General features: G+C 55.3%; 9 protein-coding genes across 24 annotated transcripts in view; 4 read left to right on the top strand and 5 right to left on the bottom strand.

Annotated features, from left to right (window-relative positions):
• The window catches only part of CROCC (ciliary rootlet coiled-coil, rootletin), a 25,094-nt gene extending 19,733 nt beyond the window's left edge, over positions 1-5,361 (top strand). Inside the window, exons 28-35 of the mRNA XM_075437190.1 lie at positions 299-456; positions 537-740; positions 824-1,000; positions 1,081-1,230; positions 2,295-2,453; positions 3,416-3,547; positions 4,515-4,655; positions 4,745-5,361. Coding sequence (XP_075293305.1) covers positions 299-456; positions 537-740; positions 824-1,000; positions 1,081-1,230; positions 2,295-2,453; positions 3,416-3,547; positions 4,515-4,655; positions 4,745-4,795 — 1,172 coding nt within the window. The 3' untranslated portion in view covers positions 4,796-5,361. The remainder of the gene's footprint in view (positions 1-298; positions 457-536; positions 741-823; positions 1,001-1,080; positions 1,231-2,294; positions 2,454-3,415; positions 3,548-4,514; positions 4,656-4,744) is intronic.
• A 1,817-nt stretch (positions 5,362-7,178) lies between these two features.
• Positions 7,179-16,310, bottom strand: MFAP2 (microfibril associated protein 2). Its single transcript, XM_075437161.1, is given in 13 exon segments — positions 7,179-7,564; positions 7,836-7,909; positions 8,022-8,109; positions 8,271-8,312; positions 8,666-8,752; positions 8,851-8,877; positions 9,339-9,428; positions 10,546-10,646; positions 14,359-14,408; positions 14,410-14,531; positions 15,873-15,931; positions 15,933-15,971; positions 15,973-16,310. Coding segments are annotated over 13 exon segments (1,221 nt in total). The 3' UTR covers positions 7,179-7,460.
• An 896-nt stretch (positions 16,311-17,206) lies between these two features.
• On the bottom strand, positions 17,207-34,576 carry ATP13A2 (ATPase cation transporting 13A2). 4 transcript variants are annotated; one of them, XM_075437158.1, is made up of 29 exons: positions 34,497-34,576; positions 28,475-28,548; positions 28,050-28,217; positions 27,602-27,660; positions 27,362-27,473; positions 27,175-27,254; positions 26,593-26,670; positions 26,258-26,327; positions 25,702-25,836; positions 24,977-25,043; positions 24,747-24,878; positions 24,059-24,226; positions 23,860-23,970; positions 23,701-23,747; positions 23,394-23,582; positions 23,101-23,307; positions 22,832-22,948; positions 22,536-22,692; positions 22,076-22,196; positions 20,903-21,027; positions 20,019-20,179; positions 19,448-19,558; positions 19,134-19,213; positions 18,761-18,913; positions 18,530-18,626; positions 18,187-18,410; positions 17,819-17,970; positions 17,566-17,738; positions 17,207-17,377 (listed from the first exon to the last, which is right to left on the bottom strand). In XM_075437158.1, exons 1-29 carry the CDS (start codon positions 34,504-34,506, stop codon positions 17,207-17,209), a joined length of 3,549 nt encoding a protein of 1,182 aa, XP_075293273.1. In that variant the 5' UTR covers positions 34,507-34,576. The 4 variants fall into 4 exon arrangements, with proteins under 4 accessions (XP_075293273.1, XP_075293274.1, XP_075293272.1 ...); XM_075437159.1 differs by having other exon boundaries at positions 27,175-27,251; XM_075437157.1 differs by lacking the exon at positions 34,497-34,576 and adding an exon at positions 32,623-32,933 and having other exon boundaries at positions 27,175-27,251.
• Positions 34,577-37,412: 2,836 nt separating this feature from the next.
• Positions 37,413-47,435, bottom strand: SDHB (succinate dehydrogenase complex iron sulfur subunit B). The gene is made up of 8 exons (XM_075437388.1): positions 47,331-47,435; positions 46,327-46,454; positions 44,931-45,016; positions 42,732-42,868; positions 42,300-42,416; positions 39,994-40,095; positions 39,664-39,786; positions 37,413-37,640 (listed from the first exon to the last, which is right to left on the bottom strand). The coding sequence occupies exons 1-8, from the start codon at positions 47,406-47,408 to the stop codon at positions 37,563-37,565; spliced, it is 849 nt and encodes a 282-aa protein (XP_075293503.1). The 5' UTR covers positions 47,409-47,435; the 3' UTR covers positions 37,413-37,562.
• Positions 47,436-47,937: 502 nt separating this feature from the next.
• Positions 47,938-58,645, bottom strand: LOC104335986 (protein-arginine deiminase type-2). Its single transcript, XM_075437326.1, has 16 exons — positions 58,548-58,645; positions 56,897-57,083; positions 56,747-56,816; positions 56,512-56,573; positions 56,305-56,422; positions 55,568-55,693; positions 54,606-54,784; positions 54,327-54,430; positions 54,038-54,149; positions 53,851-53,958; positions 51,446-51,597; positions 51,025-51,169; positions 49,823-49,916; positions 48,908-48,993; positions 48,606-48,734; positions 47,938-48,171 (listed from the first exon to the last, which is right to left on the bottom strand). Exons 1-16 carry the CDS (start codon positions 58,637-58,639, stop codon positions 47,938-47,940), a joined length of 1,998 nt encoding a protein of 665 aa, XP_075293441.1. The 5' UTR covers positions 58,640-58,645.
• A 6,373-nt stretch (positions 58,646-65,018) lies between these two features.
• LOC104335985 (protein-arginine deiminase type-1-like) lies at positions 65,019-76,149 on the top strand. Its single transcript, XM_075437582.1, has 16 exons — positions 65,019-65,110; positions 66,970-67,144; positions 67,626-67,695; positions 69,025-69,086; positions 69,835-69,952; positions 70,068-70,193; positions 70,797-70,972; positions 71,059-71,162; positions 71,478-71,601; positions 73,003-73,110; positions 73,195-73,346; positions 74,458-74,602; positions 74,896-74,989; positions 75,085-75,164; positions 75,646-75,771; positions 75,879-76,149. Exons 1-16 carry the CDS (start codon positions 65,019-65,021, stop codon positions 76,110-76,112), a joined length of 1,986 nt encoding a protein of 661 aa, XP_075293697.1. The 3' UTR covers positions 76,113-76,149.
• A 1,401-nt stretch (positions 76,150-77,550) lies between these two features.
• LOC104335984 (protein-arginine deiminase type-3-like) lies at positions 77,551-84,178 on the top strand. Its single transcript, XM_075437581.1, has 16 exons — positions 77,551-77,815; positions 79,598-79,778; positions 79,850-79,922; positions 80,000-80,061; positions 80,162-80,279; positions 80,370-80,495; positions 80,780-80,958; positions 81,035-81,138; positions 81,212-81,323; positions 81,407-81,514; positions 81,735-81,883; positions 82,032-82,176; positions 82,261-82,354; positions 82,664-82,743; positions 83,461-83,589; positions 83,680-84,178. Exons 1-16 carry the CDS (start codon positions 77,724-77,726, stop codon positions 83,911-83,913), a joined length of 1,986 nt encoding a protein of 661 aa, XP_075293696.1. The 5' UTR covers positions 77,551-77,723; the 3' UTR covers positions 83,914-84,178.
• RCC2 (regulator of chromosome condensation 2) lies at positions 84,161-95,271 on the bottom strand. Its single transcript, XM_075437583.1, has 13 exons — positions 95,199-95,271; positions 93,480-93,841; positions 92,041-92,134; positions 90,178-90,321; positions 89,956-90,087; positions 89,769-89,857; positions 89,359-89,473; positions 88,152-88,318; positions 86,593-86,773; positions 86,385-86,490; positions 86,191-86,263; positions 85,979-86,056; positions 84,161-85,622 (listed from the first exon to the last, which is right to left on the bottom strand). The coding sequence occupies exons 2-13, from the start codon at positions 93,834-93,836 to the stop codon at positions 85,518-85,520; spliced, it is 1,641 nt and encodes a 546-aa protein (XP_075293698.1). The 5' UTR covers positions 93,837-93,841; positions 95,199-95,271; the 3' UTR covers positions 84,161-85,517.
• A 6,686-nt stretch (positions 95,272-101,957) lies between these two features.
• ARHGEF10L (Rho guanine nucleotide exchange factor 10 like) lies at positions 101,958-123,237 on the top strand. Of its 13 annotated transcripts, none has more exons than XM_075437569.1 (31): positions 105,364-105,428; positions 105,563-105,888; positions 106,892-106,976; positions 107,227-107,415; positions 107,534-107,561; positions 108,141-108,226; positions 108,364-108,447; positions 108,729-108,904; positions 109,369-109,485; positions 110,306-110,414; positions 110,724-110,816; positions 111,713-111,819; positions 112,054-112,131; positions 112,219-112,398; positions 112,621-112,737; positions 112,829-112,921; positions 113,172-113,345; positions 113,993-114,138; positions 114,509-114,523; positions 114,706-114,890; positions 114,978-115,093; positions 115,285-115,412; positions 115,498-115,598; positions 116,502-116,623; positions 116,909-116,995; positions 117,112-117,338; positions 117,426-117,580; positions 118,927-119,072; positions 120,476-120,650; positions 121,996-122,118; positions 122,204-123,237. In XM_075437569.1, the coding sequence occupies exons 2-31, from the start codon at positions 105,820-105,822 to the stop codon at positions 122,686-122,688; spliced, it is 3,996 nt and encodes a 1,331-aa protein (XP_075293684.1). In that variant the 5' UTR covers positions 105,364-105,428; positions 105,563-105,819; the 3' UTR covers positions 122,689-123,237. The 13 variants fall into 13 exon arrangements, with proteins under 13 accessions (XP_075293688.1, XP_075293684.1, XP_075293682.1 ...); XM_075437567.1 differs by having other exon boundaries at positions 108,141-108,241; XM_075437573.1 differs by lacking the exons at positions 105,364-105,428; positions 105,563-105,888 and adding an exon at positions 101,958-102,185 and having other exon boundaries at positions 108,141-108,241.
• Positions 123,238-134,710: the final 11,473 nt, after the last annotated feature.

The following is a 134,710-nucleotide window of genomic DNA, read 5'->3' as shown; positions in this document are numbered from 1 at the left end:
CCCATGGATCCGCCGCAAACCCCACTAAAACTGGTAAAGCTCCCTGTGCATCCCCAGTAAACCCCAGTAAAACTGGTAAAGCTCCCTGCGCAGCCTCGGTAAATCCCAGTAAAGTGGGCAAAAGCCCCGCGCATCCCCAATAAACCCCGGTAAAACTGGTAAAGCTCTCTATGCAGCCTCGGTAAATCCCAGTAAAATGGGCAGAAGCCCCGTGCATCCCCAGTAAACCCCAGTAAGACTGGTAGACCCCGCGGTGCGCGCCCCGGCGAGGCGGGTGACGGCGGCGTGGCTGCGGCAGGGCGTCGCGGCGGGGAGCTGAGCAGCGCCCGGGCCACGCTGCTGCTGCAAGAGGAGACGCTGCGGCGGGGCGAGCGGGAGCGACGGGCGCTGCGGGAGAAGGTGACGGCGCTGGAACGCAGCCTGCACGCCGCCGAGGCCGAGCGCCGAGCCGCCCAGGTGGGCATCGCCGTCGGGGTACCGCGTCGGACCCCGCGTCACCCCCGGCTGCTCGGTGGCAGCCGGCCGGTGCCTTGCAGGAGAGGGTGAGCGCGGTGCGAGCCGGCGAGGCCGAGCTGGAGGGGACCAAGAGGCGGCTGGAGGCGGCGGAAAGCCGGAGCGCCCGCCTGGAGCTGCAGCAGCGGGTGCTGGAGGGCGAGCTGCAGCGGGCACGGCTGGCCCTGGGCGAGCGGCAAGCGGAGGCGCGGGCGACGCAGGACCGCGCTGAGCTGCTCCAGCAGCAGGTGACGACGCTCAACCCATCTACATCCCCATCACATGGGTTCTTTGGATGATGAAATTCCATTTTTCGTGTCGTTTCGGGTAGCTGGCGGAGAGCGAGCGGCGCGCCGGCACCTTGCAGCTGGCGATGGAGCGGTTGAGCGCGGCGTTGGCGGAGAGCAGCGACGCGACGGCGTTGGCCGATGGCGTCGCGGTCCACGAGCGGCTGCTGCAGCTCCAGAGCGCCCTGGCCGCCGGCGAGCTCGACCGCCGGGCGCTGCAGGTGGGAGCCAGCACCCTTGGGTGGGACCGGGGTGCCGGCGTCCGGGGGGGTCACCCTGGGTGTCACCACCTCTGTCCTAGGAGGGGCTGGAGGTGGCGCGGTGGGCGCTGGCCGAGGCGCGGGAGGAGAAGGCGTTGCTGCGGGAGCAGCTGCGGGGGCTGCGGGAGGAGCAGGAGGCCCTGCGGCGCGGCAGGGAGGACCTGGAGGCGCAGGTCCGGCAGCAGCAGGAGGTGAGGGCAGGGGGGTGGCGAGGGGGGGTTCCCCAAATTCCCTGTCCTGTGCCCCTGTTCAGCACCCTGTGCCCGCTCCATGAAGCCTGTTGTGCGCCCGTGCGGCATCCTGCACCCTCTTGCAGCCCCCATGCAGCACCCTGTTGCCCCCATGCAGCCCCCTGCACCCACTCGCCCCACCATAGCACCCCATTGCCCCATGTAAGACCAGCACCCTTTTGACCCCCCCATGCAGCTCTCTGGCCCCTATACAGCCCCCTGCACTCTCTTGCCCCCAGCACAGCCTCCTGCATCCCCATTGCCCCCATATAAGACCAGCACCCTATGGCCCCTGTACGGCCCCCTGCACCCTCTTGCCCCTCCCCCATAGCACCCTGTTGCCCCCATATAAGATCAGCACCCTTTGACTCCCCCATGCAGCACCCTATGGCCCCTATGCAGCCCCATGCACCATCTTGCACCCCCCCAGCACCCTCTTGCACCCATATAACACCAGCACCCTTTTGACCTCCCCCCATGCAGCACCCTATGGCCCCTATATGGCCCCCTGCACCCTCTTGCCCCCCCCGAACCTTATTGCCCCCATCTAAGACCAGCACCCTTTTGATTCCCCCCCCCCATGCAGCACTGTATGGCCCCTATAAGCCCCCTGCACCCCCTTGCCCCCCCAGCATCCTATGGCCCCACTACAGCCTCCTGCATCCTTTTGCACCCCCCCTATAGGACCCCATTGCCCCCATATAAGACCAGCACCCTATGGCCCCTATACGGCCCCCTGCACCCTCTTGCCCCCCCATAGCACCCTGTTCCCCCCATATAACACCAGCACCCTTTTGACCCCCCCATGCAGCACCCTATGGCCCCTATGCAGCCCCATGCACCATCTTCCCCCCCCCATAGCACCTTATTGCCCCCATGCAGCCCCCTGCACACCTTTGCCCCCCCATGCAGCATCCATTGCCCCGACCCTTGCATCACCCTGCTGCCCTCCCACCCTACGGACCCCCACGTAGCCCCAGCACCCCGTGCAGCCCCCATGCCGTGGCTGACCCCCCCCGGCGCAGGCGCTGCGGCAGCGGCAGGAGGAGCGCGGGGGGCTGCAGGAGCGGGTGGGCAGCCTGCAGCGCGCCCTGGCCCGCACGCAGGGCGAGAAGAGGGAGGCTGAGCGCGTCGCCCTGCGCCTGGAGAAGGACAAGGGGGCCCTGAAGAAGACCCTGGACAAGGTGAGAGCGCGGTGGGTGGCACCCTTGGGTGCCCCTGGAGCTGGCCGTGCGCCGAGCATCGCACCCGTGCGGATGCTGAAACGCATCCCTGGGGCCAGGGCTTGGCCAGAACAGGGTGCGAATCGAATGTAAAGCCCTGACCCTGGCTTATTAATTATTTTCCAAGCATAAAATAGACTTTATACGTAGGCTGCGTGCGGCTCCGCTATAGGCAGGCTCTACGCACTTCAAAAAAAATCCGTATTTTAAAGATAGAGATATATTTTACATGTAAAATACATATTTTTCTCTGCTGTATTTTATATTTAGTATATAACCTGCTGTGTTTTATATGTAATAGGTATTTTATCTGCTGTATTTTATATGTAATATATATTTGTATATCATATATTTATATTTATTTATATTTTTATATTTTTGTATTTTATATATTTGTATATATACTTATAGTATACATTATGTATTTATATTTTTGTATTTGATATATACTTATAGTACACATTATATATTTATAGTTTTGTATTTGATATATTTATATATTTATATACTTATAGTATACATTATATATTTATAGTTTTGTATTTAATATACTTATATACTTATATAATACATATTTATAGTTTAGTATTTTATATATTTATATACTTATATACTTATAGTATACATTATATATTCATAGTTTTGTATTTTGTATATTTATATATTTATAGTATACTTTATATATTTATAGTTTTGTATTTTAGATATTTAGATATTTATAGTATATATCATATATTTGTATTGTATTTATATTTATCTTACATATTTGTATTATGTATACTATATATTTTTTAACCTTTTATATTAGATATGTATATTTTATCTGCCATACTGTATATACGATACATATTTCTCCCCCTGGCGCGCGGCGGGCTCGGCGCCCCCCAGCCCCCGTCCCCATCTCTCTCCCCGCGTGGGCGCAGGTGGAGCGGGAGAGGCTGCGGACGCAGGAGGCCTCGCTGCGGCTCTCGGCGGAGAAGGGCCGGCTGGGCCGCTCGCTGGGCACGGCCGAGCGGGACCTGCTGGAGGCTCAGCACCGCATCCAGCTGCTGCAGGTGGGGACCCCCGGCTCGCCCGGCTGCGAGGGGGGCAGGCGGTGGCACCCTGGGGTGCTGGGCTCTGCTGGGGGGGCTCAGTCCAGCTTGGGGGGGTGCTGGGGCTTGTACTGGGATGGTGCTGGGCTTCTTTGAGGGGCTCAAACCAGTTCAGGGAAGGTGTTGGTGATCTCAAGGGGATGGTGCATGGCTCTTTCCTGGGACCTCTCCCAGTTTAGGGCAGATGCTGGGCTCATCCCAGTTTGGGGGGGTGCTGGTGCCTGCAGCAGTGTGGTGGTGAGCTCTTCTGGGCTGATCCAGGCTTGCCTTTGCTGGGGGGATGCTGGTGTTCACGAGGGGATGGTGCTGGGCTCCTTTCTGGGGGCTTATCCCAGTTTGGAGGCATGCTGGTGCTTGTACTGGGATGGTACTGGGCTCCTTGTGGGGCTCTTCCCAGCTTGGAGAGATGCTGATGCTTGTACTGGGATGGTGCTGGGCTCCTCTTTCGGGGGCTTATCCCAATTTGGAGGGATGCTGGCGCTTGTACTGGGATGGTGCTGGGCTCCTTTGGGGCTAATCCCAGCTTGGGGTGATGCTGGTGCTTGTACTGGGATGGCACTGGTCTCATTTTTGGGGTGCTTCTCAGCTTGGGGAGATGCTGGGGCTGGTCCCAGTATGGTGCTGAACACCTTTTTTTTTGGCTCAGCCCAGTTTGCGTTTGCTGGGAGGATGATCATGCTTGTACTGGGAGGGTGCTGAGCTCCTTTTGGGGCTCATCCCAGCTCGGGGAGGTGCTGCTGCTTCCACTGGGATGATGCTGGGCTGCTCCCAGTTTGGAGAGATGCTGGTGCTTGCACTGGGGTGATGCTGGGCTCATCCCAGTGTGTAGGGGTGCCAGTGCTTGCCCTGGGAGGGTGCTGGGCTCTTTCTGGGGCTCCTCCCAGTTTGGGGACTGGTTTTGGGGTGACAGCCCCCCCCGCCCGCCCAGGCACAGGTCTCGGTGCTGGAGCACCCATCTCCGCCGAGCCCCGGGCCGTCGCCGGAGCTGCAGCGGGAGCTGGACCGCCTGCGCATCGCCCAGCGGGCGCGGGGGGCTCCGGACCGCGGCCACCGCAGCCTGGAGGAGCAGGTGAGCGGGGGGACACCGCGGGGGGGACACACACATCCCCTCCTCTCTATTCTCCTCCCCCCCCCCATCTCATCCCCCTGCCCTTGCAGATCGCGGCGCTGAAGGGGCAGGAGGTCGCCCGCCAGCCCACCAGCATCTAGGGGCCCCCCGCCGCGACCCCCGCCGAGACCGGCACAACTCATCTCACGGGTGAGGGGCGCCATCCCCACCCCCCCGCTCGATAACCCGGCGAGTTCTGGCTCACCGCTCCCTCTTCTCAAGCCCAAAGCCGCTCCTCACCGGCAGGGTGACGACACGCGGGTATTGCTGATCCAGGCTGGGGCCCAACGGGTCGGTTTTTCCCCTTTTATCGATGGTGATTTTTAACAAAAAGGTTGGAAATCGCCTTTTTTTTCAGCCCCAGCAGAGCGCTGTCTCAGCGCCGGCCGCGCCACCGGATTTATTTTTTCCCCGATACTCAGTGCTCCCCCAGCCCTCGCAAGCCCCAGCCCTCAGCGGCAACTAATTTTCCCCTTTTTTTCTAACAAAACCAAAAAAAAAGACTCTAGTGAGGTGGTTTTTTTTGCAAATAGCGGGGTTTTTTCTGTCGCCGGGTCTGGAGCCGGAGGATTTTACTGGTGCGACGGGGCTGAGCCGCAGAACCGCGGTAGCGGCTTCTATTAAGTCACTATTAAATGTGAATAAACCCAACTGGCAGCTGGGGTTTTTTTGGGGGGGGGGGGGGTGGCATTTTGGGGATGTCCATATGGGTGTCTGTTGGGACACCAGGGCCAATTCAGCTCCCTAAATAATACTAATAAATAGCAATAAATAATTTGTTATTATGATGATGACTGGCTCTGTGTCGGAGGAGCGCTGCCGGGCCGCCCTGCCACCGTTCAGCAGCATCCTCTCGCGGTGCCGCTGCCCTCCCTCGCCTTGTTTTCAGCCTTCGGGGGGGGAAAAAGGTTGAGCTGAGCCCCCCGGGCAGGATGAATCCCTCGTGGGCACGGCCGGAGAACGGCGGAGAAAACTCAGCACCGGGGCTATTTTCTAGAAGAGAACTGGGAAATAGAACTGCGCGCTGCGAGCTACGCGCGGTGTAAGAGAGCTGCACCCTATAGAGGAGCTACGCTAGAGCTTGCTGCATGCGGTGAGAGAACTACGCGCTGTAGTAGAGCTGCACCCTGCGGAGGAGCACGCCCCGTACAGAGCTGCGCGCTGTAGGAGTACTCACGGCGCAGAGCGGCACGCTGCGTGGACAGGATCAGGAGAACGGTGTAAGAAAGCTCCACAGTATGTAAGAACCACACAGGGTGTAAGAGCTGCACGATACATAAGCGCTACGTGCTGTAGGAGCGGCGTGCTGCGAGCTGGAGGAGGGCTGCACGCTGTGTAGGAGCTGCACGCTGTGTAGGAGCTGCACGCTGTGTAGGAGCTGCACGCTGTAGGAGCTGCACGCTGTGTAGGAACTGCATGCTGTAGGAGCTGCACACTGTGTGAGAGCTGCACGCTGTAGGAGCTGCACGCTGTGTAGGAGCTGCACGCTGTAGGAACTGCATGCTGTAGGAGCTGCTCGCTGTGTGAGAGCTGCACGCTGTAGGAGCTGCACGCTGTGTAGGAGCTGCACGCTGTGTAGGAGCTGCACGCTGTAGGAGCTGCATGCTGTGTAGGAGCTGCACGCTGTGTAGGAGCTGCACGCTGTGTGAGAGCTGCACGCTGTGTAGGAGCTGCACGCTGTGTAGGAGCTGCACGCTGTAGGAGCTGCACACTGTGTGAGAGCTGCACGCTGTGTAGGAGAACTGCGCCCTGTGGGAGCTCCACGCTACGTGAGGACTGCGTCCTAGGGGAGCTACGCGCTGCGTATCGCACGTGGTTCTCTTACAAGGGACCTACACGTGGTGTAGGAGAGCTACACGCTGTGTAGGAGAGCTGCGCTGCCCCAGCTCCTGCACCCCACCTGGAGAAACCCCCCCGGCCGAGCCCCCGAAGCCCCCACTGTTTCCTGGCAGGGAACCGGACCCCAGCCTCCGCCCGCCTTTCCATAGGGGGACCCCGGCCCTCAACGCCGCAGGCCCCCAGCAGACCCCCCCCCCCCTTTTCTATAGGGGAACCAGGCAACACCCCCAGACCAAACCCCCAACACCGTTTTCTATGTGAGACTCAGAAATTCGCCCCAAACACCTATAAACTGCATTTTTTTCTATAAGAACCCCCCCCTCCCCAATGAAGCTCCCTCCAAGCTATTTCCCCCACCAACTGCCCCCAAATCGGACACTTTACAAGCCCCAAAACACCCTAAAGCCCCCCAAAACACCCTAAAGCACCCCAGAATCATCACCGACAGCCCTTCCCCCTGCGCCCAGCTGAGGATCGCTCCAGTCATCGGAACCTCTTCCCCCCCTCCCCCGAAAATCAGAAAACCTCCCCCCCCAAAATCAGGAACCCCCCCTAAACATCAGGAATCCCCCCCAAAAATGAGACACCCCCCCCAAAAATCAGAAAATCCCCCCCAAAAAACGAGTCGGGAGCCGCAGCGACCCTTACGCTTTATCTCTTGGATACTCTACGTAGAAAACGGGGTGGTGGGGGCTTTACAATATAATAAGGAAAGTAATAAAAATAATCCCCCCCCCCCCTTTTTTTAATTATTATGTGCACAAAAAATGGACATTTTCTTTTTTATGCTCTTTCATGCACAGTTTCTTTAGCACCATGATGAGGATCCGGAGCGGGACGGGGACCCGGGAGAGGAGGATGGGAAGGGGCTGGGATCCCGGGACGTGGGCGGCGAAGGGGTTTGGGGTGTCCCCCCCCACCCTGAGCTCAGCACCCGCCGCAGCTGCGGGCGCAGGACGCGACCACGGTTTGGCAGAGCCCGCTGGTGGCCATCACCCCGCACTTGGAAAACTTGTCACGGCAGAGGTCGGCTGCAGGGAGAGCGGGAGAGAAATCACCCCCGGGTGGAGGAAAAACGGGGGGAGCAGCAGCGAGGGGACCCCTCCCCCCCCCCATCCCCATGATGCTGCTGCCAGGGGGTGGCTTAGCCCCCCCCAAAATGGGATCCCAGTTTGGCCCCACTGGTTGCAGGGCGATGCCTGGAGCAACTTTGGTCGCTGGGATTTCCCCCCGCCATGGGAAAAGGGGTGATCTGGGTGGGGCCGACCCCAATTTGGGGGCCCCCCCCCGCCCCCCCTGTACCTCGCAGCAGCTCTTCGTGGGCGCAGACGGTGCGGACGCAGATCTCCTTGTTGATCACGTAAACCCGGCGGAGGCTGGATGGGGCGGGGGATAGAGAAAAGATGAGGGGGGTTTAGTGCAAAAGCAGAGGGGGTCCCCAAAATACACAGGGGGGGGGTCAGGGAAGCTCCCCCCCCCCTCGCTCGCCTGTAAAAGCAGATCTCGTTCAGGCACTGCTTGCAGGGCTTGTGGACGGAGTAGAGCCTGGTGCAGGGGTACTGCTCCTCCCGGCAGTCTGCAGGGAGAAGAGGCAGCTGCTTTCTGACGGGGGTCTCAAAAATCATGGGGGGGGGGGGGGTAGGCCTGACACCCCGGGGGTGGGCTTCGCACCCGCTCGATCACCCCAGGTGGGATGCAGGGGAGGATGGAAACAGAGGCGGGGGGCGAAGAACTCACCGAGCGGTCCTGGCTCCGTGGGCTCGGTCTCGGGAGCAGCAGCTGAGGGGACAGAGAAGTGGGGGGGGGAGAAAATTTAGGGATGGAGCAAACTTAGGGATGGAGCAAATATAGGGATGGAGCACATTTAGGGATGGAGTAAATTTAGGGATGGAGCAAATATAGGGATGGAGTAAATTTAGGGATGGAGCACATTTAGGGATGGAGCACATTTAGGTATGGAGTAAATTTAGGGATGGAGCAAAAGCACCCCGCTGCCCTTTCCCTGGGTTTTAGGGCTGGAGCATCCCGGCGCTGGCACCAGGATGCTCCGGGGTGGGAGCACAACTGGGCTCAGGGCGCAGGGGAGGGATGGAGAGCCTTGGGTGGGGAGGGGGCCGGCGGCTGCCACCCACCTGGGGTCGGGGCCGGCACGATCTCCTGCTGGGATTGCTGCTGGGACTGGTACCGAAACTGCTCCTCGGGGGCGCGGGGGGTGACATCTGCAAGGAGAGGGACGGTGCAGGCACAGCCCCGAAACCTGCCCCCCACCCCCCAAGACCCCCTCCCCAGCCCGGCATCCCGCGGGGGAACCGCTTACCGTGATAGTCGTAGTAATCCTGAATTTCTGGGGAAATAAAAGAGAAAACAGGCTGAGGACGGAGGGGTTTTAACCGTGCAGGGGGGAAACGCGCCCCATCGGGGCCGGGAGTTTGCGACGAGAGCCCCGAAATTTGGCAGCCGGTCTGAGCAAGGGGGGAAAAGACCCTCCCAGCCACCCCAGGAACGGACCTGGGCAGCATCCCGCCACGGTTTTATAGAGCTGAGTAAAGGCTTAATAAATAATAAATAATAAATAATAATAAATATTAATTAATAATTAATAAAAAGTGTACAAGAGGGGAGGCGTGAAGGCATTAGGAGGAGGTTGGAAAATTAAGGGGCAGGAGAAAAAGGAGGGAGCAAAGAGGACGGAAGCAGAAAGAGGCATCGGGCCGATGCAGATTCGGCCAGGGAAAGCGAAAAAAGAGAGGAAAAAGAGCGGGGAGCGAGGCGGGCGGAGGCTGTCCCAGTTCAGGGTGCTCTCACCTGATTGCTGGTCGTACTGGGAATACTGTACCGGCTCGGGGTAGGTGATGCCTTCAAACCTGCTGTACTGTGCCTGGACCAGGAGCGCTGCTGGGGAGACAGAGCCCGGGGTGGGGGGAGGCATCACCGGGGGGGCCACAGCCACCCCCAGCCTGGAGTTTTGGGGTCCCCTGCTTTGCCTCCGCCTCGCCACTTTCCCCAAAATACTGTCCCATAGCTGTCCTCGAGCCGGGGCGCGCCGCACCGAGAGGAGGGAGAGGGATGCTCACGGATGGGGGACCGGCACCGGCCCGGATCCCTACGGAATCGGGGCGCAGGCGGGGATGATCCCGGTGATCCCGGTGTCCTGCAGCGCCCGGGTACCGCGATCCCACCCGGAGCATCCAGGCGAGTCGGCAATGCTCCCGCCATCCCGGGGGGACCAGGGGATCCCCTGTCCTCCTCGCAGCCGCTCTGGGAGCTCATCCTGCTGCGGAGCCGGGGGGGCAAACGGGGTCCAACCCCGACGCCAGCAGGCAGGATGCTTGGGGGGGGGGGCTCAGGTACCCCCCCAGCCCCGGGGTACGGCGGGGACCCCTCCCCAGGACCCGCTGTGACGCCCCACGGCCCGTCCAGCCGCCGCATCCCTCCTCATCCTCACAAAAGGCAGCGTCCAGGAGGGAACCTCCGCCGGGAACGATGCCGGGAGGGGGCTTATCTCCTCTGCCCCCCCCTCCCCGGGCTCCCTCCCCCTCGCCGCCTTAATTTTTTCCATCTGCTCGCTAGCCTTGGTTTCGCCCAAAGTTTTCCTGGCTCCAGGCTCCGGGGTCCGTCGCCTCCCTCCTCGTTTCCATCCCGCCTTCGCCAGCCCCCCCGCGGGGGGGGGGGGGGGTTATAAATCAGAATTTTTCTGGCTGTCGTCCCGGCCCCGGGGTGCCAATTTTCTGCCACCCCCCATGGTGCCACCTCCGTGTCCCCAAAGCCGGGGGGGGGGACTCACTTGGTGCCAGACCCCTCGCACCCCCCGTGCCCCCCACCCTAGAGCGGGTCCCAGCCTAAACCCGAGCCTCCGCCGGGGTTTTGGGTCAATTTTGGGGTGTAACAGGCGACGAGGTGATGCTCGCCCCGGTGGGTGCAGCACCCGAGCATCCGTGGGGGTGGCGGCCGGCTCCCGGGGTTTGTTGGGGTGTCACTTGGCCTTGGGGACCCCCGGGGAGGGGACGCTCACCTGGCAGACACAGCAAGAAGAGCCCCACCGCTCTCATCCTGACGGCAGCGACGGAGGAGCAGCGCGGGCCGGGATGCAGCCGGAGGAGTCTGGATGTGGGGCTGAGGGAAACACAGAGGGGTCAGCGGAGCCGGGAGGGGGGGATGCGCACCCCCAAACCCCTCCGTTCCCCATCCCCTGCAGAAGCCCCCTCTCTGTGCCCCCCCCCCCCAGCACAAAGCCCCTCTCGATGCCCTAAATCCTAAAAAAGCAAGGAAATTCCTCAAAAAAAAAAGGCAGGCTGGGCTCCCGGGGGAACTGGAAGGACCAAGCCCTGAAACACCCCGCGGGCTGGGTGGGGGGACGAGGAACGCCGGGGTGGCTGAATCGCCGCCATGGGGGGGGACATGTGGACCCCCCCCTCCATGAGAACGGACCCACCAGCTGGAGCTTCTGGGGCTCCTTTCCCGGGGTTCTCAGCCCCGCTCCTTGGCCACGGGGCTCGTTTCGGGGGGCCCCACGGCCGGGGGGTGCTGCGTTTGGTCAGGTATCCCCCAAAGCCGAGGGGATGCGGGGATTTGCGGCGGGGAAAAAATAGATTTGAAGCAAAATCCCGCGCCAGCGCTGGGGTTTGGCAGGCTCGGGCGCTGGCGGCTCCCGGCGCTTTGCAAGCGGCCGGTTGCGTGTCGAGAGGCGGCTTTCGCCGGCGGGGAGACGGGCCAAGGGCGGCTGTGCCGCCGGCCAGCCGGGCCCCCTGCGCCGGCGCGGGCTGGCAGGGACCCTGGCTGCCCGCCCCCCTCATCCCTGCCAGCTCCAGGGGAGAAAATTGGGGGAAAAAAAGAGAAATTCTCCCCCAAAACTCCTTCGAAACCCAACCGTTCGGCTGTCAGAGTTGGCGTTCATGGCTCACTGAGATGCTGCGGGGATGGGGAACCCCTCCTGGCACGCCCGGCTCTGCTGTTGGAGGGGGGAAACTGAGGCACGGGTGGAGATAAGCCAGACCCATCAGCCCCCCCATGGCAGAGGCACCCAGGCACCCGCCCCGGCTCCCGGCTGGGTGCAGCACCCGGGATGAGAACGTGGCTCCAGCCCCAGCACAGCGCGGTTCCTGCTGGGTTCAGGACCTCACTGGGGAAGGTGGGGTCAGTGGGACTGACTGCGCCATCACCAGAGCTTGGCATCGTCTAGCGGCCATGTCCTCACCATCACCAATGCACAGCACCTTCTAGCGACCACCATCACCAAAGCGCAGCACCTTCTGGCAACCCCATCCTCCAGATCACCAAGTGTTGCATCTTACAGCAACCATGTCCTGCACCATCTCCAAAGCACAGCAGCATGTCCTGCACCATCTCCAAAGCACAGCACCTTCTACTGACCACGTCCTGCACCATCTCCAAAGCACAGCACCTTCTAGTGACCACGTCCTGCACCATCTCCAAAGCACAGCACCTTCTAGTGACCACGTCCTGCACCATCTCCAAAGCACAGCACCTTCTAGCAACCATGTCCTGCACCATCTCCAAAGCACAGCACCTTCTAGTGACCACGTCCCGCACCATCTCCAAAGTACAGCACCTTCTAGTGACCACATCCTGCACCATCTCCAAAGCACAGCACCTTCTAGTGACCACGTCTTGCACCATCTCCAAAGAGCAGCACCTTCTAGTGACCATGTCCTGCACCATCTCCGAGGACAGCACCTTCTAGTGACCACATCTTGCACCATCTCCAAAGCACAGCACCTTCTAGCGACCACGTCCTGCACCATCTCCAAAGCACAGCACCTTCTAGTGACTACATCCTGCACCATCTACCCCCATGTCCTCAACATCACCAAAGCATAGCACCTTCTAGCCCCCATGTCCTCACTACCACCAAAGCATAGCACCTTCTAGTGACCACGTCCTCAAGATCACCAAAGTGTGGCATCTTCCAGCGACCATGCCCTTGCAGCACCACCACAGCTGGATCTTCTACGCACCACATCCTCCTCCATCCCCAGACTTGCAGATACTGAAGATGTTCATGACTTCCAGACCCTTCCCAGCTTTGGGAAAGCCAAAAAGTTGGTCCCTACCTGAGCTGGGATCAGATGACCAAGCTCAGAAGACAGCGTTTGGTGGTCCCAAACACTTCATGAGCCCAGCAGCGCCCCATCACCAACCCACGGCTGCAACTTGGTGGGACCCAGGTCCCTACAAGCCCCATCTTCTTCCAACGGCAAAGGAAGCCCCAGACCCGGGTTTAACCGAGGATAAATGTGTCTTGGGATAAAAGGGATTGTGTGGGGATGAGTGAGATCAGCGTCTGGCTCTGGGCTTGGCGGGCGCTTGGCAGGGGTCCGGGAGGCTGTACTGCGCTGGCAGACCCTGGGTTTGGGAGCACAGCTGGGTCCTGCCCAGGCCAGGGCTGCTATGGGGGGCCGGGGGGTCTGGGGGTACCTCGAGGTGGCAGAAAGGGGCTGTAATGCCTGTCCCAACTTGTGCTGGCTCCCCAGACGCCGGGATCCCACAGAATGCCGGCGCCGATCTCCTGCAGCCCCAAGTCACCGAGTCACCGTCCCATCGCTCCGGCCCCAAGTCACCCTCCCATCGCTCTGGCGATCCCGAGGACACGGCTGCACGGCTCGGGGTCAACCTGCCCCGCCGGCCCCTTTTTTGCCCCAAAGCTTCTCCAGAGGTCGAATTCCCCCTGAATTTCCCCCCAAACTTGGAGAGCTTGGACGGAGCTCCCGGGGTTTGGCCGTGGAACAGGGACAGACGGGTCACGTCTTCTCCCGATGGCGATGCCAATGTCTTCTCCTCCCGACGGAGGACGCCGAAGCGCCCGCCGCCGCCTTCGAACCCAGCCCGGGAGCGACGCCGAGGGTCGCCACGACGCCTTCCCCGACCCCAAGGCCTGCGAAGAGGGGCCGGGGCCCACCTCCATCCTCCTCCTCCTCCTCCTTCCCCACCCTTGGCTCTCCCTACCACCAAGGCAACGCGGCGAGTCGCCCCGGGAGGGACCGCGGTGCCCCCTTCCCAAGCTCCTCTCCCCTCTGCACAGGGGTCCGGCGTCTCCAGCTGCGCCAGATGTTGTTGCAACTGCACATCTGGGAACAATCAGCCCCGCAGAAAGAACTCCACAGTCTCTCCCTTTCATTCTGCTAAACCCCACCTTCCCCCAGCCTTGCCCCCCCTCCCCCAGCTTTTTTTTTTCTCTCTCTCTCTCCCTTTTTCCTTTCTTTTCTTTTTTTTTTTTCAAGCTCTCCGCTTGCCAGAGACTGGGAGAACAAAGGGAATATGAAAGGATTCAAATTTTTTTTGGCCCCTGACCAAAGGTAAAAAAAAAAAATCAAACTCCTCTCCCCCATCCCTGTTTTCACGCTTCGCGTTTTCATCAGGGTCCCATCCCCCCCCTCCCCAAGGGGGTGGAAAATAAATAGAAATATTAAAATCTCCCTTTTCTACCGTCTCTTTCCAGGATGGAAAAAAATATTAGACGGCTTCCTTCAGACGCTGGGGTATTTTTAGACTTTCTGAAGTGCTTAAAAACCTACTACAAGAGCTGTCAGGCTGCAAAGACGGGGTGTCCCCCCCACCCCGCGCGGCTGCCGGCTCTCAGCACCCCAAAAATAAGGTGGGTTTGCTTTTGAGAAGATTAAAAGGGTGAAAACAGCTTTTGCGAGCTCGCCCGCCCCGACCACTGGAGTTTTTAGGGCGACTTTGCAAAGCCCCAAGGATGGGGTTCAGCCCCGTCCGCTGCTGGGGGGTCCCCAGCATCCCCGCCCGGGGCAGGGGGTCTCTGCCCTGGGGGCGGGGGGTCTCTGCCCGGCTCCTTACCGCTCTGGGCGTTGGTGCTGGTCCTGCCCTTGCCCACCGCCTTGGTCTCTCCTCTCTCTTTGCTTTCCAAAACTCCGAAATGAGAGTTAAAAAAAAAACCCCACACTCCTACCTCCAACATGGGGGCTCCGCTGGGTCCTAACGCCGCACCTGCGCCGGCCCCTTCTCCTCCCCGCTTGCAGCCTGCTTGGGGGAAAAAAGAATAATAATTAACAAAAGAATTCACCAAGCACATATCGACGCAATGGTCGTCAGCGCTAAGTGTTTGGTTTTTTTTTTCCCCCAGCTGGATGAATTTTGAACTGGTTATAAAAGGAGAGAGGAGGATTTTGCGCAGCCTGCACAGTTTCGGCTGGGTTTCGCGCTGCTGGAGGGCGAGATGAAGGGATCATGTCAGGGCGTTGCTCTGTGATCTCGGACAAACCCCCCAAAATCTGGGATCCTGGCATCCCCATCACCCCTCCAGACTCCGAGCTTGGCGTCAGCGCTCCATCTGCCCCCCAAGGCGAGAGGATGCTGCAACCCCGCGGCAGATTTAAAGCTTTATCCTGGGATGGAGGGGGGGGGTGTGTGTGGAATAAAAAACTCCCCTTTTTTCCCCACCCAGGCTGAGGATGCCGGAGCAGATCTGCAGCCCCTGCGCGGCGGCGGAGCCAGCATTGCTGACCGTGGGGCCCTCTTTTCCCCGGCTCGCTGGCGGCTTTCTGGAGGACACGGGATGCCGGCTGCATCCCGGCGAGGCTGGGGATGCTCCCCTAAAACCCCCGAGCCCGGCAGCGACACCGAGTCCAGCACTGGGGGATAAAAAACTGCAAATTTTAGGCATGTTCAAAACAGCGATGGAGCGAGCAGAGAGTGCTGGAGGGCTGGGATGGAGGGAAAAGCTCTCCGGAGATGGCCAGCGGCGTGGACAGGGATGGGGATGAGGCACGGGGAGGCGACGGCCGAGATTCTTCAGCCGTGGGGCAGGATTGCACCCACTGCACTGAGCCCACAGCCGGCTGTGCCGAGGTACGGGGGCTTCTGCAGCCAGGAGCGGGTCTGACTGCTCTAAAAACACGGAGAAAACAAGAGTTTCAGCCCAGGGAGAGAAGCAGAGGGGTTTTTTAAGGTGCTCTCATCTCAAATCGAATTCGGTTTTCCAGTCTGCAGGCTGGATAAACCCCCCCCAGCGACTCCAAACACATCCAGCAGTTGCTCCCATAAAGCTTCCGCCTGCCCGAAATCCGGCATTGTCCTTGTCCCCAGCCCTGTTAACCTCTAGCTAAGGGCAGGAGCTGCCTGTTAATAATTAAATGGACTTTGCAAAACCCCCTGAGGCCAGGAACACCCTGGAAAAACCAGCCAAGTAAAAGCGAACCGAGCTGCAAACGGGTCCCTCGCGCCCAGCTCCCTTTTGCTTTTAAAATTGCCAAGACCAGGCAAAAAATCTCCGAGGGGTGTGTGCGTGTGTGTTTTCTTTTTTTTTTTAAGCTCAGGAAGCCTGGCTTAATAACTCCAGCCTTGGCTAGGATTTCAGGAAACCTCTTACCTCTGCTTGTGCCTCATTTCCTGATCTAATCCCCAGCTCCCGGAGGGCAGAGGCGCCGCCGCCGCTCGGAGGGGTTCAGACTTTCCACGCAGGAACCGGCCTTCGATCCAAGAGCCGGGCTCGGAGGCGGCCGAGAAGACCCTCGGAGGCGGCCGAGAAGACCCTCGGAGGCAGCGCGTTCCCCCTCCTTGGGGATCGGGCTCTTCCCCTTTCGGGATGCGGCATCTCCATCTGCTGGCTTCTGCTCCGTTGAAGGAGCTGGGTTTGGCAGCCTTGGCGAGGACGCTTGGGTTTTTCCAGCAATTCTTATTATTTTCTAGGAAATTCCAGCTGGAAACTGGCTCGGGGGTTATTTGCTCGCTGGTGCTCGGTTTGGGCTGCTGAAATCCCAGCGGTGCCATCCCCGCGTTCACTCTCTTGTTTCCGGGCATCGAGGACAGCGTCGTCCAGCCCAGACGGAGAACGAGGTGACCCTAAAACCTCTTCCACCTGCTCCCCAACTCCGTCCGATACTCACCCGCGCCGGCAACGCCGTCCTGCCCCAAGCAAGTCCGTCCGCGCCAGGCAGCACAAGCAAGCGGCCAAGAAAATAGTGTTAATTTATTAGACAAGGCTCACGACAGCAGCATACGGAAACCGAAAGCGGTACGTCCTCCTCCCGACTGCGCTTACACCCCGAAGCGCTGGAGTAGAAGTTAAAAAATAAAGAGATTCAGAGTGGGTGTTTTTTTTTAACGCTACAAAGGTCCCATCCGAAAGCAGGAGTGCTCTGCAGGAGCATCGCGAGCGGAGAGGGGGCCCGTGGCTGGTCCCCAGGCGCTGGGGCTGAGCAGCATCCTTGGCAAGGCAGGGATGGGGTGGTTTGTAAACAGTTCCTACACATCTAGGGCGGCCACGGGGGGGGTTTCACAGTGAGCAGAGACATGAGGCTGGGGTGGGTGCCCTCACCACCCAAACATCAGGGTCCCTCATCTTGGTGGTTTTGACCAGCCAGGAGAGGAAAAGGGAATGATACCGGTGCCCAGCGTGGGGAGATGGGTCCGAGGCCAGCACGGGAGTGGGAGAGGTCCTGGAGGAACAGCTGAGCGGGATCGTTTCTCCTCTTCTTCCAGACCTTCTCTCCCAGTTTGCTTCTCCAGCATCTCCTCTCGGCCACAGCTGCGGCACCGGTGCGTGCGGATTCACAGCCGCGATGCTGAGGGTCTCCCCGCGGGAGCCTGCCCGCCGCATCCCTCCGTTTACCAGGACAAATAAATAAGCGACGGCGTCCGAGGGCTGGCAGGCTGCGCTGGGCTGCAGAGCAGGCAGGAGGGAAGCCCGACGCCTGCTATCTCACGGCGATGGACATCTTGGGCGTGGCGAAGAGCGGTTCATTAAGGGGCGGCCAGGACGGCTGCTGCTGGCTCAGCTCCTTCTCCAGCCTCTTGAAAAGCTTCTTGGATGCTTTCTTTTGGCGCAGCTTGCGGAGGCAGCTGAGCAAGCCGTGGTCCAGGGCGGTCTGCAGCAAAGGATGGGGGAGAACAGGTTTTGGAGAGGCCGTGGACCCCGAGGAGAGGGCAGAGCTGACGCCAAGGTGAGCCCTGCTCCCTCCGTGCCTACGGCTCCCAGACAAGGGGTTGCTCGGACAGCCCCAAAAGGACAACACGCATCCCTCGTGTGCCCAGCGCCCACCCCGGGCTGCCCCACCTCCAGCACGAAGGCAGCGAAGAAGTTGAGCACGGCGATGCCCAGCAGCAGCAGCTTGAAGTTCAAGTCACTGATGCCCTGCAGCTTCAGCAGGGTTTTGGGGAAGCCCAGCGGGTAGAGGGTCAACCATATCATGAGGCCAAAAAGGAGGATGAGGACCACCAAGAATAGCACTGAGGGTGAGAAGGAAGAGAGTTGAGGAGGATGAAGGTTTGCAGTCTCTCTTCGTCCCCGTGGCCAGCATCGTCCTCACCATTGGTGTAGAGTGGCTCCCGAAACGGGTACCCCTTGGACATGGCGATGGCCAGGATGAGGTACTGGAAGCCCGTGACACAGAAGAGGACCGTGTTCTCGTAGTTGGGCAGGTTCTGGGGAGCCGTCACCGTGCTGTTCAGCGGCACGTACCTGAGCCAGGCAGGGGAGAAGGCAGGGGGTCAGAGGAAGAGAGAGGCAAGGAGAGGGTCTAAATGCCGACCCCTCGTTCTCCACGAGCACACAGGAGCCGTCTGCTCCGAGGTGGCTGGTCGCATTTTGTTGGCCAAAACCAAAGGACAAGCACCCGGGCTTCGCTGCAATCCTCTGCGCCGTTCCCATCACTGAAGCCACACTGAAGTCCCTTACCAGCTCTGCGAGACGGTGATGAAGTAGCTGAGGACTTGCACGGTGATGAGCAAAGCCGTTTGGAGGAGCAGGCTGCCCAGCACGAGGACACTGATCAACGCCCCTTGGGGACGCTCCACTCCCAGCTCCTGGGCAGGACCGGTCCGACCCATCAGCACCGCCACGGTGGTGGTGATGATCAGGTCGAAGAAGAGGAACTGGAAGTCGCTCAGGTTGGTGTTGATCTGGGGAGGAGAGACCGGCCGCTCTCAGCGCGGGGCTCGGAAGGGGACAGGTTAAAACCCAGCCGGGAAGAGGGGACCCCAAGGCATCCCTGAGCATCGCAGGCACCCGTGGGCCTCACCGTGTAGAGCAGCAGGACGGACACGAACTGCACCAGGCTGTACAGGGCCATGTACTTAAAGACGCCGAAGGAGGTGACCAGTGAGCACCTGCCCTCCCTGCGGAGAGAAACAAAGACTCGCCCACCAGCCACAACACCCTTCCCGTGAGCTGTCCCAAAGAGGGGACAGAGGCACTCATGAGACCCCCCCCTTGGTTTTCATCCCCCACCACAGGGCTCCGGGCAGCTCACCGGATGACGGTGGGGACGCACTCGATGTTGGCCACGTGGGAGGTGAACGGCGAGGCCACCGACGCCTCCGCCTCCGACAGCGAGATGCCGACGTCGGCCGCTTTCAGAGCCCCGCAGTCATTGGCGCCGTCCCCGCACATCCCCACGCAGTAGCTGCGGCGAGAAGGGATCCGATATTTCACAACGGAACAGGGGAAAAGCCCTGGGTCTTCAAGGTTGCACCCCTGTATTTAGGATCACCCCACATCTGGGAGAGGACAGGATGCGATTTTGCAGCCGCCAACCGCTCCGGCGCACGAGAGAAGTCTCGGGGCAGAGAACTGAACCCCTTTCCCCCCTCTGTCCTCCATCCCTCGGGGCTGGAGGGGCTTACTTCAGCTCTTGCAGGCTGCACACCAGCTGAGTCTTCTGGTCAGGCGACATCCGGGCGAACACAGTGGCTCGGATGAGGATCTGCAAAGAGGGAAAGGCTCGGGGTCCGTATCGCAGCACCCCGCATCCCTGCGCACCCAGGAGGAGCCTGGTGATGTTGAGCTTTGCCAACTCAGCAGGGCAGAAGGCATCTTGCACCGGCAAAAAAAAAAAACCCAACAACCCTCAGGGTGTTTTGTTTGGAGCTGTGAGGCTGCAGCGTGAAACCCTGGAGAGGCAGACCCTGCCGGAGGGTTTCCCCGCCGCCGGACTCACCTTCGGCAGCAGGTCGGCGAAGTGCTCGCAAACCACGGCGAAGGATTTGCCATTCAGCGCCAAGTGGCAGGGCTGCGGCTGGAGGCAGCAGCCGTCCCGTGGGTGCAGACCCTGCCAAGGAAAACAACCCCCTTCTCTGCAGCGGGGCTTCGACTCGCGCTCAAACCCCTGCTGAGCCCCGTGGACACGGGGCTGAACGGGCACCCTCAGCCCCCACGGAGCAGGAGGTAGAGCAGCTCCCCTCAAACCTGGATTTCAGGCATCTAAATGATGCTATTTTGGATAAAAAGCATGTGTGAGCGAGCCCTTCGTGCCAAGCCTGGCGCAGGACCGGAGCAGCACGGTGCTGGCTGCATCCGACGAGGGTGCTTGGAGCATCAGCTCCAGCCTGACGTGCTCCCAGGGAGAAACAGGAGCAGCTTCTCTTCTCCTAAAGGAGGCATTTAATAAGGGGCAGAATCGCATCCATAATTGCCTCTAAGGGTAACGATGTTGGGAAAAGAGAGTCCTGCAAGGTGACCGGCAGTTCGGGCTTTGCAAACCCCCCCCGAAACGTCGCCTCGGGACTCACCTCCGGCTGCTCTTCGCCCTGGGAGTGCTCGGCCAGGACGAATTTCAGAGCGGCGGGTTTGTCGTGGCTGGGCGGCGAGGCGTTGACGAAGACCACCCGCTCTTTCTGCTCCACCATCCGGCAGCGCTTGGCCACGCTGATGGCCGTCAGCATGTTGTCTCCTGGCAGAAAGCGGCGGCGGGGCTGAGTAACCCCGAGCGGCGCCGGCAGGGTCTCGCACGGCTGCCAGCCAAGGAAAGCAGCTCCAATCTGTCGCATCCCCTCTCCCAGCCGCCACGGCCACACCGGGGGTCCCTCTGCTTCCCCACTTTTTGGAGTAGAGCTCCAAAATCTCCCTTCTGTCCTACCCCGAAGAAAGGCGGCAGCTTCCAACCCTGACAGCGCTGCCTGCCTTGCTGCGAAACGCCCAAAGGTGACCCCATCCCCCCATTAGCTCTGCAATTCGGGGTGCCCACGAAACACCCACATTTACGTGGTCAGCAGCCACACAGTGAGCAGTTTGGCTGTTTAAGCCGCCCACTCCAGGTCTGTGGGTTCACACTGCGCCCACGAAAAGGCAGCCTGCAACTCCCCACACCCCGCTTGCTGGGAGCCCATCAGCGAGGCAACGCAGCCAAGCAGCATAGAACCATGGAATGGTTTGGAAGGGACCTTAAAGATCATCTGGTGCCAACCCCCCTGCCATGGGCAGGGACATCTTCCACCAGACCGGCAGCGATGCACAAAACCAGGGTCCACCAGTCCTCACCGTGCCTCCCAGCTGCTTCAGGCCTCCGATTTCTGGTGAGGAAACCCTTCACCCCTCGCACAACGTGAAGCGTTGTCCGTGTCCCATCTCCCCCCTCCCCCGAGCCCAGTGTCCCCATCCCCCTCCGCGGGGTCACCTGTCACCATGACGGGGCGGATGCTGGCGTTCCGCAGGAGGTGAATCACGGGCGCGGACTCTGGCTTGAGGACATTTTTCATGACAAGGAACCCCAGGAAGGTCAGGCTGCTCTCCACAGAGTCCCTGGTGGGATACAACAAGCTGTTCAACACCATCCTCGACACAAGGCAGAGCAGATCCATCGGTATAAACAGCTGAAAATCCATCTGGGGGGCAGCCAGCAACTAATCACAGAATGGTCAGGGTTGGCAGGGACCTCTGTGGGTCACCCAGCCCAACCCCCCGCCCAAGCAGGGTCACCCAGAGCAGGCTGCACAGCACCGCGGCCAGGCGGGGCTGGAATATCTCCAGAGAAGGAGACTCCACAGCCTCCCTGGGCAGCCTGGGCCAGGGCTCCGTCACCCTCAGAGGGAAGAAGTTCTTCCTCGGGTTCAGCTGGAGCTTCCTCTGCTTCAGTTTGTGCCCATTGTCCCTTGTCCTGTCGCTGGGCACCACTGAACAGAGTCTGGCCCCGTCCTCCTGACCCCCACCCTGCAGATATTTAGAGGCATTTCTAAGGTCCCCTCTCAGCCTTCTCTTCTCCAGGCTGAACAAGCCCAGCTCCCTCAGCCTTTCCTCGCAGGAGAGATGCTCCAGTCCCCTCCTCATCCTTGTAGCCCTCTGCTGGACTCTCTCCAGTAGCTTCTCATCTTTCTTGAACTGGGGAGCCCAGCACTGGGCACAGCACTGCAGATGGGGCCTCACCAGGGCAGAGTAGAGGGGGAGGAGAACCTCCCTCGACCTGCTGCCCACACTCCTCTTGATGCACCCCAGGATCCCATTGGCCTTCTTGGCACCCAGGGCACACTGCTGGCTCATGGTCACCCTGTCGTCCCCCAGCACTCCCAGTCCCTCTCCACAGAGCTGCTCTCCAGTAGGTCCACCCCAAGCCTGTACTGGTGCCTGGGGTTGCTCCTCCCCAGGTGCAGGACCCTGCACTTGCCCTTGTTGAACCTCATCAGGTTCCTCTCTGCCCAACTCTCCAGCCTGCCCAGGTCAAATCGCTTTATTACTGGGTACGGTTTAATTCACCGCAGGCTGCGAGGATGGGGCAGGCTGCAGGGCAGCACGACAACCTGTGAACTGCTTGGAGCGAACATCTAAATGCTAAAAAAAAGTCGTTGGCACCGACCTCTGGAGCTGCAGGGCCTCCTCGAAGTTGGTCACCGTGCCCAGGGGTTTGCAAGCCAGACCCAAGACCCGGAAACCGTCGGTGGTGTAGTGTCGCAGCATCTGGGAGAAATCCATGGGCACTGCCAGTTGCGAGGGGAAAAGCAAAGGTCAGAACCGATCCTGAACGACCATGGGCTGCGCAGACCCAGCGAGGGGAGCTGGGGCTCGAGCTCCCAAAGGGCTGAAGGCCTTAGAAGGCTCAAACCAGAACCCAACCCCCTTCCCTGTTTTCTGGCTCCTGTTTTCTTCCCCCTTCCCATGCGGCTGGAGCTCATCCAAAGCCCTGTGCCTCTGGGAGCCGCCCCGCAGCACCACCGAGCAGAATTCCCTGTGGGATTGAGCTGCAGGGATGCAGGCAGACGACGGAGCAGCAGGACCGGCTGCTTCCCAGTAGTGAACCACCGCACCCCAGGGCGTACCCGTTTCCTTCCTGCAAAGGCTGGCCACCGTCTCCGGTGCACCCTTGATGTAGACGTGGGCTGAGGCTTCACCGGGCAGCTTCACCACGACGCTCATCCTCTGCAAGGAGGAGGAGAAGGGGAAACGGCGGAGGATCCCCACGGGCGACTGGTGCTTCTGTGGAGCAGAGGGAGCGGGTGTCGGGGCCAGGTGGGAACCTCTCTGGGAGCTACAGCCTTCTCCAGGGGCTGCGAAGTACAACAACCCTTCAGGGGTGCAGACCCACCAACTGGGGAACCTCAGCCACGGGACGTACCCTGTCTCGTGGCTGTTCTTCCTCGGGCGGAGGCTTCATCACAGCCAAGACCTTCGTCCCAAACTGCTGGAAGACGGGCAGCTCACCTTCCTCCTCCTCTTCCAGCATCTCCAGGTGCTGAAACCAAGGCAGATGCCGAGATGGCAAAGCTCTGTCTTGCAAGCCCCAAGCCCCATCCACCTCACAGATGGGTTTAAACACCCCTTCTCCTGGCAGAGGAAGATGTCAGCCACCTCCCTCTTTACAGCTTTGCCCACCACTTGTCTTACCCAGCCGGTGGACTCCACCATCTTGAGGTCCACGGGGTCCCCGACAGGCTGCGCCCGCAGCAGCGAGACGGTGTGGCAGGTGGCCAGGGAGTAGAGCAAGTGACCGGCGGGCAGGTAGCGGGGCTCGTGGACGATGGGCATGAAGTGGTCGTTCTCCAGCGGGACCACCCCCCAGACGTCCAGCCCTTCCTCTGTCAGCGTTCCTGTCTGTGGGGAGAGCGTGGTGGGTCCAGGCCAGCCCCCCTCCACCCCGAGCTGGACACCATGGTTCCTCGGCACTGGCCGAGACTCACCTTGTCAAAGCAAACCAGGCGGACCTTCCCGCAGAGGTTGATACGGGGAGGGCTGATGCAGAAGATGCCCCGTTTCTTCAACCTGTTCTGGGCATAGATGGTGCCCACCGTCATCGCAGCCGGGAGAGCCGGCGGCACAATGACGGTGACGAGGTCGAGGGCACGGATGATGATCTGCCCCACAGGGACCTGGGTGAGGAGGAAGAGGGGTGGGCATCCTGATAGCCCTCACCCACCTCCGCCTGCATCGGCTGACGGTCCCAGCGCCAGCCTGCGCTCGAGGACTCGCCAGCTCCAACAACCCTACCTGGTTTTTAACCAAGATGAGGATGCTGTACAGCGTGCCGACAAAAGCTGTGCGGGAGGGAGAACGGGCTTGGTTACAGAGCGAAGCAGATGAAGGGCGGGTTCAACCATTTAAGAGCAGTTTGGTGGCTCCTGGCCGTGCCTCCACACTCAGACGTACCCAAGACGGCGAGGAACAGCACAAACTTCACAGCATCCTTGTAGAACTTGAAGCTCACGGGTTTGGGGTAGAGGATGGAGCTGATGAGATCTCCTTTGGCTGTGCAAAACCCTGTGGGTGAGGGACAGAAATCAGCACACGCGAAGTCACTGCTCCAAAAGATGTGGCTTAATCCTGGCTTTTCCCCTCAATCCATTACCTGTGCGGGTCACCACGGCCAGCACTTCTCTCCCCACGTAGGACTTGGCTTGGATGACCTGCGTCCCGCAGAACAGCGTGTGCCGCTTGTGCTCCTCGGGGGAATAGACGGTGCCGGCTGCCTGGCTGCCGGCCGGAAGAGGGGTTTTCATCACGGGCACGCTCTCCCCTGCGGTGAGGAACATCATGGAGAGAGGTTTATCACCCTGGGGGGGGTCAGGATCCAACCAGCCTGGATGGGAAGCGGCTGCCGTATGGCCACCAAGACAGAATCACAGAATGGTAGGGGTTGGAAGGGACCTCTGTGGGTCATCTAGTCCAACCCCCCTGCCGAAGCAGGGTCACCTACAGCAGGCTGCACAGGACCTTGTCCAGGCGGGTCTTGAATATCTCCAGAGAAGGAGACTCCACAACCTCCCTGGGCAGCCTGTTCCAGTGCTCCGTCACCCTCAGAGGGAAGAAGTTCTTCCTCATGTTCAGACGGAACTTCCTGTGCCTCAGTTTGTGCCCATTGCCCCTTGTCCTGTCACTGGGCACCACTGAAAAGAGCTTGGCCCCATCCTCCTGACCCCCACCCTTCAGATATTTGTAGGCATATATATATACACAAGGCTCGTCCTCTCCCCCAGATCCCCCAGCGATGGCCGGGGCGGCGGAGGCGTGCAGCCCGCCGTGTGCCGGGCTCTCACCTGTCAGCATGCTCTCGTTGACCATGCACTCGCCCGTCAGCAGCGCGGCGTCGCAGGGGACCAGCATCCCGTCCGTGGGGAGGCTGATGCAGTCGCCCGGCACCAGTTCCGCGGAGCTCACCACCATCTCCTCTGCAAAACAGTGCGGCCGTGCTCAGGCACGTCATCCCGGCACCGTCCCGAACGGCTTCGTGCCCGGAGCCCTCGCTCGTCGTGGGTATCACGCTCACCTCCGCCGGGCCGACGGACTCGGACGCCGACCGACATCTTGGCCATGTTCTGCAGCGTGGCACTTTGCTGCAAGGGAGGGAGCAGTCAGCAGCCACCCAAGGGCAGCTCCAAAAGCAAAAAACTGACTGTAAAACAGGTCTTGAAGGCTCGGGACCGCGGATGAAAGACAAGGAAACCTGCCCCACCACCAGAGTATGGGTTGTCCTCACCCAGCTGGGCTCAGAGGGAGCTCAGCATCAGCACAGAGAATCATAAAAAGGTTGGAAAAGACCTCAAAGATCATCAAGTCCAACCGTCAACCCAACCTCACCACTCCTGCTAAACCATGTCCCGAAGTGCCACATCCACATGTTTTTTGAACCCCTCCAGGGATGAGGACTCCACCACTGCCCTGGGCAGCCTGGTCCAAGGCCTGACCACTCTTTCAGTAAAGAAATTTTTTCCAATATCCAATCTAAACCTCTCCTGACACAACTTGAAGCCATTGCCTCTTGTCCTATCGCTGGTTACTTGGGAGAAGAGACCAACCCCCGCCTCACTACACCCTCCTGTCAGGTCATTGCAGAGAGTGAGAAGGTCTCCACTCAGCCTCCTCTTCTCCAGACTGAATAATGCCAGTCCCCTCAGCCCCTCCTCATCAGACTTGTCTTATAAGAGGTCAAACAGCATCAGAAAGCGGGCTTCTCCACTAGAGCTGCTTGTCCCAAATAAGCCCACCACCAACCTTTCTTGTCTCGTAGAGGGACAGCGCTAAGGAGATGGTGGAGATGAGGAAGATGCAGGCAGCGTAGTAGTAATAGGCATCACAGACCCACAGCACGATGCTGAACACTTGGAAGATGTAGAAGGGATTGAGCACCTGGAAAGGAACAAGCAGAGAGAGCAGGTTTTGGGGACGGAGAGCTTCCTCCAGCCCATCGTGAGACCTCCAGGCTCCTTGAGGAACATCTGCTTATGCAGAGGAGAAGCTGGTCCTTCCCTGGGGCTCGACTAGCTGACTTCCTACAAACCCGCCGTCCTCCCCAGCTTTGCCTACGGTCAGTGCTCCTGAGGGTGCTCAGCCACCTCTGCAACTCTCTTGCTGAGGTAGGACAGGTCCCCTCCACAGCTCTAGTAGCTCTGCCTTCTCTGGTCACTGCCCAAGCTGCTTCTCCTAAAGTCCTCTCCACCCCGCCAGCGAGGAAGGGGCCTGCAAAGCACTTGCAGCGAAGGACACGGAGCAGGGGAAGGATCTGCCCTGGGACGACTCGGTCTGTTGAAGCACAGCTGTAGATGCACACCTCCTCCACCAACAGCCTCGCGTAGGACTTGACTGGCACCTCGATGAGGTTTGGTCCGTAGATCTTCCTTCTGCAAAGGGGAGAGAAAAAGCAAAGGGGAAGCAAATGCATGCGAGGAAACAGCTGCATTTCCATCCTGAGGGACCCTCACGCCGCCCAGACCTCCACGACAGCCCGATCATGTGGAGAAGCCAAGCCAGGGCAATCCAGCCCGCCTGGCTGTTCTCTGTTTTGAGGTCTGAACGCAAGAAAAAACCACGCTCCAGGATTTGCTGACCCCTGGAAAAACCCTGTCTGTGCTCCTCAGGTGTCCCACGAGGCCGGTAGGTCCCTACCTGGTGTCGTGGTCTTGCTGGTCGAGCCCAGCCTGGGAGAGGTGGAGATCTGCACAGGTCCAGCCTTCATCCAAGACACTGGCAAGCCCGAGGGGAAAGAAAAAACAGAGCAGAAACGGAGTGAAAACCAGCGGGAGCCTGGCCTGGTGGAACAAACACCATGTCCAAGTCCTTGGTGACAAAGAAAAAAACCCCTTTAGGAAAGGGAGAGCATCTTGTTCCTCGGCCTTCGACGCAGCTCGCGGGTGCCAAGCCCTGGAGCGGGAACAAAAGTTGGGAGAGCCGCGAGCGGCACGGGGCGGTGGGGACCACCCAGCGCGGGGCGGCTGCCAAAATACTTCGCCCCGTTTCCTCTGCCCACAAAGATGGGCAACATCAACAACTCGGAGGGAGAGGCAGCGCGGCTTTCCCCAGCCCAGTGCCCCGGGGATGATCTCCAAGGTTTTGCAGCGCTGAGAAAAGCTCCAGCGCAGTTACGTGACTTCCAGCCAGGTCAGGACCATTTTGGGGGAGCCGAGGGGTCGAGGAGAGCAGCAGGGAGATGCAGAGAGGATTGCTGCGGCAGAGGGGACAGAGAAATACCTGACTTTGCAGTACGCCTGCCGCCGTTCGATCCAGACGTAGCGCATGCCCTCGAAGAGATAGTACCGCAAGACGTTCTTCTGAGCAGAGCGGGATGGGAAAAATCAGGTGTTGATGGGACAGGAGGGGAGCCCACACCAGGGGAGAGGATTTACGGGGTGGAGGTGGGAAGGGTCGCTAGCGTTACCTCTTCCTTCTCGTGGAGCCGGATGGTGTCCCGGCTCTCCTCCTCTTCCGACACGCCGACGGCGATGCTGGTCCTCCGGTCCTCCAGCCTGGCCCCGGGGTGATGCTCCAGGCTGCTCGGGGTGGAAAACCAAGGGTCAGACCCTCCTCACCCGCCAGCGCCACTGCAAACCTCCCCACTCCTCAAAGCCAAAAGCCCAGGCGAGCCCCTGCCCAGCGTGGGGATGTGATCCCAGCTCACCTGCCCTCGCCCAGCACCTCGGTGCGCACCCGGGAGGTGAAGCACTGTCCGAATCGGTCCTGCAACACAGGCACGGGGCTGAGCGGAGGGGAACGGGGAGCTCCCCATGCGTGTCCCCCACCCCAGCTCCTTCAAACGGGGACAGCAGTCCTGCCCGGCGCAGGCAGGGAGTCAGGGACAACAAAGAGAAATACGAAGACAGGCTGCCTGCCACGGCAGGGGAAAGTGCAAAATCAATCCAGGAATAATAATTATTCCCCGAATAATTTGGCTCTGTGGTAGAATGCTGCTTGATGAAGGGAGATAATGATCTTCAAGGTCCCTTCCAGCCCAAACCATTCTATGATTCTACGACACAGTTAGGGAGGGTGACAAGCAGCGAGGAACATGCCCAGGGCCCTCCCGGGAAGCCGGTGGCAGAGCCCAACCCCGGATCCTGGGGACTCACCCTGATGATGACCCAGTCGGCCTGGCCGAGGGCGCAGGGCTTGCACTTCGCCTGCACCTCCAGGCTGGGCTTCCAGTGGAAGAGGACGAGGAGCAGCCCTGCCGTCAGCACCGAGCAAGCGTGGCACAGGGCCACCCGCCACGTCGCGGTCTGGTAGCCCGTGACCTCCTGGAAGGAAGGAGGTCACCTTTACGGGGATGTTTATTCACAAAATAAACTAAAATTATAATTATCAATCATCTAAATCCTAAACTGATCAAAAGCCCTAAGCCTCCTGGCGTGATTTAACACCAGGCAGGTGCCAAGTGTGTAGCTTTGAGGCTGGAAAAGCAGGGTTTCGTGCCGGTGTGGCAGGCGACGCGCGGTTCTTGCACCAACCCTTCCCGAGCGTGCCTCCCTCCCCGCGGCGAAGCCCTCGGACCTACCATGCAGGATTTATCGGCGTCTCGCTGCAGCGTCCCGTAGCCCGGCCGCCGGTTCGCCAGCAGCCTGCTGCTGTCTGCAAAGTCCAAGAATAGAGAGGGGGAAAGAAAAAAAACAAAAAAAAAGGGGAGCTGATCCGAGGGGTTGTTTCGGAGATGCCACGGCGATGGGCTCCCAGCTGCGGCGATGACATCCCCGGGTCAGTCCCAGACGGTGGCCAGAGCTGGTGTCCCCTCTGCCATCACCCCAGCTCCTGGCAGGGATGCTCAGGGCCAGCTCTGCCGCGCAGGGGGATGCCACGGGCACGGGGCACCCCAGCGCTGCCCCGTCACCCTCCTGCCGCACGTGACGGTCACGCCGACGGTGCCAAAGCAGCCCGGCCGGAAAGGCTGGCACGAGGATGGCGGCTTAGCAACCGGGGGAAGGGAGCAGGGCTGGTGCAGAGCCAGGTCAAGCACAGGGAGAGCTCTCCCAGCCACTTTTCACGCTTGTTTGCTCCTTGTGTTTGCCCCTGCACGGAGGATGTAGCCACTAAAATTGATTTTTTTAGTTTTAATGATGCCCAGCTCGTCACCCCCGATTCCTGCCGGTCTCCGCTGCACCCCGATGCCCAGCCTGCGAGACAGGGATCGCCGGAGGCATCGCCGCAACCATCCCAGGTGTGATTTCCACTGGGATTTCCACCATCACCCTCCGTGCCGTGAAGTCGAACCCACTTCTACCCTAAATCCACTCTGGATTAGAAGCCGCAGCGTCCCAACTCCGGGATCGTAAAGCGGCAGCGAGGAGATCACACGTGGCACAGACACAAGCCCAGGAGGTAGTTCCCACCCCTGGAGCCGACAGATAATTTCCTGGCTGGGCTGGGTTCGGGATCCCAGGAGGGCCCTCGGACCGGCTCAACGATTTACACGCCGGGCGGGAGCCCGGGCACCCGTCCCATCCCGGCTGGGTTCCTGCTGCTCCCCAGTCCGACCCCAAAGCTCGTCTGCAGGTGACCAATTAATTAAAACCACCCCCTGGTTTCAATGATCGCCAGGGCTGGGGTCTCCATCTCGCCAAGCGACCCGGTGGGCAGCCAGCTCCCGAAACGCAGCCGGTGCCGCTCCGAGGGGTAAATTTTGGGTCAGGGAAACGGGGGACGAGTCCCGGGGTTGGTTTATTCAAACAAAAGCCCTCCCAGGAGCCAAAACGCACGGCTGCGAAGCTCGCCAAGGGCCCGCGAGGAGAGGAGACGTCCAATCTCCCCGCTGCCGGCATCAAAGCCTGCGAAAAGCGTCGGTTCCTGGTTAACTGAGGCCGGGAGCGGGCACGGGAGGGCGAGGAGGAGCGTGTGCCGCCCTTTGAAAGAGCAGAACCAAGGCGAGAGGGTGCTGCGCTTTCCCCAGCGCTGTCTGCAGCTTTGCAGGACGGGGGAAAGCACCGAAACAACCCAAAACCAACTCCGTTTTCTTTCCGCACCTCCCCGAAGCAGGCTGGGCAGCGAGGAGCGCAGCCCACCCCTCCACCCGCACGCCGCTGTCAGCGAGCACAAATTTATTACGATTTTCTTAACCCCTTTTTCCTGTAAGCAGTAAATCTTGTGGAGGAGCGCACGAGCACGGCCGCCAGCGGCTCTCGCACAGCCCCCCGTCCCCGTGGGTTTTCTCACCTCCTGCTCCCATCGCGGCTGCTCCCCGAAACGCGGCCAGCGAGGAAGGGCTCTCGCCGTGACTCACCGCGCCGGCTGCGCGAGCGGAGACGTCGCCGGTACAGGATGGGATCGGTACAGGATGGGATCGGTACGGGATGGGATCGGTACGGGATGGGATCGGTGCGGGATGGGATCGGTGCGGGATGGGATCAGTGCGGGATGGGATCAGTGCGGCCGTCATCACCCACCGGCAGCGGACGTGGCCGGGAAGCATCCGGCGCAGGGGAGGGAGGGCAGAGCGCGGCGAAGCTGCGCGACCGGTCCGGATCGCGGCCACACCTCGTCGGCAAACACGGGCACCCGGCTGTCCCTCCGCCGGCTCCCGAAGCTGGGGGTTTGACCCCGGAGCTCGGCTGGAGAGCCCCGGGGAACAGATTTGCTTCTCTCTCTGCTGCTAAAGAGGGGTTTGAGGTGGGGACAACAGCCCGGAGGTTTGGGGGAAAACTGGGGACAGAGATGCTCAGGATGCCCGGACATCTAGCAGGTGTCCTGGCAGGGGAGGACGTGCCCTCTGACACCAGAAAGCGGAGCTGCAAGCCTTGAGCTCGCACATCTCGTGACACCGAACCTCTGCCGAGCAGCAGCAGCCACTGTTTGTGAACGCGAGCGCCGGTCCTTGCCCTGAGATTTTGCCCTGAGACGCAGCCTTTCCCCCCAGCAGCACAAGCACACCGAAAGCGGACACGTGCTGGTCCCAGAGACCTTCTCCACAAGCTGCCTAGGCAGCCACGGCCCTTTTCCAACCACCATTCTTGAAGCAAAGCAACCCCAAGGGGACTTGGAGATCTCCCTCTGCTCTCACGGTCCCCATGGGATGCTCAGGGTTTCCTAATCAGCGTCATCCATCCATCCATCCATCCATCCATCCATGCAGGCTAGAGGTCACATGCAAGAAGAGGAAGGTCTACCCATGGAGGTCACCACTGCAGCCAGCAAGGTCTGGTGCTGTCTCACCTGTGGGATGGGGTTGGCCAGGTCACTTTGGGCCCTTGGAGGTGGGGAAACGAAAATTCAGGACGAGACAAAATTAAGGAAAGGAAAACGGCCCTTCTCCAAGCACCTTCCTTGAAGCAAAGCAACCCCAAGGGGACTTGGAGATCTCCCTCTGCTCTCATGGTCCCCATGGGATGCTCAGGGCTTCCTAATCAGTGTCGTCCGTCCATCCATCCATCCATCCATCCATCCATCCATCCATCCATCCATCCATCCATCCATCCATCCATCCATGCAGGCTAGAGGTTGCATGCAAGAAGAGGAAGGTCCACCCATGGAGGTCACCGCTGCAGCCAGCAAGGTCTGGTGCTGTCTCGCCCGTGGGATGGGGTTGGCCAGGTCACTTTGGGCCCTTGGAGGTGGGGAAACGAAAATTCAGGACGAGACAAAATTAAGGAAAGGAAAACGGTCCCTGGGTCACGTCAGGCGGGATTTAACACATGAGGATCTTTGCTAGCAGCCTGCAGGCTCCAGTTTGGGATGGGAGACGTCACGGCCGGCTGCAAGCCCAGACGCAGCGAGGGGTTGGGATGAGACGGCGTCAATTCTCCTGCCCCTTCCACCCAGCCAAGACAAACGCGTCCGCCCGAGCCAGCCGGAGAGGAACACGCCGCCCTGCTCGCCACGCTGCCGGAGCAAACGTGTTTTACCAGGCGGTCTGGTCCTACCCAGACACGGCAGCATCCGCGGGGAGCCCAGCCGGAAAAACGCCCCAAGGCTGGAAGAAACAACAGGACGAGACGGGCTCGATACAAGGTGGGGACGTGGAATACGGGGATGCAGGCTCTGCCGTTGCGATAACCCCAGGGGAATCACTCTTGTGCATCAAACCCTTGAGATGTGTGAGAAAATAAACCCCTTGTAAGTGAGGAACCCTCCCAGTAGCCCTGTCCGCCTCAGCTGGTTTTGGTTTGGATCTGTAGGGAAGGGTTGTCCGCGAGAAGGACGCCGGTAGCACGGCCAGCGTTTGCTTGGCCACGTGCTGACGACACCGGCTGAGGCAACGGCAGTCACAGAATCGTGAAGGTTGGAAAAGACCTCGAAGATCATCAAGTCCAACATCAACCCAACCCCACCATGCCTGCTAAACCACGTCCTGAAGTGCCACGTCCACACGTTTTTTGAACCCCTCCAGGGATGGGGACTCCACCACTTCCCCAGGCAGCCCGTTCCAACGCCTGACTGCTCTTCCAGTGAAGAAATTTTTCCTAACGTCCAACAGGATCTTTCAGCAAGGTGGGTTTCTCCCCGACCCCGGGCAGACATCGCCCTGACCTCTCCCACACCCGGTTTTGCAAGACCTTGCCGTTCGCCAACACCGACCTGCCAAGCTGGAGGACAAGCCTGGTGGCTTTGGGGAGCATCCTCGCTTGGGCAACCACCGGTGAGGAGGGGCAAAAAAAACGTTATTCACACCCAAACCCAATCATTTTCCCAAATTCCAGTGAAATAAAGGGCTCGTACCTCCCTTAGGAGGCTCCTCGCAGCCCACCATCCCCGTTTTGGGGTGCTAAGCCAGGATTAGAGCGTCTCCCGCCTCTCGAGCCAGCGTCCCAGCCTGGCAGCGTTAAACCTGGGTACCCTTAAATTAAGAAGCGCAGGGAAAAAACCAAAATGGGGTGAGGTTTAACCCCCGAGCGCTGCTACGCCGCAGATCCGGGGGAAAAGATGGGCGAAGGGGGTCCAAGGGGCTGCGAGCGGGGTCACCACGGCGGCAGGGACCGCGGTGGCAGCGACTACGGCCGCGGCGCAGCCGGGCAAGCCCTGCCGAGCCGAAGCCGGGCAGCCAAAGAGCCTTCCGATAAGTGCCACCGCACGGTCCCGCTCCTCCCTTTCCTGCCCCGAAGCTCTTCCTCCCTCGCCCCCGTGCCACCCTCGACCGGGGCAAACCCGAAAGGAAACGGGCAGCGGTCACCCGGGCTGTGCCGCTTCCGTATACCCTGGCGTGAGAAACGCTGCCGGCCCGGGGAGCCCGGGATGCTGTCGCCAGCGCCGTATCGCGTTTCTCGGCCTCTGCGGAACGCCTGGGATGCGGTTTTCCCCCCCTGCCAGCACCAATCCTGCACAGGGTCTTTCAGCTTTCAGCAATACCAGCTCCAGGCTCGCTGACCCGACATCGGCCGGCATCCTTCGCCGGCGTGAGAAAACCCCGGGATCGCTCCGCTCGCGGGGTCAGAAAGGCAAACGCACTCCTCCACCACCTTCAAACCCACCCCTTTCTCCGGGATGCCGACGGAAGGCGACGCAGAGGGACGCCGCGGTCCGGCTCCCCGAACGCCGAGCCGCAGCAGCCCGCTCGCGGGGACGCAGCCCTCGGCGGGCTGCGGGGATCCGGCCGCGGGGTTCGGCAGCCTCGGAGCACCCGAAAGCGACGCCGGGGTTTCGTTTCCCCGCGGGTTCGTCGGCGCACGCCTTCGCGCAGAGGCCCGCGCGCCGGGTGTCGGCAGGAGCCCGCGTCGCGACGTGGAGCCGGACAGCTCTGTCGCGGCATCGCGGGACGGCAGAAGCCCAACGCTGGTTTACCGTGGTGTTTTCGGCAGCCGCGCTGCCCAGGGTGGGCTGGGGGTCCTGGGGGACATCGCTGCGCTCCCCGCTCTGCTCTGCCACCCCCAAAATCTGCAGTGCTGGGGGGGGGGGCAGCACCCCGCTCTGCACCATCCCCTGCTCCTCCTTTAGCGTGGGCTGGAGGGGAAAGCGAGGCCAAATACAGCGAAACGAAGCGGAGCAAATGGAAATAACACGGAGCACGGCGAAACGAAGCGGAGCACGGCGAAATAAAAGCGGAGCACGGCGAAATAAAGCGGAGTGCAGCGAAATAAAGCGGAGTGCAGCAAAATAAAGCGGAGTGTGGCGAAATAAAAGCGGAGTACGGCAAAATAAAGCAGAGTGCAGCAAAATAAAGCGGAGTACGGGGAAATAAAGCAGAGTGCAGCAAAATAAAAGCGGAGCACGGCGAAATAAAGCAGAGTGCAGCAAAATAAAAGCAGAATACAGCGAAATAAAGCGGAGTGCAGCAAAATAAAAGCGGAGCACGGCGAAATAAAGCGGGGTGCGGCAAAATAAAGCGGAGTGCGGCAAAATAAAGGAAAAAACAGCAAAATAAAGCAGAATGCAGCGAAGTGAAGCAGAATGCAGCGAGGCGGTCCTCCCTGTGCAGCCCCCCCCCCCCCCCCCCTTCCTGAGGCACGGTTGAGGGGGGGGCGAGCGCAACCCCCCCCGGGGGGCCACGCAAAATCACGCACCCGTGGCGGGGCCCCGCACGACGCGACCCCCGCGGGGCCGCGCAGCCCGATGCACGGCGCACCCCCCCCCCCCCCCCCACGCGTGGGCCCCCTGACCTGAGCTCATGGCGCGCTGTCACGCACGGGGTGCGGGAGCCCCGGGGGCCGCAGCCCCGCGCGCACCCAGCCCGGCGGGCGCGCGGCGGAAGGGCGGGGCGCGGGGGCTGCTGGGACTTGTAGTCCTTACACCCCCCCCGCAAAGCCACGCCCCGGGGGGTGCCGGACCCCCACGGGGATCCGCAGCCCCTCCGTGGGAGGGCTTTGTCCCACGAGGGGGGGTCTGCACCCCCCGACAGCAAAATACCTGTGGCCCTGGCCCCCCAAAAAAGGGCTCTGCTCCCCCTCATCCTGCAACGGAAGACAGGGGGCTGCCCCCCAAAAGGAGTTTGTACCCCCCCACCGTGCAAGGGAACGCAGAGGGGTCTTCCCCCAAAAAGAGGCTCTGCACCCCCTCCTCTTGAAAGGGAACACAGGGGGGGATGCCCCCAAAAAGGGGCTCTGCAGCCCAACATCTTGCAAGAAAACACACCAGGTTTCGCCCCCAAATAGGGGCTTTGCACCCCCTCATCTTGCAAGAAAACACATCAGGATTTACTCCCAAAATGGGGCTTTGCACCCCCACATCTTGCAAGGGAACACAGGGGCTTCTGTCCCCAAAAGGGGCTCTGCACCCCCTCATCTTGCAAGGAAACACATCAGGATATGCCCCCAAAAAGCGGCTCTGCACCCCCACACCGTGCAAGGAAATGCACCAGGATTTGCCTCCAAATAGGGGCTTTGCACTCCCACATCTTGCAAGGGAACACAGGGTGGTCTGCCCCCCAAAAGGGGCTCTGCACCCCCTCATCTTAAAAGGGAATGCACCAGGATTTGCCCCCAAAATAGGGCTTTGCACCCCCACATCTTGCAAGGGAACACAGGGGCTTCTGTCCCCAAAAGGGGCTCTGCACCCCTTCATCTTGCAAGGAAACACATCAGGATATGCCCCCAAAATGGGGCTTTGCACCCCAACATCTTGCAAAGGAACACAGCGGGGTCTGTCCCCAAAAAGGGCTCTGCACCCCCTCATCTCGCAGGGGAACACACCAGGATTTGCCCCCAAAAAGGGTCTCTGCCCCTCCACATCTTGCAAGGAAATGGATGGGGGGGTCTGCCCCAAAGGGGGTTCTGCACCCCCCCGGCCGTGCCCGCCCCCTGGCGTGGGGAGCCCGCACAGCTCCCACCACCGCAGGGCTCCCACCCGCAAAGCTGCTGCCAGGGGGACGCCGCAGCCGATCGCCAAGCGCAGACCCCGAGCCTGCCCCCAGCACAGACCCCTCCAGCCAAAGCCTGGCTTTCAGGGGCTCCGGCTGCTGCAAAACCCGCTGCCAGGACCAGCCAAGACCCGCAAGCAGGGCTGCTCCTGCCCCCCACCACGAAAACCACCTCCTCTCCCCTCCGTACCCATCCTTGCACGAGGGAACGGTGGGTTTTTTCCCACAGGACAGGAGGAAAAGCGAGATGTTTTCTCGGGATGCGCCTCAGGTCGAGCCTGTGCTTCCTCCCGAAGCCAAAGGCGAGGCCGATTTTGTTCATCGGACCAGGAAAACCTCAGCCAGCGCAGCGAGAGCCGAAGCAGCAAGGGGCTGTCATCGGTTCCTCCGCACCCTGCCGCACTTCCATCCAACTGTCCTCAGCAAGCGTGCCTAGCTTTTATATAAAACGAGGCAAAAACCAGTTTGTGTTCAAAAACCGCTGGTAACTAAGAAGTAAAGCAGAGTGGGAGAGGAGGAGGGGGTTCACACAGCTCTTTATTCAAGCTGCTGATGGGAAACCCCTGGGGTTTAAGCAGGGAGATGAGATTACAAAGCACAGGGACGCAACAGACAAATATCAGCGTCGTGGGACCGACAACACGTCCTGCTGCCTAACGCCAGCAGCGGGGCCTTCTCCATCACAGGACCGGCGCTCACCCAGCTCAGCCACCGCTCGCTCGAGAGGCAGAAACCAGCGGCAATTCAGCGGCGGGGAAGAGCAGCCCAGCACCCGTGGATTTTAAGTGTTCAATCTCTGACCTTCGGAAGCCTGTGTCACATTAGCTTCTCGGGAACGAAGATGTTGGCTCCGGGAAAAGGAGGATTTCTGTAAATGAGAATTGAGAGCGCAACACCAGCCTGGCATCTCAAGACAGCTGTAAGGCTCCCTTGCTGCGTGGTAAACATACATGGAAAAAAAGAAGTCATTTTGGGGGTAAGCCTTTCCAGAGCCACACACCACTTTTTATGCCACCTCAGTCTTCCTGGTTACCACACCATGTCCCAGAAGCAGCATTTCTAGAAGTTTATAATACCTCTAGATAAAAATAACCTATTCAACAGCAGAACAGAAAGTGCTTCCTTTCTCTCCACCCTCCTAAGACTGCAAACAACTGCTTCAGGCAACAACCTATGACAAACACCCCAAGTTTCAGAAACCTGGAGCTAAAACCCACTCCTACTAGAGCAAAGAGAAATGTTCAGCCCTGTCCTAATCCTTCTCACCTAACTTTAGGACTTGGAATGAGCAGCAGCATCGCAGCAGGGTGGTGGCAGGACACTGCTTTCCTCGCGGCACTGCCTCGGGTATTTCACCACATGACTGCACCCCGCGAGCTCCAGGGCCTCGCTCTGCTCCTCACCGGAACCCTGGGGGATTTTGGAGCAGGGTGAGATTCTTCCAACATTGCCCTTTCCCAGCTGCTTCCACTGTTTTCTTGCTAATGGCCACAGGGCTTACTGCTTGCAGGTCTCTTCCCACACAGGCGCTCGCTTTAAAGACAGGGGAACAAGGTCATGCCAGAAATTCTGTCTCTGTTCACGTCTGCTGCGGGGCCGCTCTCAAATGCTCATCCCGCAGCAGAGCCTCGGAGCTGCTCGCACACTCCAAAAAGCAAAGCAGAGAGGTCTGGGATCCTACCATTGAGGCAGAGGCAATAGTTCAATAATACAGTAACAATTCTTATTTGTTCTTTACAGTATTTATTGTACATGCAAGCCTATGGAAGGACACCAAATTGCCTGCTGGAAACTTCTCTTGCTAAATCAGGTATAAATTACTTCCAGGTAAAGCATGTTTGTGTGTTACACCTCCAGTTAGGGAACGGCATTACACAGCAGTTGCCTTCTCTTTGTAAGTTGCCATCATCTTCTTGATCTCAGCGATCGCTTTGCCAGGGTTCAAACCCTGAAAATAGAAAGTTTCAGTTAGCTCTGCTGCAAATCAGCAGGTCAGGGCATCCTCGCCCGCCTTTACTGCAAGTTCCTTCAGTGCATTTGTGAGTTTAAGTCACAGTACACTCACAAATGCACTGCTACTCACAAAATAGCTGGCAGAGGAGGTGCTCAGCACCCCCCCTTTTTTTTTTTTTCCTAAAAGCTGGAGTGCAGCCTAATACTGTGCTGCCTTTAAGTGCCAGGAGGTTACAGGACGCTGAGGAGCCCGCTCCAGGCAGGCTGGGCACTACGGCACGCAGAGGCCCTCGGTTACGACGTGCCGACGCAGGTTTGCTGCACTCCAGCCTCAATTTACCAGGGAAGAGCAAGGCAGCCCGGAGCAGAGACGCAGCGCTGGAAGCTCTCCTCCTCTATCTGGAGGCTGAACCAGCAGCACTTCCCGCTGCTTGAAGAAAATCGCTCGTTTGACTGTGGAGGACTGCTTTTAATCAGCAACGCGAGGATCAAAGAGAAGAATGAGTGCGCTGAAGGACAGGAACTTGTAATAAAGCTCAAGCAGGACTGAAGTCAACACTTTTACCCGTGTTACGACATGACTTCTGGAGGCAGCAAACTGCCTAGTAAGAGCTCAACAGTGACGGTACAAGAGATGTGGTTTGTTTTTTTTTTTCCCTTGTCTGAAATAAAAAAAGCTGCGTACTGGAGGACAGTAGGGAAGTGAGCAAGAACAGTAACTCACAAGCCGAGAATGCTCCCCACACACAGGGCAGCTAAGCTTTCCAAAGAAGTTTTTTCTACAGCATAGACACGTTATGTTGGAAAGGCCCTTAATCCTGCAGCACCGCTACCAAACCAAGCATGCCTAATCCCCAAACGAGCAGGGGATCACAACTGCCCCGCTGCACCGTCGCGCTTATAGCGGCAGCACTGCCGGACAGAGAGCGAGCAGGGAATCACCTGGGTGCACAGCTCACCACGCAGCCTTTCCGGGCTGACGGAGACAACAGCCAGGATTAAAGCATGCGTGTGGAAACGCGTTATTAATCACTAATTGTGATGTCAAACTTAAGCCCAAGCACTATTTCCCTGCACTGTGTACATTCCTACAAGTTGAACCTTCATCTGTAGCTGAACTATGGTTGACACCGGATCACGAGCTAGCTCCCTACACAAAGGGGGAATTATCCGTAGTCAGTGGAACACTTTAGAAAAGTACACAAAGAGATCACCATGCAGTGCTCCTGAGGAACACGTCAACCCAGATCTCGAGCATCTCATCTTCCCCACATCTGCGACCCACTCAAACATTTGCCTTTGGATTATTTCACAGCTCAAGGAGAATTACTCCACTACCAGGTGCAAAGGCTGGTGAGCAAACAGTACAGCTGGCAGGAAAGCAAAACTTTCATCTGCCCAACAACAGGCACAAGGTCATTGCAAGACGAGGAGGAGGCACAATCCGATTCCCCGATTTGGGAAAGCCTGCTCTGTTCTCTACAGATAGCAGATAGAACAGACCAGCTGGGAAACGCCCTGAAGGCAGGACGTCGGCGTAAAATGCGTCCCCCAAAGGCGCTGAAAACTTGCCGTAATCGCAAGTTGCACAATACATCAGGGAGAGCTGCTGCCATTGGAGTTTCAGGTTGCGCTGTGTGGGTTCAGCGTATTACTCACAATGCTCACGCCACTGATCGGACTACGCCGGACAAACTTCCTCGTACTGTTTCTGGCAGTGCCCCTCACACAGCCAGCACCCTACATCTCGGAAACCGACAGGTTCTCAAGGTCACGGCCTTGCTCACGAGGAAGAGAAGTTCCTGCCATGCGCGACACAAACTTTGCCACATCCTCTTGTACAGTCACTATTGTAAGCACGACTGCTGGTAACTCGCGGCGTTTCAAAAGGCTGAACGAGCCAAGGCATGCGTGTGGCAAACACAAGCCTGGGTGGGTATTTTCCTATTGGTTTCAAACAGGGTGCTTGGAAACATGCCCATAACCCCCGAAGGGATGCAGGCAGGACACGCACGTACCTTAGGGCAGGTCCTTGTGCAATTCATGATAGTGTGACAGCGGTAGAGGGAAAACGGGTCTTGAAGCTGTGCCAGGCGTTCCTCCGTGTAGTCATCCCTGGAGTCAATCATCCAGCGATAGGCCTGAAAGTCAGTGGCATTTGACACACCAAATGCTTCTTCGAGGCGTTGTAACCAGTGTGAGATTTTAAAAGCAACACCTAGCTCTGGAATTCTGGGCCAGGATCTGGGCTATGTAATACTATCCCAGCTGCACTGGCAAATATCTGTACTGCTTTGAGGCAGGGAGTCCCTCAGCAGTGCCACGTGACAAACAGGATCCATCCTTACCTGCATCAGTACCGCAGGACCCAAGTACTTGTCCCCGTTCCACCAGTAACTGGGACAGCTGGTGCTGCAGCAGGCGCACAGGATGCACTCGTAGAGTCCGTCCTGCACGGGGGTGGGAGACCACAGTCAAGCCACTGCAGAAACCCATGACGAAGCCTTTTTTTCAAGAGGGGATTTACAAGAGCACGCGCTTTCCTTGCCACTTTCCCCTCTAGCGACTTGCTGCAACAGAGCGGTTCTGAGAAGCCTTACGCTAAAGAAGCACTGCTGGAAGAAAGCAACTCCCACATGCAGGTCCTCGAAACAAGATGCATGCAATCCTCCCAACTCGACCCACATAATTAACTAGGGTTTTGTGACAACAGGAGGTGAAAATGTAGACTGAAGAAATATGGGGAAAAAGAAGAAAAGTGGCTGGGGAAAGGAATAATTATGTAACCAACTAACAATTCAAGGCCATGTTACAGAAGAGAAGAAAGAGCAAAGTCTGCCCATCAACCCAAGGGAGAAGAGCTCCCAATTTAGCATGCGCTTTGAGGAGATCCCCAAGCACTCACAGAATGCAAACGGCACGAGTCTTTCGCCATTTCACTGTTTTTAGAGAGATGAAGGCCTTTCTATTTCAGGGACTGAAAAAAAGAAAGGTAGACCTATACGGAAGCGACACTGGGCAGAAGACAAACTCTGAGGAACACAGGGTCTCCCAAGTCTCCTAATAGCCCAATGAACACCCCCCGAGGCCAAGAGACAGAGTCCAGTCTGGCTTAAATCATGTGTCCGAAAGTTGTTTTGGGACAAAGGTCTCACTACCTTTAGCTTAGAAAGATACCTGACGCCAGAACTCCTGGGAGCTTATAACAAGCTCCTGCATTAGTCTTCCAGAAAGACTTGCCAGAGCAACGCAAGCCAGAGATACCTTCTTGCTCTAAGTTTGTCTTATTTCTACTTGTAACATTTCAAAAGACTGATGATTTCAAGAAAAAGGTGGGAGTTTTTCAGCTGACACTGTATCCAAGTTCCTCCTGCACACAAGCCATTCTCAAAGCAAGAGAAACTTCAGCAATAAAATAAAAAGCAAGTTTGCTCGTGAGAAAGATTGAGGCAGCTCCTGCAGCTACTTTTAGGTTTGCTTCCTTCTACCTGAATGAGAAAGGGATCGAGGATGCCGCTGTATGAAAACCATGCCAAGGGAGAGTCCCTTCAGTCCTCACGTATGGATCAGATCACGTCATGAAGTGGTGCAGGAGAACGAACTGTTGCCCTTGGATAGAGATTCCTTCAGACTGTAAAACCCTTCGGTTGTGAGGACATCACAGCGCCAGTCGCACGGTGCTGCCGACAACTCAGGCACCTCACTGGTCTACTCACTGGACGTTAACTTCGCAGCAAACACACATAATGGAAAACTTTCAGAGATCACTGCAGAGAATTGGGCTGTGGCTCGTGGGTTTTCATCGCTCCCCTTTGAACGGCCTTCCTCTTTGATGTTCATGTTCACCCCTCTTTCACCACTTGTCAGCACTTGGGCTGCCTGCCCACTTTGCACCTTCCCAGTGACAGCACCACAGCAGAGCACTGAACCGTGACGCGAGTGATTGATCCATCAAGACAGGTCAAAGGCAAAAGAGAAACTGCTGATTTAACGATACTTACTGCAGCAGCCAAGGAAATCCAGAAGGACTTACCTGCACTATAAACTCTAAAAAGCTATTGTCTCCCAGCTGTTCAAATGGTTCCTCAGACACCCTTCACCTTTACGCAGAAACTTTGGACCAACACGCTATGATCCCTGAAAATCCCCTCGAAATAATACAGTGCTCAAGACAGACATCCACAGACATGCACTAACACATCACGCTCGTGCCTCCGCATCCAAAAGGGTTTCACTTTTGCCATTAGTTTTCAGCGCTGTAAACCCCAGCAAGCAGCAACATGAGAGCGCTGCTCAGCATGCCGCAGCCAGACAAGACAGACAGCCTACATGCCAGCATAAGCTGCAGCACCTTATCTCCACAGGAATATTACAAGCCTGTAGCCTGCACAATGTTTGTACAAACACACACGGTTTCGCAGTGCAGACAGTGGAAATGAGATCAGAGTTCCCATCGCAACCGCATTTCATGAGCAAACGTTACCCCTAGCAATGCAGGCATGCCATGACACTGCATTTCAGGGAGCAGATTACACCCACGTCGGGTTTTGCACCAGACAGCTTTGTCATTAAAGGAATTAGAAGCTACCACATGCTAGCGTTTAACCCTGGTCTTATCTGGAAGGCATTTCAACAGTAGAAAAGAAGCAGTAACCAGTTTCTGACGGTCTTCTATGGACTGCAGGTACTGCTCCTTGCCCTGTTTTGACTCATCCTTCTTCTTCAGGTACGGCTCGATGGATTTGTACTGTGCATAGAAGTTACTCAAGTCCTAGGAGTCAGAAGGCAAAAAGGTCACATTCATTAAGCTGAACTGATGCATGAGAAACTGAACAACTGCTACCACTCCAACAGAAGGCAGCGCTTTGCATCTCAACCTGCCACATTCCTCCCAATGAGGACAGATTTAGTCACTGCTGGGAAGCTCAGACCCAAGCCAGAAAACACCAGCCGGAGTTAACATGTGAATTGCGAGACCTGATCTTGTCGGCACCTCCCAACACTATCCCTTCCAACCCAACGCGAACCCCACGCTGCTCGGAACAGCGTCACCCTTGGTCGCGAGCTGCCAGAGGCAGATACTCACCGGCACAAGGTCCTTCACCACATACATGTGGGGGAGAGGGTAGATTTTCGTGATCTTGTTGAGATCGGGGTCAATTCTTTTGATACAGGCCAGTGTGTTTCCGCCAGCAATGTTCATAGCACAAGAGCCGCAGATGCCTGAGTGGGAGAAAAAGAGTAAAGCATTAGGTACTTACCCTCTTAGCCTACTTGAGGAAGATCCTCTTGGCCCCGAACATGCCCCCAGGCTGTCTTCAAGAAACCCTGTACGTGACAGGGAAAACGCCAGAAGTTGCCATTGGGCCAAACACGTTGCTATTTAAATAAAGAACAAACACAGGAGTCACTTTCATTACAGCCTAAACACATTCTCTGTGCTGAACTTCCTTCCGCAGCAGAAAACAAGTGGCTTGGACACTTCATCCCTTTCGCATCATTCATTAGCTTTACATGCTACTTAGGGTGGGGAGGACATTCAGCTTTGCTCACAAGTTTGAAGCACCAGCTCGTACTGATGTGAAGCAGCTAACGCCAAGATTATAACACGGGAATCAGGCGCATCCCCCAGCAGCCCTACGGTTAAGGTCAAATGCATCCCTGAAGGTCAGGAACATAAAATAAAGTCCCCAAGACAGAAGCTTCTCTCTGCGCCTTCTGGAGCAGGGCAGAGCGGTGCCATAAATGGCATTCGGTAACTCCCAGAGGTGAGAGGACAGACATTCACCAGAACAAACAGCATATAAATAGCTTAACAAATGGATTAAATGACACCACTAATGATCTCCCAGTAATAAAAGGATCAGATGTAGCCCAGGAAAAGCCAAGCTTTACAAGAAAACCCACTGCAGAACTGTCACAGATACTGCTCAGGTCAGGAGCTCGGGTATCCAATTCAGACCGATGCCTAAAACATCATATTAGAAAGAAGACAAATGTTGAAAGGGCAAAACTCTAATTTCAGAGGATTTGACACATATCAATTGATATGAGTCAGAGACATGCCACTGCTCCTCATGCTGGCGAGCCAGCCCGCCTCAGCGCCTGATGCATTGGCAATCCTTCCCCTCGCTGCCGGATAAAGGCTGGCACTCGAACAAGGTTATTCCTCCCACTCCAGCAATGGTTACAAGTATTTTCCAGTCAACTGGAGAGAGAACCAGGACTGCAAACACAGGCACACGAGTATGTAACAGGAATGCGTGACTGAATTTTTTCCTCACATGGTAGAAAAGGGGCAAGATTGAACCAGTCTGCCTTGAAAATCTGTCTTCGGGTTCTCAAAGACAAGTATTCAGGGCAATTAATTCCAGCTGCCTGAGAACAGTGTTGGCTACCTAAATATCAGACACTGGTAACAACTAAGCTGTATGAAATTCCTCTGCCTGCTATGCAGACTCTACAGTAAACAGCTGCGTTAAAGCATGTTTTTCATTTAGATCCAAGCCAAAACAACTTTAGGCATCAACTGCACCTAAATTTCTCATGCTTGCAAATCCACCTAATTAAATCAAAAGTCATTCCATAAAGGCAGCCTCCCTTCCTGCATTGCCACAACTATCATTTTAAGCTCAGCATCCCAACATTACCCACAAACTAGGATTATTTTTTTTTTTTACAGGGCAAATCACCCAGACAGGTAAGTTTTAACGCAGCTGAACAGACCTGATGATTGGTACCTGTACGAGAAGCAGCCAGTAGCTCTGCAATGTAAAACCACCAGGTGGCCTTTTCCTCAATCAATCACTCAGCTTAGTCAAAGGGCCAAAAAAAGATTCCTGAAGCTATTCCTAGAAGTCATAAGTACTCTTCCAGTTACGCCCTTTCTGATTTCCACAGCAGCGCTGGACGAAGCAGCCCCTACACTTCTTTCCCATTTGCCACGTCTGCCCCCTCAATTTTGCTGTTGTAATCCCTCTTGCCAGATCTCCCCACGCAGTCCGTCACTGGAGGGCAGCAAGATGAACACGATTAGGACAGAAACAGGAAGGACTGGGGCCGTTTACGCGTATTGCTCATAGCTCCGTGTTGTGCGATTACGCCCTGTGAATACGAGCTTTAACTTTACTCCTTGATTCACTGAGGTATTTCATACGCAGCAGCTGAAGAGGAGAGCGGTACGTTGCCATCTACCCTGAAGCGTTCTAGCGGTTACACGTACACCGTCAGCAACAAAGTCTCCAAGGACAATCTTCAGTTGAGCAGGCTCGAAAATCCTTCTTACCTTCCCTACACGATCTGCGGAAGGTCAGAGTGGAGTCCATCTCATTTTTAATCTTGATCAGCGCATCGAGCACCATAGGCCCACATCTGTAACAGAAAAGTAAGTCGGTGAACCTGTATAATTCCGCCCCAAGCCTCGGTGCTTGACCTCTGGCACCCCAGCTAAGCAGTACCTAACAGGACATTGATCAACTACAATTAAAAAACCACTATATTTTTGCCAATCCCAGGCAACAAGATAGAGACATCTTGATCAGCAGCATTCCCCCCAGCACACCCCGGGGTCAGGACAGGAGAGAAGCCCTTTCTTTTGCCAATACCCTCAAGATCTGGCTCAGCTGGAGAGGGTTCAGCCAGTACAACTGGAAAGCAAGTGCCTTGCTACTGGTTCTCTCCTTTTGGGTCAGGTTTTGACAAGCCTTCCTATCCTCATTAGTCACAAGAGGCAGTGCTGCACGCAAAACCAAACAGTCTTGGACAACTTATGTAATATCTGGCCAACAGGGCAACACCCAGAAATTATTAACTGGTGCAAGTCATACAAAAATTCGAGTCCTCCGTCACGTGCTTCTTAAGTAGGGAGCTGCGTGGCATTGTAGCTGAAGCTTTCAGAAGGGACTCGAGGTGAATTCCTGTGCTAAGAGCACAAGCAGCAACTGGAGCTCAGGGATATTCAAGAAAAAGTGCCCACACGAAGGTTTCTGACCACAGGTAAGGCTGCACCCTTTCGCAGAATCACAGAGCAGAAAGAGCTTTCTTGGTAACAGCTACACCAAGGTTTGCAGCTGGTTACTAGAAGTTTAATATGATTTAAAAACTAGAAGTAATTAAATGTTAGGAAAACTATGAGAAGAGTCAGTAAAGCTTCTGCCTTATCTCCCAGGTGTGGGCCTGATCTGCCCATAAAATAGTTTCCTTTTGGAATATGCCCCAACATTTACCATGTAAATAAAGCTTATTAAAGACAAAACCACATTCAGGTCTTCAACACAGCTCAGGGACACAGGTAAAACCTCACAAAACAAAAGTGACCATTTTACTGCTGACAGCTACTGAGACACTGGCATTCAGAGAACAGTTTGATCTGCCACGCTTAGCACCAACACGGAAAATAATCCCACGTGATCATAGTAAGATTTGCTCTATCAGGAAATAACATTGATCTCCTCTGCACTGAGGACAAGATGCTCTGTAACACAGTCAAGGCACCACCTTCCTGGTCACTCCAACAAGGTTTTAACAGTCCCTGAAGCTTAATGAGACTGCTGACACCTTTAGCCATCAGCTCAAGTGCTCTGCAACCACCCTCCGTTATCACTTGTCGGGTGAGCTGCGTGCGCAGGCAGCCCAGGGTGCCTGCCTGGCAGCAAAGCCTCTCCCTAACGGGGCATACTCACTTATTCAAATCCACTTCGTACGTCTGCATGCGAGGCTTGTCCCCAGGCTTATCGGGATCCCATCTGTAGATGGCAAACTTCTTGACACGTGGCACTGCCGCAGCAGCCGTCTGCGCTCCCCGACACATCTGTATCCAAACAGCAGCAAGAGAGCCCTTAGGTCCCTTCGGGTGGCTTTTAGCCAGGTGACAAAATGCCCTGAGGCTGCACGTCCGGGGTGAGAGCTGCAGGGCCCAGCGCTGCTTTGTATCTGGGCACTTGTAGAGTTTTTGGGAAATCCTCCCCAGGGTTTGCCACAGCAGGGTACTGTGGCACACGCAACCACTTCTGTCCTGGGCTTCCCTCCTCCACCAGCCAGGGGAGATAATCCTAAAACTAAGGGGCAACGCACAGCCTCGAAGACTCTCCCTGCCCCAAAACTGCTCTCAGGAGCTCCCAGCCACGTCTCTGCCCAGCTCCAGGCCAACAAACCGCCCTCTCGCAGTATTCCCCCCCCCGGGAGCTCCTTCCCCCTCCCGGCCACCCGCCCCTTCTCACTTCTCCCCACATCCCTACTCCTCCTGCTCCCACATTCTTCCCAACCCTCTTCTAGATATCCCTCACCCCTCAGCCTCCTGCCAACCTCTGTCTTCCCCTGAACCCATCCCAGGTCCCTTCTCGCTCCTTTTTGCCCCCACAACCTCCCCACCTTCCCCCTCACACATCCCCTTTGCCCCCTCCAAGCCCACCTCCCCTTCTCTTACCCACTCTGAGCCCTCTTCCCACCCCCTCCTGCCCCCAGGTCTCTCCGACCCCCCCTCCTGCGCCCCAGCTCCCTCCTCCCTTGCCCAAAAATCTCTCACGGGCCCTCCTGCCCACCACACCCCCCACCTCATCCCTCCTCACCCCCCCCGACTCCCGCCACGCTCCCTCCATCCCGCCCCTCGCCGTCAGCCCCTCGCACCACGCCTCCCCCAGGACCCCCCGCCCGGCTGCCCGGGGCACGGCGGCTGCAGACCCCTCACCGGCCGCGGTCCGGCCCGCAGAAACCGCGCGGGGACGCCGCGCCTCAAGGAGACTCCCACCACAGCGGCCGCCGCCATCTTGGCGTTGCGCAGTTCCGACCCCGCGCCCGCCCCGGAAGCGGAAGGAAACCCCCGCGCGGCCATAGAGCGCGACCTGAAGGGCGGGAGGGGCGGGGCTCTGATGGCCGCCATCTTGGGAGGGGCGGTGGCAGCAGGGAAGGCGCCATCTTGAGTGTGGCGCGCCATGTGGCACCAGGCAGGTTGGCGGGGCCGAGAGGCCTGGATCCCCCCTTTCTGGGGATGGGGGGAGACCAGTGCGGCCCCCCCGTTCATTCCCAGTCTCGTTCTTTCTTCAGGGGAGGTGCCCAGGCCCTCCCACCTACCGCAACAGTGGTCAGGGCAAAATGGCAGGCGCTGAGGGCCGAAATGGTGTCCCCGGTGCCTCACCCTCTCTGAGGGCTTCCTTCCGTTTCTCTCACAATTACTGCGCCTTATTATTTAATTTCCCGCCTCTTTCCTCACAGCAAATTTATTGATTAACTGCATCGCAAGCCACACACGCTGAAAAAGCCACCGTGGGCGAGAGTGGAGGGGGAAGAAGGCCCCGCTATGGCATTACGTGCCACCACTGGAAGGCGAAGGGCTGCCGCTGGACGTTGGTGCCGCAGCGGACCTCCCCGAGCCTGCCGTGGTAGGAAGCCACGTCCTCGAGGAAGCGGCAGCGTAGGCCCAGCGGCTCCAGGAGGGAGCGGGTCCGTCGCTCCAGGCAGCATTCGCCCCCCACCATGGGGCCGAAGGGTTTGGGGATGCCCAGGTCCTTGGCCAGGACGATCATGGTGACCTGTGGGGTGACGCAAGGGGAAGCCGGTAGCGCCAGGACCGGCCTCTACGATCGACGAAACTGCAGGAAAGCTGCTGGCCACCCTTCTCCATCAGCCTTACTCAGAAATGGGACATTTACACCACTTTTTGCAGCCTTCCTCCCCCAGGCCTCCAAATCCAGCATCGTTTTCCCTCTTCTTTATCATTAAAACGTGCCCTACACCTTGCAATTTCACCACTTTGAAAGGTTTTTGCCTCAAAACTACATAGGTTAACTCAACCACAAGCAACACCAAGTTGCGGCAGACCCGGGCTTATCCAAGCCTGGCTGGAGATAGTTTCTTTTTCTGGGCAGCTGTAAATATTGGGCTTTTTTGGGACAGTTTTGGGGACTCATCCTGGCTGAATAAGCTGGCTTTTGGCGAGGACCTGAGGAGCGGGGGGACCCCTCACCATGTTGGGGAAGTACGGCACAGCTTTGCCCTGCTTGTCGAGCTTGAAGAGGGCCGGCAGGTCGATGATGTCCTCCTCCGTCAAGCCCAGCTCCTTCTTGAGGATGTCCCTGTTCCAGTCGATGCAGCGCTGGACGGGATTGAGAAGAGCAGGTCGAGGCGGGGGATACAGGTGGGTACGGTCCCCAGAAGTATCTCGCGCAGGAGGAGAGCCAAAATGCAACACCTCCCTTAAGGGTTTGCACCACCCTAGGGCAGTTATTGCAAGAAATATTGATTATTACCAGAAATATGGGTTATTACCTGGACATACTGGTTCTGCTGCACCAGGATGTCGTTGGAAAGGACCTTATTAATGGTGACCCGTTTCGTGTCTGTCCCCGCATACCCTGCAAATGAAACCCCTGTCAAAATGAAGCAGTACTGGTAGGAGCCTGGCTTAAAACAGGGCGCAGAGATGGAAAAAAAAAACACAAACCAATCCCAGTTTCCTGAGCTTGTGGTTAAGGCTGCTGGGAATCCCAGTTCTTAGTTTATTGGGAAACTGGGTGGGAAGAAAATCTCTGCCTGTTGGACAGAGCGTTGGAAAGGTCCTATCCCCCACCCTCCTGCCCACAGGCGTTGTTAGCTCCTAAATTTCCCCACTCAGCTCCGTAAAACCAGAGCTGCCACCTCCACCCCTTGTTTTGGGATGACTGGGTCCCGGGCGGGTGGCAGTGACCCAGAGGGACCCATGGAGGCAAGGAGATCTTCCCCCGACCCCAAGGCAGATGGATGATGTTCAAAACCACAATTAAAGGATGCCCAGAATGGCAACCAAAATGTCATTGCTGCAGGGAGGGAAGGGCAAGCGAGAAAAAAAGCTGCTAATTTGGGGTGACATGAGAGCCCCTGATTGTCCCCACTCCGTGCTGGAGCTCCGCTGGCATTTACCGAGGTGCTCTATCCCACCAAGCAAGCATCCCCTCCATGCAGAGGGCTTTATCCCTCCCGTCCCACTCGCTTTCCCGAAATAGGGCTTGAGGAGGCTGGGTATGGTGGGCAGGCATCCCGCTTGCCAGCTGTGAAGGGCAGCCGGGTGGGAAAAGGTCCCCGCGTCCCCCCGATACCCGCACGTCGGTCAGGCGCTGCCGCCCTCGGGCCGGCTGCTCTGTGGGGCAGCTCCGGCTGTCTCAGCCGACATCAAAGCTCGGCTGAAGCAGCCTGCTGTCCCCTTGCCTTTGAACATGGTGGCTTCGCCCTGGCCCTCCTTCTGCTTCTCCCGAAAGAGCCTGTAGCATGCCGCGGGACTGGCCATCAGCATCCGAAATCGCTGGGGCGAGACAGGAGGGAGAGCAGTCACCAGAATGCCTTATCCAAAGCCTTGGGGGAGCTCAGGGGTTTATTTTTGTGAGAAACTTGATCTTAAACTCTTAAAAATGGATATTTTTGCTGTTACTTAGTGCCTTTTTTAATGCAGTGCGGAGGGTTTGTGTCCAAATGAGGCACAGTGATTTATGCTGCTGGCAAATACCCACCTAACCATCTCTGAGGGGTTAAACTGCTGCTGGGACAGGGAGGAAAACTGCAGACTGGCTGCAGCTGGGTCCAATCCTGCCCACCCCAGGTGGGGTATATAAACCCCCAGGAGGGTGTTTGTTGGAGGTTTGGGTGAGCTGGGATGGTGAGTGAGTGTGGTTGGTGTCTAAGTTGGTGTTTTTGTCTCTGGGCTGGTATTGTGTTGTAGAGAGAGGATGGAGTGAGTGAATAATCAGGCTCTGACTTCCTCAGAAGAAGCCAAAAATTGATATTAAGCTAATCCCATGGGAATTGTGAATTTGTAGGTTGTGAACCCCATGTGTGTTCTTGCTCCCTTCCCACTAGCAGAAATGGTCTCCTTGCTCCTTGGTGGAGTGCTGGAGGCTGCTTGCTGCCGTCTTGATAGCATCTCCTGTGGGGGTTTACACAGCACTGGGGAGGGCAAAACACTGTGTGGAGGGTTTGTGGGGGATGTGTACATCAAAGCACTGCATGGAGGGGGTGGGGGGGGTGTGTGCATCAAAGCACTGTGTGGAGGGTTTGGGGGGGGGCGCGCTTTGATGCTGCCTTTCTGAACCATCCAGGTCAAGGAATGGGGAAAGGGCTCATGTCAGAAGCATGACAGAGGAAAGTGCTGTCTTCTGAAAACTTCTGGGCAGCCCATGTGAATTTTAAGGCTTAAATTTCTTGAACTACTTTTTCAGGCATCTTTTCTTTCTTCTATCTGTGTGGATTATTAGTTTAGCAAGTCCCTTTCTGTGTTCCGTCTCATTTTGGGGCCAGGTGAAAACCCAAGATGGGACTGTCGAAGAAATGAGCTTGGGGGTTTTTCCCTAGAGGTGCCCCAGTGGGATTAGTATCTCAGAAAAGAAACTGTGGAGTGGTGTGGGGTTTTGGGGTACCTTTTTGTCAGAGGTGGGCACAAAAGTGAGGAACTCATCGACGTGGCCCACAGCCAGCCAGTCAGAGTAGAGCTCCACGGGAGCCTGCACTTGTTGGGCGTAGAGAAAATCCCGCACTACTCTGGTCATTCTCCTCCCTGCGGATCTGGGGGCAAAACATCCCCAAAAGAGGAAATAAGGGGAGTAACTATTTATGCATCCATAGGTCCATACATATAAATTCTATACAGGTGGAGGAAAGGAAGGAGGGTGCAAATGTGAAAGCAGAGATTGAACAGTGGGCTTGGGTGCACCCACCCCACAGAGAACCTCACATGCAGCTGGTCAGGGAATGGCTAATTAAGCCCATTAACATGATTTTAATGTTTAGGGGCACTTGTGTTTGCTTTGCTCCCAAACACGTGGGTTTCTCATCTCTTACGTGGGGAAGCTGCTGCCGATGAGGATCCTCCCCAGGGGATACTCCTTCCCTGCCACAGTGACGGGTGGGCTGACCTCCAGGTTGCCAAAGGAGTCAAGGCTGGTGATGGCTTCGAAGAGGGGCTCTCTGCTCACGTAGCCAAATTCGGGGCCCTGGGGAAAGAGAAATCGCTGTGGGCTTTGCCCTGAGTCCCCTGTGCTTCCAGGTCTTTGCTTTTATCCCTCCTGCTGGCCTCAGACCTGCTCCAGTGGGTAAAAATATCAAGAGAGAAGCCTGTCCATGGATGAGGAGAGGCTGAAGGCAAGTCAAGAGGTTAAAGGTCTCGGGGTCATCTGGGCTCAGTAATAAATGGCACATGCCAGGAGCAGAGCTGGGGAGAGATGATCTCTGCTGTCTTGCAGCCAATGTTTAAGTACCTGCATAAAGCTAATTAGGTGCTGGGGTAGCCCTGAAGCTGAGTTTCTGGATGGCTCTTGTTGAGCTAGATGAACTTCAGGCCCTGAGGGTAAATCCATCCCAGGCATAAGAGCCACCTGAAGGGCTGTACTTCACTTAAATCCTATTTAAGCTCTGATTTTCAGGACTTAACATATCTGACATTTAAGGTGTTGTGCAGGGGTAATTAACCCTAAGCTGTGATGTGCCAGGGTCAAATGCCTGAGGGAGAGATTGCAATGCTAAAAATGAGGCAAAAATGGCAGTAGTGGGACAAAAATCCTGCCTTGAACCTGTCTTTACTCTCTGGTTCAAGTCAACACAGGCTTGGAGCTCATGGTAGCCCCTGAGACAAGATCAGGTATCTGCTGGGTTTGCATTAAATCCCAATTGCTTATTAGTGTTGGGTTTCCTTAGAGGTAAACCAAATATACAGGTCAGTAAAAATGAGACCTGAGGGTGCATGGTTATGATTTAGATGCTGCTTTTTTTTTTTAATTTGAGGATGCTTGGGGAAGCAGGGAGCTGCTGCTGCCTTTCCCTGAGGTTCCCTGTGCATTTTTGGGGTGCCTGTCCGGAGGATGGATGATGTCAGATCCTTTTCCCGGGTGCTGCAGTATTTCATAACACTTGCTCTCAGCTTATTTCAGTTTAATAACCACGGAGCTGGTACGGTTTCAACTGTCAAGGCGCTGGTTCATCCCAGGTTTGCGGGTCGCATCCAAGTCCTATCAGTTCCAGATTGATTTTGAGGGGCTAATTCCCTCTCGTCTCCTTTTTCCCTGGCGTGGGGTCCCAGGGGCTTAGGGCTTGGCCGGGGCGAGAGAAGGACTCGTGCATGTTGCATCTGGCTAAATATTCCTAACTGGAAAGTGAGATTGGAAGGATAGGAGTGGGGATTAGGGGAGGCTTCAGAGCAGAAATTGGAGTATAATGCGTTAGCAGCTCCAAAGGCTGAAATTGCTTCTCTAAATATGAAGCAAAGCAATTCCTAAAGGGGCAAATAGGAGTGGTTGCCTGGCTTCTTTGCGAAGAAGCGGATCAGCGCGCTATTCCCATCCTGCCTGATGAATCTGGGACTGCATGTACTCATTTCAGGCATGAGAAGATGTATTTCAATGCTTTTGAAAGCGCTTAACCTTCCCCAAAGTGACGTGCATGAAAAAAAGCGAGCTGTCCTCTTCTGATGCTGTCAGAGAGAAGACGAGGGCTGAGGCTGCCGCCAGGGCCTGGCTGGGTGTATGGGGCAGAGATTTGGTGCCTCCTTGGGGACGTCCTGCCCTTTCTGCATGGTGATATCTCAGAGGGATCATTAAATCCATCTTCTTTCCATGCTTGTCTTTGCTGGACTCTCCCAAAATGCCCTGGCCAAGGGTCACTGCTCTCCCAGGCAGCTTGCTTTGCATGCCCTGCCTGCAGCTGGCCCTTTGCCTTGGCAAAGAAGCCCCACTGGGATGTTTCTGGCAGCATCTCGTACTCTTCTGAGGAAGTAAATTGACCCCTTTCATGCTTTCCTTTCCTCTCCTGCTTGTGAGCTGCTGAATATTCACAGGCACGGAAGAGGAAAGGAAAAACCAGCCCGTTGCTGGGATATTCAGGGTGAAGAAATCCACCCCTGTCCCAGAGCTTGGCAGGACTCTTTTGTTCCCAGAGGCGTGAGCTCCTCCTTTCCTCTCTCATCCTGCACCTTTGGGATAAAAGTTTTTCTAGATGGCTGGGATGTGGATTAGGCTCTGAACCTTGGTTTGAGGGGGGGTGAGGCTGTTGCTGTCCTCCCAGCTGGAAGTGGATGGGGTAGTGTGTCCATGCAGTTGCATGCAGTGGTGTTAGACTCTCATTTTTTCAGGCAATTCACTGTAGGGCCTCCAAGGAGCAAAGTGCAAGTGGGGTTTTAGGAGTGGTGAAATAGGCTAGGCATAAACACCTGCAAGTTTCTCCCCAGGCAATGCAAGTGACTGTCCCGCTCTTACCAGTAGATTCTTGATGGGGAAGTGCTCAAGTCCTCCATCTCGAGGGGAGTCCAGCACCACCGGGAAGCTTTTCTGGGGAGCATGGGTGTAGCCAAACTCAATCTCATCCTGAAGAAGGGAGGAAAAACCCTCATGGGGCACATCAGCAGGGAGGGAAAAATTTGCCTTCTTTCTGGTGCCCGCCTACCTGCATCCAGCGATCCCTGCGGTTGATGTAGCCGAAGCAAACCTTCAGCTCACAGCCGGCCTTGTTCACCAGGTTTTTTATCTCCTTGATGAAGAGGTAGTTGTCCTTCACACTGGGAAAGTGGATGGCAGGAGGGAAGGGGAGGAAGGGCTGCTGGAGGATTGATATCCCCTGCAGGCAGCTGCCTTTCCCTCTGCCCATCACCTCCCCAGCTTGTCTCAGTGACCTTCAGGGAGACTGTGTGACTGATGCTGGTTTGGCTGGGAAGGCATCATCCCTTGGCCTTTACCTGCAGACGAAGACGTTCACTGGTGCCAGAGTGTTGGGGGTCATGATCCACGGTGCTACCCTGAACACTACTGTGTCAGTGAAGATTGGTGTATGGGGGATACCCTGGGGGAGGCAAGCAGAAATTGGGGACTTTCTACACCCTGCTTATCACTATGGCCCACAAATACTCTACCCGGAGGTCATTTCTGGGGTAAATTAATGGGGACTGCTCTCCCTTCAGCCCCATCCCTCTCTGTTGCAGCCTCCCATCTGCACCCCTTCCTCGGAGCCCCCAGACCTCAGCCAGCGTCCCCAGGAGGCTGACATGGATGGAGACCAGCCCAGAGAAGGTGTCATCAGGAAAGCGGAGCCCCTCAGCGAAGAAGTCGAGCTCAGCAGTCCCACCAGTGTATTGCACAGTATGGTACAGCTTCCTCTGGCCCAGCACGTGGATGTAGCGCTGACCAAAGAAGGGGTCTGCAAGAAAAGAAGGGGGAAGGTGGGCAATTTCCTAAGTTTCAGTGGTGGTTTCAAGCCTACTTTGCTCGTGTGCAAGCAAGTACCACAGCCCCTCTGTGCTGGAGCTGCTTCTCCTCTGTGGGTGGATACAACTTCATCTGGCTGAAGTACCTTAAAACAGGAGTGAAGGAGCTGGCAATTTTGCAGTCATGCACAAGAAGGGTGAGGAAAAACAGCTCAGTCATTGGGAAGATGTTTTCATGGGGTTTCTGCCCTTCCAACCCCCTCTGACATGTAATGGGATGGCAATGCCACCAACCCTGCTGCTGACCTTTCCCTCTGCCTCTGCGCGGAGGGACAAGACCAAGCTACTTAATGGCACGGTTCTGGGCTGTATGAGGGCTTTTAGTCCTGGGGAATGAACCTCCGTGCCCACAACAAGGAACAAGGAAAGGAAAGTGTGTTGTAGCGTGTATTGCCATCATGGGATAAAGCATCTGGGTGGCAGGACATAAGGCTCTTTTTGCTACTCCTTTGCTGGATGACCTTGGATAAATGGCTTTATGGTCCTGTACCTCTGCTTGTTGATCTTCAAAGCTTTCCAGTTGATTGAGAAGAGAGAATATTCAACGATGGAAAAATTTGGAGAAGGGATGCTGAGGGCATGATTTGCTTCAGAAGTGCCATTTGAAGAGCATGGGGAGGACCAGGTTAGAGATGGAAGGAAAAGAGCTTGCAGGGATCTCAAAAGCACCACAACGGAGGAGGAAGGGGCAGAGGAGTAGGTGAGGAAGGACTTACTTTGCACATAGAAGACCCCAACTTTGTCAGTGTCGGAGACAGGAATATGGAGAATGATTTCGTACCCCCGGGGCAGGCGCTGTGGCCCTTTGGTCCTTAAGACCATCCGAGACATGTCCAGCAAATCTGGGGTGCAAATAAACAAAAAAAAATTGAGTGATGGGTGACTGCACAGTGCAGCTCTGGCCGACATGCGTGCTCCCTCCTGGGGTTTGCGTCTCCCATGCCAAGAAATCTGCTCTCCCCTTGCTGCAAGCCTTTGCAAGCTTGGAAAAATGACCTGCGGTCCTGCTAGCAAAGCTTGAGGCTTGTGCTTTGAAACAAGTGCCTGATTTTTTCCACCAACAGCCCTGGTGCAGCTGGTCCGTGGCCTCAAGAAGTCAATGGGCACCAGCTCCGCGTGGTTTTAGTTTTCCAGGAGTGGGTGAGTATTCCTGGCTGTCAGCTGCACGCCTTGCCTCGAGCTCCTTTCACCTGTGCAAAGCATCCCTGGGTCAAGCTCTACTGTCAGTGGCATCTCTGCAATTTTTCTGGCTGTGCTTCATGCCCCTGCTTGATTGCACTTAGTTTGCATGGTATTAAAAAAAAAAATTCCCGTGTGGGAAGCTTACTCAGCAGGTTGGTGGAGAGCAGCTCATGGGCAGTCGGTTCCCAAGCAGAATTCCATCTCCAAAAAGGTTAAAGAGGAGGAATAAGGGAGCATTTTTCAATTTATATGATTTTTTTGAAGCTGTTACCTGCTTTGCTGAATACCCTTTCATCGTCGCAGTCCGATGCTGGAGTGAAGGGGCTCTCCTTGTCGCAGTTGACGAGCAGGATGGCCCCGTGTCCCTCAGGGCCCCAGGTCCAGCTTGCCTAAAACAACAGACGTTGGGGCTTAGCAAGCCCAGGCTCCTGCAAGCCTGTGGACTTTGCTCTCTGTGCGGTGGAAGAAGCTGAATTACCTTGTTGAGGTTGTTCTTTTCCACCACGCCATCCCGATCTGCGTCGACGTCCAGAGAGATCCCTGGATGGGCAGACCCCACCATCATCCCAGAGTATGGTGAGGTTGGGTGGGTGCCAAAGCCTCCCAGACCCAGCAAGCGTGGGTCCACCTCTGCCCCCGCATCAAAACTCCCCACTCCAAGGGACCGAAGGGTTGAAGAGGGATTGCTGTGTTGCAGAAGCCTTCGTACTCACCGATGCCGGTGAGGAAGACCCCGGCTTGGTTGATGGGCTGCCCTCCCTCTGTGTAAAAGCTGATGGTTACCTGCAAATCCCCAAATCCCTGCTTGGAGAAGGATGTTCTCCCTCTGTGGGGGTCCTGCACCTCAGCACCCCACTTCTTACCTTATTATCATTGACCTCGGTGCTGGCCTGGCTCATGCTGAACCTCAGGACCGTCCCCTCGTCCAGTGGCCACCGTGTCCCGCTGCTGGGGGCTGACCCGACCTCTGCTCTGCCCCGGCATGCCACCTCCACGCTCACGCCCTCTGTGTGCTTCACACTGAAGGAGACTGCCCCGGCCGGGGCCGCCCTGCCAAAACCACTCCGTGTTTATAGAGGTTTGTACCAAACCCACCCGGTTCTCACTGCAAGTAATTTCACTGCCCAAAACACAGCCAAGATGGCACGCTGGCGTCTCTGTGCTCACCACCAGCACCTTTCTGCCCTTTCCTCCCTGCTTGGGAATGCTTGAAGTGTTCTTTTTTTAGGGCAGAACATGCTATTTGAGTACAACAAGGCTATTTTGTAGCCATCGGTGCAGATTATGATCTATAATAATCACAGCTGAAGTAGTCAGTGCTGCTGGAACTGAATTTAGGTTTGCACTTCAATGGAGAAATCCGTGTTTATTTTCCAGCTGAGGCAAACCCAGTATTTAACAGCTCATCAGAACGGCGTGGCAACCCAGCTGGGAGACTTTACCATGGGAAACTCTAATTTTTGGGGTGATTTTATCCAACCCCGAAGCAGTTGCGTTTGCACCGCTCCCAGTCTGACGTGCCCTTGCTTCTCTCCAGCTGCTCCATGCATCCCCTTCCCCTCTCTTGGCTCCTTGTCCCTAATTTCCCCGTCTTTCCAGGGTTATTATTTTTGGGCTGCTTGCAGCTCTGGAGGTGCAGGCTCCCTCTGAGCATGCGTGCTCCGGACACCCGAGAGCTTGCACCGTATCACCGTTACAGCATCATTTGCTGGGTTTCTGGATGCCAGTGGCCCCACCAAACCCACACCAGGGGGGAGAGGAAATCTGAGTGCTTGTTTGCTGCTGCTCGGGTGTTTCTTAAACTATTAAATTACATTTAATTATGCATGGAAAAACTGGTTTGGTTTCCTTGTTTCTGGGTTTTGGGAATTCCACTGGGAGGGAATTTGACCCGGAGAGATGCCAGATGAGTTGTAACTGCGCTGCTTGGCTTGTATATCGAGGGTGAGATTTGCAAAAGCAGCAAAGACCAGAATTAACCATGAGATGAGCTTTTAAACTTTTTCCTTTGGGGCAATAATTATCTTGCAATGCGTTAGGCTGGTTTTAGGGGTGCAGGGCTGGTGGTGTGGGGACTTCTATGCTTTCCCAGGACACTGTTTGCTCACTAGATCTTGTTTTCCTCCCCTTTCCCAGCTGCATCTCTTCCTTTGCAGTCCATCCCTGTGGCTGCTGCTCATCCCTTCGCTTTCCAGCAGCTTTCTGAGATGATGCTGGATCTGTTGGCTGCAAATGGATCAAACCCATTTCCATCACGGACCCAGGGTAAATACCATATTGTGCAAACACAGATGTCTGAAGCTTTCCCGGGACTTGTGCAGATTTGCAAAGCCCAGGGAGGCTTTTGCCCACAAATTGCATTAAATCACAGTGTCAGGGTGGTGGGTTTTTGGGGAGCAGCAGGAAAAATAAGAAGCGGGGTTTTACAGAAGGAGAAACAGGGGTAAAGGCGAGGAGAAAGGTAGAGGTGCAGAAAAGGAGGGAGGAAGGGAAGCGTTGGGGCATCGTACTCACCCATAGACGTCGGCAGAGATGCAGGTGCCCAGCACGCACAGGGCCTCGATGCGGTTCCCATGCTGCAGCCGGAGCGTGCGGTCCCCCGGCATCTCCCAATGCAGCAGCCTGGATGCCCCGGTGATGGGCATGCACACCCTTCCCCACCCGCTCTGGGTGGCACTGAGCCCCCTGGCAGCACCCAGCCCCGTCTCCTTCCTCCCCGGCACGCCTCCCTCCTCCTCCTCTACTGGCCCCGGCGCAAATCAATCGGCTTTTGGAGCTTGCAAAGTTTGGGATGGCAACTTTGCAGCCCCCACCCGGGTCCGAAGGGAGGGGGCAGTTGGATTGGACCCTCTAAAGCCCCATGAAAGTGATCTCCAAGGGGAGGGAAGGGATGGAGAGGGAGGGTGTCTGGCCCGAAGCCCAGCCAACTCCCAGCCCTATGCAAGGAGCTCCCCCAGCTGTCCCCAACTCCCTGTCCATCCAGCATCTCTCTGACACCAAATGGGGATGAGCAGCCCAACAGGGAGGTGATTTTGCAGTGCTTTGGGTTTCTGCTGGCGTTTGCATCCATGGGGTATCCATTCTTTTCTGCTCTCTAGGGAAAATCACTGGCTGCTCTTGGGAGGAAGAAATACAACTTCCCAGCACCCAGGCTAGAGCAGGATTTTCTGGGTTTTGTTGTTTTCGTTTTTCTTTTTTTTTTTTTTTCCCCTGCTGATTTTCAAAGGGAAGCTGAGGAGCCAGTTGCCGATGAGGGGAAATTGGAGGTGGTTTCGCACAGTGAACCTGCCGCTTGCCACCCTGCACCGCAGCAGAGCATGTCAGGAGCAATTGCTGCCCACGCAGGCGTTTGCATTATTTGTTAACATCACGCTAAATATTCATGCTGAAAACCAACCTTCTGCCCCAGATTTTAGAAGCCACAAGCAATTAGTGAGAAGCAGAAACATTCAGGTTGATGTTGCCTATTTATATCCCTTTTGGGCTTTTATTTTTTAGCTTTCTATTCCTTTTGTGGCTGGGGTGTAGGAAACAAGCTCACATCCAGTTTCCCATCTGAAGCAGATCCTGTTTTATTTTGCTGTGACCTGAGCAAATGTGGCCGAGGGCTTTGCGTTGCAGAGTACACTCCTAGGAATAAAAAAGAGGTGGTTTTGCTGCTTTTCTGCACATGCAAAAATGAGATTTATGGTAATGGGGAGATTTTATTAAAGGCCGTAGATGATGTCCGATAAGAATATAAGAAAATATAAACCACTGTGGCACTGGACTGTGGCATTTGTAAAGCATTGTGGTCCAGGCAGCACCGCTGCTGTGCAGAACGTAATGGGGACTTGGGTTAAATGACAAATGGTTTAGATGCTGGCCTGGGCCGGAAAGTGCTCCTCCTTCTGAGAAGCGTCATGACTTATCTATTTAACCTCTGTCTGTTTAAACCACCAGTAGTAAGAAACGCTGGTGAAAGAGGAACCAGAGAGAGAATAATTTAAGGGGGGGAGAAGCAGAACTTGTGTTTGCACAAGCAAGCTCTGTTCTCCAGTGCTATATGAGACTTATTTTCCCTCTTTTTACCCCAAAGCAGAGCCAGCAGCTGGCGTCAGATGGGCTGGGGTGGGCTCACTTCTCTGCGCTCTCCTGGCACCTGTGGACTGGGGGCATAAAGGTATAAATCCATCATTCTGGAAGAAAATGAGCAAAAAGCAGCTTCTCTTTTACCATTTTCACTTCCCAATTCCTGCGCCTGAGGATTTAGTGTTTCAGTTGTCAGCAAGGAAAACACAGGCTGTTTAAATCCTCCTTTTCTTCAAACGAATCCGCATCCCCAAATCCCTCCCATCTTACAGGAAGACCCCAAGGTCACCGCGTCACTTGTGATTTTTAGAATCAGCAGGAGTATTTCTAGCTGGTTATGGGGTTTGTTTCATACTTATATATATATAAAAATATAAATGTATTTATATTTCCCATGGTCCAGCTGGCATGATGGTTCTGGCATGGGTAAAAGCTCATGGTGCTTGCCAGGCAGAAGGAAACCTATCGGCCCTTAGGAGCAAGTGTGACCTGCTAGCAAATATTGGGTTGAAACCCTGGTGGCTCTGGGGATTTTTGCGTTGTCCTGGGGTTTTCTGTGTGGCCCTGGCTGCCCAAGGGGCTGGTAGAGCCCGTTTCCCTGCCACCGCACCAGTCCCTGTGTTTGAGGCATCAGTATGGAAGAAGGATGCAGTCTTTGCAAGCTTCCTGGAGTTTTTGGAAAATAAGTTTGGTCTTTGCAGGCCTTCTGGGGTCTTTGTAAGCTTCCTGGAGACTTTGAAAACCTTTGGGGTTCTTCACAAGACATGCAGATTCTTTGCAAGCTTTTTGGGGTCTTTGCAAGCCTGGGGGTCCATACAGAGCCACCGCAGCAATGTTTGCAGTGGGGAAAATATTAAATCCTTCTTGGGGAGGCTTTGGCAAAGCACCCGCCCCTTGCAATGCCTCTGTTTGAGGAGGAAGGAGAGGGACAATTGTACCTAAGAGGCCTTGAAGGCATCCTCACCGTACCTGTGTACTGTGCTGGGGACAAGCGCAAGGACCTACCCATCCTCATCGCTTGGGTGATTCCTCCCACCAGTTGCTAAACCTTGGTTTATCTTGCAAGAATAGGAATTTTCAGGAGGCAAAAGTGCTATTCGTGGTGCAGGCTCTGCTCTGTGCTATCAGGTGGTAGATCAGACTTGGTAAGCCATCACGGGACGTATACATAGACGTGTATACATACACACAGGTAGATGTCTGGAGGCTCGTGGTTTTGTGGCTACAGTCAATCTAGTCAGAAGGGTTCTCTGTTTTTTTTAAAAAGCAGATCTGCCAGATTAGGAGCTGTTCTGCATAAACATCCCCGCTGCCAATGGATCTCTGCCTGCCCTAATTTCGAGGACCTGGGAACAGATCCCAGTGCTGGAGCTTGCAGACAACACCGGGCAGCTGATTCCTGAGGATTTTCACGTGCACATCACGCAGCATCTCCTCCCCGGGGAGGACCGAGCAGGTGGGTGCAAGGGGATTTTAAGCTCCATGGGTGCCTGGTGAGGGGTTTTGGGGTAGTTTTTTAGCTCCCTTACTGCAGGCACGTGCCTTATTGCAAAGAGTAGGAGGGCAATGTTCCCCCCACGGAGTCCTTTCAAGCTGACCTTTCACGTTTAGGAGGTGCAAACAGGTGCCCATCCCAATCGAGCCACGAGGCGCTGCCCATTCCTGCCTGTTCCTGCCCATGCTGGCTTTATTTTGGAAGGGGCAGGCAGCTTCGAGGAGGCGAACCCAACCCACTGGTGAGGATGAAGGAGCTTGGGGGAAGCTGAGCCCACCGGTGGCTTTATTGCTCTCCTAGCGAGGGAGATATTTATAGGGCAGGGAATTTAATGCAAAGTCGGGGGAGAGCATGGGCAGGGCAAGAGTGGGGTGTGTGCATGGCTCCATCCCCGGGGGAAAAAGCAGTTTTATGGGGTGCTTTGCTCTTAGATTGCCAGGTATGAAGTCTCCCAGCAAGCAGGTGCCTTTATTTTGTGGACAAGAAAGGATGGAGTGGGATTTTTGGTGTTTTCTCACCCGGGAGAAGGCAGTTGCAAAGCCAGCTCTGACAAGTCCTGGCCACAGATGTTTTACCAGAATGGGGACCAACCTCCCTTGGGTTTTACTGGCTTTCAAAGCATTTTTTACTGGTCCAAACCAGACTCCCACCCTTCTTCCCTGGCTTCCAAGTAGGATGGGGAAGGCAGGTCCCTGGGTGGGGACTTAGCACCAGCCTAGGATGCTCCTGCTGTGCTGTTACAGCTGCGCACCCAAAGAAAATGAACCCTCACGCAAACCGGAGCGGAACTTGATAACTGGTTTGATGCCTTACCCTACTGCAAATAATTAGGCTGACATGGCTCTTAAAAGTTCCTGCCTGCAATTACGCATGCCGAGTAATAAATAAGGTGTAATTATCGGCTTGGGGAGATTATCAAACTTTCCTTGATAGAGTGGCGGTGCAGGATGGGTGAGAAGAAATGCCCTGAGGGAGTCTGGGCTATTAGTGGGGTTCCTGGGGGAGCACTGGGGAGTCGGGTCTTGCTCCATCGTGGCTAGAAGCAGGCTGAAATAGGGAAAAAGGTGAAGCGAGCCCCAAAAACCAAGGCTGACCAAGCTCACTCAATCTAATGGAAAGGCGGGATCCCATCCGTCACGCACGTGGGATCTTAATAGCAATTTCTCAGGACAAGGTGTTATTAGGAAGAAACACTCAGCTCTGAATGGGCCAGACGACTTAAAATGGTCATTCTTCCTCTGCACGGGCATGTCGGTGCTAATAGCAGGTGGAGGAGGAAGGAGAGGTGAGTGTAGGTACCACCCAATGAAGACGAGGTGTTTTGGGCTTGAGCGAGCATCCGCAGTGACCGTGGCAGCTCAAAATGCGCTGTGACTAAACTTGCCGAAAAAAAAACCCCAAACCGAAAATGAAGATGAGGTTTCGGCACTGTGTCTCCATCCGTTCTGGAGGCGGGTGATGCCGACTGGGTTTGGAGAAGCACATGTTCTCAAACCCTCTGCTGTAGCCCTCACGCTTGCTGGGAGCCCCAAACCACCATCCTCCTCCTCCCTCCAGATTATAGACCATACCAGCCTGACCCCGTGGGGATTAAGGTGTGTTCCCTGTCCGGCACAGGGCTCAAACCAGCTGAGCAGGATACGATGCTAAAATCACAGCAGGCAGCAAGCTCAGCACTGTGCCCAGTCCAAACCAGTGTGACCAGCAGCCACGAGTGGGGAATCCAACTTGCGGCTCTCTTTACTAAAGATGCTACCTTGGCCAGACTCTTCCTCAGAGGATGCAGCGAGCTCTTTGCCCACCATGCCAGTTCTGCATCACCCAAGTTTGAAGGGGTTTAGCTGCGTGTGGAAGCTTGTGCTCTCCCGGGAGGGCTCAGGAGCCAACAAAATTCACAGCTCTCTGGATATCAGGAGTTTGGCTCATGCTGGGTTTCGGGAAACGGGATTTTAGCTAAAATCTCGAGGAAGGCGAGGGCCTGGAAATGCCCCTAGTGTTCCCCACTCGGGCATCCTGGCCACCCCAGCAGGCTCCCATGATCTTATTAAAGCCGTGCTTGTGTACAAGACACGGTGCTGCTGGTTTTTTTTTCCTGCTGCAATTAAAGTCGGAAGGAGGCCTTTAATGTAGACTGGCTGGGAGACGTTTAAAGCAGCTGGTTTGATCTTGCAGGGGAAGGTGCGCATAGGTTGCTGCTCCTCCGGCTGAGGACGTATGGCTCGGTGCAGTGGTGGGGACCGGTCCTTCTAGCTCCACCGAGCTTGCTTTGACCTTTTTGGCTTGCAAGGGGTCCTGTTGCTCGCGAAACCAGGTTTCTTCTGGCTCCAGCCCTCTCCTGCCCCTTGCATCGCTAACACCCTGTGGGAACAGGGACCATGTCATCCCGTGTCCTGCGTGCTATGAGGATGAACCTTGCAGCAATGGGGCTGTCGTTGTGCTCTCTATCCCCATGCTGCCTTTCTCCTCCATCTTAACTGCCACCTCCATCCCCGAGTGCAGTGGAGACCTCCTGCCTGACTTCAGCAGGATTAGCCTCACCCGGTTTCCCTCTTCGCAGGCAGGCGAAGCCTCCTGTGATGGCCCGGAGAGAGATGGCTATTTCCAGTACATGACATCTTCCAGCAATGAGGATGTTTCCCATGGGAGCTTTGCTGCATGCACAAAAAAACCAAACCTATTCCCCCGAAACGCCATGTCCAAGCGAAACATTGAGAACTTTTAATTTCCACTGAAAGCCTTTTGTTGTTGTTTGTTTGTTTTCCTCTTCCCTGCCTGCTAAATAACCAGTTTTCCCTGCGCTTGTTTCTGCCCGTCGCGCTTCTCGGGAGTTGTTACGATGGGAAGGACCGACCTGAACAAATATTTCCTTCTGTCAGGCTTTATTCGGGCATTGCCCTAATGGGGTAGCCGAGGCTGTGAGTCACCAGCAGAGAGCCTAGATGGAAAATTTGGGTCATTTTAAAAAAAAATGTTTTATTTTAATGATACCATATATTGTAATAACTCTAAACAACCACATTGTGCAACAGGAGGAGTTGAAATGTTTAATGCATTAAGCTTTGGAGTCCTTATATGGAGCTATAAGGGAATAAAAAGGTGAGAATAAGCCCCAAAAGAGCTCGCTGCCAAGCATCCCTGGGCAGGGCTGGGTGTCACCCACCCTGTCCTGCCCCTCCGCCCCATGTCCCCTCCCTGGAGCTGCCCGGCCCCCCCGGGGGCTGCCTTATCACCTGCATCTCCCCGAGCGGGGCGGCAGCTTGCTGGGTGGTGGAGGTGGAGACGGCAGGGTCCCCTGGCTAAACCCCGTCATCGAGGGAAGGAGGAGTTTAGTTCCCCTGCCTTTTAATCCAGTCGTGCTGGTTTACCTACACCGCCAGGCAGCAGCTTCCTTCACATGCGGCTGCCGTCTCCGGCACATCATGCCCCAACGTCACATTGTGCAGATGTCTACCAGCCATGCCAGCTACAGCGTCTGTGTGTTGGGTACCGAGGTCTTCCTCGACACGCGCCGGTAAGGCTTGGGATTGGGGTACCCTCAATATTTTCCATAGGGTCTTGGTGGGTTCTGGGGGTGCTCAACAGAGTTTTTGCTCTTCATGTGGAGGAGAAATGGGTACTAGGGGGGAAATCAGAGCTCATTTTGAGCCCACATCGTGAGTTCACCTAAGAATTTGGCGAGCTTGTTCGGTGCACGGGGTACATGTCCTGCTGGGTCTGTTTTAGGCGACGTTGTCACATGGGGAGCTGCACCCAAAGGAGGGACGTTGGTTCTGGCAAACGTGAGGCGTCGAAGCGTAGCCGAGCCATGCCTATTTGCAGCAAAACCCATGCACACCCTGGCTAAGCGGGATCTATTTCTGGCTGTGAAAACATTAGGCAAGAGCAATTCAAGACGAGCAACTTGGCTGGAGCTAAAACAGGGTAAAGAATAAAATGTGTGGCTCAGGCAGAAAAAATCCACCAGTGGGATTTGCACGGGCAGTTTCACAAAAGGAGATTTTTCTGGCGTTAAATATGGGGGTTGCTTTATTGGTCAGATACAAGGCTGTATTTACCCTGCTGTTACGTTGTCATTATTTAATAAATCACGTTTATAATGATAGAGACTACAGGACAAGCTGGTTGGGATCTCATCTGGGGCAATTATTGGGGCTGTGTGTTGGAGCTGGGCCAGGATATGCCATCGTCCCCCCAAAAGGCTTCAAATTGAGCTAAAAAAGTATTCTTTTTCCCCTCAACCAGATGGGAATGTATGAAAACTATTAATTGCAGGGTTCTTTTCTGGATTTGGACTCAAAGCAAGCTCAGTCCCGTTTAAACATGGGGCCTAAGCCCCAAAATGGGCTGATTTGGCTCTTCAGTAGCAAAATCTGAGCTTTGGTCTAAAAAAGCAGATAGCGGATGTTCTTTCAAGTGAAAAAATCGGATAATTTTGTTCCTGGAGGGCACTGACTGGGGGAAACTTGGTGATGGATGCATCAAGCTTTGACGGTGGTTTGGTCTGTTTTGGAGCAGAAAATGGAGCACGGTGGGAATCCAGTGGCCATGCTGAGGTGTGAGGGATGTAAAATCAGAGCAAGTAGACCCAAATTTGAGAAGTCATAGTGTGCAACAGCGTGCAGGTGGATTTTTGATGTTGCACGATGTTAAATATGAAGGGTGACAAGCGAGATGAAACTTTAATCTCCCCTTACAAGCCGCTGCAGGCACCAGGGATGCAATGCCAAGAGCAACACTGGGAATAAATCTCTTCTGTGTTGGTTTTTTTTCTTTGTTCTTGGTGTTAAGATTTACCACCTTGTCCCATTTCACGTGTGGCCGGGGAGGCTGGCTCCCGACGGCAGACAGGTTGGAGCACTCATGCTCCTGGGATGGAGGTGCCGGGGCTGTAATGAGTGGGTAGGCAGCACTTCAAAGGTGAGGGATGTCATGCAGGTGGGGTGCGGGCTCTGCTCCAGTTTGGGCATCTCTTGGGTCAGGGTATGGTCCTGCGATAACCATCTCCCTGGATGGCTGACATGACAAAATGTCCTGGCTCTTTATCAGGGTTTTATTGTGGAATGCTGAAATTTTGGGGGTTCTCTTACTGTTGTGGAGGGAGTTTGGATGCCCAAACTTCAGTGATTCACAGTCTAGACTTAACCACGGAAGGACGTGCTGAAGCTCCAGTGGGAGCTCTGCTTGCTCAACACCACCACAGAGATAATACATATAAAATTCAGATGACGCGTTTCATCACCCAAAGATGGTTTCTGAGTCCTTTCCACCCAGTTATGGCTGGATTTTAATTCCAGGTTCAAGTATTTGGCTCCACAGAGGAGAACAGGAGGGACAACTTGGTCTATAACCCAACGCTGCTCTCTGTTTCAGATCTACCCCCAAAGGTGCCACGTCATTTGATGTCCATGCCACCTCCGCGGTTATGGTCCACATCATCCACAGTCCCATAACAAAACCCATGTTTAACTCCAGATGGCCTCTGGATCCTGATATAGAGGTTGTAGTGACTGTTGATGTCACCAGCAGGACCGTCAATGACAATAAGGTTAGTTGCTTTTTGTGCACTGAAACTCAAAAAATAAGTCAAGCTTCCTAGGAAAGAAGGGAGTATTAAGGGCAGGCTTGAGTATTTCTAAGTAATGCTGACATCAGACTTATTTTCATGGAGCAAACTCAGACTTAAACACAATTGTAATTGTAATTATCATGTATGAAAAATGAAACTAAGAAGGAGAATGAGACCACATTTTGTGCCATAAAGATGAGATAGCAGTGGTTGCAAAAGCCGGTGTCAGGAACTCCATGCCAGGCAGCAAAAACACTCCAACCTTGGCTTTTTCTCTGCCTGTTTTTATGCTGAAGCAGGCAGAAATGGTTCGGCTGAACTATGATTAATGGAGAATGGCTTGGATGAACCCTCCAAGAGCTTGTTGTATAGCGTTTGTTGGTCAACCCAATGACTGGAAAGATCTACTCAGCATGACAGGACATGGGACTTGGGTCATGATCTGGTGTTGTCTTCACAGGTTAAGATTTCATACTATGGACGGGAAGGCAATGAGCTTTCGGTGGCTTGGTTGTACCTCACTTGCGTAGGTAGGTATTACAGCAATGCTTGTTCAAAGCCGGCCAACCCTTTTGGATGCCAAGATCTGGTTGGGTTCATGGGATAGGAGTTAAGTGGGGGGCGCGGGCTGCCCATCTGTGATGTGCAATGAAGGTTTGGGTGTTGACTGATGCTGACAAGCAAGAGGGAAATAATTAAAATGTTATTATGCTACCTTATATGGTGCAAAAAAGACACAGGCTGGGCCGTGTCCCCACCCAGCGCACACACCAAGCATCCTCATCTGCTTGCCAAGACCATTGCATTGGCGGAAGAGGATCCGAAGGAGTCCATCTCACCCAACTTTTGATGGCGTCCGCTCCTCGACCTCCATTGCAGCTAGTGGAGAGAAATAGGCACCAAAGTGTAGTTGTCTGACCTATTTTAGAAGTTTAGGATAAGATGAATCATTTCCTTGAAATGCCTATTTTCCTCTGCTGACTACAAAGGGAGTCTAGACAACCAGTCTGGATGCAGAGCCTTCCACTTGGATGGATTAATTACCCTAAATTTGGGATTTTCTAAAGTGTTCACATGACAGTGAGACCTGTGTCCTTAAGTGATGCATATGCCTCCCAAAATTGCACCCAAAGAGGCTAATGGTTTCCCACATCCCACGACTGATGGGCTCCACTGGAGCCATCTGGGGCCACCACCGTCTGCTAGGGCTTTTACCTTACAAATGCTCTTCGCTCACTTAGATATAGGGCTTCATTTCCAGGTTCTCCACATCCTCCTCTCTGCATCAAGAAGGACAATCTCTGCTTCAGTGCCTGTGTTTTCTGCACGCCGTGTATCCCATTTGGAGGAGTATCTGTATTAAGATAGGCTTAGTGCAGATTTAGGTAGGGTTTAGATGAGGTTGCTGGTAAACGCTTTATTGCGGCAGAGGCAGAGATTTGGGCCAAGAATGGCTATTTAAAGGAAAGTTATTCTCAAACATTGCATCAACCCTAGTAATTATTTAGGTGTGTGCTCTCCCATGGTGGAAACACTTTCATGCCCCCACCATGTTTCAGCTTCTTAAAAAACATTTGAAATTGGTGAAAACACAAAATATGCCACAAAGTGGGTATGTTCCTGCTGGGGGAACCGAGATGGGAGAAGATAGCTGGAGAGCAAAGGGGGCAAGCCCTGAAAAAGCCATCGGGCTGACTTTCTCATTGGCATTTTGTTGGAGATGATGGGTCTGGAGCAGCTTTGGGGCATGAAGGTGGGGTTGGTGTTGGGTCACTCATGGCTAGTGCCAAGGATGAGCCCAAAATGCCATCAAGAGCTCATTCCCCTGCCAGTGGCTTCCTTCTCTCTTGATGTTTCAGATATATCCCTGGACGTGGACTTGAACCGTAATGGCAGAGTGAAGAGCAAAGGGAAGGACAAGGTAATGAGAAGCTTTGCTGTAGGCAACATACAGAGGGTCAGCGTAGGGTGTACCTGTTTGCATTCCCTTCCCTAAAAATCTCCAGGAGGGAGAGGGACTTGGGTGGTGTTGCTAGTGTCTGAATTAGGGAAAATAATGTGGCGAATTCTCAACCTACTAATTGAGGAGGGAAAGACTTTACTTTCTTATTCTGTGCCAACATCTCCTGCCTCTCCAGTCCAGCCTCAAGGATCACATAGGACAAAATACTCTGCTTTCTTTTCTTTATTTCTTTTTTTTCTGCTTTCTTTTCTTCTCTTTTTTTTCATTTTTGAACTTGAAACATGCCACTAAATGAGTCAGATGCAAGTTTTGCAAACAGCAAGAGATTTACCCCTTTGGCAATAAATCTGCGTACACCCAAGCTCTTACACCCAGGAAATTAGCTACAGCCTGCTCGGCAGCACAAATTGTACATCAAGATGAGATGCATTTCTAGAAATGGCATAGTATTGTCCAGGTGAGGCCTGGCAGATACTTTCCGGCTTGTTGGAAGATAACATCTGTTTGAAATAGTCTTTGCTGGCCCTGCTAGAAGCTGAGGTTAGGAAATTAAGTGGCTTGAAATCATCTCTGCTCTCTCCCCGGCAGCCTTGACTGCATCGTGTGGGTTGTCCTCCAAGCGTGGCTGTGGGATTTTCCCCAGTCTGCAAGGAGGCTGGAATGGGAGAAGTCTTGCTCCCATCCCCTTTGGGTCCTTTTCCTCCAGGCCAAGTGGACATGGGGTCCGGATGGGCAAGGTGCTGTGCTGCTGGTCAACTGCGACCGGGACAGCCCCAGTGCGGGGGTCACAGACAGTGGTCAGGTGGACATACGGACCACAGCAGGTAGGGTGTCATCCGCAGACCGAGACCCAAAAGGTCTCACCAGGGTGTTTCCCAAGTGCAACACCTCCATCTCCTCTCTCCACATCCCCTCCGTCCATCTTTTTCCTCATCATAGACCTTCAGGACATGTCCGTCATGCTGCTGCGGACTCAAGGTCCCAGCGCTATCTTTGCTGAGTACCAGGTGGTCCTGCACATCTCTGAGTCGGATGCGGATAAAGTGCGGGTTTTCCATGCTATCCGTGAGTATTTCTTCCTTTTTCTGTGCATGACCTCAAGGTGGGTGAATCCTCATTTTTCTGTTCACCATGGCTAAGGGCTGGGCACCTCCAGTTGCTCGTTTATCCCCAAAGCTCCTCTGCTGTTGTAGAAGATGGGTTACACAGGAAAAATCGAGGGTAAAAGGATAAAAAAAGGCTTTTCTCACTGGGATTGCTGAAATGTTGACATTTCCACGGGGTGGATAACCCCCACGTGGCTCCCAGCACCTTTTCAGTGCGGGCAATGACCCAGCCGCCAAAGCAGCCCATCTCGTCAGGCAGCGCGTTTTGCCTTTGAACACCCCGGCAGCTGGATCCCCAGCAGCTCCCCGTGGAAAATCAGGTCAGGGAACCCAAGTATATCATTAGATGTTTAACTCGAGCCACGCACCTTGAAAGGGTTGGACCTGAGGGTATAGAGTCCTCGTTGTACGAGAAAGATAGTGTGTTACCCAGAGAAGAGGAGGCACACCCGCACTTCTGCAAACCATGCTGGCATCAGCCACCTCCTTGCTGGTGCCTCCTTCCAGCCGGTGGACAGGTTGGTCACCCCGCCTTGGGTTGGGTATTTCGGTGTTTCTCCAGGGAGTGACTCATACACCCACTACAAACCCGTGTTGGGGCCGAACAAGCTTTCCTACGTGCTGGACCACATCGGCAGTGGAGAAAATACCTTCTACGTTGAAGGGTTGGCTTTTCCTGATGTGGGCTTCTCCGGGTTGGTTTCCTTCAGTGCCAGCTTGCTGGAGGTCCCCCATAAGGTACGTGGGGTTTGCCCCATCCCCTGCAAAGTCCTCCAATGGTGGGGCTTTCAACCACTGCTCCCTGGTGTTTCTATCCCTCACAGAATGCGCCAGGCACCCCAATTTTCACGGATACGGTGGTTTTCCGCGTGGCGCCCTGGATAATGACACCCAACACCCAGCAGCCTGTGGAGGTTTTTGTCTGCAGGTAGGAGGGATATCAACCGATCACTCTTCTGCCTTGGGTGTCTCTCCAAGGAAGAGCTGTTGACCCTTCCTTGCTACATAGCAGCTATAGTGTGAGCCAGGCTTTATGCATGCTATACTGGAGGTTGTATTTGTGTAGGGAGCCCACTGGTACTGTTGCAGTCATTGCAACCTCAAGGAAAGGCTGGAGGACCCTCTCCAGGGTCTAACCTCATGCAGGACTATTACCCAGTGCATTTAGGAATGAGGAATGGGCTGCACAGTGGGGATTCTCGTGATCCCCCCTTGCAGTGTTCGCTCCTTCCTCTCCCTGCAGCATCCAGCGGGGCTCGGAGCCCAACGAAGTCTTTCTGCAAGGCCTCCAGGTCCTGCTGAAGAAAGCCAACTGCAAGCTGACCATCTGCTCAGAGGTGGACACCCGCAGTGACCGCTGGATCCAGGTCATCAACCAATGCTCTCCTTGATACATAGCTCTCTTGGTCCCTTACAGGCTCCTGGGGCACATAGTTTGTCACCCCCATTGCTGACACCCCTGGGATGACAGGTTGACCATGAGCCAGCAGTGTGCCCTGGTTGCCAAGAAGGCCAATGGTCTCCTGGAGTGCATTAGGAAGAGTGTGGCCAGCAGGGCGAGGGAGGTTCTCCTCCCCCTCTACTCTGCCCTATTGAGGGGGTACTGTGTCTAGTTCTGGGCTCCCCAGTTCAAGAAAGAGGAGGAGCTGCTGGAGAGAGTCCAGCAGAGGGCTACGAGGATGAGGAGGGGACTGGAGCATCTCTCCTGCGAGGAAAGGCTGAGGGAGCTGGGCTTGTTCAGCCTGGAGAAGAGAAGGCTGCGAGGGGACCTTAGAAATGCCTCTAAATATCTGCAGGGTGGGGGTCAGGAGGATGGGGCCAGACTCTGTTCAGTGGTGCCCAGCGACAGGACAAGGGACAATGGGCACAAACTGAAGCAGAGGAAGTTTCGTCTGAACATGAGGAAGAACTTCTTCCGTCTGAGGGTGACGGAGCCCAGGCTGCCCAGGGAGGCTGTGGAGTCTCCTTCTCTGGAGATGTTCCAGCCCTGCCTGGCTGCGGTGCTGTGCAGCCTGCTCTGGGTGACCCTGCTTGGGCAGGGGGGTTGGACTGGATAATCTACAGAGGGCCCTTCTAACCCTGACCATTCTGTGATCCTGTGGGAGGGACTAGCTGAGCTGCTTGGGAAAGCACCTAGGTGCTAAGAGGTGAACCAGGCAACCGTGAACTAAAGCGCAGGGAAATGCTGCTGGTGGTGGCAGCCAGCACAGACAGGCATGCTGTCCATGGACTCAACGGGTCATTGCAAGAGGTAGCCCATTGCAAGAGAGACCCCACGGGATGTCACAAGAGAGGTCCCATTACAAGAGAGACCTAATGGAGGCATTGCAAGAAGGGACCCCATTACAAGAGCAAACCTGTGGGGCTTTGCAAGGGGGTCCCCACTGCAAAAGGGACCCCATGTGACATGGCAAGAGAGGACCCCATTGCACGAGGGACCTCATGGAGCATTGCAGGAGGGTCTCCATTGCAAGAGGGACCCCACAGTGCATCGCCAGGAGGACACGGCGTATGCTGGCTGCCCCTGCCATGTGCGCCCTGCTTCCCTGCCCGTTGTGGCCATGTGTTGCATCCCCGGGAGTGACTGGTGCCCGGCGCCGTGGTGCCGGATGTTGTGTCACCTCCTGGGAGGGCAAGGCAGCTTAAGGGCAACAGCTGGGCTTTGCCAGGTTTGCCCCATTTCCTGCTCCACCCTCACCGCATACCTCGCCGAGATGGCTATCACTCTGCCAGAAGCCTTCCTCTTCCTCCTCTTCTTCCCACAACAGGACGAGCTGGAGTTTGGCTATGTGGAAGCGCCGCACAAGACCTTCCCTGTCGTCTTTGACTCGCCCAGGAACAGAGGCTTGAAGGATTTTGCTTTTAAAAAGATCCTGGTGCGTCATTGCATGGCCAACTCCCCTTGTCTCCCCAAAATCCCCTGCCCAGGGGGTCCCCATCACTGCTTCCCTCTTCTCCAGGGCCCCGATTTTGGCTATGTGACCCGCGAGCCCCCTGGGAAAGCCATCACCAGCCTTGACTCCTTCGGCAACCTGGACGTCAGCCCACCGGTGACGGTGCGAGGGAAGGAGTATCCCCTGGGCCGGATCCTGATCGGCAGCCCCCTGCCTTGGTGAGAAGCGAGGGGGCTCAAGCCCTCCCTCCGGGACACAGGGAAGCACTGAAAACCCTTGTGTGAGAAAGGGATGCATCCTTCGGAGTCGAAATCTGGGCTGGTTCCCATCAAAATGGGAATTTGAGGCCGGTTCCTGTCAAATCCCAGATTTAATGTGCAAACTGCTTCGTTGTTCATTTATCCCTTACAAATTCCGTCCACCGCTCTGATTTTCACTCCTGCCCACACCGCCGGTGCTTTTGCTGCGATCCTACAGTGCCGTAAGCATCCAGGCTATTTTTTCCCCCACTATTAAAAGGAAAAGCAGGGGAATCCAAGAAAGGGTAAAATCCTGAATAACTGGAAATTGTTTTGCTCTGAGTAGGCAGTGCTAGGCAGCCCTGCGGGAACAACAGCGCCCTGCAAAATCCTCCACAAAGGAGGTTATTTTCCCGGAGAAATAACAACGGGGATGAGTCCAGATGGGGTTTGATCCAGGATAACAAATGGGTTGCTCTGACCCCAGCCCCGCTGCAAGCCAGGGGGGCTTGCTTCGGTTATGGCGGCGGGTAGATGGCATTTTCCCAGCCTCTCCTGGACCGTAATTATCCCTTATTACAAGAAGTTTAATTAATGTTTTCCCTGCCTGCTGCTGTCTGTCTAGGAAAACTTCACTCCGGCACAAAGCGCTGAGGAGCGATTTAAGATTCACGGGGATGGGGGAAAATGAAATCCAAAGGTGCCCGCGCAGAACAGGGGATGTAATGCACAGATGCCTATAGATATATATGGCCTAGATATATATAAATATATATTATATAGATATATTAATATAAAATATAGGTGTACAATATATTTAATATAGCTGTATTAATATATTAACATGCTATAAATATATTTTTATATAATATTGTATATATTAATGTATCTTGTAGATGTTTAGATATATCAATATGTATAGACTTATATTGCTCAGACTATTTCCAGCCTCTTCCCGGTGTTTCCCATTAAAATGGGATGTGCAGATGGATCTTCTCCCCTTGGTGTGATGGTTGGGGGAAGGCTGGGGGTAGATCTTGTGGCGGGGTGTGGTGGCCACCCTCTTTCTCCTCCTGCCTCTACTCCCCAGGGCTGCCGGCCGGCGGATGTCCAAAGCGGTCCGGGATTTTCTTTATGCCCAGAAAGTGCAGGCGCCGGTGGAGGTTTACTCGGAGTGGCTGAGCGTGGGCCATGTGGATGAATTCCTCACCTTCGTGCCTGCTTACGATAGGAAGGTACCGGTGCCTGGAGCCATCTCCGCTCCTGCATGAGGGTCTTCTGCAAATGCAAATGCAAAAAAAAAAAAAAAAAGCGCCCTTTTTGCAATTGCTCGTCCTCCCCGCGAAGGCTGGGTGATGCGCTTTCTTTTGGGGTGGCTTCCTGGAAAACAGCGAGTCCCTGGGTGACATCCCATGCACCCTGCAACACCTGGGGCTGGCTTTGGCATTGACGTGGTGTCTCTCAGCAGGACGGTGGGGTAAAATATCACATTGGCAGCAAAGCGTGACCCCCAGGCTCTCTCCCGCAGGGTTTCCGGCTCCTCTTGGCCAGCCCCAACGCCTGCTACAAGCTCTTCAAGGAGAAACAGAAGCAGGGCCATGGCGAAGCCACGCAGTTCGTCGGTAAAAGAGTGGGCGAGGGCATCCCTGCAGCATGGTGGGGACCACCAGCATCCCTTACCGGTGTCCCTCACCTCTCTGCTCCTGTCCCTACACAGGGCTGCAGGGCACTGAGAGGAGAAGCATTGACGACATCCTGGCAGATGAGTCATTGAAGAGTGACAACAGGCATGTCCAGGTGGGTCTTTGCACCCATGGGTTTGGGTGGATTCGCTTGGCTTGCTTGCGCATCGCTGCTGGGTGATTTCTGGGTATAGGGAGCTTTTTTAGAGATCCTGGGGAAGAGCAAGAAACCGTGGCAGAAGTTGCACCATGCAGCATGAAAGCAGGCGGGCAAGAAGAGCAGCCATGAAGGAACCAGGCACCCTTGGGTGCTGTGTCACCCCAGGCCATCATCCCGGTGGGAGATGCCCCGAGTGACTGTAGAGGTGTCAAAACTGAAGGAAAGAGGTTGCTCGGGTTCGGAATGGGTTCATGAGGTTGCTCAGAGGGGTGGGGTGGAATGAGGTGCAGCGGAGTGGACGAGGATCTGGGCAGGATGCAATGGAGCAGGTGAGGATCCAGACAGACTGCAGTGGGGCACACAGGGGTCCGTGCATGGGATTTGGGGGGGCTGGGGTGGCTGAGGGTGGAAATTCCAGGTCCCCGCTTCTCTGCAGCGCTGCATCGACTGGAACCGTGACCTCCTGAAGCAGGAGCTGGGCCTGAACGAGCAGGACATCATCGACATCCCCCAGCTCTTCATCCTGAAGGGATCCCGTGCAGATGCCTTCTTCCCGGACATGGTGAGACCCCCGGCACCTCCTCCCCTCCCACCCCTCTTTTTCCATCAGCACCTGATGCAAACACATCTTTTGGGTGGAAAACACTGATTTTTTTCATCCGGGTGCAGGTGAACATGCTGGTGCTGGGCAGGCACCTGGGCATCCCCAAGCCCTTCGGACCACGGGTGGGTGGGCAGTGCTGCCTGGAGGAGCGGGTGCGGGCGCTGCTGGAGCCCCTGGGCCTCACCTGCACCTTCATCGACGACTACTTCTCCTACCACGTCCTCTCTGGCGATGTCCACTGCGGCACCAACGTCCGCCGTAAGCCCTTCACCTTCAAATGGTGGCACATGGTGCCCTGAAGCACCTGGGGATGGGCTCAGGTCCTGCAACCGGGTGATGAAGGTGCATTTGGTGCATCAGAAGATGCATCGGAATAAAGGGTCTCACCAATAAAGCTGCATTAACACTGAGGGTGCAGCTCTTCCCCGTCTCCCATCCTTTCTTCCTCTGCTTTTGGGTTGAAAATATCATTTGAAATCTTTTTTGAGCACATGGTTTGTTGTGGGAATGATGGTTTTATGCGATGGGGACAAGATGGGGCGTCTTTGAGAGCATGGTGCGTGCAAGTCAGCTGGCGAGGAGGCTGCTTTGGGGGTTTGAGACCCCATCCCACTCCTAAAGGGTCTGTAAGTCCCTTGTCCCAGGTTTGTAGCTAATAATCCCCCCTCTCCCCAGATTCCCTGTATCAGCCAAAGAAACACCTCCCACGGAGGAGGCCGGGTGGAGGCAGAGCCCTGTCCTCACGCAAAGCACTTTACACCCTCTCTGAGGAGAAAATTTCCTTTTCCCCTCGCAGCTGCCCCAGCTACTGTTTCTGTCCCTCTTTTCATCGCAAGCACAGCGCGGTGTTTCCCCGTGCCGAGCTGGCACTCCTGCCCCTCTGTCCTGCCCATACCACCCTCACCCAGTTGGAACCGGCACCAGGAACTGAAACAAGTCCCCTGCCCTGGGCATCGCTTGGCCCTGTGCAACCCCAGGAGCTATTATGGGGCTAAATCCACTATTTTGGGGCAATTTCCTTTTCTAGCAATACTTTTTGAGGTGTAAAAGCATAGCTAAGCCTCCAGGAGACTGCTCTGAGGCCGTGTTTGCAAGTGGTGCTGGAGAATCAAGGGGGATGCTCCCCAGAAGGAACACGCGTCCATCTTGGCACCCGTCCTTTTTACCAAAAAGGTGATTTCTAACCTCAAGCCCCCCCTTGTCCCTGCGGTTATGGCTCTGCTGAGTTTCCCCAGCCCCAAGGAGGAATATTAAATTCCAGCGGCGCATGATCTCGTAGGGAGTTGGTGGGGGGACAGCTGCATCGGCAAAGGCCTCTCCCACGCCGAGATGAGGATTTAATTAAAACAAAGACGATTAAAGCTGCGGCAGGGTCTGCTGTCCCCACCGCAGGTGATGTACCGACCCCCTGCCCCATGCAGCACCCAGGGGGTCAGGGCAAGCACCCAGCTTGCACCTTCAACCCCCCCTAAAATAAGACCTAAAGCCAATTTTTCCAGCTGAGCAAATAAAACCAATGGGAGGAGAAATAAAACCCCTCTGAGCCCGGTGCTGGCACGTCCCCAGCTCGGCTCTGGTGTCACAATGAATATTTTACAGCGTGGGTTTAAGGGTGGCCAGTCACACCAGCATCTCTTTGTGCTAAGAAAAAAACCCACCCCCGAGCTTCTTATCAAGGAAAAAACAAAACAAAACCTGGTGGGTGTCTTGGGGTGCTTTTCCCCGCGCTCTGATTCATGCTCCATCACGGGGAAGCGCGGCTGGGCACCGTGCGCACCCAGCCCGGAGGCTGAGAGCTCGGAGGTGGGATTAAGCCGGGCTTTGGTTAATCCCCTCCCAGCAGCCAGGCTTTATAAACCCCCTCGTGCCACCCGTCGCAGCACCCAAGGGTGCCCCAGGGGCCCGCCGGCATGGCCCAGCAGCGCCGCGTCCAGCTGTCCACCCAGCGTCCCACCAGCACCGTCTGCGTGCTGGGCACCGAGCTCTCCCTCGATGTCTGTGGGTAAGCGGCCGCGACGTGGGGGGGAAAAATTAAAATCCCCCTTTTTTTGCTTTTATCTCACTAATCAAGCTGATAAAAATAGCTCGGGGTGGGGCGGGGGTGATGCTGCTGCTCAGGTTGGTTTTCCCAGGAGATGTCGGGCCCCAGGAGGAAGGGGCTCCTCCGAATTGGTGGAGCGGTGACCCCTCGAAGGGACGTTTTGCTGCAGTTTGGGTGCAAAAAGCCCCCCCTGGGATCTTTAAGCGATGCCTTGGGCTGAGTTTCACATCCCGGCTGGGGGGCTGCTACGTCCTCCTCCAGAACGGAAAGATTTCCCCTTTCCGGGAGAATGCGGGGAGAGAAACCACCGCAGTGCTGCTGGCCGGGGCGTCACCTCCCGTCACCCGGTGCTTTAGCTGCCTCCTTGGCCCCAGCCCCAGCTGAAGTGCTTTTCAGCAGCAGGTTTTGCTTTTTGCTTCCTTAAAGCCCAGCCCAAGCAACAGCTTCGTCGTTTTTTTTAATTTTATTTAATGCATCCAAAGCCACATATGATCCCATCAACGCTGACAGCATCCTCACCTCTCTCGCTGGCCCTGGGGTGGGATTTTCCCCTCCACCCTGGGGACAGATCCGTGCTTCCCTCCTGGCAGGTCAGGATTTGTGCTCCTTGGCCCATCGCCTACAGCGTGTTGCGCCGGGGCGGAGCGTTGCGAGCTGCAGCCTGCCCGACCGCTGCAGCTTTGCTTTTCTCCGAAGGGGATGCGACCGGTCAGGGCTTGTCCTGTCCCAAAAAACCACCCCAGAGAGCTCCGGGGGTTTGCCGCGACGGAATCTTGCAGGGTTTTGTTGCAATTGCATTTTACAGGACTTGTTGCGGTTGAATATTGCAGCATTTGGTGCATCTTGTAGGGCTTGTTGCAGTTAATGCTGCAGGATTTCTTGCCATTTTGTATTGCAGGGCTTGTTGTGCTTTGCATCGTTTGATGCAGTTGAATATCGCAAGATTTTGTGCATCTTGCAGGGTTTGTTGCAATTAATGCTGCAGGATTTGTTGCCATTATTTATAGCGGGACTTGTTGCGCTTTGCATCATTTCATGCAGTTGAGTATCGCAAGATTTTGTGCATCTTGCAGGGCTTGTTGCAATTAATTCTGCGGGACTTATTGCCATTTCATATTTCAGGGCTTGTTGCGCTTTGCATCGTTTGATGCAGTTGAATATCGCAAGATTTTGCGCATCTTGCAGGGTTTGTTGCAATTCACGCTGTGGGATTTATTGCCACTTTTTATAGCGGGACTTGTTGCGCTTTGCATCGTTTGATGCAGTTGAATATCGCAAGATTTTGTGCATCTTGCAGGGTTTGTTGCAATTCACGCTGCGGGATTTGTCGCCGTTGCCTTTTGCGGGACCTCTTGCCTCCGGCAGGATTTGCTGTCATCGCCTTTCGCGGGATTTGCTGCAATCGCCTTTGGCGGGATCTGCTGTAATCGAGTTCTGCAGGATTTGCTGTGCGCTGAAGGGCTCCTCGCCGTCGCGTTTGCGGGACGCGTTGCATTTTGCAGGACTGGTTGCGGTTGCGCATCGCAGGGCTCGCTGCCCGTTGCGGGACTGATTGTAACGCCGCAGCGCGGGGTTTGTCGCAGCTGCGTTTTGCAGGGATCATTGCGGGTTTGCCCGACTTGCTGCAAGGATTCATTGCACGGCGCAAGCTCGCAGGCGGCAGGGTTTGCGTCCCGCACGGATGGCCGCACGCTGCCCCCCCCCGAGGCTCTCACCGGGTTTTCCCCCCTCTCCCCGCTCCAGATCCGCACCCAAAGACGCCGTCGCCTTCCACGTGCAGGGGACGCCGGGCGTGAAGCTCTACGTGGTGCACGAGACGCAGAGCGTCAAGTTGCCCTCCAGCGTCTGCCGCTGGCCCCTGGCCGCCGGCACCGAGGTGCTGCTGGCCATGGACGCCCTCAGCAAGGACGTGGGTGACGAGAAGGTGGGTGCCGGGGCGCCGGCGGGATCCCACCCGTCCTCGCCACGGCAGCGAGCGCCCGCTCCTCGTTGCAGGTCAGGATTTCGTATTTCGGGGAGGCAGGCGGGGTGCCCGTGGGCAGAGCCATGCTGTACATCACCTGCGTGGGTAAGCTGGGGGGGGGACACCCCCAGATCGTGGCGCCGGTGGGGATGCTCCCCCCCTCAGCATCCCTCTCCCCGCAGAGGTCTCGCTGGATGCTGACACCAGCCGCAGCGGAGCAGTGAGCAGGACGCTGCTGGATAAGGTATAAAGGGGGGGTCCCACTCCCCTCAGAACCACCGTGGGATGGAGGGGGGGGTGATGGCTGACACCCCCAGCCCCGCTTCATTGCCCCCCTGCCCTAGACGACGTGGACATGGGGTCCTGAGGGGCACGGGGCCATCCTGCTGGTGAACTGTGACCGCGACAACCCCAAAGCCAAGACACCGGATAACTACGACACCATCGTCCGCTCCTACGCCGGTACTGGCTCATCCCATACAAGAAACCCCCATTTTTTAATGGTTTTCTCCCAAATTTTCCTTTCTGACACCCCGTTCCCCCCCCCCCCAGACCTGAAGGACATGTCACAGATGGTGCTGCGGACCCGAGGTCCCCGCACCATCTTCACCGGCCACCGCCTCGTCCTCCACGTGGACTTCAGCGAAGCTGATAAAGTTGGTGTTTTCTACAGCGGCAGTGAGTGCCTGATGCCAGGGTCTGGGGGGGAGGGGACAGACCCCCCAGATTATCGGGGTTCAGGCAAAATGCTTGCGGCAGAGCAAGCATCTCTTCCTCAGCATCCACCCTACATCCCACAGGGGGGGTTTATCCGATGCACCGGGTGATTTTGCTCCCTCCGTGCTTGCTCCACGGGATCAAATATGCCTTTTTTTGCAAGATATTAGCAAAAAAATGGAGCTGGATAGGTGCAGAAAAAGGGTTGGTTGTTTGAGGGGGCTGCACGGCGCTTGCACCCGCAGACAGCGTCGTGTTGGAGGACTACAAGCACGTGCTGGGGGGCTCGAAGCTCGCCTACGCCGTCAAACCCAGCCGGCATCAGGAGGAGAGCATCTTCTACGTGGAGGCTCTCGCCTTCCCCGACGTAGGCTTTGCAGGGCTGGTGGCTTTCCACGTCACGCTGCTGGAGAGCCCCGAGAAGGTACCGGCCGCGGGGGCTTCGGGGTGAGGCGTAGCGGGGGGCAGCGGAGCCCGAACGCTGTCCCCCTCCGTCCCAGGGTTTGCTGGAGACTCCGATTTTCACCGACACGGTGGTTTTCCGCGTGGCTCCGTGGATCATGACCCCCAACACGTTGGCACCGCTGGACGTCTTTGTCTGCAGGTGGGTGCTGGGGGAGCGGCTGCATCCTGCCTGCTGCTGGACCAGCCCCCCCGCATCCCGTTTTTCTTCCCAGCGTGGACGATAATGAGGATTTTGTGGCAGCCGTGGGTGCCATGGCCGAGAAAGCCAAGTGCCCGCTCACCGTCTGCCCGCTGCTGGAGAACCGCCAGGACCTCTGGATCCAGGTGGGTGCAGGATGGTGCCCAGCCCCAGCCCGGCTGCAGCAGCTCCGCGGGGGCTCCCCTCACCTTCTCCAACCCTTCTCCAGGACGAGGTTGAATTCGGCTACGTGCAAGCCCCCCACAAGACCTTCCCTGTCGTCTTCGACTCGCCTCGCGATGGTGGGCTGAAGGATTTCCCCGTCAAGAGCATCCTGGTACCTGACCCCTTCCTCCTCCCTTTCCCAGCAAGGCACAAAGCTTTGAAAACACTTTAAAAAACAGAATAAATCAATTTTTTTTTCTTGTTTTTCTGGGGAAAGGAAGAGCCAGCATGAAGGATGATTTGGGAGTTCTGCAGTTTGGGTGCTTACAGCTTTTTTTTTTAGCCAGTATTGCCTTTTTTTAATCATTATCACCTCGTTTTTCCCCAACTAGGGCCCTGATTTCGGCTACGTGGCCCGGCAAGCGCCGGAGGGTGTTTCTGGCCTCGATTCCTTCGGTAATTTGGAGGTGAGCCCCCCCGTGACGGTGCAGGGCAAGGAGTACCCCTTGGGCCGCATCCTGATCGGCAGCAGCTTCCCCAGGTGAGATGTGGGATGGAAGGATCAGAGCACTCATTAAAAACAACAAAAACCCCAAAAAAGGGTTTTTATGCACCGTTTGAGGTTGGGCACAAGCAGAGCATCCCCTTGGGCACCCCGAAATGGCAGCCCCCCCCCTTCTGCCCCCCAGATTCGGCGGCCGGCGGATGGCGAAAGCCGTCAAGCATTTCCTCATCGCCCAACGGGTGCAGGCGCCGGTGGAGCTGTTTTCGGACTGGCTCCGCGTCGGCCACGTGGATGAATTTCTCAGCTTTGTCCCCGCTCCCGATCGGAAGGTAATGAGTCCTGGGGGGGGGGGGGGGGAAGTGGGGTCCACCCGTTATACTCCCCCCCAAAATCTTACCTTTCTCCCTCGCCAGGGTTTTCGGCTGCTCCTGGCCAGCCCCAGCGCCTGCTACCAGCTCCTCAAGGAGAAGCAAGAGGAGGGGTTCGGCGAGGCAGCGATGTTTGAGGGTAGGGGGGAGGATGGAGAACGGGGCTCGATGGGTTCATTTTCCCTTTTTCCTGCGAAATGCGATGGGGTGGGTGAGTGCACAGCACCCCAAACCCCAGCTAATGGCTGGAAAGTGCTGCTGGCAGCAGGGAGAGGGGGCAGAAATAAGCAGAATTAATTAAAAAGCTGCATAGATTTGGTTTCCCGGATTGGGACGGAGCTCGCTGCCAGTGACCCCTGAAGAAATGGGGCAGCTCCCGGCTCAGCCCTGGCAGTCTCATCCCAAACGTGCTGGGGGAAGAACTGCTGCCTGGTTCTTTGTGCTGCAGGACTGGAGAGGGTGCCCAAGCTGACGATAAACGAGATTCTGGCTAACGAAGGCCTCCGGAAATTCAATAATTATGTCCAGGTGAGAATGTTGGGCAGGGGGCTTCTTTCAAACCATGCCTGTCCCTCTGTCCCTCCATCCCTCTGTTCAGCCCTCCACCCTTCCCTCTATCCAGTTCTCCATCTGTCCACCCATCCCTTTGTCCCTCTGTCCATCCACCCTCTGTCCGTTCCTTTGTCACTCCCTCCATCTACTCATCCTCCCTCCATCCATCCACCCATCCCTCCATCGCTCTGTCCCTCCATCTGTCCACCCATCTGTCCATCCCTCTGCCCCTCAGTCCCTCCATCCATCCACCCATCCCTTTGTCCTTCTGTCCACCCATCCCTCTGTCCATTCCTTTGCCCCTCCATTCACCCACCCATCCCTGTCTACCCATCTTTCTGTCCATCCTTCCACCCACCCGTTCCTCCCTCCCTCTGTCCATCCCTCCACCCATCCCTCCCTCCATCTGCCCATCCCTCTGTCTATCCCTCCATCTCTCTGTCCCTCCATCTGTTCACCCATCCGTTTGTCCTGTCCACCAATCCACCCCTCTGTCCAGCCATCCTTCTGTCCATCCTTTTGTCCCTCTGTCCATCCGCCCAACACTTTGTCTACCCGTCTTTCTGTCCATCCTTCCATCCACCCATTCCTCCATCTATCCATCTGTCCCTCCACCCACCCGTTCCTCCCTCTGTCCATCCCTCCCTCCCCAGCACCACGGCTGACGCCTCTCCCCTCCCTGCCTCCCCCCAGAGCTGCATCAGCTGGAACCGGGACGTGCTGAAGCGGGCGCTGGGCCTGGCCGAGCTGGACATCCTCGACCTCCCGCAGCTCTTCCGAGGCGACGCGTCCACCGGCGCCGCAGCCTTCTTCCCCAACATGGTGAGACCCCCGATGTCCTCCCACCGCCCCAACCCCCGGGCGTGGATTTGTGGTGGCATTTGCACCCTCACCAGCGTCCCCGTACCGCAGGTGAACATGCTGGTGCTGGGCAGGCACCTGGGCATCCCCAAGCCCTTCGGACCGCGGGTGGGTGGGCAGTGCTGCCTGGAGGAGCGGGTGCGGGCGCTGCTGGAGCCCCTGGGCCTCACCTGCACCTTCATCGATGACTACTTCTCCTACCACGTCCTCTCCGGCAACGTCCACTGCGGCACCAACGTCCGCCGTAAGCCCTTCGCCTTCAAATGGTGGCACATGGTGCCCTGAAGTGGCCCCAGTACCAATGTTCTTCCTCCTCCTCCTCCTCCCCAAATCCCTCTCCCCATCCCCGCAAGTGCCTTCAGTGGCGCCGGCCACCGGCCCGCGTTCCGAATAAAAACGGGCTGTAGCTTTCTCCTGGGCTCCCCCGCGCTGGGTGCAAGGTTCCAAGCTCTGTTTCAAACGGGACAGTGGTTATTTTCCCCCCCTCTCTGGGTGACGCATCGCGGCGGTACGATGAGCGGAGGGAGGGGGGTACACAATGACGTCGTTTATTTAAACATTTACTCCAAGAAATATAAAAAAACCCCATGAAGAAGACAATTACAGCACTAACCCAGGACCCTCAGCTAAAGATGAGTCGTTCCGAGATCCTCCCGGTTTAGGATTATTTTCTTCCTCCAGCCTCCGCCTAAAACTATGTTGCCGGTAGCCGGATGAACCAAAACGATGCTTTTTTTTTTTTTTCGGGGAGGAAAAAGTGGGTTTTTGGTGATTTCTCCACCCCGTTTTATTGGGGCTGTGGCACCCGCTCGGGCCACAACCGCACAAAACCCTAATATTGCTGAAAAAGCAGAATACTGGGACTTTACGCCCAAGTCGCTCCCTGTCCTGGATATTTTAATCCCTAACGCGCCCCAAAACAACGCCCAACCCCAAAGGAAATGCAAAAAAATAAAACAAAAACCCAACCCCTTTTTTTTTTTTACTGCAAAACTCCCCAAAATGGGTGCAACCGCCACCCCCGAGCACCCAGTGCGACCCGTTGGGGCGAGCAGAAAGGCCTTTAAAAAAAAATTCTTCAAAAGAAACCCTACAAATTCCAAAATAAAAATAAAAATAAAAAATAAACCCTACATCACCCTCGGGTTGCGTGGAGGCAGAGCCAGGCTCTGCTCCAAAAGGCACCTCGTTTCTCCAGCACAGTGCACAGCGTTGTAGGAGGGACTTTGGGCCGAGACCAGGTGGAAATAATTAATAATAATTAAAAAAAAAAAAGAATAATAATTCTAAGCACAAGCTTACGCGATGCTTTAGGACTCCCCTCGATACCTGAGATCTCCCCGGGGTGGGCGAGGGCTGCGATAGCGGGGAGGGGAGCCCCAAGATGATGCTGGGGAGGGGTTTGGCCCGCGGGGGATCGGAGGCCGACAGCCGTAGCCCGAATCCCTCTGGAAAAAAAGGGATGCGAGGGGCGGGTACCCCAAAATTATAGCACCCAAAGCAGGGGGGGGATTTGGGAAAAATGCCAAAAAATTGGAATTTTGGGGAAAAAGAGGTGTTTTCCAGCTGCTCTACAGGTCCCCAGTTTTACCCCGAGCCCGCGGCCGGGGATATTTATAGCTAGGAAAAGGGGGAAGTAATAAAAAGCGATGTAGAAAAAATAAAATTAAAATAATTATAAAAAAAAACACCCCCCAAAAAAATAAGCCTGGCTGTGCCAAAAGGTCCTGCTACGGTTGGGAACTCAAAAAGCCATGGGGGGGTGTGTAGAAATAAACCCCCACCCCCCCAGCTTTGGAAATGGGAGGACAGGTAGTCAAAACCGCGGCTGGCTTGGAAAAGCGGGGTTTGGGGGGGCCCCCGGGGCCCGGCGGGGCGGGGGGAGCCCCTCAGATGGTGCGGGGGTTGTACTCGGGCAGCTTGCGGAGCTTCTCCTTCTCGGCGTCGCTCTCGTCGCGGGCGATCACCAGCGAGTGGGCGTAGCCCATGGCCACCTGGGACAAGGGCAGAGGGGAAACTGAGGCACAAGGCCACGCGCCTTGCTCCCCGCTGCTCCCCCCCTCCCCGGGCCGTGTTTGAGCAGCCCATAGATGTGATAAGTTGTGTATGGTCTCAGCCACTGGATTTATTTAAGGGGGGGGTCCATGTGCCCTCCCTCCAACATCTCATGGGTGTGATGAGTTGTGTACAGCCTCAGCCAATGTATTTATTTAAGGAGGGGGGCCCACGTGCCCTCCCTCCAACATCCCATGGGTGTGATGAGTTGTGTACGGCCTCAGCCACTGGATTTATTTCGAGGGAGGCCCCCACATCTTCCCTTCAGCATCCTCTGGCAGGGTCCCCCACTCACCTGCTCCGTGTAGATACCATCCAGGGTCTTCACCTCTTGGGCGGCCGTCGAGGATTTGGGCTTGTGGTCCCCGTAGCCCTGCCGAGTGCACCCCATGGAGAAGGGGAAACATTAACCGGGGCGGGGGGGAAGCAGCCGGTCCCTCCTGCCAGCAGCTGGGGGGGGGGGTTGGGCTGTCAAGGGGTTGGGAGTCCCCGGTAAATCCTTCTTACCAGTTCCCCAAAGGTGGGCGAAGGACCCCAGCTGATGGTGCTCTCATCCGCCGCCACGATGATGCTGCTCTTCCTGCAGCGGGGCGCAAGAAGGGTGACCCCACGCCCCCCCTCCCCAGCCGCCCCGCAGGCGGCTGCACTCCGAAAAAACAGGAAATTGGGGTGGCTTTGGGGGTGGGGGGACTTGGACTTACCCACAGGCCAGGCTGCGGATTTTCCAGCCGCAGAGGTCCTGCACGGCTTTGGGGTACATGGTGGACTCGCGGGAGGTGTTGGTGGCACCCCAAAAAAACAAGCCGCCTGCAAACCCCAAGACCACCCGTCAAGCTCCAGCACGCCCCGAGCACCCCCCAAACCACCCCGAATAACGACGCCTTCGCCATAAAACGCCACGAGCCCGACCTGTCTCGCTGACGGCGAAGGAGCACGTGTAGCCGGCGTAGATCTGCGCCGCCCCGCGCCCCGGGAAGTCGAAGAGCTTGACCAGCCGAGGCACCATCTCGTCCTTCTGCTCGGCGTGGCCCAGCCGCCCGTAGCCCCCGAACCCCCAGGAGAAAACGCGCTTCTGCGAGTCCAGGACGAGCTGGGGATGGAGAAATGCATCCACCCGGGTCTGAGCAGCTGAGACCCGACCTGCTCGGCGCAGGGAAAGCCGCAGCGGCCACAACGAACAGCATCAATTACACTGCGTGCTGCGAACGCTAAACGCACCCTGCAAATATTTATCCTTAAATGCACGCTGCAACCCTCAATCCCGAAACACAGGCTGCAAATCTTTGCCCTTAAATGCACCCCACGAGTAATTATCCTTAAACACACGCTGCAAATGTGGACCCTGATACGGACACTGCAAATGTGGACCCTGATACGGACGCTGCAAATCTGGACCCTGATATGGACACTGCAAGGATTTATCCTTATGTGCACGCTGCAAATCTCGATCCACAAATGCACGCTGCAAACCTCTATACTTCCATGCAAGCTGCAAACCTTTCTCCTTAAAATGCACGCTGCAAATCCCGACCCTTAAACCCACGCTGCATTTATCCTTTTACACGCACTGCAAGGCTCAATCCTTACCTGCACGCTGTGAATCTTCATCCTTAATGTGCATGCTGCAAAACTTGATCCTTAAAACACATGCTGCAAATCTCTATCCTTAAATGCATGCTGCAAATATTTATCCTTCTACACACGCTGCAAATCTGTCCTTAAATGCACGCTGCAAGTATTTATGCTTATACCCACACTGCAAATCTCGATCCTTAACCGCATGCTGCACACTTCCAGCCCTAAATGCATGCTGTATTTAGCCTGAAACGCACGCTGCAAATCCTCATCCTTACGTGCACATCAAAGAACTTTATCCTTAAAATGCATGCTGTAAATCTCTAGCCTTACAGGCACCCTGCAAATGCTCAGCCTTAAATGCACGCTGCAAATCTGTATCCTTAAACGCATGCTACGAATCTCGACCCTTAAATGCACGCTGCCGATATTTATCCTTACACACACGCTGCTAATATTTATCCTTATACCTACGCTGCAAATCTTGATCCTTAACTGCACACTGCAAACTTCCAGCCTTAAATGCACGCCATATTTAGCCTGAAACGCACGCTGCAAATCCTCATCCTTACGTGCACAGCACAGATCTTTATATACCCCAACATGCACTCTGCAAAACTTTATCCTTAAAACACATGGTGCAAACCTCTAGCCTTACAGGCACCCTGCAAACATTTATCCTTACAGGCACCCTGCAAATGCTCAGCCTTAAATGCACGCTGCAAATCTTTATCCTTAAATGCACGCTATGAATCTCGACCCTTAAATGCACGCTGCCGATATTTATCCTTACACGCACGCTGCCAATATTTATCCATCTACCCATGCTTTCTCGACTCAGGCGAGCAGCGAGGACTTCTGGCGAGGAGCACGCCGCAAACACTCGCCCGTACCGTGTGGTTGGCCCCGCACGCCACGTCCCGCACCACCACGTTGGGGACGGGCAGGATCTGCCCATCTTTGGTCTTCTCGATAAAGATGGCCACGCGGCGCGGCACCAGCTCGCAGTCGTACTCTATCCGCTGTGCCCGGGCGATGAATTTCCCGTCCGAATTATGCCCTGCGGACAAGCACCAGGATGAAAACGGGGTGACCCCCTCCCCACACCCCATTATTACCAAGCCGGCTGCAGAAATCCCCTCTCCTCTTCCAAACCCCTTTTTATTCGCAGCTCCAACCCCGCTATGAGACCTGGACAGGCTGGAGAGTTGGGCAGAGAGGAACCTGATTGAGGTTCAACAAGGTTGAACTGCATCTGGGGAGGAACAACCCCAGGCACCAGTACAGGCTGGGGTGGACCTGCTGGAGAGCAGCTCTGTGGAGAGGGACTGGGAGTGCTGGGGGACGACAGGGTGACCATGAGCCAGCAGCGTGCCCTGGTTGCCAAGAAGGCCAATGGGATCCTGGGGTGCATCAAGAGAAGTGTGGCCAGCAGGGCAAGGGAGGTTCTCCTTCCCCTCTACTCTGCCCTGGTGAGGCCCCATCTGCAGTGCTGTGTCCAGTTCTGGGCTCCCCAGTTCAAGAAAGATGAGGAGCTACTGGAGAGAGCCCAGCGCAGGGCTACGAGGATGAGGAGGGGACTGGAGCATCTCTCCTGCAAGGAGAGGCTGAGGGAGCTGGGCTTGTTCAGCCTGGAGAAGAGAAGGCTGAGATGGGACCTTAGAAATGCCTCTAAATATCTGCAGGGTGGGGGTCAGGAGGACGGGGCCAGACTCTGTTCAGTGGTGCCCAGCGACAGGACAAGGGGCAACGGGCACAAACTGAAGCAGAGGAAGCTCCAGCTGAACCCGAGGAAGAACTTCTTCCCTCTGAGGGTGACGGAGCCCTGGCCCAGGCTGCCCAGGGAGGCTGTGGAGTCTCCTTCTCTGGAGATATTCCAGCCCCGCCTGGCCGCGGTGCTGTGCAGCCTGCTCTGGGTGACCCTGCTTGGGCAGGGGGTTGGGCTGGGTGACCCACAGAGGGCCCTGCCAACCCCGACCAGTCTGTGATTCTGCGGATGCTTCAGTTGCCCAGATGGGGAAACTGAGGCAGGGAACTTCCCCCCCCCCCAACCCAGTAATAGCTCAAAATTTTGGTGAAATCCCCCAAACAGCACCATACCCAGCTGCCCATACTCGGGGCACCCGAAGGAGTAGAGGTTTCCTTTGCAATCCATGATCATGCTGAACTCGGCCCCGCAGGCCAGTTTGGTGATGGGCTGCCCGTTGTACATGATCTGCAGGAGGAGCAGAGAAAGGGGTAGAGGGAAAAGGAAACAAGAGAAAAAAGGTAAAAAGCTGAATTTCCTGGGGGGGAACCCCCAAAATCCTCAAATCTGGGGTTTTATTCTCATTTCCTCTTGCATTTCTTTGCACCGCAGCTGCAAATGAAGCAGCATCCCCGAGAGGGATGCTCGTGCATCCTACAGCATTTTCGGCTCCACTATGCATTTTTTCCGATGAGAAAACCCCCCATCTGCTGTTTGTTCCCCCAAAAAAGTGGTTGGGAAGCAAGGCAAGGAGCAGCGATACCTGCGTGGGACTGGGCACGGCGTCCGTCTGGTTCCCCAGCCCCAGCTGCCCCATTTTGTTCTCCCCGAAGGCGAACACCGAACCGCTCTCTGCAACGCAAAATCAAAGCGACAAGGTTTTTTGGGGCAAAATGGGCTGATTTCAGACAATTTGTCTAAAATGTGAGGGTTTTCCCCCCGCGCGGTACCTGTGAGGGCCAGGGTGTGGTTACGGCCGCAGGCTGCCAGCACGATGGCTTCGCCCCCCAGCACCTCGATGAGCTTCGGGGCTTCCACCCGCGTCGTGTCCCCATGGCCCAGCTGCCCCTTCTCATTGCGACCTGGCCAAGAAGCGCTCTTTATCGCCGCGAAACGGGGAGCACGAAGGGTTTTGGGGTGTCCCGTCCCGTGTCCCCCCCCACCGGGCTCACCCCAGCTCCAGAGCTTGCCCTCGGCGGTGATCAGCAGGCTGTGAGCGGCGCAGGGGCCCGACACCACGCTCCGCACCTGGACACCTGAGAGACACCCGTACCTGTGCGGCCCCCACAAATTCTGGCCCAGATTACGATACGCAACTGTATTAAATTAAAAAAAAAAAAAAAAATTTTTAAATTAATTAACTAGAAATGCACTCAGAACAAGCAGAAAAAAATTAATTGAATATAAAGGCATAAAAAGCCAGCAGTGCCTTCACTGTGCTTTGCAGGAGACCCAGCATACCCCGAGTTCTGGCCCAGATTATGATACACAACTGTATTAAACAAATAAAAAAAAAATAAATTAAAATATTAATTAAATAGAAATGCACTCAAAACAAGCAGAAAAAGAATTAACTGTATATAAAGGCACAAATAGCAAGCAGTGCATGTATTGTGCTTTGCAGGAGATCCAGCACACCCCAAGTTCTGGCCCAGATTACGATACACAACTGTATTAAACAAATTAAAAAAACACAATTATTAAAGATTAAATAGAAATGCACTCAAAACAAGCAGAAAAAGAATTAATTGAATATAAAGGCATTAAAAGCAAGCAGTGCATTCGTTGTGCTTTGCAGGAGACCCAGCACACCCCAAGTTCTGGCCCAGATTCAGCAACTGTAACTCCTCCCCAAATTAATTAATTAAAAAAAAAATTAAATATAAATGCATGAAAAACAAGGAGGCGAAAAAATTAATTGAATATAAAGGCCTAAAAAGCACGCAGTGCGTTTATTTTGCTGGGCAGGAGATGCGGCGTGCCCCAAATTCTGCCCCAGATTATGCGGTGCAACTGTAACTCCTCCCCAGCTTAATTAACTAAAAAAAATAATTAAATATAAATGCACCAAAAATAAGCAGAGAAGTTAATGAAATATAAATGCATCAAAAATAAGCAGCGCGTTTATGGTGCTTTGCAGATCTGGCGCATCCCAAGTTCTGGCCCAGATTCTGCTGTGCTACTGTAAACAAACAAAAAAAACCACGAAAAAATATTAATTAATAAAACCAGTAATTGGGCATAAATGCTACAAAGAAGCAGAAGAGTTAATGAAAGATAAATGCATCAAAAATAAGCGGCGTGTTTATTGTGCTTTGCAGGAGATGCAGCACACCCCACACCCCAAGTTCTGGCCCCGATTACAACATCCAACTGTAAAAAAACCCTTCAAAATATTAATTAATAAAAAGAATCGTTAAATATAAATGTGTTAAAATAAGCAGAAAAAAAAATAATTCAGTATGAAGGCATAAAAAATAAGCGATGCCTTTATTTCGCTTTGCAGGAGATTCGGCGCACCCCAAATTCTGGCCCTGCTGACAACACGCAGCTGTACAAAACCTCCAAAAATATTAATGAATTAAAAATTCATTAAGTATTTACGCATTACAGAAATCAGAAAAAGGAATTAGATATAAGTGCCTAACGAACAGGCAGCGCGCTGATTTTGCTCTGCGGGAGACCCAGCGCACCCCGTACCCCAAGTCCCGGCCCAGATCACGATACGCGACTGTACTCCCTGATATTAATTAATTAAACTGCACCCCCCAGTTTAATTAATTAAATAGCAACACAGCGAAGTAAGCAGGAAAATTAACTGCAATATAAATTCATAAAAAAAATAAGCAGCGCGTTGATTTTGCTTTGCAGGAGACCCAGTGCACCCCGCATCCCAGCACGCAACTGGTTTAAAAACAACCTAAAATATTAATTAAAAAATCTAAATGCATAAAAATAAGCTGGAAAAAAATTAATTACAGCCTGCGGGGGTAATGAGGCAGGGCGCGGCGCTGGGCAGAGCCCCCTCCCCTCACCTTGCTGCTTAGGCACTTCTTTGCGGCCGATCAGGTCCCAGTTGGTGGCTCCGAAGATGAGGAGCTGCCCCCGGCACCTGGAGCCCTCGAGCTTCTGCAAGGAGCAGGGGAACCGTCAGCGACCCGGGGACACGGGGACATTGGGGACAGCGAGAACATCAGGGACATGGGGGATGTGGAGGGCATCAGGGACATGGGGGACATTGAGGACATCAGGGACATGGAGAACATCAGGAACGTGGGGGATGTTGGGGACATCAGGGACATAGGGGACATGGGGGATGTGGGGGACATCAGGGACATCGGAGGACGTCAGGGACACAGAGAACATCAGGGACATGAGGGATGTGGGGGACATCAGGTACATGGAGAACATCGGGGATGTGGGGGACATGGGGGACATCGGGGATGTTGGGGGCATCATGGACATAGGGGACATAGGGGATGTGGGGGACATCAGGGACATCGGGGACATGGAGAACATCGGGGACATGGGGGACATAGCGAACATCAGGGACATGGAGGATGTGGGGGGCATCAGCAACATGGGGGACATGGGGGACATCAGGGACATGGAGAACATGGGGGACGTAGGGGATGGGGCATGTGGGGGACATCAGGGACATGGAGAACATGGCAGATGTGGAGGATGCGGGGGACATTGGGGACACAGGGGACATGCGGGACATTGGGGACATGAGGGATGTGGGGGACATCAGAGATGTGGGGGACATTGTGGATATGGGATGTGGGGGACATGGGGGGCATCAGGACACAGGGAACACGGTGGACATCAGAGATATGGGGATGTGGGGGACATCAGGGACACGGGGGACATCGGGGACACGGGAGATGTAAGGGACATGAGGGACATGGAGAACATCGGGGTCGTGGGGGACACTGGGGACATCGGGGACATGGGGGGTGTAAGGGATATGAGGAACATGTGTAAGGTGAGGGGTGCACTGGGGGGTGGAAAGGGGGGGCGCAGGGGGGTACATTACGTGGTGCGAGGTGGGGTTCATTAGGGGGTACGGGAGGGGAGGTGCGTTAAGGGGTGCAAGGGGGGATGCAAGGGGGGTGCAAAGGGGGGGTGTAAGGTGAGGGGTGCATTGGGGGGTGCAAAGGAGGGGGGCATTGGGGGTGCATTGGGGGGTACAAAGGAAGGTTACAACATGGGGGGTGCATTAGGGGTTGCAAGGAGGGTGCATTAGGGGGTGCAAAGGAGGGTGCATTAGGGGGTGCAAAGGAGGGGTGCATTGGGAGTGCAGGGGGGGTGCATCGGGGGGGTGTAAGGTGAGGGGTGCACTGGGGGGTGCATCGGGGGGGTGTAAGGTGAGGGGTGCACTGGGGGGTGCATTACGGGGTACAAAGGGGGGGTGTAAGGTGCGGGGTGCATCGTGGGGTGCAGGAGGGGCGCGGGGGGGGTCTGCCCTCACGATGCGCTCCTTGCTGTGCTCGGGCTCGCAGACGACGACGCTCTGTCCCCGGGCCGCTCCGCCGCCGCCTCCTCCTCCTCCTCCTCCTCCTCCAGCCGGGGCCCCGCCGCCGCCGGCCCCTCCGGGCCTGCCGGGCCTCCTCCCGCCGGGGCTCCCGGCCCGGGCCCGCCGCTCCCGGGGCGCCGCCGCCTCCTCCTCGCTGCTGCCGCCGCTGCTGCCGCCGCCGCGCTGGGCCCGCGCCCGCCGCCTCCCGCCCGCCGCCGGCCCGGGCCGCTGCCGCCGCCTCCCGCCCGCCGCCGCCGCCCCGTTCCCCGGCGCCGCGTCCCAGGGCGGCCCCGCCGCTTTCCTCCGGGGCATGGCGGCTGCGGAGCGGGGCGGGCTGCCGTCACCGCCCGGCCCGGCCCCGGCGGGGGGGCTGGCGGGAGCGGGGGGGGCTGAGGGGGGCTGAGGGGGGGGGGCTAAGGGGAATGGGGGGGCTGAGGGGGGCTGAGGGGAAGTGGGGGCTGAGGGGGGCTGAGGGGGGCTGGGGGGGCTGAGGGGAGGGTGAGGGGAAGGGGGGGCTGAGGGAGGGGGCGTGGGGTGACACCCCCCCCTCCCGGGCCCTGAGTGCACTTGGAGGAAGTTGAAGGGGGGGAGGGGGTGGGGGGTGCACGGAGGGGGGGGGCAAAGGGGGGCTGAAAAGGGGGGGCTGAAAAGGGGGGTGTGAAGGGGAGGTAGCACGGAGAGGGTGCAAATGGGGGGGCTGAAAAGGGGGGGTTAGCACGGGGGGTGCAAAGGGGGGGACTGAAAAGGGGGGGTTCAGAAGTGGGGGTGCACAGGGGGAGCTGAAAACGGGGGAGCTGAAAAGGGGGGGTGCGAAGCGGCGATTTGCAAAGGGGGGGTTCAGAAGTGAGGGTGCAAAGGAGGGGGCTGAAAAAGGGGGGTGCAAATGGGCGATTTGCAAAGGGGGGTGTAGCACGGGGGACTGCAATGGGGCGATTTGCAAAAGGGGGGGCTCAGAAGTGAGGGTGCAAAGGGGCGATTTGCGGGGGGGCGGACGGGGGGGTCTGCAAAAGCGGGGGTGCGAAGAGGAGGGTTGCGAAAAGGGGAGGGTTGCGGGGGGGGTTGCGAAGTGGGGGGGCTGCAAGAGGGCGCTTCGCAAAGGGGGGGGGGGGCGGAAGGGGAATTCACAAACCCGGGGGGGGTAATGCAGGGCGAGCAAACGGCCCGGACACAAAAAGGCGGCCCGGCCCCCCCGCAAGGGAAGTGGCGGGGAGCTGGGTACGGGGGGGGGCCCACAGGGGATCCCCCCTCCCTCCTTACCCCCCCCAACCCCCGCACCCCCCCACCTGCTCTCGGGGGGGCCCCGCTTGCCCTCCTCCTGCCTCCGGCCTTTTATTATTTGCTTGTTTATTGGGGGGGGGGGGCTTTTTTTCTCCATGGGGGGGCAATGATAACTTTGGGGAGGGAGGGGGGGTCGCAAAAGAAATCCCAGCGCGGCTGGGGCCGCCCCCCCCGACCCCATCCCACTCCCTCCCGGCTGCCCCCCCCCCCCCCTTTTATTTTTAATTTCCCCTTTATTAGCGCTGCTGAACAATGGGAGCTCTGTGGCCCAGCGCACCACGTGGATCCGCCTGCCTCGGGGGGGGGGGGGTAGTTGGTTTTTTTTTTTAAGCCCCCCCCATCCCCTTTCCCCTCCTTCTTCCCCCCCCACTCCCTTCCCCCCCCCCATTTGCAAACCTGGTTTTAGGGCGAAGGGTGCAGCATAAAGAAAGCAACAACTCGGGGCCTTTGCAATATTTTTGGTGGTGTTTCCTGGTGCAGGGGAAAAAAAAAAGGGAGGTTAAAAAAAAAAAAATTTTTTTTTCTTTTTTCTTTTTTTTTTTTTCCCTTTTCCTCCCTTAGCGCCCACCCACCAGATGCGCTGCAAATGTAAATACGAGCCGCCCGCACAACGGCGGCAACGCAAAACAGAAACACATGGATGGGCAGCAGAGGGGAAGGGGAAAAAAAGGAAAAGAAAAAAAAATAGAAAAAAAAAGGAAGAAGAAAAAAAAAAAAGAAGAAAAGAAAGAGAAGAAAAAAGAAGAAAAAAAAAAAACGAAAATAAAAAGAGAAAAGAAAAAGAAAAAAGGAAACAAGAAAAAAGAAAAAGAAAAAAGGAAAAAATGAAGAAAAAGAAGAAAAAAGGGAAAAAAAGGAAAAAAGAAAGAAGGAAAAAGAAAAAAGAAGAAAAAGGAAAAAGAAAAAAGAAAAATAAAAAAGGGAAAAAGAAAAAAAAAGAAAAAGAAGAAAAAAGGGGAAAAAAGACAAAAAAAAGAAGAAAAAAGAAAAAAAGAAAAAAGAAAAAAAGAAGAAAAAAGAGGAAAAAAGAAAAAAAGAAGAAAAAGAAAGGAAAAAAGAAGAAAAAAGAAAAAAGGGAAAAAAGAAGAAAAAAGAAAAAGAAGGGAAAAAAGAATGAAAAAGAAAAAGAAGAAAAAAGGGGAAAAAAGAAAAAAGAAGAAAAAGAAGAAAAAAGAGGGAAACATGGAAAAAAAAGAAAAAAGAAGAAGAAAAAAGAAAAAAGGGGAAAAAAAAAACAGAAGAAGAAGGAAGAAAAACCCTTTTCTTGTTGCGGAGAGGAAGCGGCGGCAGAGCCCGGCCGGGCCCAGACAGCTCCATCTTTAGGTCAGGAAGACTCGGGGAGGGCGAGGAGAAGAGCAGAGGGATTCCCCCCCCCCCCAGCACCCGCTGCCCCTCTTTGCCCAGGGGTTGCTTTGCCTTTTTTTTTTTCAAAGGAAAAGTCCGGAGAATATGGATTATTTTTGCAAGAGCAAAGTGCCCTCGCTCCCCACCTTGCAAACATGGTGGTTTTTTTCCCCAAGAAAAAAAAATGCATTTTTTTCTCAACAAAAAAGGACATATATTGCCTTTATTGCAAAATGTGTGCGTTTTGGTTTTTCCCAAGAAATAAATGCGCATATTCCCTTTATAGCCTAGAGTTTTCGCAAAGGGAAGGCGCGCTCCTTCCCCTGGCCGCAAGGTTTTTGCGGGAGCAAAGTCGCCCTCCCCCTGCTCGCCAAGCAAGGCCCCGTCCTCAAAAAAAGAGATTTATTTATTATTTTCCAGGAGGAAAGACATGCTCGCGCTCCTTACCGCACATTTCCTTTACCGGGAGAAGATTCCCTTTACTGCAAAGGAGATTTTGCGGGAGGGGAAGACGAGGGCGTTCGCCCTGACCCCCCTTAGCGGCTGCGGTTTTGCTGTCCCTGTGCCCTCCCGCTCAGGCGCTGCGGGACGCGATGGGATTCCAGTTTGTGATGGGATTCCGATATGTGATGCTGTTCCAATAGGTGATGTCATTCCAAATATGATGTAATTTCAACATGTGATGTAATTACAATTTGTGATGTAATTACAATTTGTGATGTAATTCCAATATGTGATGTAGTTCCAATATATGATATAATTCCAATATATGATGTGATTCCAATATGTGATGTAATTCCAAATATAATTCCAATTTGTGATGTAATTCCAAATATGATGTGATCCCAATTAGGGATGTAATTCCAATATGTGATGCGATTCCAATATGTCATGTAATTCCAATATATGATGTGATCCCAATTTGTGATGTAGTCCCAATATATGATGTAATTCCAAATATGTGGTTTAATTTCTAATATGTGATGTGATTCCAATATATAATGTAATTCCAATGTGATGCGATTCCAATATGTGATATAATTCCAAATGTGATGTAATTCCAATATATGATATAATTCCAATATATGATGTGATCCCAATATGTGATATAATTCCAAATATAATCCCAATTTGTGATGTGATCCCAATCCATGATGCGTTTGCAGCCTGGAGACCCAGGCCCGTGGGACGCTGTTCGCGAAAACGCCGCAAAACGCCAAACCGCTGGCAAAACCCCGGCGTCACTTACGCAAGAGAACCTCGCTGGTGCTTGAAAGGGGCCAAAAAAAGAAACAGATCACTTACCGAATTATCTGCGAAGCATCTCGGCGCGGCGACCTCCCGTCCGGGCGATGCTCCGGCGGGACTCGGGAGAGCGAGCGCTGGCTGCGGAGAAATCCGGCGCTCCGCGGGGAAGGAGCGACCTCGAGCCCTCGGCACCCCAAAAAAAAAGCCCCGGCGCCGCGCTGGGATTTCCCAAAGGGCTTTTGCTGAGGACGAAGAGCTCGGCGGCGATGATTCCCCCTCGCTGGCGGGACAGGTTTCGGCGTGCAGCCCCGGCGCCGGGGCCAAATTCCCCTCCCCGTTCCCCGCTCGCCCCCCTCAGCGGCAGGGTTTTTTCCCTGAAAATCCGGGGTATTTTGTGGGGACGGTGCTGCAGCTTTTTGTCCTAATTCTGGTAAAAATGAAAAATTAAAGCATCGCTTCCAGGAGCCGGGGGGGGACTTGATTTATTTGGGGGTTTGCCACGATGCTGGCAGCAACGTGATGTCATTAAACCGCTGCTGGCCCTGGAATCCAGCCGGTTATCCTTAAAAACGTATTTTTTTCCCCCAAAAACGCCGGCTGGGTTATACAGGGCGGGTGGGAAGATTCAGAGGTGATCTCTCGACAGGTTGCGTCAGGCTGTGGGTTAAACTGGTTTTTCCTGGGATAAAGAAAAACTGGTTTTACCTGTCCGCTCCCAAGGGTGTCTGGCGTGGGGAGCGACTCGCCTTGGGTGACCTCGGGCTTGCTTTGGCTTCCCCGAGCCGGGCTCCGGCCGTGGGGTGCGCATCCCTGGCCGCTATTTGGGGTGTCCCTGGGGACGGCGATACCGGGGGTGCACCCGCAGAGATTGGAAAAGGGGGGGTTTGCAGCGAGACCCTCTGTGGAGGAAGCAAGGGGGAGCTAACAGGAACCTGGTGAGGTTCAACAAGGGCAAGGGCAGGGTCCTGCACCTGGGGAGGAACAACCCCAGGCACCAGTACAGACTGGGGTGGACCTGCTGGAGAGCAGCTCTGCGGAGAGGGACCTGGGTGTGCTGGTGGACGACAGGGTGACCATGAGCCAGCAGCGTGCCCTGGGTGCCAAGAAGGCCAATGGGATCCTGGGGTGCATCAAGAGAAGTGTGGCCAGCAGGTCAAGGGAGGTTCTCCTCCCCCTCTGCTCTGCCCTAGTGAGGCCCCATCTGCAGTGCTGTGTCCAGTGCTGGGCTCCCCAGTTCAAGAGAGATGAGGAGCTACTGGAGAGAGTCCAGCGGAGGGCTACGAGGATGAGGAGGGGACTGGAGCATCTCTCCTGCGAGGAGAGGCTGAGGGAGCTGGGCTTGTTCAGCCTGGAGAAGAGAAGGCTGAGAGGGGACCTTAGAAATGCCTCTAAATATCTGCAGGGTGGGTGTCAGGAGGATGGGGCCAAACTCTGTTCAGTGGTGCCCAGCGACAGGACAAGGGGCAATGGGCACAAACTGAAGCAGAGGAAGCTCCAGCTGAACCCGAGGAAGAACTTCTTCCCTCTGAGGGTGACGGAGCCCTGGCCCAGGCTGCCCAGGGAGGCTGTGGAGTCTCCTTCTCTGGAGATATTCCAGCCCCGCCTGGCCGCGGTGCTGTGCAGCCTGCTCTGGGTGACCCTGCTTGGGCAGGGGGTTGGGCTGGGGGACCCACAGAGGGCCCTGCCAACCCCCGCCATGTTGGGATTCTGTGATTCTGTAAAAAAACAATTTCATGCCTTGCAAGGTTCCATCCACGTGCCTTGCCGGCTCGCACGCTCGCTGCGGACGGGTTCGTGCACCGCTGAGGGGTTTTTGGTTGGGAGACCGGAGAGCCAAGCCAGCCCGGCTGCTCGCTTGCATCCTCGCAGCACGCACCGAGAGGTCCGGCCTCCTCGTTTCTAGCAATGCCGGGATGCCACAGGCGTTGGCTTTTGGTGCCTCCCGGCAAGGTTTTTCCAAAAAAAACCCAGGAGAAGTTGGGATGCCTCTTGGAGAAGGTGTCCCAAAGCCTTCCCGGGGAGGATGCCAGCAGAGGGCATCCCCAGACCGGCTCCGTTGCCCCAAGTACATACACCTCTATAAATATATATCTATTATATGGAATGATTACATTTCCATATGCACCCTCCCTCCATGCGCATCGCTTCTACCCCGGGTCGTATACAAGCAAGCGGCGCATTTATACTGAAACTCCAGATATTTAAAGAGCCTTGGAAAAGTCTCCGTTCACGCCCATAAAAACAGGTTTACTGAGTTTCTGTCACGTTACAGATCGTAAAGCTTGGTGGGGCGGGCGTAGATCTGCCCAGGGAGGGGTTTTGATTTTTCACTGGGGTGGGGTTTGCCTTGGGTTTCGCCCTTTGGAGCCGGGCGTCATGGCTCTGGTGGGGGTGGTGCAGGATGAGGCCAGCTGGGCTCCATCAGCAGCGATGGGAGAGCAGGAGGCGGCTGATTTAAGGGCTGAGCACCGGTGGGAGCTGTTTGCTTGCCCAGGTAGCCCCTGGGTCCTTTCCTGGAGGGGGGGGGAAGGTCAGGATCCTCCATGCCAACGAATCTTCGGGCAGGTGGGATTAAATCGCCGTGATCCATGGGTGGGTGACCCTGCACCCCACATCCCCCATCTTCCGAGGGTGAATAAATCCATGCCGCTGGAGTTAACGGATGGTTTTTTGGCTAAGTGGAGGTTGCCCAGGCAGGGAGTGCCTGAAATTTCTTCCAAGCAAGGAGCTGGAAAAGCATCCCTTAACCCTTGCGAGGGTTTGCAGTCCTGCTGCAAGCCCTGCACCTTGCCTTGGGGGGCTTGTGGCTGGTTGGCTTGCGGGGGAGATGATCTGCAGGGTGATATTTTATTTTTAATTGATTTATTTTGGGGAGTTGTTTCAGCTCCCGGCACCCCGGGGTAGCCCAGCCCAGCCGACGCCTGCACCCAGTCCTGGCTGAGTCAGTGCTGCCAATGCGCCTGTGTCAGCGTGCCGGTGCCAACGCGCCGGCAAACTCTCGTCGCTCCTCTTTTTTACCGAGCGTGGGGTGAGTTTTTGGGGGCTGGGGGCTCCCTATGGGTGCCAGGGAGGGGAATACTCCAGGGTGTGTTGGTGCATCCCAGCGAGGAGGTTGGCAGATCGCCGCCGAGGGCTTGCGTGAGTGTAATTTGGGGTGTGCATGAGCTCACCCCACCTTGGCCAGCGCGACCGTGCCGGTGAACGGTGTGATCGCTGGGCAGCGCTGACGCACGGGGAGGGTTCGTCCCTATAGATCCGCACTGTATAGAGCCGGGTGGGGGTCCGAAGGCCCCCGCGGCAGACGCACCGGGACCCTTCCGCTCGCTGCGGTGTGGACCCCATGGGTGCGTCTCTCCCCAAGCAGCAAGCAGGCTGCGAAGGGGTGGGTGCTCGGGGTGCTCTCCGCTCCTTTCTCCATTCGCTGCGGCCTTTGCCGAGCTGGTTTTTGGGGTGCAAAGGCCCCTTGCTCCTTCGGGAGGGCTTGAAGCCCTTGCTGTGGAGTTGCTGGGGTGTGGAACGTTGACTGGCGATTGAATCTGCAAAGACTATATATATTATATAGAAAAATTATATATAAAATTATATATATTATATAGAAAAATAACTTGAATTTCCGTGATTGCCAATGGGATGCTTTTGCTGCTACCCAGCCCCCCCCGCCCAGAACGGGCTGTGGAGCGTCTCCACCCCCCCCAAACATGGGGACCCCCCCCAAACATGGGGACCAGCAGGGATAAAGTCCTCTCCACTGCGATGCTGGGGTGCCGTCCCCGCTCGCAGCGAGGTTTTCCTGGCAGAGCTCAGCACCCCCACGAGCAGCGATGCCATTACCCACAGGAAAAGGAGTTTTTTCATCCTTTCCGCCTGCCTTCGAGTCATCCCAAGGGCATTGGGATGGCTTTTTTTTTTTTTTTTTTTTCCCGGGCTTGTTTGGCTGGTTTGGAGCTGGAATACACCTGGCAGCTATCGGGTTTATTTGCAAGGTGTGTTTTCCGGCAGAGCTGGGCTGTGCTGGCGAGGTAACGCTGCGACAGCGACAGAAAACGCCGTCCCAGCGCGAAAAACACGGCCCCGAAACAGCGGTGAGATAGGTGAGCTGGGTGCTGCTCGGGGCGAGGATATCGCGTTGAAGCAAACCCGTGCGTGGGGTCCTGGCGCCGCTTTAATATGTCTTTTTTTTTTTTTGCTGTGCAGTGTATTTTTGAGGTTTTTTAGGGCCTGGGAAGCTGGCATAGGGGGAGAATCTTGGAGCTGTGTTTTGGGACCCCCAGCCCCGTCGCCGGTGGCTTGGGTGTGGAATATCCCGGAGCAAATCCGCTGCGCCTGGAAGTTGCGGAAGCTCCCGCTGCAAATCCTGGGTTGGTTTTGGCGTCGGCGGCGAGAGGGTTAACAGGTCGCCCCGGCATGCGGGGGGTTAAAAGGCGAGGAGGGGGCCAAATCCTGCTGGGGGGGGGGAATGTTATTTATTAGGATTGGGAACACCAGGGGTGTAAATCAGAGCTGCCTGGGAAGAAGAAGAGGAGGGAGGGGGGGAGATGCTGCCCAAAATCCCGGCATCCCTCGGTGCAGCCGCTGGACCGCGGCTCCCGTCCGGCTGCCAGCCCTCGGACGCCGGGATCCGGGCGTCGGGTTGGGTGCCGGGTGGGGGGTCACCCACCCTGGGCACCCCGGGGACGGGGGGATTCATCCCCGTTGGCTCGGGGGGCTTTTTTTTTCCCCGACATCGCCTCCCCGCCGGGGCCCTGCGCGGCTGATGCGGATACAAAGCCGGAGGAGACGAGGCCTTCCCAGGTCAGCAAAACCCAGCTCCCCTCCCCTCCTTGCCCATAAATCCATACGTATTTATATATATATATATATAAAATGTATATCTATAGGCTATCACATCCCCTTTCAGGGGGAGGAGTTCACCCTTCGCCTCCCTGATGCTGCCAGCAGGGACTTTTGCAATATATTTTGTAATATATACATATATTATTTTTTTAATAGATTTTAAATATATAAGCGAGAAGAGGGAGGACTGGGGGGGGGGCATGGGTGCGTCCAGCTTTCCACCCACCCGTTCCTCGGCTTTTTCACCTCGTTTTCTGGCGAACTCTGCGATGGTGGCGAATCCCTCCTGGGTTTTCCCAGCTGGGGTTTGCGGCAGCTACGGGAAGCTGGGGTTTTGGGGGGGGGCGGGGGGGAGACCTTCTTCCAGGAGGATTTTAACAGCGAAGAATGGCAATTTTCCCCCTTTTAGTGATTTTGTTTGTTTGTTTGTTTGTTTGGACGTTGGTTGCATTGGGGTGCGAGGATGTGTTGCACCCTGCGAGGGTTGTGCAGGGGGTGAGGTCACCGGGGTATTCCCCACCCCCGCCCCCCCTACCAGTTTATTTATTTATTTTTAATGGATTTAATGTGTTTTAGTGAGATGCCAGGTTGCAAAGAGCAGGCTTCGCCCCAAAACACCAGCCAAAAAAGCAAAGAAATGCGTTTGTGGGGGGCAAAATGACATTTTATGGGGCACTTGAACAGGTGCTTGTAAAACAGGGAGAGAAAATCAGAATATTGGGGGGGTAGAAGCTCAAATCCATCGGTGTCACTGCCTAAAGCTGGGTTTTGGGCCAAAATAAGGTGACCCCCGAGTGTTGGCAGGAGGAAAATTGCTTGCAAAGGGTGGGAGAGGATTTGATTTGAAGCTTTGCAGTAAAGCAAACCCCCAAATTGTTGGGAATTTTGAGCTGGAAACACTAATAGGGGAAAAAAACCCCCATATTTCTGCTTTTTTTCTTGTTATTTCTCATTAAAATTCTTCTCTCTTCAAATTCCTTTCTGGGATAGCTACGCAGCGGGTGAACTTTGCAACTACTTTGCAACGCATTGCAAGGTGGAGATTGGGCTGAGCATCGATCCGGGGAGGTTTTTGGCAATAAATAAGAATTTTTCATCATTTTTTGGGTCTCTTTGCGAGAAATCTTCACAGAAAGAACAGGTTCTTTTTTTATTCAAATGCTATAATTCTGATTTTTTCTAATTTTTTTCCCCCCTTTCTTCTTGCATTTGCACTTCTCGCGGCGCGAGCTGGACGAGGGATGGATTTTTTCCGGTTCGCCTGCGTCGTTGAAAAGGGAAAGGAAAGCGGCGGTGGTTTTCCAGGCCTTGGGTTTTCGGCTGGAATCTTGGCGGGATATTTGCCCAGAAGAGCCGTTTCGAGGTGAAAGAGGGAAGCGCCGTGTTCAGGAAGAGCTTTTTTTATAAAATCATGCCTTTGGGCAAGGGCTTGTTTAAAAGAGAATCACAAAATCACCTTGAAACTTCAATTTCATGGAATTTCATGGAATTTTTTTCAGGTGGAAAACCTCCTCTTTTGGCTTTTTTCTGGGAAACTCCTTTTTTTGGGGGGGGGGGAAATATCCGTCTTTTGGCTTTTTTGAGGGGAAAACCCCCATCTTCTTGCTATTGTTTTGTTCCCACCGCTCGCCTTGATGCCCCTTATTGCTGCCTCCACCAACCGCATCGAAACGCTGAATTCGGGGAGATTTTGAAGATGTGAGCTCATTTTTCTTCACCGGAGCCCTCAGTCCCGCAGCGAAACCTTCAGATCTCTGCGATTAATTCCTTGGAAAACCAGGAAATGAACCACTCGGCCCTTAAAATGCTGATAATGCGCCGCGCGGTCACAGTTAGGACTGGAAAATCCTTTACCTTGCGGCAAATATCTGCTGGCTTTTTAAACAATTCTTATTTTAAAGGACTTCAGTTTGGGGGAGAAAACCTCCGTGCTTCGTGCTGGGGACCTCGCTGTTCTCCCTGGCATCCCACGTGCTGGAAACAACCTGAATTAATTCTGTTTTTTGGCCAAGGTGATGGTGGAAAATCATCCAGGTGGTGAAATGAGCCTTGAAACTGTGGTTGGGATGCGGGACCGTCGGCTGGAGGAATTGATAAGGAGTCAAAGGAAAATCTTGGGGGGAAAAAAAGCGAATTCTTGTTTCTAACCCCCCCCCCCCCATCCATTATAAATAGCACCAGGGTTATTTATAAGGGGGGGATTAACATGGCGGGGATGCGAAGTGGAGCAGGAAGGATTCCCAGGGTACATCCCTGCTGTGATATTATGGAATTATATATATATATTTTTTTTTTTTTTTTTTTGCAAACCCCTATATTTAAGGAAAAACAAGGGGCTTGGTGGGATGGCGCGGAGGATGCTTGAACCGGGGACGGGTCCCCCGGGGCTGGCAGCCGTCCCCGCCAGCTGGGACCTGTCGCTCCGGCGCGGCGGCTAAAAATAACCAAAATAAAACCCAATGGTTGCCAGCTTGCTAGGCGAAGGGTCGGGCTGGCTTGAGCAGATGGCCCTGCTTTTCTGCCTTTATTTAGATCGAGCTCTGTTTATTTTCCCTCCCCGCCCGTGTTGGGAGGGAGACGGGGCTGAACCTCGGCTCGTGATGCTGCCTCAAGCCCTTCGCTGGCGGCAGGACCCAGCAGCTCTTCTGGGCTTTAAATCCATATTTCCAAGGGTGATATCCTATCCATGCATCCTGCTGGGGTTATATTGCATCCCCACGTCCTTCTGGGATTATTCCGCATCCCCTTTTTGCTCTTCCAATCTGCTCTGGGGGTATCTCCCTGGCAGGGTAGCTCGTCCCCACCAGCTTTTCCCCCCATCCCATGGGATGTGTTTTGCTACTGGGATGTTCCCACCACCGATAGCAGCTTTGCTATGAAAAAATAATGCGTAAAAAACCCTCTTTTTTTTTTTTTTTTTTTAATTTAGCAAGACCAAATGAAAGGTCGGGGTGGGTTGTTTTGGAGAGCTGGTAATTCTCCTCGGCGGCAGGCGCGCTCGCAGCCGGAAAAATAACCAGCCCGGGGACAAATCCAGCTGGTGGGAGCTGATGTCAACTGGCAAAATGGGAGGTGACCTTCTCCGGCCCCGTGAGTGGGATAAAACCAGGACTGAGCTGCGGGGCCCGGCTGGGCATCGTCCTCCTGCTCCCCTCTCCGAACGCGGAAGCCATTGGGCTGCTGGAAGGGTGAAGCAAACCAGTAAGCAAACTGGTTTCTGGGTAAAACCACCAGTGTCTCTCTGCTGGGCTTGTTTTACCCAGGTGGTTTGATCTTCTCCTGGCTTTGCTTTTTGGGGTTTTTTCAGAAATATGGCTTTTTTTGTTTCCCTCGAGGTCCTCGGCTCTGTCGCATCTGGTGGGACTGGTTTATTGTGGAGTTATGGCGAGGTCGGCATCGCGTCCGTAGGGATAAAACCCGGAGCTTGTGAAACAGGGGGGAGAAGGCAGCCGCCTGCTCCCACGCTGATGGGAAGCGTGACACGTGAGCACAGCCCTGGCTGCCAGCCGCTTGCTGTTTCCAGGGCCGGGAAAGGAGTTCGAGCAGGAAAAATCAACATTCCTGGGTCCTCCTCCCAAATCAGTCCCCGTTAATGTGCTTACAGAGGCAGCGGGCTCCTTGCGAAAGCGGCCGGGAGAGGACACTTGTGGTGGTGACAGAGGTTAAGGAGTATTATTTGTATTATTAGTATTTTTTTTTACAGTTGGGAAAGGGTTGGATGGGTTTTAGCTCGATGCTTTTGGGGTTTTTTTTTTTGCAGCGGGACAGGGTTGGGGCTGCTGAGTGCTTTGAAACCTGGCGGGGTTGTGGCATCAGCTGGGGTTCGTAGGCATTCGTAGCTGGTTTTCCAGGGGTGAAGGCAAATCTGGGAGGAGGTCCCAGACCTCAGCTCCCTCCTGCTGTGCTCTAGAGCTATATGTATATATGTATATGTATGTGGCCCTGGAGCTGTATGGCTTGCTGCAAACCCACATGGGGCAGTTGTACCCACGCTGCGCCACAGCTCGAAGGGGTTTTGGCACAGGGGGAACAAATAAATCCTTTTTTTGGGGTCATCCTGGGTCTGTGCACCCTCTCTATCCCCCTCCCAGGGTAAATGGGGTCCAGGCGAGGGAGAAGTGGTCGCTGGAGCGGGTCATGGCTCTTTGGAGTAGGGTGGTTGCATCCGTTGTGCACCGATCGCCGCTTCCAGCAGGACCAAATCAGCAGAGTTTGGCCCCGTTTTGCTCTTTGTTTCTTCTCTCTGCTGCATCGTCCCTCGGGCACGAGGAGGGGGGGGTCCCAGATCCGTCCTTCCTCTTCCTCTTGGTGACCTTTCAGGGCGTCGTGCCTGGTGTCTCTGGTTACCGGAGCGGATTAGCCATCGATCGCACGGAGGATGCTCGGCGCTTCCCAGCCTCCGAGACCTTCGAGCTTGACGCTTGGAGCTGGATTTGCCACGCAGGGGCCGGATTTGCCGTGCACGGGGTGGATTTACAGTGCACGAGCTGGATTTGCCACGCAAACTGGGACCTGGGAGCAACATTTCTGCTTCCTTGCAAGCTTTTGCAGCAGCCAGAGCTGGATCCATCCCACCCGGAGTCTCCCCACGTTGCCTCCTCTCCTGGGGATGGATTTGGGGGCTTGATCTCCCCTCTCAGCCCATTTCTCCTCCTCTCCCGCAGGAAAGCCTCGGGGAAGGGCCCAGGCGGAGCATCCGGACCCCCTGTGCCATGGCTTCCTCCGAGCTGCCCCCTCACCCCGCAGTAGGTACTGTCAACCTGCCGGAGCTGGGGTGGCTTTTTGGGGACACACACACGCAGCTTTGGGCGGAAAGGGGGGGTCCATCACCCAGGGGCATCCTACACATCCCCATCGGAGCCTCCTGGGGTTGTGGAAACACAAAGAGCAGTTGTATCTTGTAGTTTTGGGGGGGTGATGCTCTCTTCTGTCCCCTCCACCCCCGCGTCCCTCCATCTCCGCAGGGGGAACACTGAAGTGACGGGGTTTCTGCTCACAGGTGACCACCTTGCCCTGGAGACCCCCAGCCCCCTGCCCCACAGCGAGGAGGACCTTGGCGAAGCCTTCGACTTTGAAGACAGCGAGGAAGAGGAGGAGGAGGAGGAAGAAGACTCGGCGGCTGAGCCGAGCGGTGAAGCGGTCCTCCAGGCACCCCCGCGCAGGCGGCGTGCTGCCAGCTCCGGTGCCGGTGAGGGGGGCAGGCGGGGGGTCCTCAAGTCCCTGCCGTGTCCCCTTTGGGTGCCCAGGGTGGCACCGCTGCGTGCCTGGGTGCCAATGCTGTTTCTCTTTGCTTTTCCTCTCTGCAGATGGGCTGGTGCCAGAGACCCAGGAAGGGTATGTGGGGTTTTGGGGGGGCTTTGGGGGGGGTTTAAGTCCCTCAAGGGAGAAAGCACAGCTCTGAGGTTTATCCCTCCCCATTTGGCATGTCACAGCCTGGCACCGTGCCTCAGTTTCCCCAACTTCTCCCCATCGCTTGCCAAGGGAGCTGCAGGCAGCAGAGCCCCAAGGTTTTGGGGTGTGCCCTGCAGCCCTGGGGATCTGGGGGGGCTTGGGGCGGTCTGTGGTTAACCAGGCGGTAGGGGCTTGAGGAAACCCCCAGGGGTAGGTGTCTGAAGTGGGCTGGTGTTCACCCCAGCTGCAGATTTGGAGGGAAAAGATGCAAATTTGGCTGCAAGGAGGCTAAAAAAGCTGTTTTTTTGTCTTTTGCTTTGTGGCCCTAAAACCTGGGTTCCCCCAAATCCATGAAGAAGCAGATGAGCGATGAGGGGGGGGTTGGGGGAGGTGACACATGTTGCAAGCTTTATTCTGCACCTATGAACCTCTGTAATAGGAAGGGGGGGTATGAGGGGCTGGGTACACTCGTTCCCAGGGGGCTTTGCACCGCGGGGTGCTCCCTGACCCCCTTCCCCGCAGGCTACCGGCGGGGGTGAGCAATGGGGAGGCTGGAGGAGACCCCCACGTCGGTGCCCAGACCTGGAAGAGGAAAAGCGGCCACCGAGGTGGGGTAAAATGCTGTAAGGGGGAAACAAACCCACAAACCAAACCCTGCCAAGGCTTGGGGAGGATTTCTCCATCCTGGCTTAATCTTCGGGTGCTGATCTGAGTCCCTGGGGGGGGTTTCTTTGTCCCCTCCAAGGTGAGCGCTTTGAGTTCCCAGCGGTGGAGGACGACGTGATCTACGACGACGTCCCCTGCGAAACCCTCGATGCCAAGCAGGACGGTAGGGACAGACCTTCCCTCGCCGTTCCTCAGGGCCCACGAGCCCATTTCACAGCTGGGCAAACCGAGGCACGCTCCGGGAAGGAGCTGCGCATCCTAGAAGAGGATGGGGAGGGTGGGGGGGGATAACCCTGGGAAAACTGCTGGGTTTTGGAAGGGATGAAGGCAGGTGTGTTCCCAGAGGGGTTGCAAGACCCTGTGGGTTTGGGGCATCCTGTGTGGGTCCTTGGAGAGGGGAAATGGTCTCTCTGGGAGGCAAAGGAGCTGGTTTTCGCTTGCCAGGCCCGGGGCTGGAGCGCAGCCTGATCTACGAGGAGGTGCAGCGCGGCGAGGGGCCGCGGGCGGGTGAGGATTTGGGCTGGAGCTCCAGTGAGTTCGAGAGCTACAGCGAGGATTCGGGCGAGGAAACCAAGCCAGAGGCTGAGCCGACCAAGCAGCGGGCGTCCTTCCAGCCCAAGGTAACGCTTACATTTATTTTTTTATTATTATTATTTTCCTTTTTTATTTTCCCCCTGGGTTTGCTTGTGTAAAGACACCGGAGCACCAAGCCCAGCTGCTCCCACGGAGGGTGAGGCAGAGGGTGCTGTGGTTCCCGGGGTCACCCGGTGCAAAGCCAGCCCGAAACTTCAGGAGTTTCGTTTCTTTCTTTTATTTCTCCCTTCCCCCTTTATTTTTGTTTCTTCCCCCCCTTTCCTTTTGCATTTCGTCACTGCTGGAGAATGGCCGCTGCCTTTCCCTGCGCTTGCTCCCTTCCCTGCTTAAGCAAAGCTGCATTTTGGGAAGACATTGCCTGGGCCGTGCTGCTTTGGGATGATTTCTCCTCCTTTTTTTTTTTTTTTTTGGGCTGCTTACCTGGATCTCTTCTCTGCCTTCTCTCGCCTTCCTCTGCCTTCTCCTCCCGCCTGGTTTGCTTGGGGCTCAGCTTTCTCCAGACCTGAATAGACTAAAGGAGAGATACGCCAGGACTAAGAGGGACATCCTGGCTTTAAGAGTTGGGGGGAGAGACATGCAGGAGCTGAAGCAGAAGTACGATTGGAAGGTACTGTCCCTCCTTTGTCCCTCGTCCCCCAAATTTCCTAGCGAGGGCGGGGGGAAAAAACCCTCCCGGGGTTTATCCAGCCTGAACTCATGCTGTTTTGTCTCCCAGAAGAGGAAAAACCACGGAGTTAAGCGCTGCGGAGCTGTCTCACGCCCATCTGTCTCGCAGCTCCCTGTCCTCCAGCTGCCCAAACCCTTGGCCTTCGGGTGGTTTTATTTTTTAAGGGGCATTTGGATGAAGCAAGGTCACCCGTGGGATAGATGGAGCTGAGAAGGTTTTTGCCCCCAGTACAGGGTGGAAATCAGGTGGGGAAGGAGATTCTTGGGAAGTGTAGAAAGTTTAGCGCAAAGCCTTTCCCAGCCCATCCAGGTTGGCAATTTGTGACCAGTTTGGGCTGGGAAGGCAACGCCGACACCAGCTTGGGCTAAAAATGCTGCGGTTTGAGGTGTGAATAAAACCCTGGCTGTGGGGAAGGGATGGATCCCTTCCCTCCCTCCTCTTTGCTTTCGCCGCACGCTCCCGCTTTGCCCGCGCCTGCTCGCCCGCAGCCGCATCCCTGCGGAGGGGGGAGAGATCCCGGAGCATCCTTCCTCCTCAGCCACGTGCCTCTTCCTCCTCCTCGTCGGGCTGGGTGGGGAAAATGGGGGCCGATGCTCGGAGGGGACATTCCCAAGGGGATGATGCCGCTGCATCCAGGCCTGCAATGGGGGACGGTGCTTGGAGGAGATGTCCCCAAGGGGGTGGCACTGCTGTATCCAGACCCGAAATGGGGTCCCGGTGCTGCCTCGAGCCTCCCGGTCCCTCTCGTCCCCCTGCCCAGATGACCCAGCTGATGAAAGCGGCCAAAAGCGGCACCAAGGATGGTTTGGAGAAGACCAAGATCGCTGTGATGAGGAAGGTGACATTCCTCCACCGGAAAGAAGTGCCAGGTAAGCAGGGTAACTGCCCCCCCCTTGCTTTTGGGAGTTAAAAAAACCCTTTTTGAGGGTATTTAAAAAAAAAAAACGTCATGAATCCTTACACCTTTCAGCTTTTCCTTTTGCTGATTTATTTCTGTGCTTGAAGCTCTTCTTTGGGTTTTTTTTTTTGCTGTGCAAGCTCGGTCGGTCCCTTATGGGGACAGTAACCCTGCCACACCAGCACCCACGGAGTGCCCCCCTTGGACACAGAGCAGGATCTGTCCTGAAATACCGATTTTTTTGGGGGGATGTTTTCCTAACCCTCTGGCTGTCGCGTAGGGGATGGGGAGCAAAGGAGGAGGGCGGCGGAGGCGGAAAAGCAGCCGCCTTCCCGCCGGAGCTCGAGGGTCTCCCTGGAGCATCACGGGGCAGGTAGGATCCCGGCGGGCGGCCTCACGGCTCGGCTGGGGCTGCCCGGGGGATCCGGCGTGTGTGTCCTGGCCTAGCTGCATGTCCCTGACTGCGGCTTAGCCTCGCCGGGGTGGGGGCTTCAATGCTTTTGGGGTCCCTGGGGTGCTGGGGGACATCCCGTCCCTGGGGTGCTGCAGAGCATCCCATCCCCGGGGCGTGGAGATGGGGAGAAGGAGCTCACAGAGCGGGCAGCCGAGGGCGGCAATCCTCCCTGCCAAAATTAGGGAAGGAAAAAGGTCACCCGGCCGCCAGCACCCTCCCCTCCAGCCTGGCCAGTCCTCCCCTTACCGGTTATTTATAGGCGGCGGGGATGGGGCTGGGGCGGCCGTAGCGGGGCGTTGCGGCCATGTGGAAGAAGCGGCCGTCCCCGCATCGCGACGCCGCCTTGGCTCGCTCGCCATCCTCCTCCTCCGCTGCTTCGGTCTCGGGTAAGGGATCGCCATGCTGGGCAGCGGGCGCTCGCCTCTCGCCTTCCCTGTTTTCTTCTCTGCCTGCTGCTTTTGGCTCCTTTCTCCCCTGTTTTCCTCTACTGGGGCCCACCTTGGAGTGAGGATGGGGGGCTTTTCTCCCGACCAGGATGGCTTTCTGGGGATGGGGACCCTTTTTGTGCCCTCCCTGCAGGGAGCTGGCTCCGTCCCTGCTCGCAGCCTGACTCATGCTGGTGTCCGGTGACAGTGGCTGGGGCTCCGGGGGGGACACGCGCTGCCGGGAGGACACCGGGGTCCATCTCCGCTCGCAGCTCTGAACACAAACACACCCCCAGCCAAGCAGCCGATGGGGCTACGGGCTCTTTAGACCCAAAAAAACCTCTAAATTTGGATTTTTTGGGCATTTGGTTGGGTTTTTTTTCCCTGCAGGGGACTCGGAGGAGGAGGACACGGGTTTCCTGGAGGTCACGGTCTCCGACATGAAGCACCCGCCGCCGGAGCTGGGCCCCATGCCCGAGGGGCTGAGCCCGCAGCAGGTCGGTGCGGGGCAGGTTGGGGGTCCCGGGATGGGATCTGGGGGGGAGGCACGGCTTCCCCTTGGTCCCGTGACTGAGCGACCGGGGAAAGGCGAGTCAGCAGAAAGTGATGCTGCTGCGTCAGCACTTCTGCAGCTCGCTGCGGCTGCCTTGCCCCCCCCCCCATCCTGTGATTTGGGGTTAGGGGGGATGGTTTTGGGGGGAAACCACGGCTGAGCATTGGCGTTGCCGCAGGTGGTACGGCGGCACATCCTGGGCTCCATCGTGCAGAGCGAGCGGAGCTACGTGGACTCCCTGAAACGCATCCTGCAGGTGGGGGACCCCCTTTTTTGGGGTGGATTCTGAGGGGGTGGGGGGTGCAGGAATGCAGGGATGCTGATGCACCAGCATCTCCCTCAGGATTACAGGAACCCGCTGATGGAGATGGAGCCGAAGGTGCTGAGCGCTAGGAAGTGCCAGGTGGTGTTTTTTCGCCTGAAGGAGATCCTGCAGTGCCACTCCATGTTCCAGATCGCCCTCGCCTCCCGCGTGGCCGAGTGGGACTCGGCAGAGAAGATCGGGGACCTCTTTGTGGCCTCGGTAGGAGGAAAAGTGGGGGGGACAGCTGCCAAACCTCCCCCTGGACCCCTCTCAGCGATAGCGTGGGGGGATTGGAGGATTTAAGTGATGCAGCCCCAACCTGGGGTACCACCAGCATCCTCAGCATCACTCCAAAAATACACGAGAACACCCGGGCTTTGCTGATCCCCCTTTTTGGGGGAGCCCCACGCCATCGTGGCTCTCCTCCTGTCCTCTCTGCAGTTCTCCAAGTCGATGGTGCTGGACGTCTACAGCGACTACGTCAACAACTTCACCACTGCCATGTCCCTCATCAAGAAGGCTTGTCTCACCAAACCCGCCTTCCTCGACTTCCTCAAGGTCAGCAGGACCCAGGAGTGGACACGTGGTGCTGCTGGGTCACTGTTATGGGTGAAAATTCCTCTTTTTTTGCTTTGTTTTCCCGCTGCAGAAGAGGCAGATGGCCAGTGCTGACCGGGTCACACTCTACGGGCTGATGGTGAAGCCCATCCAGAGGTTCCCCCAGTTCATCCTGCTTCTGCAGGTATGGATGAGGGCTACCAGGACCCACCTTGCTTTGGACCTTATTTCTTGCAGCCTGGGTGCTGTGGGAAAGGGTTTAGCAAGGGACGTGTTTTTGGGTTGTCAGCTGGGTTGCAGCTTTGGGGACTGTCCCAAGGATCGTCTTCCAAGTTTTGGTTTCAGAAGTGCCAAAAGCACGTCTATCGTAGCATCCCTAACGCAACTGATTTTGCTGTGGTGGCTTTTGTCCCCCATCCTTTCTCCCACCCCAGGACATGCTGAAAAACACCCCCAAGGGCCACGCCGACCGCCTGTCCCTCCAGCTGGCCCTCACTGAGCTGGAGACGTTGGCAGAGAAGCTCAATGAGCAGAAACGCTTGGCCGACCAAGTCGCCGAAATCCAACAGCTCAGCAAGAGCATCAGCGACCGCAGCAGCCTCAACAAGGTGGGTCCTTCAGCCTCACCTCCTCATCCTAGTGATGGGTGGGGTTTTGGAGCCAGCGGTTGAGCTTTGCAACTTCCACCTTCCTCTCTGCATCAGGGGTTTTGGGAAGCCAGGATCCTTGTTTTCTCTGAAACCACGTTGAGCAAAAGCAAATCTCGAGGTTGGCGTGGGGAAACTCCCCTCCAGGGAAAACCAGGGACGAGCTGCTTCGTCTCATCTGCCTGATTTTGCAACCGTTGGTGGAAAAAACAAAAAAAAAAAACCAAAAAACAAACCTAAATGAAGATATTGCGACACTTCCTGGGCTGGGGACGAGTGTGGTGGCAAAAACCACGGCAGGACACATGCCAGCTCAGCTCTGGGATCAGGATTTAGGGTCAGGGGGTGAAGAGAGACCCAAAAGGAGCTGCGAAAGGGCCACGTAGGTGCTTCAGGGCTCTGCTGTCTCGGTGATTGGGCACGCAGGGTGCAAAGGGTTTTTGCATCGTGCAGCCTCGGAGCACGTTGCACAGCGGTCTCTGCGGAACTTGGTCACGCGTGCTCCCAGCTGGAGGAAAATCCTTCTAATAAGGGAAAAGCAACTCAAATTGGGGGCAGGAGGTCTGCAATAGCCCCTAAGCTGAACCCCTGCTCCATCCCGTTGGCAGCTGCTGAGCTCAGGGCACCGGCAGCTCCTGCTCTGCGAGACGCTGACGGAGACCGTGTACGGTGACCGGGGGCAGCTCATCAAGTCGAAGGAACGGAAGGTTTTCCTCCTCAACGACTTGCTGGTCTGCGCCAACATCAACTTCAAGTACGTGCTGGTGGCCCCAGACCCCAAAATCACTTTGCAAAAATGCCCATGTAGTGAGTGACCTTCCCCCTTCCCCGCCTTGGATTTGGGCTTAGTGGATTTCGCTAGCTCTGCCCCAAGAGGTTTTAAAACCACCCCACCTCATTTCAGAGGAGGAACCCAGCTGGTTTGGGGTTGCTTTGTCCCCCGCTTCTGGCATGCCTCCATGCAAAGCCTCCATCCCCTGGTGCTGTGGGGTCCCTGAGCCAGTTTGGGATCCAGGAGCCTGCTGGGACCTCAGGGCTTGGTGGAGGTTGATGCTGCAAAGGGGAAAACCCTCCCTGAACTCCCTGGAACACCTCTTTATTAATCATTTTTCCCCCTCTTCCAGGCCAGTGAACCCAGGGTAGGTGCCGAGCGTGGTCTGCTGTGGTTGTGTGCCCCATGTTTGGGGGTGCAGGCATGCACTGGTGCACGGCGTGGGTTGCAAATGAGACTCAGTGTGCAAAATGCATTTTGCGAGGGCTTACAGGGCAAGCCAAGGCACCTGCCTATTTACGTGTATTTTTTTGCATCCTCCCTTGGCAGAGGCCAGCTGGAAATTAGCAGCCTGGTTCCCCTGGGTCCCAAATACGTGGTGAAGTGGAGCACGGCCCTCCTGCAGGTACAGGTGGTGGAGGTGGGACAGGAGAGCGGCGCCTACGACAAGGACAACGTCGTCATCCACAACGCCGGGGCCAAGAAGCACACGCCGACCGGGCAATCTTCGCACAGTGAGCGCCCGTCCCTTGATCTGGTGTTGGGCTGGTTTTGGTGGGGTGGCATCCTCCACGGACCTCATTTCTCTTTCTCCACCCAAGATAAAGTCTACCTGGGGCCACCGCGGCTCTTCCAGGAGCTGCAGGACCTGCAGAAGGACCTGGCGGTGGTGGAGCAGATCACCCTTCTCATCAGCACCTTGCATGGCACCTACCAGGTACCTACGTGCCAAAGCATGGTCAAACTCATGACTTGGGTAGAACCAGCCTCGGGCACTTTGCAATAACCATGCAGTTTCTTGGGGACTATTGGACACCTCATCACCCCAGAACTCCACAGATGAAATCTGGGGGTGATTCAGGCTTGTTTTGGAGGCACTTCTTTAATTTATGACTTTTCTCCCCCTAGAACCTGAACATGACGGTGGCCCAGGACTGGTGCTTGGCTCTGCAGAGGATGATGAAGGTGAAAGAGGAGGAGATCCACTCTGCCAACAAGTGCCGTCTCCGTCTCCTGCTGCCTGGGAAGCCGGACAAGTGAGTTTGCAGGTCATGCGTAGGCTCTTCCCACCCTGGGAAGGAGGATGCTGAAGGCTGACCTGGTGATGCTTGCCCCACGCAGGTCTGGCCGCCCCATCAGCGTCATGGTGGTCTTCATCACTCCAAACCCCCTGAGCAAGATCTCCTGGGTGAACCGCCTGCACTTGGCCAAGATAGGACTGCGTGAGTAGCCTCATGGCACGTTGCTTGCCATCACCCTTGCTTTGAAAAGGCAAATGTGGGAGCAGAGGGGGGGGGTTTGCATTGCTCTGAGCATCCCAACACAAAACAGAGCAGGGTGGAAAATTCAGAGCAAGGTGTTGGAGAATATTTTGAGGGTTTGTGTGCTGGAAGAGGTGGGAATCGATAGTTCTGGCTCAAAATGCTTCGAGTTTTGCTGCACTGGGGTGGCATCTCCGGGTTGGTGTCGCGTGATGATGGATTTCCATCGGCTTTTGTGCTGATGGTGTTGGGAGCTGACCCATTTTCCATGGAATGGGATGACCAAGCAAGGGAAGAGCCACCCCTCCTTGCTGCTTCCCTGTCCCCATTCCTATTTAACTCCACGAGCTGCTGCAGCAAAATAAAAAAAAAAAGTAGTTTAATGGAAGAAAGAAGAAAAAAAAAATAATTTGAAATCCTATTTGAGTGCTTGGATCCCCTGGGCTGGAATGATTCTTGATTCTCTTGTTTTTAAGTTTGTGTTTTTTGTTTTGGTTTTTTAATTTGGGATGCCTAGGGGATAATCCTGCATCCATGAGTTAGAAATGAAAGCACATTAAAGCCTAATGTGAAGAAACACATTAGGGTGTATTCCCCCCCCCCTTTATATATATTTATAACAATAATTTGGGTTTGGGAGCTTGTTCTGCCGCTGCTGGAGGTGGTTGTTTGGCTGCGCGCTGCGGTGGGTCGCAATAGTTTGGAGGAAAGGCAGGAGGTGTGCCCGAAGTCGGCAGATGATGGTGGGTTTTGTTTGGAGACGAGAGCCCTGCACCCCATATTACTAATTCTGGGGTCCCATTGGGGCGGGGAGAGATGCTGGGGGGTGTCTGGGCTGTCCTCGATCTGCTCTGCTTGCCGCAGGGGAGGAGAACCAGCCGGGCTGGCTCTGTCCTGACGAAGACAAGAAGAGCAAAGCTCCTTTCTGGTGCCCCATCCTCTCCTGCCACATGCCTGCCTTCTCCTCCAAGGCCCTCGACCTGCAGGTAAGAGCGACAGCCAACCTCTTCTCTGACCCCCCCAATACCTCCTTCCTCTTTACCTCCATCTTCTTTGGGGACCAAAGGCAGAAATTCCACGGTGGATGGGCTGGATGGGGTGACCAAGCTGGTTGCAAAGGCAGAAATTGGTGAAAGCTATCCTCGAAAATTGAAAATACAAGCTGGGCTTTGGAAGAATCCTGATTTTTGGGACATGCACCGACACCTTGCACACGTTGGGGTAATTTGGGGGTGTTATGGACCCCCACAAACCCCTGGTCTCTCCCCCAGCTTGGTGCTGCGGTCCACAACCCCGTGCAGTCCTCGCTGCTTGGCTTCTCCGCCGTCAGCACCTCGCTGCCGCAGGGCTACCTCTGGGTGAGCAAACCAACCCCAAAACGGGGCAAAACCCCCTGGATATGGGTCATGCTGGCTGCAAACCGCCGCTCCAGTGCTTGTGGCTGGTGCTAACACCCATTTGCTGGTCTCTGCAGGTTGGGGGGGGCCAGGAAGGCGCAGGGGGACATGTGGAGATCTTCTCCCTCAACCGTGCCGTTCCTCGGACGGTGAAGTCCTTCCCGGTGGCTTCGCCGGTGCTGTGCATGGAGTACATCCCCGAGGCGGGCGAGGGGGACCCGGGCACCCAGGAGCCCCGAGCGACCACCGAGCAGCCCCCCACGTCCCCGCATCCCACCGTGTGCTTGGGGTTGCGGGACGGCAGGTGAGCCCGCATCTCCTGCACCCAGCCTTCTGTGCGATCGCCGGGACCGGCGCGATCTCCCGCATCTCCCTCCCGTTCCCTCCCCAGCATCGTGGTCTATGGCAGCGTGGACGCGGGGACGCAGTGCCTGTTGACCTGCAAAAGCCCGGGCGTGCAGCCCGTCCTCTGCTTGAAGCACAGCCCCGAGTACCTGTTTGCGGGGTTGCAGGATGGGACCGTGGCCGCCTACCCCAGGAGCAGCGGTGAGCGCGTCGCCGCGCGTGCTTTTGGACGAGGTTTTTGGTGGGACACCCTAAAAACCGGGGAGGGGGAGGTTCTTCAGGCCAGCGAGGTGTGCTGGCTGCTAAAATGGTGATAAAAGCACCATTTTTCATTTAATTTGAAATAAAGAAGGGGCACGGGTTGTGCTCGGGGGCTGCGGGAAGGACCCGATGCTGCGATGCACAAGCGCTCAGAGCTTTGCCTTCCAAAAAAGCCCACCTTTTTGGTGCTGTAAACCCAGCCGATCTCTGCTTCACACAAGAGCCCTCTCCTTCGTTTTAGCCTGATTTTGGGTTTATTTTCCCCGGCTCAGCCCAAGGCTGCGGCTTGCCCGAAGCCTTCCTCCCCAGGGACTCCTCTCCTGGGCTGTGGAATACTGTAGCTTCATCGCTAGAGGGTAGGAAAGAGCCTCAAATCACGCCTTGCATTGGCCTATTTTTGGACAAAAACCCTCCTTTGCTCTGAGACAACCTGCGGCGAGCAGCACCCAGGCCAGCCTGGAGCCGGTAAAGCCACTTAAATTGCATTTTCGGGTGCCACGCATCCCCTTCCCACCTTACAGCAACCGTGCGAGCCAATTAATGAAGTGGCTTTAATTGAATCTCAATTGCATACGTGCGCCTTGGAGGGAGCAAGCCGCTGGCAGGGCTGCGGGGCTGCGGGGTGGGGTTTTTCATCTCATCCCCGTCTTTTGGAAAGGAAAAAGCTTTCCTGAAATAACTCGTTTTTGCGTGAAAAGCCAGGATTTGCTGAAAGGCGGCTCGGTTGCAAACCCCTGCTGACGGGAGCAGAGGTCCGAGCGCCCAAAGGGCTCTTTTATCCCTTGGATCTTACGGTTTTATTTTAAAAAAAATCACATTAGAAATAAGGAAAGGAGAGCAATTAGCTGTGGAAGCTGGTGGTGAATTCATCCAAATCCAGGTTGGAAGCTGTTCACAGAGCCACTCCAGATCAGCCCCGGATGAATCGGCTCTGGAGAGTCGCTTCAAGAGCAAATAAACTTAAAAAAAAATAAATAAAAGGGAATTTAATTTTGGCTTTTCCAACGTGCCCAAGTGCAGGTGGCCATTATTTTTTTTTTTTTGCTGCTAAAAAGCTGTTTGCACAGGGGGGAAAGGGACTTTTGGGGGGTGAAGCTGGGGGTGTGGGTTCCCCCCATCCTTCTGGTGATGGCATTAAGGTGCTCAGAGGCACCCTGGGTGACACTGGGGACACGAGGAGTTTGCAGCCGACCCCAGCAGCCGTTTAGGGTGGTTTCAGCTCCATCAAAAGATGATTTTTTTCCTTGTTGCTGAGCCCCCCCCTCATCCCGGTCTCCTCGCTACAGGGGGGCTGTGGGAGCTGGCGGAACAGCCCACCCGCCTGGCCGTGGGCACCGGCCCCGTGCGAGCCCTCCTGACGCTGGATGAGACCCTCTGGGCCAGCTGCGCCAACCAGGTCACCGTCCTCGATGCCACCAGCCTCCGCGCCCAGGTAGGGAGCATCGCTGGGACCCCCGCGGGGGGATGCAGGGGTGGCTTTGGGGTGGGGGTCGCGCTGGTCTGAGCCCCAAAGGATGCACGGGCGCATCCCTGCCTGCGCGATGCCCAAACCAACCTTTTCTTGCTGCTTTATGCTGCTTGGCATCACTTCTGGGTCCCTTCCCTCCAACGTTGGGTCACGGGAGGAGGATGCCGAGACATGTCCTGCAGGTGCACAAACAAGGAATGCTGAGTAGCTGCTTTTTTTTCTTTAAAAATTAAAAAAAAAAACCCAAAAAAACCTTTCTCCCACCTTTAATTTTCACGTTTAGTGCCCAAACTTCGTTTGCATGTATTAGCTGTCGTAAATCCAGCCTAACGGCGGTGCCGGGGATGAATAATGCATCGGGGACTGGATTTGTTTTCTGTCTCCGATCTTATTTATGACAGGAGCCGGGTGGGAATTTTTGCAGAAGAAAAGTGACAGAGGAGGAAAAAAAATAAGGGGGGGGAGGGGGCTGTGCTGGGGGATAGAGTGAACAGTATTTGCTGGAGAGCTGTGTAATAGGGTCTTGGGTGGCCCTGGGTGGGCCCGGTGTCTTGAATAACCCCCCAGGGGATGAAACCCGGGTAGGGTGGAGAACAAGGGGGAGATCACCTAGAAGTCTCCATCCACCCCAATTTTGGGCAAGTTTTTTTGGGGGGGGTGCTCTATACCGGTCCTTCCTGGAAAGGGGTTCAATACCAGCTCCCCCCCCTTTTTTTTTTATAAAGAAAATTTTAAAGTAAAATGTTTCTAAGCCATAGAAGGAGAAAAGGCGAGGTTGCTGCGTGCGGGTTTCTCCCCCAGCGATTTCATCCTTTGATGCTAACGTGAGCTTCTACGATGGGAAATCCCTCAATCCTGCTTGCAGCCCAGGGGGGATTTTTGATGCAAAAAGGTGTTTTTTCCTGCAGTTCACATCCTGTGTCTGACAGGGAAATGCTCCAGCAAGGAGCTTGGGAAGGAGACGGATTGGTCTGTGATCCCCAGATACCTCTTGCAGGGGGCTAAGCCTGTGATTGCTGGTTTTTGAGGTTGGAGGGAAGCAGGAAGGTCTCATCCAGTCTTGGGATGGGTTTTGCAGGTGTGTCTGGTCTGGCAAATGAGCCTTTAAAAGATGGAAGAAAACCTGGAGGGGTGGGAAAGGCTGTGTTCTCATCCAAAAGAACCAAAGAACGGTTTGGTGGTGGGTTGGTTTCAGTGTCCTCTGCCCAAGCCAGAGCTGGTGAGGAGGGATGAGACCTCAAGGTCACGCTGGTCCCCTCCCCGTGCAGCTTCACAGCCCTAAAGCAGCTCCTGGAGAGAGCCCGAGCTAGCAGCGATTTTTAGGGAGCGACCCTTTGATGTCCTTTCTGCAATTCCCCTTTTGGCAGCAAACCTTCGAGGCCCACCCGGACGCGGAGGCCAGCGTCACGCACATGATCAAGGCGGGCAGCGGGGTCTGGATGGCCTTTTCCTCGGGCTCCTCCATCCGCCTCTTCCACACCGAGACACTGGAGCATCTGCAGGAGATCAACATTGCCACCAGGACCACCTTTGTCCTCCCAGGTGAGCTCCCCTTTTCCTCTGGCTCTTAATTGCAATTAATGGGCAAGCTGGGGCGTCACCCACGGGCATTTTGCTTTGCTGTATGGCTGTGCTGATTTGCAGAAACACTGTGTGAGGGATTTATCTGGTTAATGGTGTGAAGGTTTGAGCTTGGACCTCTGCGGTCTCTCCTCATTGACGGCAGGGACGGAGCTGGTGGCATCTTGGCCCCCGTGAGCGCATCCGCGCGTCCCATCTTTGCGCCTGTGCTCCCATCCACACACCTTCTCCATACACCCCATCCTTGCAGACGTGCATGTATCCACTCACCCATCCTTGCACCCCATATTTTGGACTTGTGGGTTCCCTTGCGTGCATCCACACACCCCGTCTTTGCACTGCGTGTGCATCCTTCCACCCGTCTTCATCCCCATCGGCGCATCCCATCTTTTCACCTGTGCTCCCATGTGTGCACCTTCTCCTTGCACCCCATCCTCACGCATGTATGCATCTGTGCACCCCATCCTTGCAGACCACCTGTGCATCCGTGAACCCCATTTTGCGCTGCACATGTGTCCTTGCACCCCATCCAGGCACCCATCTTCATCCCCGTGCGCGCGTCCTTGCATCCATGCACCCCATCTTCATCCCTGCGCATGCATCTTTGCACCCCATCCTTGCACCATGCATGCATCCATGCTCACACCCCGCTGCTGTTGCCCCGTGCACCCCTTTTTCCCCCACCTTTTCACCCAGCACCATCTCCCAGCCGTGTCCACCCACCCGGCTCTCACCTGCCCCGGGCTTGCAAGCTTGTCTCCTGCCTTGTTCCAGCTACCGAGTGACATAATTGCATAATTAGTTATAAGCACGATACTCATGTAAGTCGCTTTTTCTTTTTTTTTTTTTTTCAGGGCATGTTAAAATATTTATCGCTTCCTTTTCTTTCTGGGCGAGCGAGCGTTGGGTATTAATGCGTTTTTGAACTCGCGCTCCCTCATCCTTTTTAACTCGACAGGTCATTAATAAAGTCCTCCCGGAGAAACCAGAGTTGCATCTCCACAGATATATTGCTTCGTCGAGTCTGACGCTGTGCAGCGCTAAGTCCTGGCGATAAAATATTCATTTTGCCATTAGAAGTCTCACTCTTTTTTTTTTTTTTTTCCCCCCCTCCTCTTTTTATTTATTTATATTTGCAGCACTCTCCCTGGCACGGAGACCTTTGTGCAAAGATGCTGCTCGGTTTTGTGAGGGGCTCTGGAGTGTGTTTCCCATGACAAATCCACCGGTGATGGGTTATCTGGGAAGACGCTGCTGTAAAATCATCCCTTGTCCTCTTTTTTTTTTTCCCCCCTCCCTCTTACAGGTCAAAAACACGTCCGTGTCACCAGCCTCCTCATCTGCCAAGGTTCGCTCTGGGTGGGCACCGACCAGGGCATCATTGTGCTGCTGCCTGTGCCCCGCTTGGAGGGCATCCCCAAAATCACTGGTGAGCACCCAAAAAAACCCTGCCTAGGTTGAGGCAACCTTGGCTTTGGGCTCACTTTTTAGCAAAACCCCTCTTTTTTTGGCAGGAAAAGGCATGGTGTCCCTCAACGGGCACGGCGGCCCCGTGGAGTTTTTGGCGGTGGCGTTGAGCACCCTGGCACCCGACGTGCTCAAGGGTGACCAGGAGGAGGAAGAAGAGGGTGAAGAAGAGAAACCTCATGAGCTGGACAGCCCCCCGCCTCGGGAAATGAGAAAAAAAGGGATTTTATTACAATATCGCCTCCGGTCCACTTCCCACCTCCCCGGGCACCTGCTGTCGGTGCGGGAAGCGCCGGCGAGCGGCACGCCGGCACACACCGAGGAGGACGGCTCCATCTACGAGATGGCCGACGACCCCGACGTCTGGGTGCGGAGCCGACCCTGCGCCCGTGACACCCCGCGCAAGGAGATTTCCTCGGTGGCCATCATTTCGGGGGGTCGGGGTTACCGTAACTTCCACCCCGAGTCACTGCGCCGGGGCGGCGACGCCGACAGCACCCTGCTCATCTGGCAGGTCCCACTGACGCTATAGCATCCCTGGGACCCCCCCACCCAGCCGGCACCTACCTCAAAAAGCCACCCAAAAGCTGCTGGGGGTGGTCCTGCCCTGGGTGCATCACCCTTTATTTTTTTTTAAGGAGGAAAAAACTGAAAAATGGGCTTTTTTCCCCCCCAGAAAAATCCAGCTTTGTGTGTGGGGAGAGGGGATTTTTTTAACGCTAGGAACGGTGACCTCCCTGCGGGCTTTGGAGGTGCCACTCTTTGGCCGAAGGCGTCTGTGTGTCTGCGTGTGAATATCTATATATATATATAAATATATATAAATATGATGTATATTATTACCTGTATAAAGAAGGAATCTGTATATATTGGGGCACTTGGAGTAGCAGAAAGAATGGTGGGGAGCGCTCAGAGGGTGCTGGCTCTGCTGAAACAGGGGGGATTTACTGAAATAGCTACTTTTTGACTGTGAATTGAGGATATTTGGTACCAAAATCCCCTGGTTTGGGGAGCTGAGTACATGCGGTTTCCAGAGGAAAGGACACTTTGGGAGTGGGGAAATAAATCCTACAGGAATCAGCGTCTTCCCTTGCAGTATTTTGTAACCTGGTTTGGCTTCGGATGTATAATGTTTTCTTTCCCTTGCTTCAGCAGCAGCGTCCCAAGGGATTCATATAGTGCTCAAAAATCAATAGGAAGCCCTCAAATGCTGCTTTCTTCACCCAGAAATGGTGCAGGATGGAGGGAAAATGGGCAGAGGGATGTACCCCATCACTTGAGTCTCTGGTATCCAAAGCGCTCTCTATCCTCGACAGAGAAACCCGGGACCAGGGAGGTGGAAACTTGTCCGAGGACTAAATCAATTTATAATGCGATCCTCTAACCGGCTCCAATTTGATTTTCATTTGTAGCATTACAATTATCAGATTGATATTCCCGACCGCTCAACCTTGAAATGGGACGGCACGGCTCCTGCTGCCGGAGAGCAAAGATTATCCTCCTCGCACCGATTTCTGAATATTTTTCTAATTAGCCATCAAATGTGCTTTGCTGGGTTTTTCTTTCTCTGCCCTGAAAGTCTTTTATGATGGAGTTTTCTCCCCGTCTCAGCTGCGTGAAACAGCGTGAGGAGGGTGGCGAAGTCTGTGGGGCATGCCGCAGCCGAAGGACCGCCAGCATCAGGGGTGCCTATGGGAAGGGAGCTGAGGAGGCTTTTTCCACCCGCTTTTTCTTATTTTCCTTTGCAGTTTTGCCACGTTTGGGGCCGGGATGCAGGAAAGCAACTGGTTCTCAAGGGGTATCGCCCGATGGTAGAGAGCTCCCGTGCTACGCGACGGTGGATGCAGAGTTATATGTATTTATTGCAGTGCTGCATCTAACGCCAACGACAGAGTTTGCACTTTATTTAGCAAGAGGATGTGATAAAAACAATTTGTGGGACCCCAGATGCCATCCCTCCAGGGTCTCCAGCCTGCGCCAGCCACCTCAGCTGCAATTTAATTTAAAAGACTCCAAAATGAGGATGCTACATCGCGCTGCGGTGCCGCTTTCGAAGCGTGGAAGAGATGATGCTGCAGAAGCTTCCTCCCATGCGCGGCCCGACAGAGCCAGGAGCCTGCTCTACCACCTTGGATTTCATTTTTCCTTGTCCCAAATTAACGTCCTTTAGCTAATGAGGCTGTTTCTCCTGCTAACGGTGGGTAATGTGCTCCCCAAAGGAGAGGGGAACCATCAAAGCTGACGGGGCTCGTTGCTGCTGCCTTAATGAGCAGCCTTATTAACCCACAGTCCGACCCCATTTGGGGATGCCCTGAGCAGGGCCGCCACCTTCGCCCATGCGTGGACAGAAAATCTCTTCTGTTTTAACCACAAAGTGCATTTAATGCATTAAATGCAAATATTTCTATTTTGCTACCCTTTTTAAGATGCTTTTTGTGAGGCTCGAGCCTGTTCCTCCTCATCCAAACTGGGAACGGGTGTCCTGCACCAAAACTCATCTTCCCAAGCTTATTGCTGTTATGTTTTCATTTATTATTTCCCTTTTTTCTTCTTGATATTCCCTGTATTGATCCCTTCCTCCTGCCTCATGATCTCACCCGGCTGCTAACGTGCCAGGGCAGCCGGCGAGCTTGTTGCAGGCGGTGTTTGCAAACTCCCAGCAAACGCTGTGAAGCAGAAGGCTCCCTTTAAAGGCTGTGATGACAAAAAATGAATATATTAAACCCCAAGGCTCTGGTTTAAGAAAGTTGTGGGTTTTATTATTTTTTTTTTTTTTTGCTTGTTCTCTGAAAGATGCTGCCTGGGAGGGCTGCAGGGGGCTTGGGGCAGTCCCCCACCCCCGGCTTTGGAGAGCTTGCGAGAGGGGTTTTGGACTTAAAATGGAGATTTTTGCACCTTGAAGGGTTCGAACTGGTCGGGGTGTGGGGTTTTTTTTCCTTTCAGGTGTGTTTAAGGAGAAACAGGCTCATGTCCCTTGTCCCGGGGGGGGCATCATGCAAGGAGCATCTCGCATACAAGCGTCCTTTCAGCTGCTTTTGCAGCTTTCTGGTCCGTGGAGGCTGAGAAGAGGCATTTGCTGTGCCAGGACGGCCAAACCCAGGTATGGATAATGCGGAGCTTCTTCCGTGACGCTTTTAATCCCCGAGGATGCAGGAGCTTCCACCCAAATCAGGCTCTCTGCCCGTCCACACGCAGCTGGAATTCTCCTTTCCCACTTTCCTCTTCCTCCATTCCCATTGGTTGGCACCAAGCCCTGCCCAGACCCCCGTGGCTGAGAGTCTTCAGCCCCCATCCGTGTTGCAAAGAGGATGGAGAGCGATGACTTCATGACCAGCTGCCATCCTAGAGCCTCCCTGAGTGACTGAAAAGCTCCTCCCAGTTTGGGCTGGCTGGTGATCAATGGTGCACGGCTCTGCCTGGCCAGGGGATTAAGGATGTTCCAGATGTCCTCTTGGCTGAAGGTCAGGGGAGGAATTATGCTTTCCACCTTGGAGCATGGCATGGGATGTAGGTGGGCAGAGGGTCATGGCTGTGCCATGGTCCAGGTCCAGTGGTGGTATTGTGGCTCGGTCACCAGCCCAGAGACTGGTTATAGGCCCTCGAGATGAGCTCTTGACATGGGAAAAGGTGCAGAGAGCTCGGTGGGGTCCCTTGGCTCCCCTGGAGAGCTGTTTTGAGGAGGGCATGTCCCCAGGGCATGCCATGGTCATGTGTCTCAAAACTGCCCTGGTGGTATCTACTAGGGATGCCGTGGTGGTATGTCCCAAAGATGCCATAGCAGTATCTTTGAGGGTTGTTGTGGTGGTATCTCCTAGGGTTGCTGTTGTGGTGTGTCCCAAAGGTGCCCTGGTGGCATCTCTGAGGGTCGCAGTGGTGGTGTGTCCCAAAGGTGCCCTGGTGGCATCTCTGAGGGTCGCAGTGGTGGTGTGTCCCCAAGGAGTGCTGTGGTACTATGTCCCAAAGGTGTTCTGATGGTATTTCCAAAGGTTTCTGTGGTAGTATGTCCCAGAGAGGTGCCCTGGTGGCATCTCCCAGGGTTCCTATGGTGGTGTGTCCCAAAGGTGTGCTGGTGGTATCTCCAAAGGTTTCTGTGGTGGTGTGTCCCAGAGAGGTGCCCTGGTGGCATCTCCACAGGTATACCACGTAGGTATGTCCCAAAGAGGATGGAGATGTTGGGTTGGGATTGATGGGGTGTCTGTGGCTTTTTTCTTCATCTTGAAGACCCTGCTCTGCTAACTGACTGTCCCATTGCAGACGGAAGGAGCTTGGCCAGCCGTGTCCTTCAAGCTGAGGGTGCCTGCGCCGGGAATAAGCTGGGTTATGAGATGGCTGAGCCAATCACAGCCAGTGGAGGAGAAATTTCCTTTTCTCCCTAATATTTTGGTGTGGAAAACAAATCTGCGGGGTTTCTAAGAGGTGTGTGTGGTCCAGCTGTGGGGCTGCAAAGGGAGAGCAGCCTCGTGCCCTTTCCCTCCTGCTTCCTCCCCAGGAGAAGCAAGCAAAGCCGGCTGCCTTCCTCACTGCCCATCATCCCCCTCTGTCACTTTTTATCAAGCTGGTTTGATTCCTCCTGGATTTTCCTCCCTCCTCCTCGCAAGCTCCAGGTGGAGAAAAAAAATAGAAATAAATTTATAATAATAATCATCATCATAACAAGCAGCGTAGGAGCCCGGGGGGGAAAGGAGCAAAGGAGAAATTGCTTTGAGCTGCAAAGGCAGGACCGCTCTGAAGATGGGCTCGCCTGAGATTTGGGATGAGAAACCTGCCTTGAAAGGAGCAATTAAAAGAGGAAAGCAATTAAAGCGCTGCCAGAAAAGTGGGGTGCAGGAGCCTGGGGGGGGTGGGGAGGGTTGGGGGGGTTGCAGTGGGTGCTGCGTCCCTGGCGATGCTCGTCGCTGCTGCATTTAGGAGCACTCAAATAATGCGTGTATATGTGTTCTATATTCTATAAGTATACATATATATATGAAAATAATAGAAAATATATATGTGCAGCAGGGAAAGAGAAGAATCTTTCCGTGGGATGAAGTTAGGGTCTTGCTGAAGGTGCTTGAGTATTAAGTCATGAGGAAGCTTGGTGGCCGGAGGGCTTTTGCTGTGGATGTACTTCCATCAAACCCAACAAGTGGTGGCCGGGCGGGATGAAAACAAGCTTTGCTTAAAAATAAATAGCTGCCAACCCAGCCCCGATCTGTAAATGTTTTTCTTGCTGCAGCGAGCGGTGAAGTCCCTTGGGCTGAGTTTCCCTCCCTGTTCAGCCGACGCCTCCTCCTCGAGCACCCATCAAAGGGTGAGATTTTCCCCCTTGCTGGGCATGGCAGGAATTTGGGGATGAAACACATTTCTGGTTATATTTAGTATTTTTTTGTGTTGCTTTTTTGCATGCCCCTTCCCCAGGCTCTAGGACAGGAAAGGCTTCGCTTCGCCCCCTTATCCCTTTGCTTTTAGGGGGGGTGCAACCCCATCTCTTTATTTCCAAGGGTCTCTTTGCACTAATTAGACCTTAATCACAGCAATAAATTCAGCTTGGGTCGGGCTTTCATCCAGTCCCTCTCCTCCATCCCACTTGCGGCACAGAGCCTGGAGCTGGTATATATATATACCTAGAACTATGTATATATTTATGAAAAAAACTCCATTTGGGATATATTCCTCCAGAATTCACAAAATTTAGTGCAAGTCCTTCAGGACCCAGCCCTCAAACCCCCCTCGGGCCGGGCTTTGCGGCGACAGAGGCTCCAGCCTGCGTTCTGCAGCAGCCAGGGCGGTGGGGACATCAGCACACGCGTGCTCCCCAGGGGGAAAAGAGGATTCAGAGAGGTTTACATGGGAATCAGCTTTTTTTTTTTTAGCATATCTGAGGAGTGGTTACACATGTAAAGCAGCGCTAGGAAGGCTTATGCAGCACTACCTCCCCCCATATATATATATATATATATAAATGTGTATATATCCCATGGCCATAATGCACACATGAATAGGCTGGCAATCGTCATTCCCAAGCAGAATTGCTCAGAGAAACTGGTTTAACTAGGAAAAAAAATTTAAAATCCCTTTTTTCGTGTTTTTTGTGAAATGGAAGCTCTGCTGGGTAAGAAGAAATTGCATTTTCTCTCCTCTTCTTCATCCTCAATCTCATAAATATAGGTCAGGAAAGCTGTGGTATCCCTAATTTATGGCTTCGCCCGGTTCCTTGGGGGTCACAGCCCCGACCCCCCAGTGCTGTTCATCCCCACCGATGCCTCTCCTGCTGTAACTCTAATGGCAATGATTAGCCAAATAAAATTTCCATCTGTTGAGGACTTTCCGGGAGTTATTACTGCGAATAAAACCCACGCAAAGCGGATGATGTATCCGAGGGGTAAGTGCCTCCATTACAAGCGAAAGTGACTTGTAAATAAGGTTATGGGCTTCCCTTCTCAGCCTGGAAAATCCCATTTTGGACTGTCTGGAAGGGGCATCCCCTAAATCCTGGGAAAAATCCCCCTGGGAATGGCTTTCCCAGGTCAGCTGGAGTGGATAAATACAGGGAATTCATTGTTCCAGGCTGGTGGAGGAGGTTTTGGGAGCTGGGATGCCGCTGCAGCTCCGGGTCCCCTGGGGTTGCGTCACCTTTGGGATGAGAGCTTGCAAACCCTGCCCATGAGCATCACCTCATCCCCTAAATCTGCTTTCCCTTCAACACAACTGAAGGAGCCAGTGTCCTTTACTCATCCCTTTTGTTCATCTGACGTGACTTGAAGATGCCGTGGTTGGATGTGCAAATCTTCACTCCCCCTCTCTTAATTGAAGCAGAGGGTTAATGGCTGCGGCTCCTTGCACGCTCTCCCGGCGGGGAGAGCAGGGAAATCGCTGCCTGCTTAAAAAAGATGCGATGCAGAGGTCTTTTTTTCAACATTTTCTTGCTCTAAACGAGCTGGGTAGCAAAATCCGATACCCCAGGAGGGCAACTGGATGTTCCTGTCAAACCGTTCTGAGGGAGGAGGAAGGATTGGATGCAGCAGGATGGGTGCCAAGGTGCGGAGCTTGTTGTAGGTGGATGGCAGGATGTTAAACCCAGCTGTGTTGCAGGGAAATTTGCTGCCCTGCAGAAAAAAAAAAAAAGAAAAGGAAAAAGGAGATATTTCAAAATGCAGCTGCATGTCCGGCTTCTTTTCCCTCACACATTGCGGCCGGCAGCTGCTAACGTTGAGCCATGCCCGGATTGCATCACTTTGGCTTGTAAAAACCTCCCGCAGCTAACGGGCAATATTTGCACCCTCTGAATTCCTCCAAGTGAATTTTTCCTTGGCAATTTGGAAGAATTAAACCAAACTGAATAGTAGGTCCCATCTACTCTGCCCTGGTGAAGCCCCATCTGCAGTACCATGTCCAGTGCTGGGCTCCCCAGTTCAGGAAAGATGAAGAGCTACTGGAGAGAGTCCAGCGGAGGGCTACGAGGATGAGGAAGGGACTGGAGCATCTCTCCTGCGAGGAGAGGCTGAGGGAGCTGGGCTTGTTCAGCCTGGAGAAGAGAAGGCTCAGAGGGGACCTTAGAAATGCCTCTAAATATCTGCAGGGTGGGGGTCAGGAGGACGGGGCCAGACTCTGTTCAGTGGTGCCCAGCGACAGGACGAGGGGCAGTGGGCACAAACTGAAGCAGAGGAAGCTCCAGCTGAACCCAAGGAAGAACTTCTTCCCTCTGAGGGTGACGGAGCCCTGGCCCAAGCTGCCCAGGGAGGCTGTGGAGTCTCCTTCTCTGGAGATGTTCCAGCCCCGCCTGGCCGCGGTGCTGTGCAGCCTGCTCTGGGTGACCCTGCTTGGGCAGGGGGTGGGACTGGGTGACCCACAGAGGGCCCTGCCAACCCCGACCGTGCTGGGATTCTGTGATAATCCCAGGGCCTGGCTGTGCCCTCAGCCCAACGAGCAAGGGTTTTCCCCCGCCCGGCGCATCTCCAGCGCAGGCGCGTTGTACCTCAGCTTGCTAGCAGGCAGGAGCTGGCTGGCAGCTCACCCGGGGATCCCGAAATTCCCCAGGATGCCATTTACTCCTTGCAATTTGGCAGCAACGGGGAGCAATTTCTAGCTCTACACCTTCATTTTCTCCCCTTTGCAAACTGCTGAAGGGCGAAGATGCTGCAGCAGCATCGGCGCAGCGTGGCTGGGCCGGGTGTGTTTGGCGTTGCAAGCAGGACGGCAAAGGGGTGTGGGATTTGGGGTTCATCCCCCGAGCCAGCTTAGGAGGTATTTTGGCAGCGTGGGGGGCTTGCAAAATTCATGCTGCAGCTTGGCCTTAGCCCGGTTTGAGAGATGCTCCAGTCCCCTCCTCATCCTCGTAGCCCTCCGCTGGACTCTCTCCAGCAGCTCCTCATCTTTCTCGAATTGGGGAGCCCAGCACTGGACACAGCACTGCAGATGGGGCCTCACTAGGGCAGAGCAGAGGGGGAGGAGAACCTCCCTCGCCCTGCTGCCCACACTCCTCTTGATGCACCCCAGGACACCACTGGCCTTCCTGGCAACCAGGGCACGCTGCTGGCTCATGGTCACCTTGTGGCAAGAACTCCCCGTGTGGAGGTGCGTTACTGCTCCATGTGAAGCTGCAAGGAGCAATTTAGGGGGGCAAGGAGCAAAAGCAGAGCTTGGTTTTTAGGTGGACCAGAGCCAGAGAGCCCGACTGGCAGGGATTTCGCTAAGAGCTGACCCCTATCACTGGCGTTTGCAAATCCCGGTGCTGTGAACGCTGAAGTTCCCTTTGTGTAGGGACAACCTGGAGCTTTGCTCGATGCTTTGGCAGCTCTCGCTGGCTTTTGTGCCTGCTGTTAGGGTTAAGGCAAGGCCAAGCGCAGCTCGCACGGGGCGAGCGTGCCGCTGAAACCAGCTGCAGGCATCGCCGGGAGCGAACGCGGATGAATTTCAGAATGCAAAATATCCCCGGTGGCATCTTTGTCTCCGGCTTACAGAGCAAGCAGGGGAGCCAGCGACCCGCCGGGCTGCGGCTTGCCGTATCAAAGCCCAGCTACACGGCTCCGGCGCAGAGAGCGGCCGTCTCGGTCCTGGGAGTGATGATAAAAAAACCTTCCAGAAATTCATGTTCATTTGCAAGCGTTCCTCCGGGCTCTGCCCCTGGGGAGCCAGAGAGACATCAAATATCGCAGCAGAGAGGAGCAGAGCGGAGGAAACAAAGCTCTTGTGAAGCTTGGAGCTGCGTTTGGGTTCAGGCTTAGCAAAGCTGCTCTACAGACCCATTGCAAGAGCATCGCAGATGGAGAGGGGGGCTCTGGATGCTAAATCCTGATTTTTTTTTCCCTGTTTTTAGAGCTAGGTGCTTTGCAGCAGAGCATCCTCCGCTGCAGGCAAAATAAACACTGTCTGCTAACGGCCTCTGCAGTGCAATACTTGTCTCTAAACCTTAATGAAGTGATTAACGCCAGAGCAGCGGGACAGACCTGACCTCTGCTCCCAGCTGACTCCTGCCATGAATAAGGCATTGAAGGAGCATCTTCAGCACAACCTCAGCTGATGGCTGTGCTTTTATCACTCACTGTTAACTTTTTAGAGGCATCAGACCACCAGGAATAACCCCTCCCCAGCGACACGGCGTTGGCTAGTCTTAGTTTAATTAAGTGCAGTAATGGGCGCAGAGCAGAGGTAGAAATGAGTTCCCATCTTGTGCACTGGTGGTTTGCTCCTCTGGTTCTCCTGTCCCGGGTAAAGTGGGTTTTGCAGCCCCATAAGTGGTTCCAAGGGAGGGATGGAGATGGGAGGTGATGGGGTCGTCCCCGTTCCCATCATTGTTGGTGCCTGGACCAGCTGCTTCGCAAAGCGAAGGGAAGCCGAGCTCCAAAGCTCTTCTTGTGCTCTTGGCCGAGCGTTTGATCTTGGAAACAGTCACCTTGAGTTGGGCGGAAGGGAAGCAAAACACTTGAGAAATGTCAAAACACGGGCTGTTCAAAAGTAATTTGCTAAACTAACAATTTGGGCTGCGAGAGGAGCCGTGATTGCCCTCTTCAGATGTCTTGGATGGGTTTGTTTTTCCTCCTGGCACGACGCCCTCCGAGCAGCGTTTCGGTTTCCGACTCCTCTTCCTCCGAAACCGTGGAAGGAGGGGGAAGGGACCCCGATTCCTTCCCTTTTTAGCTGATAAATGAAGATGCCGAAGCCTCCGTGACCATCTCAAATGCTTATCAGGGACATTTCACCCAGCTTTAGCCTTGTCCTTGCACGGCTGGGGGATGCCTCTCGCAGCATCGTTGGGATCGAGCACCTATTAATTGTGTTCGTGGTGACTGCAACCCCAAATGGGGTGACACAGCCCCAGGGGCTTAAATTATCCTAAAAAAGGATAATTACAAAATAACAACAGCCCCGTTTGCTGAGCTAGCGGCCGAGCACGTGTAGCTGGCTGTATTTCGCTACGAGGGCAGCGCTGCCTTGCCCGCAGCCGCTCTATAACGCGGAGCTGCCGTAGGCGCCCTGCCAGGCTCCGAATTTGGGTTGGTGGGTGAATTTTAGGGCAACCCTTGCTCCTGACTTGACCGGGGCTGTTGGGGCTGGCCGACGAGGGTGCCGTTTGATAACCACGCATCCTTTTGAATGCCCAGCTTGCTAATATCAGGTGCCGTTAAATGGCACTTAAAGGCTTTTAACATTTCACCCTGGCATGGCTCAGCTGCTTGTTTGCCTGTTCATGCTGACAAACATGACTAGTCTGCATCCAGCCAATTTCATGGTCTGATTCCTGCACACAAGCACAATACAATAGTGTCCCTGGCTAAAAATAATGCAACGCAGGCTATATTAAAGGCTGATTCATGATGTCTCTATGAAGCAGTTGCTTCGGTACCTTCCATGCAAGGAGGAGGCTCGAAGATGTTGCGATAACCCAAGCGTATGCAACTCGTGTGGTCTCATCCTGGGCTGTGTTTTGGCAGCGATATGGGGATGCTGAGCAGAACCCAAGGGTTATCCTTGTCCTGGCTGCTATTTTGGAGTATTTATTTGCCGTGCAGACACCTTTCTGCTGCCGCCCACCATGCTGGTGGGCATGTGGGGAAGGGAAAGTTGGACCTGAGATGCTTCACGTCTTGTTTCGACAGGAGCTGGAGCTGCTGAGTTTCCCCTTCCTGGGGTAGGATATTAGGCAGCTGCCTTAATCAGGCGTCATTGTTTGCAAGATCTGGACCTCCGCACGCGCTGCTATTCCTGGTGATAGGGCTCTGCCAGCAAAGGTTGCCAAGAGAAGAAGTTGGACGAGCTGAGACGTAGCTTCTGCCTTCAGGGAGCTTCGCAGAGGTTTGGGAAATGGGAAGGGAGGTGATAGGGAGGGTGAAGCCAACCCTTGCCTTCAGCACAGCTCCAGGTGAGCTCCACTATTGCTGGGGGTGAGGATGTGACCCAGGGTCCTGGCAGTCTTGCCCAAAGAGGTGGAAAGATGTCTGGTGATGTGCAGCAGGGCAGGCTGCATCCTACACGGGACCAGCTCCGGAGATTTAACACCCTGTGGGTCATTGGATTCATGGATGGTTGCAACTGGGACCAGTAGGGCTGGAGAACCGGGCTGGAGAGCTTCACGATAACTCCCTTTTTGCTGAGTTTGCAACCTCTAAACACTGGACTTGAGGTCTTAAATCCACCCAAGCCAAATATCTCTGGTAAGGAGGCCCTGTGGCTTGCCTGGCTAACAAGGCTCGGTGAGCTCCTCAAAGACCTGGCGAGGAGGGAAAAATATAACTCCAGAATTTATTAGTCTAATTACATTTTCCTAATGCGGTTGACCCCAGCTGCGAAGTGGAGTGCTTATCAAAGCTGCACTCTCCCAGAGATTCTGGGGCTCTTCTGAAGAGTCAGTCGGTCGCTGCTCCTCGTCGGGTTGGCCGTAGCCGTCCCCTGGGAGCACGGTGGCAGCGGCCGCAGCTTTGCTGTTGCATCGTGGTGCTGCTGCCAAGGGCTGCAGAGCTTTGGGGGTTTGCAGGGAGAGGGGATGGGGACGATGGGATGGGGGGGATGGGGACTGCGATGCCTTGCAAAGGAAAGGGGGTTGTAACTCCCCTTGGGTGCAGATCTGGGGGTCCTGGGTTGCTTGCTGTGGTCTCATCCCCGGCTCAGGGACGTAAACCATCCTAATAGGATTCCCGGCAGCGAGCGGCGAGGGAAAAAGTGTTCTCGCAGGAGCCTCTCACAGAAACAAGGCTTAAACGCTCTTTGTGTCAGAGCTTTTTGAAGTCCTTGTCAAAAAATGACAATTTTCAGGTTGTTAGCCAAAACCCCCCTCCAACAAACCCCAATCTGTCAAGTGGACACGTCCTTTCCCATCTGCCTTGACAAAGCTGTTTTGATCCGCTGCCGGCGCTGAACCCCGAAGCAAGATGCTGCTGGCGATGCTGGGTCATGCTGCCCGGTGGGGATTTTGGGGGTGGAAGAGGGCTTAAAAGGCTTGGGGGGGGGGGGGGGAGACAGACAAGAAAGCATTCTCCAGGAGAGGATGGAGAGCTGGGGGTGAGGATGTGCCCAGGCTGAGCTGGGATGCAGCAGGACAGGCACTGCCTCGCCAGGGATTTGAAGCCCTGGGAAGGTCA

The sequence above is a fragment of the Opisthocomus hoazin genome, chromosome 16 (genome assembly GCF_030867145.1).
Source record: "Opisthocomus hoazin isolate bOpiHoa1 chromosome 16, bOpiHoa1.hap1, whole genome shotgun sequence".
NCBI classification, from domain to species: domain Eukaryota; kingdom Metazoa; phylum Chordata; class Aves; order Opisthocomiformes; family Opisthocomidae; genus Opisthocomus; species Opisthocomus hoazin.
This window is presented reverse-complemented; position numbering and strand designations above follow the sequence as displayed.

Coding starts and splice junctions, on each gene's coding strand:
- ARHGEF10L (XM_075437567.1), top strand. CDS start 105,820: ATGTGCTTACAGAGGCAGCGGGCTCCTTGCGAAAGCGGCCGGGAGAGG. Junction 108,242..108,363: donor CCGAGGTGGGGTAAAATGCT/GTAAGGGGGAAA, acceptor GTCCCCTCCAAG/GTGAGCGCTTTGAGTTCCCA. Junction 116,996..117,111: donor TGCCGCAGGGCTACCTCTGG/GTGAGCAAACCA, acceptor TGGTCTCTGCAG/GTTGGGGGGGGCCAGGAAGG.
- RCC2 (XM_075437583.1), bottom strand. CDS start 93,836: ATGCCCCGGAGGAAAGCGGCGGGGCCGCCCTGGGACGCGGCGCCGGGG. Junction 92,135..93,479: donor AGCACAGCAAGGAGCGCATC/GTGAGGGCAGAC, acceptor TGCTCCTTGCAG/AAGCTCGAGGGCTCCAGGTG. Junction 90,322..92,040: donor AGAAGTGCCTAAGCAGCAAG/GTGAGGGGAGGG, acceptor AATTTAATACAG/TTGCGTATCGTAATCTGGGC.
- ATP13A2 (XM_075437156.1), bottom strand. CDS start 32,653: ATGGTGGGCTGCGAGGAGCCTCCTAAGGGAG. Junction 25,044..25,701: donor CCCTCTACGAGACAAGAAAG/GTTGGTGGTGGG, acceptor CCTCCCTTGCAG/CAAAGTGCCACGCTGCAGAA. Junction 24,227..24,746: donor CAACGAGAGCATGCTGACAG/GTGAGAGCCCGG, acceptor TCCTCACCGCAG/GGGAGAGCGTGCCCGTGATG.
- LOC104335984 (XM_075437581.1), top strand. CDS start 77,724: ATGGCCCAGCAGCGCCGCGTCCAGCTGTCCACCCAGCGTCCCACCAGC. Junction 80,496..80,779: donor TGGTGTTTTCTACAGCGGCA/GTGAGTGCCTGA, acceptor TTGCACCCGCAG/ACAGCGTCGTGTTGGAGGAC. Junction 81,139..81,211: donor CTGGACGTCTTTGTCTGCAG/GTGGGTGCTGGG, acceptor TTTTCTTCCCAG/CGTGGACGATAATGAGGATT.
- LOC104335986 (XM_075437326.1), bottom strand. CDS start 58,639: ATGCCGGGGGACCGCACGCTCCGGCTGCAGCATGGGAACCGCATCGAG. Junction 57,084..58,547: donor ATCTCTGCCGACGTCTATGG/GTGAGTACGATG, acceptor TGGTTTTGGCAG/GGCGGCCCCGGCCGGGGCAG. Junction 48,735..48,907: donor AGCAGAACCAGTATGTCCAG/GTAATAACCCAT, acceptor AATCCCGTCCAG/CGCTGCATCGACTGGAACAG.
- SDHB (XM_075437388.1), bottom strand. CDS start 47,408: ATGGCGGCGGCCGCTGTGGTGGGAGTCTCCTTGAGGCGCGGCGTCCCC. Junction 42,417..42,731: donor TGGTGAAGGACCTTGTGCCG/GTGAGTATCTGC, acceptor TCTGACTCCTAG/GACTTGAGTAACTTCTATGC. Junction 40,096..42,299: donor TAGAAGACCGTCAGAAACTG/GTTACTGCTTCT, acceptor ACCCCCGTGCAG/GACGGACTCTACGAGTGCAT.
- LOC104335985 (XM_075437582.1), top strand. CDS start 65,019: ATGCCCCAACGTCACATTGTGCAGATGTCTACCAGCCATGCCAGCTAC. Junction 69,087..69,834: donor AGAGCAAAGGGAAGGACAAG/GTAATGAGAAGC, acceptor CTTTTCCTCCAG/GCCAAGTGGACATGGGGTCC. Junction 71,163..71,477: donor GTGGAGGTTTTTGTCTGCAG/GTAGGAGGGATA, acceptor CTCTCCCTGCAG/CATCCAGCGGGGCTCGGAGC.